General features: G+C 40.1%; 6 protein-coding genes and 1 long non-coding RNA gene across 21 annotated transcripts in view; 4 read left to right on the top strand and 3 right to left on the bottom strand.

Annotated features, from left to right (window-relative positions):
- Positions 1–5170: 5170 nt before the first annotated feature.
- On the bottom strand, positions 5171–8901 carry LOC137175773 (E3 ubiquitin-protein ligase TRIM21-like). Its single transcript, XM_067581654.1, has 2 exons — positions 8551–8901; positions 5171–7647 (listed from the first exon to the last, which is right to left on the bottom strand). The coding sequence occupies exon 2, from the start codon at positions 7643–7645 to the stop codon at positions 6011–6013; it is 1635 nt and encodes a 544-aa protein (XP_067437755.1). The 5' UTR covers positions 7646–7647; positions 8551–8901; the 3' UTR covers positions 5171–6010.
- A 2169-nt stretch (positions 8902–11070) lies between these two features.
- LOC137176115 (E3 ubiquitin-protein ligase TRIM39-like) lies at positions 11071–15762 on the bottom strand. 2 transcript variants are annotated; one of them, XR_010925807.1, is made up of 3 exons: positions 15650–15762; positions 12834–14696; positions 11071–12737 (listed from the first exon to the last, which is right to left on the bottom strand). XR_010925807.1 is itself a non-coding variant. In XM_067582175.1 (2 exons), exon 2 carries the CDS (start codon positions 14692–14694, stop codon positions 13054–13056), a length of 1641 nt encoding a protein of 546 aa, XP_067438276.1. In that variant the 5' UTR covers positions 14695–14696; positions 15650–15762; the 3' UTR covers positions 11071–13053. The 2 variants fall into 2 exon arrangements, 1 of the variants encoding a protein (XP_067438276.1); XM_067582175.1 differs by having other exon boundaries at positions 11071–14696.
- A 2210-nt stretch (positions 15763–17972) lies between these two features.
- Positions 17973–19934, bottom strand: LOC137175826 (E3 ubiquitin-protein ligase TRIM21-like). Its single transcript, XM_067581729.1, has one exon. It carries the CDS (start codon positions 19932–19934, stop codon positions 18297–18299), a length of 1638 nt encoding a protein of 545 aa, XP_067437830.1. The 3' UTR covers positions 17973–18296.
- Positions 19935–22329: 2395 nt separating this feature from the next.
- Positions 22330–44613, top strand: caprin2 (caprin family member 2). Of its 11 annotated transcripts, none has more exons than XM_067581609.1 (22): positions 22332–22500; positions 23179–23434; positions 23530–23592; positions 23695–23781; positions 25807–26045; positions 27600–27682; positions 28687–28800; positions 29026–29063; positions 29166–29393; positions 35728–35772; positions 35859–35987; positions 36147–36258; positions 36796–36845; positions 36942–37049; positions 37136–37237; positions 37328–37468; positions 39388–39532; positions 39630–39806; positions 39996–40057; positions 41156–41210; positions 43137–43183; positions 43343–43511. In XM_067581609.1, exons 2-22 carry the CDS (start codon positions 23192–23194, stop codon positions 43364–43366), a joined length of 2292 nt encoding a protein of 763 aa, XP_067437710.1. In that variant the 5' UTR covers positions 22332–22500; positions 23179–23191; the 3' UTR covers positions 43367–43511. The 11 variants fall into 11 exon arrangements, with proteins under 11 accessions (XP_067437702.1, XP_067437710.1, XP_067437709.1 ...); XM_067581608.1 differs by having other exon boundaries at positions 43340–43511; XM_067581601.1 differs by lacking the exon at positions 43137–43183 and having other exon boundaries at positions 22330–22500; positions 43343–44613.
- A 3715-nt stretch (positions 44614–48328) lies between these two features.
- Positions 48329–79029, top strand: ipo8 (importin 8). 4 transcript variants are annotated; one of them, XM_067581378.1, is made up of 26 exons: positions 48329–48729; positions 51386–51467; positions 52184–52340; positions 52742–52900; positions 54174–54330; positions 55306–55395; positions 56104–56198; positions 56290–56374; positions 56464–56598; positions 57851–57950; positions 58291–58367; positions 59295–59411; positions 59559–59648; positions 61328–61354; positions 62247–62412; positions 63849–64009; positions 64181–64306; positions 64413–64479; positions 67193–67318; positions 67687–67784; positions 67883–67978; positions 68899–69119; positions 71420–71625; positions 73642–73863; positions 74326–74455; positions 75779–79029. In XM_067581378.1, coding segments are annotated over exons 1-26 (3075 nt in total). In that variant the 5' UTR covers positions 48329–48645; the 3' UTR covers positions 75780–79029. The 4 variants fall into 4 exon arrangements, with proteins under 4 accessions (XP_067437479.1, XP_067437478.1, XP_067437481.1 ...); XM_067581377.1 differs by having other exon boundaries at positions 64413–64488; XM_067581380.1 differs by lacking the exon at positions 61328–61354 and having other exon boundaries at positions 48330–48729.
- Positions 79030–82095: 3066 nt separating this feature from the next.
- Positions 82096–87799, top strand: LOC137176113 (uncharacterized). The gene is made up of 2 exons (XR_010925806.1): positions 82096–82316; positions 87666–87799. It is a non-coding gene; the product is annotated as an uncharacterized lncRNA (long non-coding RNA).
- Positions 87800–93786: 5987 nt separating this feature from the next.
- Positions 93787–121896, top strand: part of tmtc1 (transmembrane O-mannosyltransferase targeting cadherins 1) — a 148674-nt gene continuing 120564 nt past the window's right edge. Inside the window, exons 1-3 of the mRNA XM_067582174.1 lie at positions 93787–93890; positions 95158–95648; positions 108412–108589. Of these exons, the coding sequence (XP_067438275.1) occupies positions 95353–95648; positions 108412–108589 (474 nt within the window). The 5' untranslated portion in view covers positions 93787–93890; positions 95158–95352. The remainder of the gene's footprint in view (positions 93891–95157; positions 95649–108411; positions 108590–121896) is intronic.

The raw sequence follows: 121896 nt of genomic DNA, 5'->3' as shown, positions 1-121896 counted from the left end.
AATGGTTACTGTAATCACCATCTTAGATCAGTGTGTTAGCATGTTAACATTTGGTAATTAGCACCAGGCACAAAGTACAGCTGAGAATATAGTATATATAGAATATATTGTTCAAATGTATGAATGATTTATACTATATTTAAGCTATAAGAAAAATTTGATATCTTGTTTTTTATTGAATTCCACACCACACCTTTAAAAGACAGTCTAAAATATGTATAGGCTAACTATATGTAAGAAGTACATTAGGCATAATCAGTACATAAAAATAGTGCCTTTAAACATTAGTTACCATTCAATTATATGGGTGAGATATGGAGTTAATAGTTTATTACTACAGCGTCTTGACAACAATCTGCTCTCCTTACACCTCTGGATGGTGTTTGGGGTCAGCCGGTGGCAGCAGCTGAAGGAACATACAAGTACAACAGAATGAGAAAGACAAATAATCATTGAATTATTAAATAAAAGTTATAATTACACTTGCAGGAGACTTGTGTTAATGTCATCATTAACTGTACCTTTGTCTGCTATAGCCACCTGCACCTCTGTGACAAAAAACAGAATAAGTGAAAAATAGTCTTTGAATAATTAAATAAGACATATTAAGATTTAAAGGAGATTTTTCCAAATGTTTTCAGTAATTGTTACCATACTTCTGCCTGTTACAGCCAAATGCACTTCAGAAAAAAATACAACAATGAGTACAACAGAGTGAGTAAGATAAGTAATGACTGAATTACAATATAAGGCTTGCAAGATTCATGTGTTAATGTTGTCATTAATGATTTTCATGCCAGTATCTTGTAAAGCAATCTTCACCTCAGTATAAAATCATTTTAAAAAATAAGAACAAACAACAAAATGAGTAATGTTTGACTCATTAAATAAGTGACTTAAAATGGATAAAGTGATCATTAAATGGATAATAAGTGATAGTTAATGGAAAGAAACCAGATACTTTCATTCTTTATATGATTTACAGTTGCTTGGGTGGTTGAGCGGATCCTTTTTAGGGTTGTTGTGTTTTTCAATCCCTGGATCCTTGTAAAGCGCACTGAGCCTCAGGCCACGATGGCAGATGTAGTTTTAAATGTCAGTTTTAAACTGGCTTCCATTGACACAAAGGAGCAACGGCAAAGGTCTGGAGGTCAAAGGTCAGGCTTGGATCAGAGAAAGTAGGATCGCCCCCTAATACCAGACCTCAAAAGGGGATTATATTGTATTTAGGGCTTTGGATGCCAAGACTATCTGTGGCCTCAGTAGTCCCGCCAGTCAAAAAAGGCCAGGCCTTATTGTTACAAAACCAAATCCAGTCACTGGATACAGATAGACCCTGGTGCAAGACGCTACCTAGGACACTACAAGCCCCGCCAGGCACAAAGGCTACCCATGGCATTGCCAGCCCTATCAGATGTAAAAAGGATGAGTTACAAAAGCCCTGCCAGACGCAAAGGCCAGCCCTCAGGCTTTCAAAAACAGAATCCAGCCACTAGATAAAGATAAACCCTGGTGCAAGATGCTATTGAGGGCACTTCCAGCCCTGCCAGATGCAAAGGCCACTCCTCAGGGTTACAAAGAAAAATCAAGCTACCAGATCCTGCTGTTTCCAGATGGTCAGTCAGTCCTGCATTATACAGGGTTGACAATCCTTATCTGAGTCGTTGTCGTTATACCACCATGGCCTCTCGGGAAAAACCTCACGGTGTCTCTCAAAGCTCCTATTTGTAAAGGACCCAGGGCTAGACATTGATGGAGTTGGCTCTTCTGAGCTGTCTGTCTGTCTGAGGCTATCTTCACAGCTCCCTCTCGGCCTCTTAGCAGGATGCATCTCCCTGTCGCTCATCTCTCTGCTTCTCTTTGTTGGGGAGAAGAGGCCAGTTGTTGAGAGAGTCAATCTTCTTCTCTGAGGCTTTCCTCACAGGCGGAGTGTTCTGAAAATGTGCTCCATTCATCATCATCATCAGGTTGTTCCAGCTGCTCAGGAAGTTCAACAAGCTGACGTGGAAGTTCAAGATGTTGCTCTGGAAGTTCAAGAAGCTGATGAGGAAGTTCAAGATGTTGCTCTGGAAGTTGAAGATGCTGATGAGGAAGTTCAAGATGCTGATAAGTACGACGCACAAAGTCAACAATTGTAAGAGGAACTGGTTCATCCCAGTACAGCCAAGGTTCCAGTGGTCGTAGAGCTTGGAAGGACAGAGGTCCAACATTTTCTTCCTCTTCATCAAACTCATCATCATCCTCATCATCCTTATCAGTAGCATTATCACCATCATCATCATTTTCATCATCGTCTTAAATGGACTCATACCCAGAGTCATCGCTGCAAGAACTGTGATGATATGAAGAACTGTAGTTCTATCAATGCATTTAAGACCAGACTGAAACATTTACTAAAGACCAATCAGCTGTGTGACCATTGAGTCACACAGCTGATTGTATGTGTTTGTGATGTGCTATGTGTAGCTTTGTATTTTGTATTTTGTTTGGTGTGTTCTGTGTGGGGGTTTTTTGCTTTTGTTTTTTTTGTTTGTTTGTTTGTTTTTTTGAGGGGGGGGGGGGGGGGGTGCTTTTTACTGTTTGTTGTTGTGCTGTTGTATGTTTTTTGTCGGGGACTACAGATGCAAATTCGCTTCAAGCTAATTCTGGTGCACTGCATCTTTAATGTTTCAAACTGCACACTGTCCCATTCAATAAATATATAAATCAACGTAAGATGATTAAGAAAACACACAAAAAATGTTTAATCATAAAGATTATGTAAGCAACATCATGTACTTATTTCACATAAGTAAGAACATGTTGCTTCTCAGAAATTCTTACCTTAACCTTACCTTATAAAAACAACTTATTTGGTTCCAGGCAACATGTTGCCTTGCCCAGTCCCCCTATAAGATATGACAATTGACAGACGAACAAGGCAAACAACGAGAAAACCAAAGACCAAAGCGAGGCATTACGAGACATAATAAAAGACCGTTTTCTGATCATGAAACCATGTGATAAAGATAGGGGGATTTGTATACTTCGACAAAGTCAGTGGCAACCTTTACATATATGCAGTACAGGTTCATTCTAAAAACAGAAAAGTGGAAAAGGGCTTCTATAAAATAACATAAACGTCTGAGCCTCTGTGCACATATAGTCACTTATTATTCTCCCAGTTTATGAGTTGCACATCATGGAGCGTGCAGGAGCGGTGGCATCCTGGACGCACGACGCGCACATTCAATCACACGCACACTTGCATGACAAATCAACAAATACTCTTCTCTTTTCTCACTCGGAAAGAAAATATATTTCAGTGCTATGAAAATGAATTACCATGTCAAGTGTGGTTAAATGATAAGGGCCCCTATCTGATAATAAATGATTACACTCAACAGTTCTGGCTGTAGGTCCAAAAACAGACACCTGAAGTTTACTTTGTCTCCTTCAATCACACTCATAACAACATGTGATGGTGCGTTTGGAGGAATATGTGAAAATGAGTTCACTGAGAGGACAAACTTTGACTTTAAAGGTACTCGATGCTTCGGATCCATTTAAAACAACTCAGCTGTCCACACAGAGGAAACGTGCTCTGGTTTGTTTTGATGCTCTCTGGTGTTCAGGTTTTGCAACCGGTTCCATCGAGTCAAGTCCGAGTGCAAAGTGAGAAAGTGGAAAGTTCTGCAGATGTTAAATGACCTCGGTCTCATATCACCGTTCGGTTGCCATGACTCCACCTATGAGTCAATAAATCTGATATATTTGTGTTATTACATTTTCTATATATTGATATAGTTTAACCTATGAGTTTAACATGCTGACTGATGCTTTGCTGCTTTGAAACATTCTTTAAAGAGCTGCTGGTGCTGCATCAAATAGCTACTGTTGTATCAGAGTCAGCAAACTTTTTCATTTACCAGCAAATAATAATAATAATAATAATAATAATAATAATAATAATAATAATAATAATAATAATAATAACCTAATTTGTATAGCACCTTTCATACAAGAAATGCAGCTCAAAGTGCTTTACAACAAAAATTACATGACATTGTGCTCAACCCAACTGTGTTTCTAAGCTGTAGCTAGGTTGCTGCAAAGATACTGTAGTTTGTTGCCAAGCTGTACTAAAACCTGGGACATAATAGGTGATTTGTTACATGTTATTTTCAAGTACTTCATTATGATTAATCCTGAGAGGAGAGCAAAGGCCAGCTGGGGAAAGTAATACCTAAGAAGACATGCGAGCTCACAGTGAATCCTCATCACCACTCTTCTGAAGAACTTGCCTGAGGAACTTTTTTTTGTCTACCTTCTGAAGAAGCCTGGATGCCGACCTTCTGCCAACAGAGGACATTCGAAGGTGTTAAAATGGTGGATCCTGCAATCTGTTTATTTATGCTTTTATATTTTATAAACAGTAGTTTTCAAAGGAGTTGCTGTTAAGACTCATGACTAACTTTTACTGGCAACTCAGGATATTATAATTAACAGATTTACATTGACCCCCCTTGAAAGGGCATAAACCTTGAGAATTATTTTTTTTCGAACACACATACTTGAATATACTTGGCATGTTTGAAAGCTTCTGAATAAATGTTCAGTTCCATAAAGCTGTCACTTGTCTCATCTTCTGTTGTGCTAGATGTTAAAGGTGCAATAAATGACACCGAGCTTCACTGGATGTTAGCAAACAACTATTTGCTATGTAAAGATGTAGTGAAGTAATGGCAACCTGAGCAGAGAATGAAGTCACACTCCCCCTGTGTGTGTTGTAATCTGAGTTTCTGTGTTCTTTCTTTGCATGTGAGTGTGCATGTTAGTGCGTGTGAGTCCCCCCCCCCAACTTTAAACAACACAGACGTTTGTTTTGGTCTGAGATGTTGGTGCTATAGTGCAACATCTAGTGGCTGACTGTCGTGTATTGCAACTTATTATGTGTTTTTAAATGTAAAACTGAGCTGATCTCATTACTGGACCATTAAGATTGAGGACACATTGTTATTTACAGTAAATGTCTGCAATTTAAAGTTGTTTTTATTAATATGAATAAGAAGAAAACACTTACAGTAAAAACTGCTCATGTAGATTACAATAGCAAGACTGTAAAAATACATTATGTTACTGCAGGCCTAGTTACAGTATCAAACTGTAAACCTCACATTCCACAGCAGAATATTGTCATCATTTTACAGCAATTAACTGTAAATTGTGGTAGTGACACTGTAAGAAACAGTAGTTTACTGTAATTTTACAGGGAAATTTTTTACAGTGTGGCACTACATGGACCAGCAGTGAACCACTATATCTTTCAGAACTAATTAGAACGTATGAACCGGCACACACTCTGCAGCCATAAGATCAGGAACTCTCTTCAATCAATGTTAATCAGTGAGCTCTCCAATCTTAATCATTTTATCTGTGGAATAAACATGCTACATCCCTATGACTGAACATTTAGAATAAAAAGATTTAACATCAGTCAAAAATTTAACCAGTAGTTCCAAACCTCATGGCGTAAGAAAAGCAATGTCACCAGCTGCATAGGTTTTCACCAAATCAACTGTTTTATTTGAAGAAGAACCCCATAATTCACTAGGAAAACTATTCAATTTTATTTATTTATAACATTCAAGTCTACTATAACTATCTTGACTGGTCTCAGACTGATTTTGGTCCCAACCCCCAGTGAGACCACTGCATTAAATTAGATTAAATTAAACCCTGTTATTATGATTACTATGATTTGCCACAACAGGTTTAAACAACTTTTTACACTTCTTCTGAATAAGGATGACATTATTTAGTTATGTTTTAACACTATTGCAAAAAAAATTTGTGAAGTGATAACATTAGATTGCTATTGGTAAATGGGATACATCAAAAGTATAATAGAATTTATCGAGTAATCAAGTATCATCAGGAAATAACCATGTTCACCAGAATCTGTGAAGCAAATGAAATCATATTCTGTCCATCACCACTGTTAATTTGTAAAAAGGATCACAGGACAAGTCTAATCAGTGTGACTGACAGGAGAGATGATCAGAGGGGCAGAGTTTTTACCACCATCATTATTACAGGGACTAAACATCAGATAGAGTTTCTCAGTGAAGTTACAGTCAGTAAAGGAGTAGATAAGAACTGCAGCATCTACATCATAAAAGGAGACCAGACCCTCCTCATAATCCACAAACACCCCCACCTTCTGAGGTTTTGACTTCAGAGCGAGAAAGACAGGAGGGCCAGCAAGAGCTTTGTACTCATTTTCATTTCTCACATTAATGACCCAGATGCCACTGTTTAGGCTGATTTTTCCTTTCCTGTTGATTGACTCTCTGACCACTCCTAAATCCCATTTAGTCTTCCCTTTAACCTGAACTTCATAGTAAAATCTGCCTGAAGAGAAACTTTGCTTTCCCAAGACAGCATTACAAACAGAAAATCTCTGTGGATTGTCTGGGACATTCATTTGTATGTCACTACATTTTACTTGTTTCCCATCATCAGACAGGATGAGATAGGGACTTGCAGTGTCAGAATCAAGAGTAACATCAACTGCATACTGCTGGACCCTCTTCAGCTCAACATTAGTGCACAGCTTCTTCACTTCTATATCAAGTGTCTCCTCCAGCTGAGCCACAGCTCTCCTCACAGTCTCCTCATATGATGACTGAACTCTGACCTCTGTCCAGTCTTTGGTGGGTGGAGCAGGGTTCAGGGATGGGAAGCTTTGGAGGAACTGGAGGTGGTCTTCAGTTTGTGAGAGCTGCTCCACTTCAGCACTTCTCTTCATCAGCTCAGAGATTTCCTCTTCAAGCTCTTTGACAAAGCCTTCAGCCTGTTTCTCTGTTGTTTTCTGCTTCTCTTCAATCATGTCAATGAGCTGAGCCATACCTCTCTCAACAGACTGGATCAGAGCAGTGAAGACCTGCACACTGGCTGCTGTCTCTCTGTCTGCATCTTCCTTGCTGATCTTCACTGACTGTTTGATCTGTTGAATCTTCAGTCGTCTCTCCTGGATCATCTTCTGAATTCCAGCCTCTGTTTTCCCCAGTTCAACCTTCTTCCCTTCATATTCTTCTATCACAGGAACAAAATGATGAAATATGTGACTAGACTCAGTGCAGAACTGACAAACACATATCTGGTCAGTCTTGCAGAACAGCTCCAGAGGTCGATCATGCTTCTTACACATTCTGTCTTCCAGGTTCTCCACAGGATCAATCAGCTTATGTCTTTTCAGGCCTGGGATTCTCTGATGAGGCTCCAGGTGAGTTTCACAGTAAGAGGTCAGACACACCAGGCAGGACTTCACAGCCTTCAGTTTGGTTTCAGTGCAGATGTCACAGAGTACTTCTCCTGTGTTGGTCCATTGTTGCTTTGAGCAGCTGCTAGTTTTCTTCCCAGCTGACTGTCTGAACTGAGCAGCCATCTCAGATATGAATGTGTTGATGTGCAGCTCAGGTCTTGTGATGAAAACCTTTTTACACAGGGGACAATCATTTCGGACATTTATATCCCAGTGTTCTGTGATACATTTCTTGCAGAAGTTGTGTCCACATGGTATGGTGACTGGATAAGTGAACACATCCAGACAGATGGAGCATAGAAACTGATCTTCAGATAACAGACTGCTGGCAGAAGACATGTCTGAAAAACCAAACCAAACCAGAAATTAAAATGAATCTTTAAAAGACAACACTTCTTAATGACAACCTGTAAATAAATGGATACAAGTGGAATAACTGGAATAATAGGAAAAGGTTGAAACACATTGACACATGACTTTGTCCTTCACCTTATATCTGAGTCTAAATAGTGTTTGAATGAAAACTGTACATTAAAAAGCTCAACAATGGTATTATTTATAGAAGTTCTGCTGAACTGTATTAGATTGCACAAATCAGGTGTTGATATAAAATGACATGAGGGCAGGCAGGAAATGGTGAACCAGAACACATAGAATGCACAGACAACAACTTACTGAAGATCAATCTAACAGATTTAAGAGACATAAATTATCAATCATTATCTTAATTTTTAATAAACTAATGTATGAACATTTATTCACTATGATTGGAAAATGACACAAATGATACCTTAGTATTATCACTGCCCATTTATTAACATTTGTGTATTTCTGAATATTTGTCTTTGTTATTGTATGCTGGACTACATCTTTTATAAACCTTCTTTACATTTTCTCTAATAGGAGATCTGGTCTATATTTTCCTGTTACTCACAATGTATTTATAGCTCAGACTCTTTTCAGCTGACGCCCTGCTGATAAAAGCATGTTGGCTTCCATCATTCTCCTGTTAGTTCAACTTTCTTTTTGAAAATTCAGATATTCAAAACTAATTTTTGCCCTTTCAACATAAGAGTGTCTTGAACAGCAGTGGCAACATATTTAGACTATCTGTGCTACTAGTAGGTAGTTAAAGTTAAACTGAAACTCCTTGTTGTTGCTCTTTTCTTAAACACTATATATATATATATATATATATATATATATATATATATATATATATGTATATGATCTACTGCACTCACCTGTGTTTGTATAAGGCTGGAGCAGGTTTGTTAACAGGCATGAAGAAGTGGGTTGTGTTTCTTTTCTTTTCTCTTCAGTAACTGTTAGATTCTGCAACTTTCATTTCTGATGTGACACTGAAACCCTCCCCCTATTCTTCCAGTGTTGCTCCGCCTCTCACTGTACTCACACTACTAATGTGTTGATTCAAATCCATTTTTCAACATCATGTCTTTTTTTTTTTTTGTCTACCTTTATTCACTGACAGCAGGAGGGCCCCGTTCACAATCACACAGTCACACACATTCACACCAGGAGCTGACCAGTACAACCACAGTCTGACCTGATGGAGCAGTTGGGGTAGAGGGCCTTGCTCAAGGACACCTCCACGGAGGTAATGAGGGAGGGGCAAGATTTATTTGGTTATCACTTTATATTAAAACTTCCTGAAGAGATTGATATGAATAATATTGCATACTTGAAATATTAAATATCATACCCTTTTATCAATGATTTTGAGAGATATTCCTTTGTTAATGTTTAGCACCTGCTTCTAGATATCTTGATTTAATAATTTTATTAATTGCATTACTCCTCTCAGCTTCTCAGTGTGTGATTTTTATCATCACCTGAATGTAATCATATTACTTATTTATTCATTATGTGTAAATTAAATAAAACCAACAAATATTTGAGCTCCTCTAAGTCATGTACAGTATTACATTTAACTGAGTCACAGGACGGCCTTATTAATCAAGCATGTATCAGTGAGTTCTGATAAACCTCCGCATGCTTGCAGTATCAAAGGGCACTCGGTACTGTGGCACTTACTGGAAATTCATCACACAAGTAGGCACTTGCAAATACTGCAAGTGTGGATATTAAGACAGAACAACAAGAGACAGAGACAGAGCAGTACTTTTTCATAAAAAAGTTCTTTACCCAAATAAAATTCAAACACCAAGACTTCTAAACACTCACAGTCAAAGTCAGTCTTATTTTTCGTACTGTGGTGGAAATTTACTTAGAATGTGTTACTGAAATGCTGAATCATTGTAGGCCCTTATTAGTGTGTGTTGTTCTTGTTGTTCTCTGTGCAGGGGTATAAGACAAGAGGTGTTGCTCTTTAAGTTTTTGTATATGCAGCATTGTATGTACAGCATTCTGTAACTGCATTCTGTGTGTGTACAATGGCTCCCTGGGAGAGACTGACCGACGACTTGTGTTTTATTATTTTATTATCCATCACTTATCTTTTATAGTTGCATTTTGAACTTTGTACAACTTGCTCTGGCAATAAAGCACTTAATTATGGTCGTGCTGATAAAGCAAATTTGAATTTGTTTGAGAGAGAGACAGAGAGAGAGACACTTACTGACATCCAACCTGCTGAAAAGCTCTTGAGCAAAGTACACTATAGATCCAGAGTTACTGTTCTGGTGACCTCATGGAAAGAAATAAAAATGTAACTGAGTGCTGCAGTCTATCAGTCTTCTTTGTTTGTGTCCTTCTTCCTGTGTAGCTGTTCATGAGACAGCACACAGCTGCACCTCTGTCTTCAGTTCATATAATCATCACAGTGTGTGAATCACTGCATGATTTTTCAAAAGTCAGAAGGACAGAACAGAGGAGCTGCTCTTAAACAGCAAACTTCAGGTGATACACGACATTTCTGTTACCATCAGCTCATCAGATTCTACAGAGGACCTTCAGCTGATGGATCACACCCTCTGATGGCCATATTAAAGGTCCTCACCTCAAAGCAACAATGGCTTATATTAGCTGGTAGCATGCATGTCTTATGAGCTTATCAGTGTGAAATAGACAAGGTCAATTTCTGAGCTTAAACCTTGAGAATAAATCAGTTTCCAATCTTTTTATAAGTCAAATATTAAATCATTTAAACATGCAGAAAATGGATGACACCCAAACAACATTTAGCTTTTCAATTATTTAAATACTTTTAATGTAACAGTAAGAGATTTCTATCTTAAATTTCATTCACTGCTCTGTGGCAATATTATTAAAATCCAACACCTATTTTAAGGAAAATGATTAAAGGGCCCCTCCAGACATGTTTTAAGATACATAGAAAATATATATCTTTCAATAATAATTTCTGTCTAATAAGGGTTTTTCCACAAACAAAAGCTCTATTACTTTGTTAATATCCTTTAAAATGGCATATCCTCTTTCTCCCTTATTGAAAAATCCCAAATCTAGGAATGTGTAAATATTTTTCATCCCAAATGTTTAACTGCTGGACACAAGGTGTCTCTTACTTCATTGAAAAGTCCAAATTCACAGTTTCCAAATGACATGTATGTAAATTGTGGACAACATTTGGCTCCCAACCAGTTGTGATGTCACAAATCATGCTTGTAGGTACAGATCTTAAAGTTAAAGTGAACACAGAGAAACTTTCTTCCTTCAGCAGATGAATGTGGAAACAAACTCTGCACATTCAAAATTCTGCACAGTGAAGAGAACATCACAGTAAAGAAACAAGAAGAACAAATGAAGTCATCAGCACTCACAGATAAATGTCTATCACTTTTTAATGATGCACAGCAGCAAAAAAAATGTACATGTTTCAGCTCCAGGCTTTCCTCAGCGTTACTGAAACAATTGTGGTTGTGAACCCTTTAAACAGCAGCCAGGAACCTGCTGGTGATTAAGACCAACTGATACAAATCATCTAAACATGCATCATCAGAAAACCAGAAGTAATAAGAAAAATTATAATAAGAAAATTCAAGACAATTGAAGCCATCAGAGGAGATGTGTCACATTATGTGATTACAACAACCAAATCATGACTTATTAATTTATACACTAACAATAAAAACAGCATGTATATGACCTCATCATGTGCAGAATCTCCATAAAAAGTAGTCTACATATGCATGTACATAAAAAAACATACAACCACCCTCAAGAGATAAATATTAGTCAGAAGAATATTAGTAAGAAAAATAGTGATCAGATAAAAATGAATAATAGGAAATATATCACATTCTGTGATTACAACAGTCTGATGAGTGACCAAAAGACCTATTCAATATATCACATATGTGATAGTAACAGTCAGATAAGTGACAGATAGATTTACATGTACAAACCAATCATGTACTAAACCTCCATAGAAAATACAAATGCATATGCATCATTACTACACATATTCACAAAAAACAAGACAACAGCAATTCTTTATTTAAGCCCCTAGGATATTCGTTTGTTTGTGGCATATTCAACATGCCTCTCTTTGGAGAAGTTTCCTCTCTCTATCACCTCCCCTCAGCAGTGGCCTAACAGTCTCGATACCCATAAAACATAGACTACAAACTCCATGGCCTGCAGAATTAAAGTGTTTGGAAACAGGAAACCTCTCATCTCTATTTCTGATATTACTCTTATGTTCAAAAATCCTAATTCTCAATTCTCCTCTTGCCCACATAACAAAACCCACAAGGACATTTTCAGATAGACTACATGTGTGGTCCTATATTTGATTCTAGCCCTGATTTTCATTTTTCTATCTGTGCGTGGATGTGAAAAAAAAAAACAAGTTTGTCCCTCAGATTATTTGCTTGGTAGTGAGTATGGGGGGGTTAACAAACTCTGGGGCCACTGGATAGAATACGCCGTGTTTTCTGACAATATTTTTGACCAACTGACAAATAGGTGAGAAGGTAGTAGACAAGAGCAGAGACTGTTGTTAAAGAGGGGGAGGATTAGGTGCTAGAAAGCTATCTCTATTGTTTCCATGAGCCTATTTGGAATTTTTTGGTCATAATTTTTTTCTCGGACTGGGCACACATATAACTGGCCTGTCTCTCAAACTCTTCCCCAGAGCTACAGATTCTTGTTATTTTTAAGCTCCTTTTCAGGCTGTGTGGATAATAACTTGAGTAATGTACATAGATCCACTTCAAATTTTCCCATAAACTAGTTGGCATAGTTAGGACTTAAAGGACTGTCTTTCTCAAACATGAAATTTTTGGTAAGAGCTATTTCAGACATTTTTCAAAGTAACTCCACAGATGGTGACTGTTGTTCCCTTGAACACAAATGATAATGTAAAGTCTCCAATCCCTCTTTATGGGGGTACATTCATGTATAAGCTTGCAATGTCCATCGTACACAAAAAATCAGAATCAATAATCCCACCAACAGACTCCAATTTCCTCTAAAAATCATATGTGTCCTGTACATAAGAAGGTAGGTGAGTTACCAATAATTTAATGTGAAAATCAATGAATTGGGAAATGTGCTCATTAAGAGGTGGGATTAAGGGAATGACATGATGTGGTTTGGGCTGTACTGTGTTTTTTTATTTTTATGATTCCTTCTTTTTTGTCTATTTATGTTTAAAAAATGATACAAATAATAAAAAAGAAAGAACAAAAAGTATTTATATAAGAGACAGAAGGGATGACATCTAACAAAGGCCCCTGTCAGGATTGATATGTCTGCTGCTTCTGAATCCATACAAGACTCACCAGAGTCATTACAGATCAAGTCTAATCAGTGTGACTGACGGGGGAGATGATCAGAGGGGCAGAGTTTTTACCATCATCATTATTACAGGGACCAAAGAATGGATAAAGTTTCTCAGTGAAGTTACAGTCAGTAAAGGAGTAGATAAGAGCTGCAACATCTACATCATAAAATGAGACCAGACCCTCCTCATAATCCACAAACACCCCCACCTTCTGAGGTTTTGACTTCAGAGAGAGAGAGACAGCAGGGCCAGTAAAAGCTTTGTACTCATTTTCATTTCTCAAACCTATTGCCCAGAAGCCTGTTTTAGGGTTTGCTGTGATTGGGTCTTTCCTATTGATTGACTCTCTGACCACTCCTAAATCCCATTTAGGCTTCCCTTTAACCTGAACTTCATAGTAAAATCTGCCTGAAGAGAAACTTTGCTTTCCTAAGACACAAGGACAAGTAGAAATTCTCTGTGGATTGTCTGGGAGTTTCATCCACAAATAACCACATGTGACTTGTTTTCCATAATCAGACAGGATGAGAGCTGCATGTGCTGTTTCAGGATCAAGAGTCACATCCACTGCAAACTGCTGGACCCTCTTCAGCTCAACATCAGCACACACTTTCTTAATCTCTTTGCTGAATGTCTCCTCCAGCTGAGCCACAGCTCTCCTCACAGTCCCCTCATATAATGACTGAACTCTGACCTCTGTCCAGTCTTTGGTGGGTGGAGGAGGGTTCAGGGATGGGAAGCTTTGGAGGAACTGGAGGTGGTCTTCAGTGCGTGAGAGATGCTCCACTTCAGCACTTCTCTTCATCATCTCAGAGATTTCCTCTTCCATCTCTTTGATGAAGCCTTCAGCATGTTTCTCTGTTGTTTTCTGCTTCTCTTCAATCATGTCAATGAGCTGAGCCAGATTTCTCTCAACAGACTGGATCAGAGCAGTGAAGACCTGCACACTGGCTGCTGTCTCTCTGTCTGCATCTTCCTTGCTGAGCTTCACTGACTGTTTGATCTGCTGAATCTTCAGTCGTCTCTCCTGGATCATCTGCTGAATTCCAGCCTCTGTTTTCCCCAGTTTAGCTTTCTTGTATTTATATTCTTCAATTAGAGGAACAATGCGGTGTTTCTTGTGATCTAATTCAGTGCAGAACTGACAAACACATATCTGGTCAGTCTTGCAGAACAGTTCCAGAGGTCGATCATGCTTCTTACACATTCTGTCTTCCAGGTTCTCCACAGGATCAATCAGCTTATGTCTTTTCAGGCCTGGGATTCTCTGATGAGGCTCCAGGTGTGTCTCACAGTAGGAGGTCAGACACACCAGGCAGGACTTCACAGCCTTCAGTTTGGTTTCAGTGCAGACGTCACAGAGAACTTCTCCTGTGTTGGTACATTGTTGCTCTGAGAAGCTGCTGGTTTTCCTTACAGCTGACTGTCTGAACTGAGCAGCCATCTCAGATATGAATGTGTTGACCCGTAGCTCAGGCCTTCTGTCAAAGACATCTTTACACACAGGACACTGACACTGTAAATCAATATTCCAGTGTTCTGTGATGCAGGTCTTGCAGAAGTTGTGTCCACATGGTATGGTGACTGGATAAGTGAACACATCCAGACAGATGGAGCATAGAAACTGATCTTCAGATAACAGACTGCTGGCAGAAGACATGTCTGAAAAACCAAACCAAACCAGAAATTAAAATGAATCTTTAAAAGACAACACTTCTTAATGATGATCTGTAAATAAATACAAGTGGAATAACTGGAATAATAGGAAAAGGTTAAAAAAGGGAAAAGTATTATCACTAATTATTGTAAAATAAATAAAGAAATAAAAAGAGAAAAGTATAAAGAAGTCCTGAAGTGTAAAAGAATTTGTCCTTCACCTTACATCTGAGTCTAAATAGTGTTTAAATATAAACTGTACATTAAAAAGCTTAACAATGTTATTATTTATAGCAGTTCTGCTGAACTGTATTAGACTAAACAAATCATGTATTGATATAAAATTACCCCAGGACAGGCAGGGAACCAAAACACATAGAACACAACAAGTTAATGAAGACCAATCTGACAGACTTTACTGACAGAATGATCCACCTGGACTCAAACAGGTAACTCCCAGTCAAATGAAAGACAACTATGCTGCCATCATGTGGCCATGAGAGGCTACTGCAGAGAAATAATATTATAGTATTATCACTGCCTATGTATTAAAATTTGTGTATTTTTGAATATTTGTCTTTGTTATTGTATGCTGGACTACATCTTTTATAAGCGTTCTTTACATTTATATATTACATATACATATTTATAGATCAGACTCTTTTCAGCTGACGCCCTGCTGATAAAAACATGTTGGCTTCCCCCATTCTTCTGTTAGTTTAACATCGCAAAAAGGGTTTTCAGATATTCAACACTATCAGTCCCTTTTCTTCGCCTTTTTGTTATAAGAGTGTCAAACAACAGAAGAAACACTTTTGTCTCCCTGTGCTGCTAATTGACAAACAGTTTGGATAAAGACTGTACTACACTGAAACTATTCCAGCAATCCAATAAACCTGAGGAATCTCATTGTTGTAGTTCTCTGTTTAAACACAGTAAATATGATCTACTCTACTTACCTGTGTGTTTATGAGACTGCAGGTTTGGTAAAGGCCTGAAGAAGTGAGCTTTATTTCCTTTGGAATGAAACAGATTCAAACTCTTTGGAAGCAGTGGGTTGCTTTAACTTTCATTTCAGCAGTGTGACACTGAAACACTCCCTCTATTCTTCCAGTGTTGCTCCGCCTCTCACTGCACTCACATTAATGTGTTGATTCATCGTTCACTTCTCAACATGATCACAGTTTTAATCTTTAGTCGTTGAGAACAGGAAGATCCTGTTCACACTCACATAGTTACACACATAATTACACACAAGAATTGTTTTTTCCCTTCTCCCCCACACTATCTAGTGTTTTTTAAGAAAGAAATCTCACTAACATGTCAGTTGATTTCATCCTAAATGTCTCTTTGATGGCAGCAGGGTTTCCGAATTGTTAAACACAGAGAGAACACACTGTGTTAACTGCCAGCAACAAGAGACAGAAACAGAGCAACAATTCCACCTACACTGCAGCCTGTATAAAGACATAAAGACAAGTTCTTTACCTAAATCAAACTCAAACAACAAAAAAATCACAGCACATTCAGGCCAACAGAAAGTTTAATATGTACTGTGGGGAAATTGACATTGTCACAGAAGCAGAAACATGTCAGACATATCGCAGCCTGAGAGAAAACCAGCAGAGCACAGGATACTACGCACAGTTCCTTCAAAATCTGACTCCTCTTTTTGTTTTAATTTGTTTTCTTGCTTGGTTCTCACCACAACCATTATATGACAATATAAAACCATAGTTCATCTTGTTGTATAGTTATTATTTTGTGTGATCTTTTTATATTTTTATGTATTATTCATTTGCAAAGATGTTTTTTTTCATTATAGTATAGTGTAGTCTAGTAATGTTGATGTATAGTGTAGTATAGTGTACATTGTATTGTGTATGTATATTGTATACAATGTAATAATGAACAAACCACTTGTCTTTTCTCTCTCATTCTGAAAGTATTACAGTTGCAGTGTAAACCTTGTACAACCTGTGTTGGCAGTACTGTATTTCATTATGTTCACGCCAATAAAGCAAATTTGAATTTAAGTGAGAGAAAAAAGAAAATACAGAAAGCGCATTCTTCAAAATGAAGTTTTCTGAAGTGCTGACATTATTTTTAGACAACTACAGCAGAGTGATGAGATGACATTAGCTTAGATTAGCAGCATTTTATGAATGAGATTGTTGATTTAACCACTGTAGGCATAATGTTCCAACAGTTCTCCTGTTTTGCCTTCTTGCCTGCATTAACTTTACCTTAACAGAATTTTTGGGCATATATGACTTTATAATTGATAGTGGACAGTGGAGAGGTGACAGGAAATGAAGGTAGAGACAGGAGAGATGACATGCAACAATGGCCCCTGACAGGACTCGTGTACATGTGCTGCTTTTGAGTCCACAACAACATGGAGTTTTCACGACCATCAGTATTGGAATAATGGAAGGGAAATTTCAAGACAACAGTAAGGCTGTCTGTGTTACAACCAGGGAGGGACCTTTTGAGGGGACTTTTACTCCTGATGAGGTTAACAAGTTTTTCACTAGATTCAATGAGCATGACTTTTCCATTGAGCATGCTCAAGCTCACTGGTTTCTGTCTCGGAGGGACCCTAACAACACATGTCCCCCCATCACTGTCACTGTTGACCAGGTTTGCCTTCAGCTAAAGTGACTTAGAACCAGTAAGGCAGCTGGTCTGGACAGCATCCATCCTCACACTTTGAGAACATGTGCTAAACAGCTATGTAAAGTGTTTCACCACATTTCCCCCCTCTCACTTTCTGTATCTAGAATACCAGTGATATGGAACACATCATGTATTATGCCAGTTCCCAAGAGAAACCTGACCGGGAGCTCAATGACATAAGACCTGTAGCCAGGATATCATATATTATGAAATATTTTGAGAGGGTTATATTAGAGCCCCATAACATGCAGGTCTGCCCATTCCAGGACTCCATGCAGTTTGCATATAGAAAAGGAGTTGATGATGCACAACTTTAAATATTACATACAATATACATACAGTCATATGGAGACAGCAGGTAGTTCTGTCCATATCATAACACTTTAATTTCCCTTTGGGATTAGTAAAGTACTCTATCTATCTATCTATCTATCTATCTATCTATCTATCTATCTATCTATCTATCTAAAAATGTGTTATGTATAAAAGTGTAAATGTGGGTATGAAATAATTCAGAAATTGAACTGACACAAAAGCATTTTTACTTGCTTTCTTCATTTTAATGTAATTTTAAAAATGTGACAGTAAACAGATTTTAAATTTGTGTCCGACTACTCTGTAACAATATTTCAAAATTCAATACCTCTCATATGTAAAATGATGTCAGTAAAGACAGTACTGATACACTATTGCAGACTACATTTGATTATATTAATGTATGTAACTAATAATGTAATTAGTACATGGAAATTGATATTTCGGCAGTAGGCTAATAGGATACATTAAAGACATGTAATGGGATATGCAGTAACAATAGAGTTGAGTAATCACAAAAAAAACAAACAACCCCCCCACCCCCAGGAAATTATTCATTCTGTATTACCATTATCTTAATTTGCCATTTTAAATGGCAAATCAAATGCAAGTCTAATCAGTGTGACTGACAGGAGAGATGATCAGAGGGGCGGAATTTTTACCACCATCATTAAGACAGGGACCAAAGAATGGATAAAGTTTCTCAGTGAAGTTGCAGCCAGTGAAGGAGTAGATAAGAGTTGCAGCATCTACATCATAAAAGGAGACCAGACCCTCCTCATAATCCACAAACACCCCCACCTTCTGAGGCTGAGACTTCAGAGAGAGAGACACACCAGGCTCATCAAGAGCTCTGTATTCATTTCCTTTCTTCAGCCATATAACCCAAAGGCCTGTGGCTGGGTTCACTGCAATATGTCCCTTCCTATTGATCGATTCTCTGGCCACTCCTAAATCCCATTTAGGCTTCCCTTTAACCTGAACCTCATAGTAAAATCTCCCCGAAGAGAAACTTTGCTTTGCTAAAACACAGGGACTAGAAGAAAATCTTTCTGGATTGTCTGGGAGATTCTTCTTCACATCACCACATGTGACTTGTTTCCCATCATCAGACAGGATGAGAGCTGCATGTGCTGTTTCAGGATCAAGAGTCAAATCCACTGCAAACTGCTGGACTCTCTTCAATTCAACATCAGCACACAGTTTCTCCATCTCTTTACTGAGTGTCTCCTCTAGCTGAGCCACAGCTCTCCTCACAGTCCCCTCATATGATGATTGAACTCTGACCTCTGTCCAGTCTTTGGTGGGTGGAGCAGGGTTCAGGGATGAGAAGCTTTGGAGGAACTGGAGGTGGTCTTCAGTGCGTGAGAGTTGCTCCACTTCAGCGCTTCTCCTCATCAGCTCAGAGATTTCCTCTTCCAGCTCTTTGATGAAACATTCAGCCTGTTTCTCTGTTGTTTTCTGCTTCTCTTCAATCATGTCAATGAGCTGAGCCATACCTCTCTCAACAGACCGGATCAGAGCAGTGAAGACCTGCACACTGGCTGCTGTCTCTCTGTCTGCATCTTCCTTGCTGATCTTCACTGACTGTTTGATCTGCTGAATCTTCAGTCGTCTCTCTTGGATCGTCTGCTTAATTTTAGTTGCATTCTCCTCCAGTGTAGCTTTCTTTTGTTCATATTCTTTTTTCAGAGGAGCAAAGTTATGTTTCTTGTGATCTGTCCTAAGGCACAACTGACACACACACATGTGATCTGTTTTGCAGAACAGCTCCAGAGGTCGATCATGCTTCTTACACATTCTGTCTTCCAGGTTCTCCACAGGATCAATCAGTTTATGTGTTTTCAGGCCTGTGATTCTCTGATGAGGCTCCAGGTGAGTCTCACAGTAGGAGGTCAGACACACCAGGCAGGACTTCACAGCCTTCAGTTTGGTTTCAGTGCAGATGTCACAGAGAACTTCTCCTGCTTTGGCTAGTTGTTGCTCAAAACTGCTGGTTTTCTTTTGAACTGACTTTCTGAACTTATCAGCCATCTCAGATAAGACAGTGTTAACTCGCAGTTCAGGTTTACGGTAAAGGAGTTCTTTACATATGGGACACTGGTGTTTTTCACTAATTTCCCATGCTTGTGTGATGCAGTTCATGCAGAAGTTGTGTCCACATGGTATGGTGACAGGACGAGTGAACACATCCAGACAGATAGAACACAGAAACTGCTCTTCAGATAGTAGACTGCTGGCAGCTGCCATATTATATCTAGACATGAGACCAAATGTGAAAATGAACATACTGAAATACATGAGTATTTCATTAAAAATTATACAATGTGAATGTTGGACTATCAGGTTATCCTCACCTTTTATCATATTTCATTGAAATCTTTGAACAGGAAGTGTCAACACAAAATGAAACGACAGAAACATCTTGAGAGCAGCTAAGATACTGCTTGTTTACACACAGTAAATATTATGTGCTGTACTCACCAGTATGTGCTGAACTTCAGAAAGCCTGGATAGTTTAATATTTGATAGTAGACACAGAGATTTTTATGCTGTGGTGACTCTTCTGGTGTCACTGTGAGTTACTTTCACTTATACCCGTGGAATGTGATGCTGCAACATTGCCAGTCATGCTCCACCTTTTACCCTTACCTGCAGGTAAACTAGTAATGTTTTTATTAGCTCTTTCCTTGTTTGGTTATGGTGATGAGTCACACATTTAGAACAAGATAATTTATCTTTTACATTGTCTAGGAGATAGAAGAGCAACTAGCAATCATTTGTGTTTCTGGCCACTTGAGGGATCAAAGTTTTGTATAGCAGCTAGATGTTTGAGTTTCTTTTATTGCTGAAAATGCTGCCTATCACCTGAAACTGTGTTAAGCAGAGCTATGTTGGTGAGGGAGGAAACCAAAACAATGAACTAAGAGAGACTAAAAAGCTCAGTAGAGCTCAGGTGAACTGCAGAATTGACAATCATTCTATGTGGGTTTTCAGAAAATACTTGACTGACTTAAAATGAAACTGACTTGTCAAATATATGATGTTTTTTCCTTTAACAGCAAATCCTTATACTGAAAAATGTTACATGTCAACTACACACTGTACATTCTCTCAATGAGAGATGCTGTGGCTAGAAACATGATTATGCTGCCACCTAGTGACTTTTATTGTGTCTCAAGCCGTTTTCTTTTTTTCTTTTTTCTTTCTTTCTTTTTTTTTTTTTTTGGTTGCTGTAGGCAGGGTATAATAATAAAAATATCATCCCAGCGCTCTAGAAACTTGGCTCCCTAGAGAATTCTCAGAATGCACTGTCAAATGCAGTGAGCGTCTTTGTACTGTGTGACTGGAAGTGACATAATTACACTTCCTCTGCTCTATCCTTCCATCTGTACCTTTTCACAGTGTAAAGTCACTAGTTTCAAAGTTCAAAATAGACTTTATCGTACAATGTGCAAAGTAAAAACACTGCCTAAATTAAACTGCCTACTAAATATAATTATCCTACAGTTATAGCTTAGAAGCAAAGAGTCACTTTTTATAAGTATCATAGAAATTAGAGTTGAAATGACAAGTCCTTAAATCACAATTACTTAGTTGATCAATGAAATGAGAAAATGTGCTGATCTGTTTCACATCATCAGCCTACAAATTGAACATCATATGGTTTTGAGGCGTTAATTAGACATTTGAAAAAATCCATTTGGGTTATGCAAAACTAGGAAGGTCATTGGTCATTATTTGGTACCACATAAACTGAATCAGTAATGAAGGGATTGGGATGAAATTGCTAAAATAATTAATAGATTCACCAATAGTCAAAATAATAACTTGATGCAACAATAACGAGATATAATGGTAGCCTATCAAGAGATTGAAAATGTCACTGTAACACTACTGAGTTCCTTAGAGGCAGGAGTTGATTACAAATATTGAGTCTGTGGTTTGCACTTTCTCAAGTCTGAGGAAATAACTATGATCAGGTTAGGCAGACATGTTGGACAGGAAACCTGCGTTACAAACAGAGGTATGGAGTTTGAAAGACATGGTCATTTATCAGGCAGGGAGACAATGGTAAATCATAACCTAATAAAAGACTAGAAGGCAGGATATCTTGGCCTACAAGATTAAAGGCCAAATCAGAGTCTATCATCACTAATGTAACTGAGTTTGTCCTATTGATAAAAATATGAATATGTCTCTGAAGAGACCATGTGCATGTTCTACTTCTGTATATAAAACTACTAACAGCACCAGACAACATTAATAAGTTAGCCTTAGTTCCTGTCTTGTGATAGTCCCTGTATTCAAACACTTGTCAATCAATTTGGGAGTAATATCATATTAATTTAATGTAAAATCACCGTTGATTATTGACCAATGACTCTTGACTTACAGCTAATATAAGAGAAATAAAGACCATAAGGAGACACAGTTGGTTCCTGAGGCTGTAGTGACACAATCATATAAAATAATTCTTTTTAAAAAATGGTCAGTAAAAACTTAACACCAACAAACATTAAATCACTGTTGCAAGATTACAGGACTATAATAATGAGTTTTCAGTCGGTGTCATGTTTGTGTGCCGTGACAGGTGTCAGAACCGGATGTGGTCAGGATGGAATTTTTCTCGCCCCCCGGCGGAGCGAGACAGCGGCTGGCAGGGTATATAAAGGTATGAGCTGACACCGGCGTGGCCTCTGCGAGCTAAACATCACGTTCAGTCGGGTTTTGGAGAGGAGAGGGGTCAGTCAGTTTCGGATGTCCAGCGGCTCTCTCCTGTGAGGAATTAACGCGCACGAGCCAAAGACACGAGGTGGGTCGGCTGTTTTTGTCGGCGTGGCGTTTGTTTTTCCTTTGATAAAATGCTGACGTATGCGTCGGTCAAATTTCTGTCTATTAAATTGTGGAGCGAAAGTTTCTATTCTGCTACCATAAACGAGGATCTTGTCTTGTAACAGGATATTTGCAGCAAAGTTTTGGCGGATTTTTAATCGACTGCTTGACATCTGGACTTGATTGCAGCGTGATTATCCCGTGCCAAAGTTTAAATTGCTCATTATATCCTGCTTAATTGCTTAACATCCCATTCTGCTAACATGAATCCCCACCCAGCCTCCAGGCGAAGTATGACTCGCAAAAAACGGTCCATCACATGCACGCAGGGATGTTTAATTTAGACGAGAATGTCCAAAAAAAAATCAACTTTTTTTTTTTTTTTAATGCATGTTGTTTGTATTGTGCCTGTTTTTGAGCTTCTGCTTTCTGCTGCTTTCATGATTCATCCAGAGACAGCACGATGTTCAGTGGCCGGTATAAATGCAGTGTCACGGGGTTGGCTGCTGCCCAAGCTGGGCTGAGTCCATCTCCATTTTTACTGAAACAATCAGCTTGGCAGCAGCAGCGTCTTTTCTCTGTTGCAGCTGCATGGCACAGAAACAGCATGGCTCACCGTCTGCATTTTGGCATCTAAAATGTGTCCTGCTTCTTTCAGTGTGGAGCTCAACATGGTGCAGCTGTCTCCTTCCCCTACCCTGGATATCACCCCCCCACCTGAGCGCTCAGAGGAGGGGGAGGAAGGACAGGAGGACTCAGGAATGGCTGGTGGCCCGAAGGTGGGCTCACCCGGTGGGCTGAGCGCCCTGCAGCTCAGCCTGGAGGTCTCCACCTCCTACCATGGCTATGAAACGTACATAGAGGATGGTCTCATCTGCCTCAAACACAAGGTCCGCAACCTGGAGAAAAAGAAGGTAGGACTGTGACAGGGCAAGGTGAATAACAGGTTTAGTGGGATAGGTGGCAACAGTCACCTGGATTTTGTGACATGTCTTGTGTGTGCACACAGCTGAAACTGGAAGACTACAAGAAGAGGCTGAACCAGGGACAGGCATTAAACAAAGATCAGATGGTAAGACCTAGCTATGTAATGGCAACAAAGATATGACCTTGCAATACCCTATGAATTTCATGTGATCAGAGTCTGCGCTTAGTTTGTCTTTCTATTTTTTAGATGGCTGTGGAAAAGTACGACGAGGTGCTGCATAACCTTGCATTCGCAAGGGAGCTACACAAAACCCTGGATGACTTGACTCAGAATGTAAGAGCCTCTAGTGATCTGACAGCCATTCACTTTAGTTTTTTTGTATCCTGGTAGGAGTCTGAATGACTGGGCTGTAATTGCATGTCCAGGATAGTTTGGATCTTCTGCTGTGCTAGGCCTCTGTTCAGTTTAAAAGTCATAACATCCACCAAAGGCCATATAGGATTTAAATTCTGCCTCCTCTCACAATGCCCCCCTGTTTTGATACATCAGAGATGTTTAGCTATTCTAGGTTAGTTTTCAAAAAGCTTCAAGTGTACCTGGACAGTTTTCCAATAGGCAATATTTCATGGCTGACAAAGCCTGATCAAGTATTTAGATTTTGGAATGCTACATTAAGTATTTATCTGTTTTGGCTCTATGTTGATCCAGTACTTGGTGTGGAACCATGGACTTGGAGCTGAAAATTGATTGGCAGCTGTTTTGATAATTGATAAAGGAGTTTTTCAAGTAGAAGTGCTGAATGTTGTCTAGCTCTGGCTTCTTATTTGTAAGGATTTGCTGCTTTTTTGGCTTATGTGATGACAAACTGCATATTTCAGGGTTTTTGGACTGTTTGTTGGGGGAAAAAATGAGCAATACGAGAATGTGTCCTTGGGCTTCAGGAATTAGTGACAGATTTTGAATTCCCCTTGCTGTTACTTTTTGAAAGCAAATAATTCACATTTTGAGTAGAGGATTAGAGTTGGCGCCTATGACCTGTCAGTCACATCAAACACCATACTATAGGCCATAGGGGGAGTGGCAAAATCCACAGCCCTTCCATTCAAAATGCAATCAAAAGTTAAACAGAAACATATGTACATATAGCATGTAAGTATTGTTTAAAAAGTCTAAATCATTTAACTCCATATTTTACATTGATGGTTACTATATCCCAAAGTTTACCATGAGTTTGGATTTTCCTAGGACTGGACCCATTTCTTTATCAATAACTGATAACTTGGTAATATTGATAAAATAACTTCACACTCAGTTAATTAAAAAAAAAATACCATCGTTTTGTGCATGGGGGAAGATGGACAGTTATGGCTACATGACACTAAATGTAGTGTTGAGCTTACTTTCTCATTAGTTTTATGATTACCTGCTGATCTTCTATAGGGTCAGTGTTTAAGTAGCTTTAGTTGCTGAATGTCAACTGAAATGACAAATAATGGTAGGAGCTTTCTCTGTCACCAATAAACGTCAACTCTGTGATGTGTTGGAAACACAAAATGAAACTTGGCTGTTGTCTGATGACATTAAGCTTCCTCTGCTGCCCAGTTGAGCTCATTGAAGGACAGTTTTGAAGAGTAAACAAAAAAGCTCTTTGCTTTCTTGTGTTAGCAGCTTGCTAGGCAGCCCTGTTCAGGACAGTCACATCCACAGTGTGGTGCTCCTATAGGCTCTAATCTAGTTAATCTCTTAACCAAAAATTTGGCTAATCATATTGCATTAATATATCTTAATATAACTATCTTTACAGGGTCAAACAGTTGCTTGTCCTGCCAATCTGTGAAACTTAAACTAGCTCAGCAGCTAAAGTTGAGGGTAAAAGCTGTCAATGGTGTGTGTGTGTGTATATATAGTGTGGCAAATATCTTTAGCTTCTACAGTGTCAGATGGACAGTAACCTAGTTCCAGGTAGCTCTTGTCATTTTTGAGGATAATTACTGAGTATTAAATACTAGCTTACTTCATTTGGGGGTAGGCTACAAAATGGCTGTTTCCCCCATTTCCAGTCTCTGTGCTAAGCTAATCAACTCCAAGCTCTAGCTCCATAGTTAATCCACATGAGTGTTATCAATGTTTTCATCTAACACTCAGCAAGAAAGTGAATAAGTTGAACTGTTCTTAAAATTGATATTCATTTTTTAGTTTATTATAGTTGCATATTTTTTAAGACTATATGAAAGTACTATATGAAGATGAGTCTCCTGAAACTTGCCTGAGATTTCACAAGCTATAGTTGGAAACACACAGGTGTCCACAGTGATAGTTCAAGAACACATCTCTTATACTCCTTGAATCATCCTGCAGCTGCTGAGGGCTCAGAGGAGGGTGGTGAAGAAGGAGCAGGTGGTGAAGGTGGAGACGGAGAGGAGGCGCCTGAGCATGGTGCTCCAGATCCAGCATGTCCTCACCAGCCTGCAGCAGGAGCACATCAGGAGAGACCTGCTGGCCGGACAGAACCAGGCGCCTCATCTTTCAGCCCAGCAGCTGCACTGCCTGAGCCAGCTTGCCAGTCTGCTGGGAGTCAAGAGGAATAACAGACTGACGTGAGTGTCATTGTCACGCATTGTCCTGGTGTATTTCTGTCTTTGTAGATAAGCTGTTAGTTCATTTAGAGTGAAAATTAGTAAGGTTTTGACTGCCTCGTTAAACAAAATGTTCATAATGTGTCCACAGAGTTGATTGGGTCATTAATGGATACAATGACTCAGCAATTATGTCACCAGATGGAGGTTTTTGGACGCCTTGTGGCTCTTGTTATTCTGCGCCAGACTGTAATATTTCATTTGTTCTGCACTGTGATATTTGTCTTCTTAAATTAGCTGTTTGAATACCAAACTATCAACAGAAAGGAGGGAGAGAGGGTGAAGCTGGTGGTTTAGCAGTCAACTTGCACTGCTACTTTAAAAGCATGGGATCCTTATTATTCTGATGGCCTAAGTTTTTGGGCCAGTTTAAGAATACTGGCACAGTATTTGTTGCTTTTAGTCCCTGACTACCTGGGTTATCGTAATCTCAAAATTCTGACTTGAAAATGGCATTTATGCCAACTTCCAAGTCATAATTACCAGTGGGAAACTTCAACTTTTTTCTGAATGTATCTTACTTGGCACTTCAAAATATAGAAGTACTTAAAAATGTAGTGATTAAGGATGCCTCACATCACACAAGTCATTCTTGGTTATTAAACCCAAATTGAATGGATATATTGTTACAGTATGTTGTCATGGCACAGTATCCTTTTCACAACTTTGAACTTGCCCAACCTAATAGAGACTGCTGGGTCTCAATGTTACTGAGCATTTACTGAACGTTTACTGAATCAGTGTTTCTCCTATAATTATCACAACAAGAACCCCCGCCAGGCCAAAAAAATATTTTTAATGCCAAAAATCCATTAATTCGGAAATCAATAGCGTTTGGGAGTCTCTGCGCAGCGCTGTTCCGAAACGTGAGTCAACCTCTGTGTCGTTGCCTGGGAAACTATTGGTAGCGTATCTCCGTTTAGGAATAGGACATTGTGTAGTATGTTTGCGTAGCAAGTGTGAAAGAGCGAGCGGCAGGAAAGTGCCGGTGGATGCGAGCGGGGCAGAGGAAAAGGTTGGTAGTAAGTTGTCAGTCTGGCAATAAATGTACAGTACAGACTATAGTGTAACAGTTAATAAATGCTAAAAAGTCATGTTTGTTGTTTCCCCAAAAGTGAAGGGGGTTAGCAACAATGAGTTAGCCTAACCTGAAGATGCTAAACAGAGAAATTGAGAAATGTGGCCAACGCCCCCCCTCCCTTCCTGCGGCTAATCGATTAGTTGAAGATTATATATGATTTCAGTCGCCCGAGATTTTCTTTGGTTGACTACAGCCCTAATTATTTCAGCGTAGTCCTCTTTACATCAGAGCAAAAGCATACAAACTGCAAACTGTGTTTTAAATCCTGCTTAAATGTTCACTCCTAGTTTTTAACCTACCCTCCTACACAAGTTTGATGGCGTAAGGAGGGCTCCACAGCAGAGTTTAACTTTAGAGCAAAGACCCTCTTGTCATACTATTAGCTCAGGGCTCCTTGGTTACATCTCCTGTTATCCTCCCTTCACTGTGTGTAGCTTAGAGGAGCAGATGGACCAGGCAGCTCTGGTCTACTTGGACCTGCTGGAGGGGAAAGACAAGGCAGTGGCTGGATCCACATGTGAGTATAAAAACATACAGACATTTGGGCTTCAGCAGTTGAGCTCCATATTTTGTATGTCATTTTGCTAATCCAGGCTAATATAATTTTATTCCTCATGCTGCTGACTTCAGTTCTTCAAATGTAGATGGTGAATTTAGTTATCATTCTCGGATGTAGTTATCATGGGATAATGTGCTCTGACAGCACCACCTCCCCCTTCCAAAATGTGTGACAACACTCATTACTGCTGTGGCTCCATAATTAGACCATGCCTTTTTATTGCAGCTAAGCAGTTAATGCAAGGACCTGAAAAATTTCTCCTCAATTAAATAAAACCTTACCAGAGCCTCTAATAAAATGGTATGGAAAACTGTCGGATTCATATGATCCAAAAGTTTAAACCATGAGTATAGAGTCATCAAATCAACTAGATAACCAATCATTTATGAAATTGGGTCAATCTAAAGAATTAAACTACTAAATGTATGCACGTTTACTCACAGCAAATACATTTATGAATGTTGGACATATCTCCATAGAAATTCTGTGATTAAATCAAACATGTCGTAATTTCTAGACGCAGTCATAGTCAAGTGTGCATAGATGAGTTAATTTACAGATTGTGACAATGTTAGTTATTCATCACATTGATCTCTCTATAGAGGGTTAAATCTGAACATGCGTTGTGGAGGCCTGGTCATGATCCAGCTGAATCTAAGCACCTGCTCCTTTGTTAGGTTTGGGCTTAAAGGGAAAACTAGTTTATTACAACTTAGGTTTTATTCTCATAGCTCGGGCCATCTAATAATACGGAAGTTTTGGAATGCTGTGATGTGGCTAAAAGTTGGTCCAACAGCAGTTATCGTAGAGGTTGTCAACAAGCCAACAGGTTAGCCAAAAACTGTCCGTTAAACATCTGTTACAGTTTAGATAATCTAGATAACCTGTTGGCTGGTTTACGATACGATGTAACTGATATAACTGATGGCCAAGCTCATCTTTTCTGCCACTCATCTTTTCAGTTAAGCTGCTGAAAGAGGAGCTCACCAGGCTGATGAACTGCAAGTACTTCAGTTGTCTTCCACCTCCACCCAAGAATGCTCCAGAGGTGTCGCAGAGCTCAACCAATAACAGCAGTAAGAACCTGGTTACATCTACTGTGTGGGTGGTAATGGTGAAAGGCAGGCGGGTATGTGAACTGGACAAAGGCTATTGGAATACATTATCTGGTTGGATGTCCAAAATGAGAGTTAGGCATTAAAGACCTTGCAAGTATATTAAGATTCATTTACTACTGTATACCTTTTTGCCTAATCTAAATATTGTGAGGTGAAATACTTTTCTTTTTGTGCTCCTGTCAGCCATATCAAAGACAAAACCAAATGAAGTTTCTAAGGAGGTAAGACCAATGTCCAGTTTGTTTTTAAAGGTGTATTTTAGTGCTCTGTGTGACTGTAAGCATGCTTGAGGATCCACTGATACTCTGTTGGTGATATGGCAGTTTTTCAACAGACTGTACCTGTCTGACATGGAGACTCCTCCCACTCAGAACTGGAAGGAGGACTTCCAGGCCATGAGGGAGCAGGAGCCTCCTGACAGCTGGGATATGGAGCTCCCAGATGGACCCACCTCACCACCAGCTGCAGTCCACAAACCATGGAGAGGAGCTGCTACTTTCATCCCCAAAGTCCCCGTTACCACCAAGAAACAGTCTGCTGACGGCAAACAGGTGAGGTGCACCTGACCATGTAGTTAACTGCATCACAATTTGCCATGAAATACACAATACAATGCTGATGGTGTATACTCCACACAAATGGTGGATAGCTTGAACATGTGTGGGGCTGAATGACAAACTGTAGATTTTTAAGGCTGGCTTTGAAAATGAATGAAATGTAAAGTTGCTATCTGTAGGATTGGAGATTTCTGACTTTGGCAACTCCTAATGATGGTAGGCAGGTGGTGGTGGTAGTAGTAGTAAAATGGCTGCACACCTCTGTTTTGGTCAGCAACTTTGTCTACTTAAAGAGGTCATATAATGCCCCTTTCCCAGTTTAATATTTTCATTTTTGTGGTCCATTTACAAACATTTGCATGATTTTTATGGTCAAAAAGCACCTTATTACAGCTTTACAAGCCATGGATATGGCCCCTCTGTCTCACTCAGCCTGAAACAGGCTGTTTTCTGCTCAATGACCCTCTTTTCTGATTGGCTGACTGTTTTCTGAGTGATGCACACCCAAGCCAACCACAAGTAACAGATTGTAGCCTATTGTAGCTCGGTAAAACAGGGCTCTGGGTAAAACTCGCTGGTAAATTGCAATGGCCACTGCTGAGGATAATGCTATGCAACCTTTGGAAAGCTTTGCAATGACAAATTTGCTTCCTGACATCCAACAACTGTGCAGCATTTCCTCTGCTGCTCTCCTCTGCTCCTCTGTCTGTGTGTGGAGGACCTAAGCCCTGCCCCCGGTGTAACACAGAGTGCAGAGGAGAGAAACTAGTGTGACTATAAATGACAACAAAACGCAGTAGAGACTCACATTGAACTGAAATGAAATGAGTGCACATAAATTAGGTAAATAACAAACATATTTTGTTTCTTTCAGGAGGGGCAGGGGATCCCCTCCAAGGCAATGGTAGGGAAAGCGCTGAGCGTATAGTTGTGACATCACAACCTTATGGAAGTCCAAACATCTCATTTAAAGGCACGGTTTCTGAATACATGCTGTGTGCATTGCTCCATGGACTGAGTGTTCTGATACTTTCACAGTATTTTATATAGCACCTAGACCTGCTTTATAATCAGACCCCTTTAATCCTTATTGCATGTCTTGTGTAAATCATATCAATTGCAATAACACTTTTGCAGAATCAATAAGGACAAAGTTAACAATCACTGTAATTTAAATCTGCAATAACAGTTTTTTTTTTGTCCACTTGGAGGCAGTGGAAACAAGTTGGGAACACAGCATTTGACATACAGTGCTGCTTGAAAGTTTGTGAACCCTTTAGAATTTTCTGTATTTCTCCATAAATATGACCTAAAACGTGATCGGATATTTAGACAAGTCCTAAAACTAGATAAAGGGAACCCAATTGAACAAATGAGACAAAAGAAAAATCTTTTTTTTTCTTTTTTTTCATTTACTTATTATAAAATTATCCAATCTTACATATTTGTGAGAGGCAAAAGTATGTGAACCCTTGCTTTCAGTAACTGGTGTGACCCCCTTTTGCAGCAATAACTTCAACCAAACATTTCTGGTAACTGTATCGGCTCTGCACATCGGCTTGGAGGAATTTTAGCCCATTCCTCCTTACAGAACAGTCTAAACTCAGGGATGTTGGTGGGCTTCTTTGCATGAACAACATGCTTCAGGTCCTTCCACAGCATTTCTTCAGGATTAAGGTCAGGACTTTGACTCGGCCATTCCAAATCATTATCTATCTTCTGCTTTAACCATTCTTTGGTAGAACGACTTGTGTGTTTAGGGTCCTTGTCTAACTGCATGACACACTTTCTGTTGAACTTCAGTTCACAGACAGATACCTTGACATTTCCCTGTAGAATTGGCTGGTACAACTCAGAACTCATAGCTCCATCAATGATTGCAAGCTGTCCTGGTTCAGAGGAAGCAAAGCAGCCCAAACCATGATACTACCACCACCATGTTTCACAGATGGGTTCTTATGCTGGAATGCAGTGTTTGCTCATTGCCAACATAAGGCTTCTCATTCAAGCCAAAAAGTTAAATTTTGGTCTCATCCATTCACAGAATATTGTTCTAATTACCTTCTGGCTTATCCACATGGTCTTGAGCGAACCGTAGATGGCAGCAATGTTCTTTTTTGGAGAGTAGTGGGTTTGTCCTTGCAACTCTGCCATGCACACCATTGATGTTCAATGTTCTCCTAATGGTGGACTCATTAACATCGACTGTAGCCACTGCAAGAGAGACCTTTAGTTTCCTAGACGTTACCCTGGGGTCCGTTGTGGCCTCCCGGACTATTGCACGCCTGCTCTTGGTGTGATCTTTGTTGTTCGACCACTCCTGGGGAGGGTAACAATGGTGTTGAATGTCCTCCATTTGTACATGATCTGCCTGACAGTCGACTGGTGGAGTCCAAACTCTTTAGACATGGTTTTGTAACCCTTTCCAGCCTGGTGAGTATCAGCAACTCTTCTAAGATCCTCAGAAATATCCTTTGTTTGAGCCATGATACATCTCCACAAACCTGTGTAGTGAAGCTCAGAGTTTGACAGTGAAGACCCAGATTTCTCTTCTTTCAATAAGGTAGGGCCTCCCAGACTCACACGTGATTTGTCATCCCATTGATTGAAATAACTGACTGCAATTTCCCCTTCAAATGAATTGATAATCCTAGGGGTTCACATACTTTTCCACACACAAATATGTATTATTGGATAATTTTCCTCAATAAATAAATGAACAAGTGTAAGGTTTTTGTCTCATTTGTTTAACTGATGTCTCTTTATCTAGTTTTAGGACTTGAATTGAAATCTGATCACGTTTTAGGTCATTTTTATGCAGAAATAGAGCAAATTCTAAAGGGGTCACAAACTTTCAAGCATCACTGTATCTTGTTAGCAAACAGTTGCTTATTTCTGCATCATTCATTTGGAGTCATGTTTGTGTCCACCTGGTGAATGTAAGTCCAATATTCACTCTCTTTTTAGCTGTGTTTTTGCTCTCTACCAACTCCTGAGGGAAATATGTTTCTCTAGCTGCTAAATGTTCCACTATATTCACCAGCTAGTCTAAAGCTAACTGTATCAGTTTGCCATTTGGGGCTGAGCAGGTAGGGTACAGTGGGTATTTAGAGCTTTTTGTATGCTCCCTGTTGTGGCTGAAAATGACACTATGAGAGTGCTGAGAGTAAACCAAAACAGTAAAGTTGCAGCTTAAACTCACTATATAAAGCTCTGTAAAGCCAAGGGGAGCTGCAAAGTCGCTGATAATTCTTTGTACAACAAAATATCTATTTATAGCCACTTTAATTAGTGGTCTTGGACATTTAGTTGTAATATCTTCTGTGCTTAATGTTGCTTTTGTTGAATGCTGCTCTGCACTGTGGTTTGAGGTGGAGGCCTGCATCAAGCCATTTGTTGAACCATATGCATAGCTTTATTTACAGCTTTTACACTCTGCTCACTCTGTTTTCTTAACACTTGAACAAAAAAAAATATTTTGCCATTTTTAGCATTAGCAGAAGTAACTGAAATTCTAGTACAGTTTCAAGGCATGCTTTCTTTCAAAGTCAGACTTGAGTATTTAGCTACAACAGTTCTCGGTGTTATTGGCTCAGTGTGTCTAACTGCAAAAGTGTTTAGGACAGTTCACCCCAAAAACAAAAATATTTTTCCTCTCACCTGTTGTGTTATTTATCCATCTTGATTGTCTTGGTGTTACTTGCTGAGTTTTGGAGATATTAGCCGTAGAGATGTCTGCCTTCTCTTGAGTACAATGGAACTGGATGGCACTTGGCCTGTGGATTATTTTGAGTAACCAGGTCATGATTTCTGGAAAGAGGCATTGTTGTTGAGTTTTTCAAATGTGTTTTTGGCACTTTGAGCACCACAATCCAAATGCCATCCAGTTCCATCGTATTTGAGAAGGCAGACATGTAAACAGTACACACCCTAAACAGTTCTGTAACAGGATGAAAAGTATCCTTAGTCCCAGTAAAAGCTCTGTTGCACAGTTCCGTGTTAATGATGAAGTTGTCCGTGTTAATGATGAAGTTGTCCATGATCCCGCTATTATCTTTAAAGTTTTCAATCAACGTTTTTCCCGTTTGTACTTCTTACTCTTTTGTTTCACCTTACAGAAAGCATCAAATTAGCAACCTAACTACCAGTGGCTCATTTTCTTTCAGACATATTTTACCCACTGAAATGATTGTATGTTTTTTTTTTTCTGCCCTAAATGTTGGCTGTGCTCCTGGACCTGATGGCTTAGAGGCTAAGTTTATAGAATTAGCTTCTCAAGTTGTTTATTTTCCCATTTGCTAACCTATTTAAGTTGTCCCTATCTACTTGATGGGGTAAACTTCCATCTATTTGGAAATGCTAAAGTCACTCTACTACTCTATAAAGATAGAGATCCACTAGATCTTAATAATTATAGACCGATTTCTATTATTGGCACTACAGCTCAAATATTTGAGAAGTTAACTTTTAATCAATTATCACAGTATATTACAGATGTCAATATTTTATCCCCATTTCAATCTGGTTTTTCATTCTAATTTTTCTTCTACTACGCCCTTGTAAAATTTTCAAATGATGTATTGTCATCTTTAGACAAAGGTCAATCCACAGGTGCAATTTTTCATGATTTAACCAAAGTTTTTGATGTAGTTGACCATTATCCTCTCTTCGATTAAACTTTATGCTACTGGTGTCTCAACAGGCAGTCTTCTGGTTTAATTCTTACCTCCATAACCGTTGTCAGTGTGTTTCTTTTCATCACCCTCAAGTGGATTATTTAATTGTTGAAAAAGGTGTACCACAAGGATCTATTGTAGGGCCTTTTACTTTTCTCTATTTTTATTTATGATCTTCCAAAAATTTGTTCTAATTGTCTTGTTCAGTTATATGCAGATGACATGGTTATATACACATCTGACTCCAATATAACTAAAATTAAAAGCTCTCTGCAATCAGAATTTTCTTTTGTATATATCAGAACACTTGAAACACATCAGCCATTAAATGTAGTCTACAGTAATATTTGTAGATTTGTCCTGAGGTGTCCTTACCGCAAGCACCATTGTTTGATGTACGACACACTGAACTGGCTACCACTTCACTCCGGGAGACATTTTGACTGGCTGCTCTGTTTTGAAATGTATTTACTTTAACTATCCTTTCTACTTAACACAGCTTTTTAGTTCCATTCAGATCATCATATTCACTTAGACACACTCAACAACCTTTTTTTATTGTGCCTAGAAACTTTAAACAAATTGGGAGATGTGTTAAGTTTAAAGCACCAGACCGATAATTTGCTTTACTCACTCGGATCGATTACTTTCCATGACTTCAGGACTTCTTTGCTTGTTTACCTTAAATCTACTTGTTCTTGTTTTTGATTGTATTTATCTTCATTTTAGTTTATAAGTAGGTTCACTACTTTGACATAATGTTGTTTTATCTATTCATTTTATTTCTTGTTCGTTCTTTGTACAGATGACATGTGTAACAGATGTAGCGGGTGGGGATTGGGATGGTGTGAGAGCCCGTATGTGTATGTCCCTCTTGATGTTACTATGTTTGTTTTGTGTTGTGTATTGTTTTAATTTATTATCACTATTATTAATTGTGTATTTTGTTTTGTGACTTTTATGTTTTGTGTTTAAGGATCCACTTATAAATGAGATGGTGCATCTCGAGGGGTTTATCCTCTAATTGAATTTTTTTTATTTTATTTTTTTTTATTTTGAATCTCTATGGCCGATATCTCGAACTCATCAACTCACACCAAAATGTCTAAATGGATAAATGGCACTACAGGTAAGAGGAAAAATGTTAATTTGATTTTGGGGTGAACTGTCCCTTTTTAAACCTGTTCTGCATGGCCATGCTTGTGACTGTTGGAAAAAAAATTCTTGTACAGCGTCTTCCTGTTCTTCAAGAATTATCTTGTGTCTGTTGTCTCAATGCAATGAATCATACAAATGGGGTTAACACACACTCAATCTCGCCTTGAGGGTATTCATGATGCAGTAGAAGGACTAGTTGTACACATGCAGTTGACAGAGGTAGATGTGTGAAGAATTAAAAAAATCTTGGGAGTTCAAACCCTGCCTACTTTCACACCCCCACACACCTGCCAATCACTGTAATCGAGTCCAACCACCAATTTGGTCTGGTCAATATAGCAGCTGATATTGGCTTGTCACAGATATATTTGTATTGGCGTGAAAGAACCAGAAGTCTGTTCATGCCTAAATGAGCTGGTCTGTGTTGTAAGGCACTTGAACAGTACATTACTGTCCAGCCATGGTCTCCACTGTTAATTACATGATATTCTCAGCAGAAAAAAGAGAGGAAAGCCAAAGGAGAGCAGAATGCCAAGTCGGTGAGTACAAAACAAAGTTTCATTACAGTGCATATGTTGGAACATTTTGTACTATTTGCAAACTATCCTCTTGTGATTTCTGGCAGGCACATCACATGGACATACCGGTAGAGGGTTTCAACTCCCCATCTACCTTACCCAAAGACCCCATTCTGAGGAAGCAGCACCTAGAGGACCTCATGACAAAGATCCATGGCTCCTTTAGTTTCATGCAGGTGGAATTTAGCTGTTGGTAACCCAGACCCTTGTACTGGGAGATAATGGAAAAGTTTACAGAAAGATGTACAAGATGAAACTGCTGTATGACTTGAATATGTGCTCTGCTGTGCTGCCATTTTATATTAAAGATTTTAAAATGGTTGTGTCCTGTTCAGGACTCTCTTCTGGATGGTGAGAGCTCCCCAACTAATGACCACCCCAGAATGAAGAGACGGCCATCTGGATCTCCATCTCCTCTGGGTAACTTGGAACAATTCAGCAAGCTTGGTAATAATATTGATGTTAAAGCTGTCCTGTGGTGGTTTTGACCATTAGCTGTGCTATGGAACGATGTTTCAATGAATGGGTCCCTGTTTTGTTTGTATCTTGCTCACAAGCATGCATGTCTACGATTACATGTGAAACATTCCTGCCTGCAGTTACTCAGTTGAATAACTGATCCAATGTTCGATGGTGATAATGCAACAAGAAGCATAGCAATGCACCAGCAGAAAGCAGGGAAGAAGTCTGGTAGCTAGCAAACATGAATGTAAACCATGAAAGTGTCAAATCATTTTATAAATTAGAATTGCAAATGTTTTATGAGGACTCATTTTTCAGGCTATATACAGTGGGGCTGTTGCTCTGTCACTAGCTTAGCTGCGACTTACGGTTGAAGACTAGTTCAAACCTGTTTAAAACAAAATCACCTGGTCTCTTAAACCCCATTGCTGTGGCCTCAGGATCTGTGGTTTAGTCGAAACCTAGCTTACATAACTTCTTTGATAAATGTAATTTTGTTTTTTTTCCCCCCCAACTAAACAGCTCAGAGAGACTTGAGAAGCCCAGTTGATATCCTGCCCAAAGCAATGCATGTAAGCAGATTTTTGTTTTTATCTGTGATAAGTCAGTAGTGACTTAGATGGAAATGACTTGGACTTGTCATCACTTCATCCTCATCCCCCACTCAGTCCACCCCACTGCCTACCAGACTTCTGGAGAGCAAAGCCAGTCTGAGGAATGGGGATCAGTGCCTGGAGACCTGTGACCTGGATCTTTCCTCAAAGGACCTACCTCATGTAAGAAGCGGCACACAGACTGAGATGCAACATATTTTTAAGCCCTGCATCTTTGAGTGGTTATTCAAGTGGTTTTGTCTCTGCAGGAGCCACTGCAGATGGCTGAACAAAAGACGTTTTCTTCACCACCGCTGTACTGCAGGGAGTCTACCATCTCTGTCAGTCTGGAGGACAAGAGCCGTCCTCGTGTAAATAAGCATTTTTATACATTTCAAGAACACAAAAAACATAGTTACTTGGAAATGTTAATTTTTTAAACTATTCTCTGTGTTCCCCAGACACCAGTAACTGAGTCAGGGAAGCAGTCTCCCTGTAACGGGGTGGCATCTTGCACCTCCACCCCCCCTCAGGCACAATCGTTCTCCACACCTCCCACCAGACGAACTCTCTCCTCTGCACAGTTTCAGAGCATCCAGTCAGTAAGTCTTTCCAGAATAATGCATAATGTTTTAGGTCTTATGCCATTATGACACACAAGCCTGTTTGCTTCCTACTACAGCAGTCCAGTGATGGTGATTAATTCCCACTCCCTTTGACCACCTTTACAACTGGTCTACATGAGAGCTGTCTGGATATGTTATGACATCTGATCATAAGGCCTTTTGTATTGACACCTGATATGTGTTCTGCTTCTATGCAAATTAGGTAGCCCTCATACGTTGCTCTAATGGTTTTTACACAAAAGTTCAATACCCTCGTTAAAATCCTTAAATCTCTTCTCCTTTATTAAAAATTCCAGAATCAATGAATAGGTAAATATTTTTCATCTCAAATGTTTAACCAAACTAACATGCATTTACACCTGCAATAACAAGTATCTGTGTATCAAAGTAAGATATCCAGACACAAATCGGATGTTAAGACCAGATGTAAATAGGGTCATAGGTGTGGTAATTAATTTCAGTTGTATCAGATCTGTGTTAAGTTGCTGTAAATGAAAACCCAGCATTTTCTGCTGTTGCTTTCCACCAACAAGTCAGCGGGAGACTTTTATTGTGAAGTTGATGTCAGTTGTCATGGCTCGGCATGGCTACCCTACCACCATGGAAGAACCCCTTGTATCACCAGTAGCCAGGTCACAAATCTGATTGCATTTGTCTTGGTTTTACAGGGCTACTGTATTTCCACAAATAAGACGGTAGTCTAAGCATAAATAGTAGTTACCTGGATGTAACTCCAGCTCTATGAGTACATGTGTAGCCCTTTAGCGGACCGTCACAGAGAGGAGAGGAGGAAGGAGGAGATGCAATATTTTTTAAATACGGGGATAGAGGCGCATATTTTAATAATAATGATGGCAATGACAGTACATTAACATGAGTAACCAGGGTAACTTGGCTAAGCCGGCGAGCATATATCCATGAGCATGCTACCCACATGCTACAGCTAAGTGGTGCACTGCCAAAACATCCCGGGTGGAACTCAAACGCTATTATTATTATTACTCTGCATGTCGGAGTAAGTGGATTACCGGTAATGCAGTAATAAACATTTAACAGAGTAAACCGATCAGAAAACTTTGTACTCAAATATGAGAAAATATACTTATCAAACAGAGGGAATTGGAAATAAAGGCCTCTCTCTAATATAGGCCTGCTTCCAATAAAGGTCCGGTACCCTCTGCAGTGAGGTAAATAAAGGCCACTATTTGAGGAAATACGGTACATCCAAATCACTTCCTACTTCAGTCCAGAGGGTGATGGTAATGCTCCTGAAGCTGCATCGTAATGGTTAAAAACAGTCTCAAGAAGAATAACTTTTGGTCTTTAGCGGTTTACTTACAATTATACCAGTTTGGCTAGCTGGCTAACAACTGATTGTTATGCAGTGTTCATGCTAGTGCATGGATGAATACAGTGTCTCTAATGCTTCTTGGTTGCATTTACACATGGCATCTTATATATGTTCCATCCAAGATCCATAAAGTAGTTATATGTACATGTGCTCAATAGTTTCTGATTTGGTGGTGGCCACCAACTGTGTCAAATGCAAATGCCCTCAATCATTGTTGGCTTTTTACAGAATAACAAAGCTCCCAATGTAGTTGATTTGTCTGTACTGATAAAGTACATACCTGAGAGGAAATGTTAAATAGCCACTGCAGTAGTAGTTGCACAGATGTCCTTGATGATGTCCCGAAGACAGTAAATCAAATGTGAGCTCAGTAAAATCAAATGATGTGGTCACTCAAAACACATTCTGTTGCCAGGTATGAACTGCTATCCGTCTTAACTGGATAGACACAATTGGAACCCTTTTTTTCTTAAAATCCAGATTTGAATGTGGCCTTGCCCACTTTCTGCAAACTACTTTGGTGTCCATTTTCTCTTCCCTGTAGGTCTTTAAGGTGAATGCCTCCTCACCCCAGAATGGGGAAATGAACTACAAACCAGATTCCGCAGTTTTCGCTGAGCCCAGGTACAGCACTGCCAGCACCCAAACACCTCCCGAGTTTGCTCCCACAGAAGATGAACCACAGCAGGGTATGTTGATCAAATTTTTTGAACTCCTAAACTTTCAACCCTCATGGATTGGCCAATATATCGATTGAGACCCATTTTTGTGCTGCATCATCTCTAGTGTACCAATCAGATTATACGGTGGGTAATGGTGGACAGACCTTCCTGTCCCCTGGCCAGTCAGGTGGAAGTGCGGGTCGATCCGGCCAGTCGTACTACAGCAGAGGATCTGTGAGAGGTATGGCACGTGGCGGCAAGGGACTGGCACACACCTTTCGCTCTTCTGGTTGGTATCGAGGTATCTATCCTCAGCTTTCCTTTTCCTCTTTATTGGTTTTCACCACACCTGCGTTTCATTTCACCCTCTCCTTTTGCTAGACTTCTGTTCAGGATCAGGTTTTGTAGGATAGTCCTGTAATATTCCTGTCAAATCTTAGTGTAGCATGGCATGTTAGTCTGGTTTTGATGGCGGATTTCTGCTCCCCAGGAGGAACCTTCATCCCCCAGGCTCATCTCAGGGACTCTGGCCCTCTGCTATATGCTGCAAGAGTAAGTAAATTCCATAGACTGTATATAAAGATGGAGGAAGCGCAGTGTGACATCACCCATTGGTTTTCATTGGAGCCGGGTTAAAGCCCAGTGTTGCAGCTTATGGTCGGTGCCATCTTTTCTGTTTGGAGCCATGACCTTCTTATAAGGAGTATGGGGTGTTGCCTTTCAGGCTTTGGAAACATGCCAGCGTTATCATTGTGAGCATGTTAGCATGCTGATGTGAAGATTCAGTTCAAGTAAAGCCTCACAGAGTAGCCAGACTCTTGTTTAAACTCTGGATGTACTAAGACAACTGGATACCGTGCTCCAAGATGGTGCCCCATCCATTTCAATGAAAGTTGCTCACTGGCCACTTTATTTTGGGCCAGCGTGCATCATATGAACTCAAATACAGACTGTGGCATCTTGCTATGGGACACATACCAAGATAAAGTCTTAAGCTCCCTTGTGTGAGCTAGACAAAAAAGAAAGTGTCTTGTATTTTTCCACACTCAATGAAACAGCACTACACTTCTACGTCTGTACACGTACAGATGCGGAAAACTGCAACAGCTACATACATTTAATAGCCTGATTAATTGTTGCCTATAACTAACCATGAGCATTGCAGAATTAAACATAGTCACTGAGCTGAAATTAAATGGTAAGCGGACTGCACTTGCATAGCGCCTTTCTAGTCTTCCGACCACTCAAAGCACTTTTACACTACAAGCCACATTCACCCATTCTCACACACACACACGCATGCATCCCAGTGGCGGCAAGCTACCACGCAGGGTGATGGCGCAGCCATTGGGAGCAATTTGGGGTTCAATATCTTGCCCAAGACTTCGACATGTGGACTGGAGGAGCCAGGATCAAACCACAAATCTTCTGATTAGTTGACAACCCGATCTACCTCCTGAGCCACAGCCGCCCCACAGCTTATCCCAAACAAGGCAATATTGTGTCTGAGGGCTGTGTTTTTCAGCTTGTTGGGAAGTTCTTATGCTTTAAGTGGCCAAGGCCAAATTATTATGCAGATTTTGAGAATTCGTTGGTGTTTTGCTGCTTTGTCTATGTGCATGTCTTAGAGTTTGTGTGGTATTTTCTCAGGACTCTGGATATCAACACAGCTATAGGCGTGGAGGAGGGAGACATAACTCCAGTGGTAAGAACACCAACTCTGATGTTCCAAACATTCATTTGTTCCTCAGGAAAGAGCTTTTACAGCAAAGAGAGAGGATTATCCTCTTAGGACAATAGAGTTGTATTTGGTGTTATCAGTTTTTTCTGAAGTGCAAATATCATGCATGTTTCCTGTGAACAGTAGTGAAATCACTAAGCTTTATCTGTTCCTGTGTCCGAATTGCAGGATGAAGTTTTAATCAATTTTGTATCAGTTCAGCAAGTATAATACAAGTGTCTTCTTTTTGAATACTTTGTTCAAACTTGATGTGAATTTTGTACCTCTGCATTTGGGGTGTATTCCAGAAAGCGGGTTTAGTGAAAACTCTTGAGTTTGTTAATCCTGATATGAGGGGAAACTCTGGGTTTTCAGTTCCAGAAAGAGAGCTAACTTAAACTTGGGGTCAGTAAATGCAGTAACCGATTCTGTGAAGCTAACCTGCTCACTGGCAGGTTTTCTTCAACAAACCTTGAGTTTCTTTCTGTCTCCTCCCTCTTACAGAGCCACACATGCTGTTTCATGTCTTCATTCATTCAGTCCATATCAAAGCATGTATCACTATTATTTAATTAGTGCAGGTTTACTGTGTCAGAATCAAAATCCTGGTTGGATATTAGTTTGTTACTCAAGGACTTTCCAAAGTTACTGCTTTTATGTGCTATCAGTAATTTCTTAGAACAGCAGTTTTTGCTCTCGTATTCAAATATTACACAGTGTGAATTCACCCTCAGCTCAGAATAAAACCCCTGCATGTCCTTTTTGTGAGTGGAAGTTCTTTTTATTTTTTTATTTTTATTTTTAACACACTGTGCACACAAGATGGCTGTCTGTTACAGTAGCTCCTGCACTGAAATGTTTATTGCACATAACGTGCAAACTCAATTTTAAATTTGAAAAATTGGTATGAAACTTTAGACACATTGGATCAATGAATGAATGAATGATTATCTCTATCACTCATGATGTGATTGGTCGCAGTGATGGAACATCATTCCTATAATATTGGAGATAATATGATAATATATCTGAGTAAGCACGATTGTGGTGCAGAATGTAGTTTGAAATTTGTTTTTTAAATAGGGTGCATAGTCTAAACATGTTAACAGCGTTTCAGTGACGACGTTTAAATTCACTACATTTGAAGTAAAGTGAAAGCGACACTGAATGCTGTTGAGCCAAGATACAAATGGATGTCTAAAATTTTACTACTACTGTATCTACTGTATTTTAACCTCAACACCTTTTTCATGTGCAAATCACCAAACACATTCTTACTGGATCAGACTGAGCTAACAGTCATGTCTCTATGTCTTTGATTAATTTTTTAAAATCTTGAACTATATTTCATCTTCAAATGCTGCCTCTTGTGTTTTGTCCACATCAGATTAAAGCTGAACAAATATATTTAAAAAGCTACAGCCTAATACAGTTATGATTCCACCACTTTATCATCCAGTAAGGAAATGTAAGTCTGGTAAATGATGAATTAATGGACAACATTGGGGGAGGGGAAAAAAATCAGTGGTAATTTATTGACACTTTTCCCGCTCTGACTCAGGCTCTTTGTTGTTGTTTAAAGATAAATGTGCACTGTCTGCATAAACATGCATTAATATCTCTACGTCCACTGGATTAAAATGGAGGCTGTGCCTCTTTATTTACCTGTTGCCATGGTGAGTTGTAGTATTGGAGCTCCATTGATGATGGCCTTTTTTCAATCACAACGCACAAGCTTAACTCGGAGTGAACATACTCAGAGTTGACTGAGCAAACTCTGATCAGCTGTTCTGGAACGAAAACTGAGTTTCCCATCTCAGGGTTCATCAAGTCAGAGTTCAGGGTTAGGCTCAGAGTTTGTTGAACCTGCTTTCAGGTGCTATCTGAACCCACCTTGTGTCTATTTGTCAGAACCAATATGGATGTTCACATTGATGTATTTCTACACAAATTACATGGTAAGCATGTCATTCTAGTCAGAAGTGTTTTGTTGTTCAGTCTGACTATCTTTTCCAGCACCTGTAGTGCACCATAGAAGCACCAAATTACATGCTTTACTGCTTAGTGTCATTGCAACCTGTTATTTCTTAACTCTTGTTGTCTCGACTGTGTAGCAGCCTGGAGTGATTCCTCTCAGGTGAGCAGCCCAGACCGTGAGGGAGCCTTCACAATTGTGGACTCGGGTCATGGTGATTCCCTGTCAGTCTCCACTATGGAGGTCCCGCTCACTCCCCATGGCCACCACCACACCACCTTGCTTCCCATGCAACTGTACCCGCTCTCCCAGCCGCTGCGAGTGGCCTTCACCGCCTCTCGTACCGCCAACTTCGCCCCAGGCAACCTGGACCAGCCCATCGTGTTCGACCAGCTGCACAGCAACCTGGGGGAGATGTACGACACCCACATTGGCCGTTTCACCTCCCCTGTGAATGGAACCTATGTCTTCATCTTCCACATCCTGAAGCTCGCCATCAACGTGCCACTCTACATTAATCTCATGCGTAATGACGAAGTGATGGTGTCGGCATATGCCAACGATGGGGCCCCAGATCATGAGACGGCTAGCAACCACGCTATCCTGCCTCTCTTCCAAGGAGACCAGGTGTGGCTCAGGTTGCATCGTGGTGCTATCTATGGCAGCACCTGGAAGTACAGCACCTTCTCTGGCTTTCTGCTGTACCAGGACTGACCAGCTGTCAGCCAAACAGCCCTCCTCTCTTAGTGTGTGGACTGTTTGCTTTGCACTAAATGGTGATTAAACTGACATTTCAGTATTGTGGTCAGGCTGCATGCCAGTGCCCTTTTCACCATAATGCCCATTCATAACATAAGCTGTCTCGGTGGCCAAATGGTATCCTCTGTACTCACAGCCATTACCTACATTTGAAGTGGGGATTGTGACTACTTGACATATACCAAACTTACTTGATTCCCCATGAATGTGTAGTTCACGATGGTGGTGGTGCTCCTTGTGACTGTGATACTAGTACAACTGGGCCTTGATCACATGTCGTCTTGCTGTAAATTACCCCGTCACTGATTTCAGTGATAACTCTAATGCAACGTTATGAATTTGTGCCTTTTTTTTGTTTTCTGAATGGCTTTGGATGACTGACCAGATGTTATACGGCTAATGAACTGAATGAATGGCTGACTTACCAGATGAATTATAACTGACTCTACTATCAGCACTTTGCTTGATGCTGTCTCTTATGCATTCAGTCTCACCTTGCTGTGTGTGTGTGCGTGTGTGTGTGAATGTGAGCATAAGGAAGATTGTGTTCTTGGTGGTGGGTATGGTGTTAAGGCCAAATTGTTGCACTAACTGACTACTGTGGTGAGATGGAAGTGGTCCCTTGATGTGCCTAAATAAAAGATGAGCAGTGAAGTTTGGGTGTTTCATCTTGATTTGTCATCCTTTTTATTACAATCAGATTGATGCCTTGTTTAAACCGTCTTTGATAGCACAGTGTTTTTTAATTTAACTAAAATCATCAGGGCCTTAGGGGCTGTATGTCTTTCACCAGTTCATCCTCTGACAGGGCTGCAGAGATAAACCGCAATCAGACAATCTAAAATTTCCAAACTGCATTAGAAAACAACTTTGTCATTCTGGTGCTTTGAGCTTTATTCTAATGTCAGCATGTTATCATGCTGACTATGATGATAAAATGCTGAAGATTAGCATTTGTTAACCACAATCACCATCTTTGTAGGAATGTTAGCATGGTGACTAATTAGCATTAAACACAATGCTGTTGTGAATGTCATTAGTTTTGTGGGGAAGTATTGGAACTGAAGATGGTACTAGAAGATAACTCAAATCAACTTTTTTTTTTGTTTTTTTTTGTTTAGCCCAATATCTCAAATCTGTACAGCATACAACACCCCTTATTCTTAGACCCCCAACTCAAATAAGGAAAACCCCTTTTAACAGGAGAAAAATGGAATAAACCAAAGGGCAACAGAGGGGGGATCCTCTCCTAGGACAGACAGACATGCAATAGATGTTTACATAATAGACCAAATATCAATGGGAAGACACAAAATTAGATTGTAAACATGTATGAAGAATATGATCAGGAGGATATCAAGCAACTTCCAAGGGATGGGACCTGAGCCAAGCAACCTATCACCATGGAAACCTGGAAACATGACATACTGCACATACAGACAAGAGAACTCAGGCACACCATTCACACAGACTGAAGAGAAGAAAAACATACACACAAATGAAAGAGGGACCCAAGGACTTAGGGGATCCCAAAAGTTCTTACAGTTAAACCTGAGTTGGACATAAATGTCTGTACCAAACTTCATGACAATGCATCCCCTTGTTGAGACATTAGTCTGTACTGAAGTGGTTGGCTGAATGAAGCCATGCCACTAAAATGTATTTTCTCAACTGTGTATACTCCCAGTTAACAATAAACTCCTTACTAGTATTGAAAAGATGAGTAGCTCCTAATTTACCAAATCTCAATCACCTACGGATAATGTGGTGAAATGGTCAAACACTGAAATATGTTGAGTTAATATGGTGACCACGGCTGGCAATACAGACTTTCTCCTGTCCATGTTGGATACTAGTTTTAAAAAGTGGACAGAAAAGGGTCTTACTGTTATCAACCAATTGATGGAAATTAATTTGTCTTTTTCCCAGCTCCAACACCACTTATACTACCCTCTAGTGTCTTCTATAGATATTTACAAATCCAGCATTATGTAAAAAGTTGTGCAGACTGAGATAAGGTCAAAAGAAGCCAGACAAATGTGGAACAGTATTTTAAAAGTATATTAGAGCATCACATACCAACTAAAAATAATTTCTCCCATATATATAAAGGTTACTAACTGAGTTGGCTTAAGATACATTTTATATATAAGAAAAATGGGACCCCAACAATTGTGTCAAGGTTGAATAAAGGCACTGCAACAGCTCTGTGCTGTGCCACACTCTCATATCTTCTGGGACTGTCCAGTACCACAGGGATTCTGGCAGAACATAAAAGAGAAGGTCAAAAAAATCATTAACATGGATATCCCACGAAATCCAGTGTAAGATACAACATATCTTACGTATTCTTTTAATGGTTGCCAGATGATAACAATAAACTGGATGAAAGTACTCTCACCAAACATAACTCAATGGACTCAAAGACTGAAACAAGTGTACACAATGGAGTATATGATGGCACATCTACAACAACACTTTTCTACAAAGATGGGCTCCTGTGAGGATACACTTGGGACTATGAAAGCCTAAAAAGGTCATGGACTGAGATTTTCCAGTTCAACGTGCCGCGCCACATCAACTGCATGCGTAATGATGAGGTGATGGTGTCGGCGTATGCATGAAAAATACAGGTGAAAAAAAACTAATATTGCGACCACCTCCAGAAGTTCCACACTGATGATGCTAATGCTGATGGTCGGAAGCTCAGAGAAAAGCTAGAAAGTGGACACAAACAAACTGGACAGAGCACTGACAAACAAAACCTTTTTGGATGAAAAATGGTATTCTGAATAAAATGCATTGTGAAAAATGGCATTATGGAATACTTTGAGAAAAATTATATTTTGAAATTTAAAAAAATGTTGGAATGAAATAAAAATAATCTCTTATTATTGATAATAGAAGCTGGATCAAATATTTCATGAGCTAAGCTTTGAAAATACATTATTTCACATTTTCATGGTTCAAAGTTCAAGGTACAATTTATTGTCTCTCCATACAGTATAACACCAAAACAGTAAAACCCTGACAAGTAAAAAGACAAAGATAAAATGCAAGAAGTTTAATGGATGAAAAGTGCTGTCATATGTGTAATAATAATAAGGATGTTCCTTTTTTCATTAAAAACAAAATATTCCAGTTGACAAGAACCATCACATGTTTAGCTATATCATAGGCTATATTGTGTCTGTATTCATATGTATATTAATTAAATTAAGTCTTTATTATTTAGTTTTGAACACTTTGGGTCTCCATAGAGTTAAAGCAGAAAGCACAACAGTGTGTCACCACATGCTACTTTTGCCCTTCGCTGTGTTCTGTCACAAATCTCAGCTGTCTAGAAAAGACAGACTAGCTGACACCGGCTAGCAAGGCCATTTCTTGCTATACACATTCTATGCATTTGCGTAGGGCCCCAGTGACTGCTAGGGGCCCATGTTGCGCCAACATATTTGTCTTTTCCTCTTACACAAATCGACACTTTTAGTAACCAAGCGTCCTCACGTGTTGATCTAAAACACATACATTATTTAAGCTCACAATGGCTAAAATAAAATGTATCTATAGATCGAAAAGCACTTTTTATTCCTTACAAGCAAACCAATTTCGAGGTTATCATCAGATTTGTTGGTCAAGTCTGGCTGTCTGACAGATCTCTAGATCAAGGACAGCATTTAGACAGATATTTTATGCACTGTTTCATGTTTATTCTTGTTCATAATTTTACAATTTATTCAAAACATTGTGTTAAAAAAGTCATTTTATTGGTTCATCAAATAAATGGCTGCATTTATATAGTACTTTTATCCAAAACCCTTTACAATGTTTCTGCTGCTCACTCACCCATTCACACAAATACTCACACACTGATGGCAGCATGCTACCATGTAGGGTGCTGGTACAATCATCCGTGGCAGTTTGGGGTTCAGTATCTTGCCCCAGGACACTTCAACACGTGAACAGGAAGAGTCAGGGATCAAACCACCGACCTTCTGATTAGTGGACGACCCTCTCTACCTCCTGAGCCACAGCTGCTTTATACATTATTTATAATTTGCATGTTTGTTTTGATTGTGTTTTTGAGCTACTTTTGGGTGTAAAAAATAGCAGTTGGTCTCATTTATATGCATATGGAATATGATGCAGATTTGGTGTGTATTCATGAGTGCTTGAAATGGGGAGGGTGGTGTGTGGAAGGGGGCAAACAAGATTTTGCACAAGGCCGCCAATAAACTAGAAGCGGCCCTGCCGACTGGCTGTGATTTCTGGCAATAACAGCTCCACACCTCAGGGCGGCAGCAAACTTCCCAACGTAGCACTCACCACCGTGGCGACGAAGAAGATGAGGAACCCCGTAAATTGTCTGTTTACTTTGTTTTACGTTGCCGGTAAAACGGGGCAGGGCCTCTGTTCTCCGTCAAGCTAACCAGAGTTTGACAGAAAGCACAGCGATTCTGCTTCAAGATAAACGCGCCGCCGCCGCTCAAACACGGTTATAACGAGTCACTGTGGCCTTTATTTTTAATGCAGGGAGCGGAAGTTGTGTTTGTAATTGTGGTGTTTGTCCCTGTTCGGGCCACTCTGTGCAGCTCATCACGCTTGGCTGAATTTAGGGCAGTAACGTCAGCTAACGCTTCATGTATGTGGTTTAAAACACAGAAGGAACCGTGGAAGTGAACACATATGGATCCTAACCGGATAATCCAAGCTCTGAAAGGGACTATCGACCCTAATCTGAGGATAGCGGCGGAGAATGAACTCAATCAGGTGGGTGAGCAGAAGTAGTTGGCTGCCTTTTTGTTTTTTGTTTGTTTGTTTGTCTTTTTCAGAGGTGGGGCTGGGGGTGGAGGGGTGGGGGGAGCGAGCCATGGACCGTCTTTGCTCAGAAAAGATGCCGCTGTGTTTGGAGCAGGGCAGGCCGTGATTTGGTGATCGAGCTCAGTGTGGCCTGGTGGTTCTTACAGCCCCGGTTTGGGAGTTTATATCAGGCCTGTGATCAGCAGTTTGACGAACTGTTCGCCACACGGACCCGGGCAGCTGCACCGGAGAACAATAGCAGTCAGATCTGACAGCCACCATGAACCAGCAGCACCAGAGCCACCCAAACTTTCTCATGTCAGACTGGACTTCTAGAAACACTTGTTCAGAGCTCTGCTGCTCTGACTGTCACAGCTGCAGTACAATTATGTAATCATTTAATATAAATAATAATCAGTATGGGAAAAGATCAAGACTCCTAAAAAATAGATGAATAAAGGTGTTAATTACTCACTGCAGCATAGTATGGATCAGGCAGAATGACATGTGTGCAACATTGTGGTAGAAAGTCATCATCATTCATAAAAATCATCTGTTTTTTAAAAGTCTCTATCTACTCATAAGACTCTGACTTCTGTAGCAGTTTAGATTTCTAAATCCAAACCTCATCTTCCTCATGTTGTGTTGCATCAGCTGATTCAAAGCTATGAAACCCATCTTCTTCCCCTAACTAGCATCCACTTGCTGTAGTGGGTCTGATGTAAACACAGCTGTATGTTCCACATGTTTCCTACCTAATGACCATAAAGCCATTTAGTAAGAGCTTTCTGCACTTTGTCAACTATTCAGTTTGTTTGTGGAAAATAGTTAAGTGTATTTAGCTTCAGCTAACAGTTCTTCTCATTATCAATTAATCGACTGATTATTTTCTGGATGAATCTATAAAATGTCAGTAAATATTGACACACAGCCCAACATGACATCTTCTTATGTCTTGTTTTGTCCGACTAACAGTCCAAAATCCAAAGATATTCAGTTTACAGTCATTTATGACAAAGAAAAGCACCAAATTCTGAGAAGCTGGAACCAGTAAATGTTTGGTATTTCTCTTAAAACGATTATTAAAATCATTTAAAGCAAAATTTAGATTAGTAGGTTAATCAATTAATCATTGCAGCTGTACAATTCATTTATGTATTTCTTTATGTTTCTTGTCTTGGCACTGAGTTGTAATCATCTTTTATCTACCTTAAAAACACTTCAATCATAAAAAAGAAAAGAACAGAGAGAACTTGACCTCAGTGTCGACCCTGTTAGCATCTATTGACTGCTGTAGATCTGTCAGCTTGAATCTTATCCGACGTGTTATCATGGAACATAAGAAAGCTGTTTATACATATTCATGTGTTGATGACTGGAACATGATCCAGGTTTCTGTCTGTCTGCATGCCGTGTTTTCTTTCGCTCCTTCACATTCAGCCACTCTTTGTTATTTCTGTATCAACTGAGTGACCTCAGCAGTTGAGGATGAACCCAGTTTGGTTTCTGGCTGCCTCCACTCTGTTGCGTTAACCCTCTGCTGGATTGAGCTTTCCCAGTCCGATCACCAGTAACAGATGACAAGAGCTACGATACGGTTGATTCTCCAAAATAACAGTGTTAGTCAGCCAGTTGTTTTTTTTTTTTTTTACCAATTTAGTATCTAAGTGGAGTTGAAGATGCACCAGTGATCACAGTGCCACATTATCCTGATGACTGTTGGGAGTACTCCAGTTAGCATTTAGATTTCTCAAAACACATAATCATAATAATCCTGAAACCTGAGCACTCAGAGTCTGCAGAGTCTGTACACATAGAAGTCACAAAAAAAAAAGCCTTCAAGGTAATAAAAAGTCTTCCATGTGTGTGTGTGTGTACGTTGTGCTGCAGGAAGCTGTTTCAGTCAGCAGCATCAGGCCTGCAGTAAACACTGTCACTACTGCAGCTGCAGCAGTGAGGAGCCTCATCTGCTCAGCATGGGCAACTGTCAATTTAATAAAAACTTCAATTATGTAAATCAATTAATATTCTGACATTTATCTGGCTCCAGGTTGCATTAACTGATTATTTATATTATGAGGAAGTATTGTTATACAGCTGGGAGGTACTGACTATATATATATATATATATATATATATATATATATATATATGAAATATTGAAAACTAGTGCCATTCATAATTTTCTCAAGCCCACTGTTTGTTTGTTTTGTCTGACTAACCGTCCAGAACCTGAAGATATTCCATTGACTGTTATATATGTGAAAGTGGAGAAGTAAGAACCAGAGAATGTTTGAATATTTTGCTTTAAAAATGATTGAAATGATCAATCGCTGGACTAATTGATCACAATGAATATTGCAGGTTATTCCAGTCTGTTGACAGCAGGGGCTCCAATCCAACAGATTCATTATTAATTAGTTTTATTGTTACTGTGGATCCTATCAACATGTTATTATCTTGTGCACACAGGATAATAAGCTTTTGTTCATTTTCAAATATGAAATTGAATCTTTTATTTTGTCCCTTAATTAAATGTCTATTTGTTTAAATGATTTTAGCATGAGTACAGTTTGTAATCAGTCCGTCTGTCCTCTGCTGATCGTGTGCTGCTGCTGTGTTTCAGTCCTATAAGATCATCAACTTCGCCCCGACCCTGCTGCAGATCATTGTGTCGGAGCAGGTGGAGTTTCCTGTTCGCCAGGCAGGTAAGACTTCACAAAACAATACTGCTGTTGTTCTGTCAACTGCGGAAAGGTTTTTTTTTTTTGGTCATGTTTTAATGCTGTTTGGAAATTTCCATCTTGATTCAGTAGTTAATAAAGATAATATGATTTTGGCCTGTGAGAAATATCTCATTGGTCTTGTTCATGGGGAAAAGTGTTCAAACTCAGTCATATGTGGTCAATTTGTAAGTTTTTGACTTTCATACAGTACGTCATGACACTCACTTTTTGCTCTTTATACATTTTTTGAATGTCATCAAAGAGCTAAATAATATCAAGATTACTTAGTGTAAAACCCAGAAGAGTTTAGATAAGAGGTGTAGCTCACATTTGGCTTAGAAGACACAGATCTAAAGCTTTAGTGTTTTTTTATTACTATGTCAGTCTGTATAATGGAATATGATAAAATACTAGATTCAACACATTAGACACTCTGTACTTTGCCATTAAAAAGCTGATTAACTTGTTGCTTTCTGTAGAATAAGGCTGGAGGAATTCTATCTACCCTTTAAATCCAGTCTCTGTGGATCATGTGATCAGCTGGATGGGTACAGTGCAAATGTATGTGGCCGGTGTGCATGCTTACCTGACTCTCTCTGTGTGTGTGTGTGTGTGTGTGTGTGTGTGTGTGTGTGTGTGTGTGTGTGTGTGTTTGTGTGTGTGTGCGTGTGTGTGCGTGTGTGTGTGTGCACTCACAGCGGCCATCTACCTGAAGAACATGGTGAGCCAGTACTGGCAGGACAGGGAGCCGTCTCTGGGTGAGGTGGTCTTTCCCTTCAACATCCACGAGAACGACCGGCAGCAGATCAGAGACCACATTGTGGAGGGCATCATCCGCTGTCCAGAGTCTATACGGTACACACACACACACACACACACACACACACTGCCATTTTATTTTATATATATATTTATATATATATTTTATATCTTTATATTTTATTCAACGAGGAGGAGTCTGTCTCCATCTCTACTCATAGCATCTGCTTTTTACTGTCCCTGTTTTGACAAAGTGTTTTTTTTTAAAAGCATCAGACTGTTAATCTGTTGAGAAAAGCAACATTTCTAAACGTGTAGACTGCCTCCATCTAAAACATATCATTTACAACTTTTGAACTTTCTTTTGAAACTTTTGATTTCCCATATGTTTTCGAATGCTACAGAGTGCTCCTGAATGACACGCAGACACTGAATAAATAACCTTGGTACCTGACTGATACAATTAATGACTCCATATGTCTTTGCACTGTCCGCAGCGCCCAGCTGACCATGTGTCTGCGAGCCATCATCAAGCACGACTTCCCTGGCCGCTGGACCGCCATAGTGGACAAGATCGGCATGTACCTGCAGTCACAGAACAGTGGCAGCTGGTACGGCAGCCTGCTGGCTCTCTACCAGCTGGTCAAAACCTACGAGTGAGTAACACGTTCATGTTCCTTTGTTCCACCTCGCTGCTCTGAATGTCCTTCTTGAGGAGCTGACTGCCCTCACAGCAGGACTGCAGGCTTTGAGGGAGAACACCTAGGCTAAGGTAGCGTTCAGACTGACTTGAGCCCAGCATGAAAAAAACGCAGTCCTGCCATTCATTTGAATGGATCCAGTGTGATGACACAGTGGAGTGCCAATGCAGGGTCGCTTAGCCAAAAAGCTGGTTCAACTTTTGCTGCAATGCAACATGACATGAATCTGTCTCTTGTGAGTTGTCCAACTATATGGAAGTTCAATATTAACTTGTTGGAATGTCCCTTTAATGGCCCCTGAAGTACTGTGATAGAACACAAATGTTTCCTCTATCAAACACAATTACAACTTTCTTACTTAACCACAATTTATCACCAAATAAAACCAAAATGGTCACAAATATATATGTTGGGTTAGTAACAAGAAATTTCAGTACAGAAAATTAAAAGATATGTTTGAAGAAGTTTAATTTCTCCATGACATCATTCGTCCACCAGAGACACAAGTTTATTTTTACAGTAGGTCATAATTCTTTAATAACCAAATTTAAGGGGTGTTTATCAAAATTCTTTGATTACTGTATTTTAAAAGGTGAAAATTGGCTAATATATTGGTTTTATTGAGTTTTTCAGACCGTCAGTTGAGACTTCTAAAATCCAGTATTTATCAGACTGTAATTAAGAAACCCAAACACTGTGCTGTAGTCAACATTATGATATTCATCTGTTCAGTTTAGCCTTTATGAGAAGATTTACATGAGCTTGTTAAAGGATTTTGTCCAACTGTTCAGGCCCATAACTATTTCTATGAGACAACACTTAATTCACTTAGACTTTAAGAATAAGATGAGTTGCCAAAGTTACTAAAATGTGTCCTTTAATGTGTCATCTAACACGATCTCAAAGTGTGATCCAGCAAGTGAAATACTGAATTCAGTCCATTGTATTTCACTGTACTGTATGTATAAAAGCATGACATGTATAAGGAGAAAGTCTGGTGGGTCTACATATGATCTAGTTACACATTTATAATCAGGCTTTTATTGTGGTATTTAAATTCACTGGACAAAAACAGGAATACCTGCATTGTGAGATGAAACTGTAGGAAGTTGGTGTCTCCTGGTCTTTCCTGTTGATGGACCTATGCTTCCCACACTGAAGGAGCTGGAAAAGGAAGCAGCTTCTTTCTTTCCTTCCAGTATCTCTTATCAGTTTGTGTGTACTTCAGGTACAGGAAGGCAGATGAGAGGGAGCCACTGCTGGCAGCCATGCAGATCTTCCTGCCGAGGATTCAGCAGCTCATCAGCCAGCTGATGGCCGACGCCACCATCTTCTCTGTCCTCATCCAGAAACAGATCCTCAAGATCTTCCATGCTCTCGTACAGGTGTGTGTGTATGTGTCTCAGTGTGTGTCAACACATGATATAAACCAGGAACAGTGACTGTAGGTTTCAGAAATGTTGGAGCAGAACTGGAAGCAGAAATCTGCTGTGTTTGGCCAAGTTGAAACTTTCAGACTGAAAGCAGTCAGGAGAACACAGACAGAGAGAGAGATGTGAATGGTCACTTGTCAAGTTGCCAGTGACCACATTGCATTCATCCTGCATGTGTTCATCTTCTGTTTTTGATGATCTTATTGAATGTATTTATCTTTGAAAGATCTTCCCAAAGAAGTTAACTCTTTCAACCCTGGACTGTTTTCATCAGGATTTCGCTCTCTTTATTTACAGGCTTATGGCAGAGTTAGAGAGTTAGTCAAAGCAGAGTATTTTTATATATCTCAGAACAGAGAAGACTAATGATATCTGCATCAGCCTCAAAAATCAGTTGGGCTCCAATCAACCGTAAGACTGACTGTTGTCTGCACATTCATGGTTATGGTGAGAACAGGAACTGTTACTTGCTAATGTAGCATGACCTTATATATACCATAACCATAGATGTGATAACAGTCAGTCTTATGATTGATTGGAGCCCAACTGATTTGTGAGGTTGATGCAGATGTCATTATTTGAGTATTTATTTTTTAGACAAACTCAATACAAACTTTTTTGATAATAAATGTTTAAAATTCTGCAACCAAGGTTTGTAGTGAGAGTAACATTTTACACTTGAAAACTAAAGTTGTTATTGATCTCTGCTGGATAAACTATGTGATGGCTACATTTAAAGTATAAATAATCAAATGTAAAGCTGAACCAAACCAAAGCTAAAACTTGTTCTGTATGTGTGACGAGGATGTGATGACAACCATGATGTGGTAATTTACAATAATGGAAATGATGCTGATGATGAAGATGATTTATGATGATGATGATGATGATGATGATGATGACCGCATTAACCTTGCTCTCCTGCAGTACTCGCTGCCTCTCCAGCTGATCAACAACACAGTGATGACTCAGTGGATGGAAATCCTCCGAGCCATAATGGACCGAGACGTCCCTGCAGTAAGACACACACACATAAATATTCATAACATTCCTGGACCTGTCAAATAATTATACTGACTTCAACACACGTAAATCGTCTGACAGAAATGAGCCACGATATGTTCATAATTTTTTTCCCACAAAAGCCGTTTTAATAAATCATGTTTATATCAAGTTTTTTTTACCTGTTTTAAAAAAACAACTTTATCAAATCATTAGAGAGGAATTAAAGTTTTGAGTCATTGAAGCTCTTCCACTTATAAAACCCAGTGGGATGTTACATGAACGGAGCTCTGAAAAAAAATAATTCTGGGCTAAGGCTACACATGGATTATGAGGAGTAAGATTTTTTCTTTATTTAGGGCCAGCAGAGAGTAAATGTGACCCAGAGAGCAGTGAGTCTGTGCTATTAGTCACTGCTGGGGACTAGATTTGACATTTTAATAACAACACAATTACAGAAAATACTGATAGTTTGAACAGATAGGGGGAAAATGTTACAAAAAACATTTCAGTTTTATCTGTAGGTGAAATGTCTTTTAAATTGGTTTAAAAGTCTGTCTGAATTCGTATTAAAAGATCTAAAATCTCAAATTGAACCTCTCCAGTACTCTGCTGTTATTTATGGAATAGATACAGTCACATTTTACTGAAACTGAAAGTGAAGTCTGCTCGTATTTTATCTGTTTTAAAAGTTTAAAACCATGAAGTGTGTGTGTTTGTTAGGAGACGTTGGAGGTGGATGAGGACGACCGTCCTGAGCTGGCTTGGTGGAAGTGTAAGAAGTGGGCGTTGCGTATCATCACCAGACTGTTTGAGCGGTGAGTCCAGAGCTGTTCTCACATCCCCAGAAACCAGACCAGTAGTTAGCAGAGGGACCAGCTGCTCACATGCTTCTGTTATGAACCGCAGGTACGGAAGCCCCGGCAATGTGACGAAGGAGTACTATGAGTTTGCAGATTTCTTCCTGAAGACGTACTCAGTGGGCATACAGCAGGTAAGACCTGTCACCTCTGAAGACGTTGCTTTATTTGTTGCTCACTCTGATGGTTTTGGTTCTGCTGCCGTCCCTGTTTGTCTATCCAGGTCCTGCTGAAGGTGGTGGACCAGCACCGACAGAAGCAGTATGTTACTCCTCGAGTCCTGCAGCAGTGCCTCAACTACCTCAACCAGGGCCTGTCACACTCTCTGACCTGGAAACAGATGAAGCCACACATGCAGGTAGGACAGCCATGGAGGAATTTGATGCAGTGTGTGCAGAGGGGGTCTAACATTTGTAGTTTTGATTTTATCTAAAAGATCTAAATCTGCAGCTTCAAAGGTAAGTTTAATCATGTTTAGGATCATTAAGCAAGGGCCAGGTTACAAGAGGACGTAGCTGCTTCAGGTTGTACTTTGAGAATACTGATTAATGTCATGTTCATCTTTTTTTATCAGTGTAGTTAGCGTTCCCTTCACAAAATGTGACTTGGCGGAGGTTTGTAGAGTAGAGAGCAGACAGACCTGAGAGACAGCTGGAGCTCAAAGGGATTTTTATACAATTCATAACACATCGTCCCTCTGCCCAATAAATAAATCTTAAACACAGCAGGGACATCAGCAGTTGGCTGTGGACAGGGCTAACACACACACACACACACACACACACACACACACACACGCACACACACACAGACAACCAGTCGTAGTTATATTCAGTCCTTTCTAAAATCATTTTTAATCATTTGTTTTGCACAGCTAAGTTAGTTGAAAGCACAAAATAATCAATAAATAAACCTGTGAGCTGATTTTTTTTTTAAGTTAATTGAGGAGCAAAGAGTAACTTCTGAGATTGCAAGAAGAAAAATCAGTCATAGAATACCCATATATTACCATCCTGAGTCCAAGGGGAAAGCTAAAAAACAACCAAACAACAAACAAAAGACAACAAGGACAGAGAGAGAAACAAGAGAAACTCCTAATCATCATCAAGTTGGAGAGAGATCCCGTTGAAGTAATTTAAGAAAGGCAACCAGGTCTCGTCAAAAGATTAAATCTTTTCTAGATTAATCTTTGAGTCAGAAGGAGGAGAGGTGCGTTTGAATACAATGAGACACAGTAGAGCAGTTGTAACCCAGTCACATTCAATGCTGCCAGTAGATAAAGAGCTTCCAGTTCATCCAACCTGTTACCTGCAAGTTTTTTTGACTGAAGGGTTAAATCACAGCACAGACACCAGACGACGATGCTAACAACTGAGTCACAAAGTGGCTTGAACGTTGTCCCTGTAGATGCTTAAGAGCCGAGATGATCAGACCTGGGATTCCATAATTTCATCAGTCCGTCTGCAGTTCTCCAAACATTTCCCTTCATTCACCAGAGTTACATCCCTCTCCTTGTCATTAATAGTGTTTGGAGTCACTGTTATTGTGTCGCTGTTTAGTGTGATCTGTCCTGAGCTCTCTGAGCTTATGAGGAACTCCATGTCTTACAGACCATATGTCAGGAGGTGATCTTCCCTCTCATGTGTTACAAAGATGAGGATGAGAAGCTCTGGCAGGAAGACCCGTACGAATACATCCGCATGAAATTCAGTGAGTAATGCAACTTTCCTGTTTAATATTATGTAATACCTTCACTTGATAACTCACTCAGTTCACTCAGCCAACTTGAAGCTGCTCTCACTTAATACTTAACAGATGGCTGATCAGAAATGAAGGACATATTCTGTTATCATACAGTTGTTTGACAGTCATATACAACAAATGATCAGAGCACCAAAAAAAACGGACTTTTGTTCTTCAACTACACTTTGTAGTTGTGACCTTTCCGCTGCATCATTGCCATTGTATTTAATGGTAGAGGAAGTATGTATGTCAGCTATCTATTTCAACTTGTTTGATTCCATTCTTTGTGTGTTTGTCTGTGACGCAGATCTCTATGATGACCACGCTCTCCCAGCGACCGCTGCACAGAGCCTCCTGTGTAAAGCTGCCCGCAAGAGGAAGGAGGTGAGAAGGAGCAATGTAACACAAGTCCAGAGGAATTGAGTACACTCGCTCAGCTACAGCAGTGATACACAGTTTGGCTCTTTGTTGGAGTAAAATATGTCCATTTTGTGCGCCTTTATACTTACACTCTGATGGCCGTGGTCATTAGTCGCTTTTACATGCAAAGCTCAGTGCATTTTATAGATAATCTAATGTTTCTTCTTTATATTTCACTTAAAGCAGCATGAAGTAGTATTTTTACACCAAGTATGGCTCAAATTGCTCAGTGTAATTTAAAAAGGGGTCATTTATGGTGGTGAACCTACAAAGAATCAGCACCAAATACTGCAGTTTCTCCAATTAGCTCTAAATAGTATTTTAGTGTCTTTGAGCTCATTGTTTTGCTTTTTCAGCCTGCAAACTCAACTTTCATCAACCTTGATCTGAGCGGCAGAAGACAGCTGTTCACAGCAGAAAAACTCTGATAAACACACTGTAAGCTACCTGCTCAGTAACTGGTGAACACAGTGGAGCTTTTAGCAGCTAAAGAGCCAGATGTTTTTTACTCAGGAGTTGTTGGAGACTAAAAGAGCTAAAGAGAGCTGGAAGGAGAGTGAATATTGGATTTACATTCATCAGGTGGCTACAAGCACAATTATAAATGAATACTAATGTTGTTCTGTGTGTGCTGGATGCTTAAATAGGCAACTGTTTGTTTCATCTGTTGTTGAGATGCACACACAAAAAAAAATCAATTAATGCATCTCTAATTTAATTCTAAATTCTACTAATATGTGTCTTGAATGCTAATGTTGCTCTGTGTGCTCTTTCCACGACTGCAATTTAGTTATCTTGCGTCTCTCAGCCGTAAAGACTCTGAAGTACAATAAGCCTCAATCCCCGCATCAGCCTTTTCTGTGTGTAACCTTTGTGCTTTCCTCCTGCCAGGTTCTTCCTCAGATGATGGAGTTCTGCCATCAGATACTGATGGACCCCTCCGCTGACCCCCGCAAGAAGGACGGGGCACTGCACTGCATCGGAGCTCTGGCTGAGCTCCTGCTGAAGGTACACAGATACAACCGTGTGTGACTCAATCTTGTTTTCCTCTAGAAAAGATCAGATGGAAGCTTTTTAAGAGACTGTCGTTTCAAATCCTCATTTTATCCTCTGGTGTTGTAATCATCTTTGTGTTGTCCATGTCTCATCCTGCAGAAGCGGATGTACAGGGAGCAGATGGAGCTGATGCTGCAAAACTATGTCTTCCCTTTGCTTAACTCCCCTATGGGTTACCTGCGAGCCAGGGTAAGTCAGCCCTGGACTGTGGAAACAGCTTTAAACCTTTATATTGAATATACAACCCAGGAACTGACTGATTACGGCTTGTCTGCTGCTGCTGTGGTGTATGTCAGTCTGTTTGTACTGTAGTTATTTCCTCCTAATCCTTTTGATGCTGACAGCACACTTTCCTGCAGGCATACACGCTGGGCAGTGGATATGAATATTTTATACCTCTTTCATTTTAAAGCAGCATATCAGAAAAGTCTGACATGACCCGTGCATTGCCCAGAGTAAGCAACAATGGAAATATCAGAATTTCATGTCACAGTTATGATGTGCAAGAAAAGCAGCAAAGGCAGAAAAGAGGAAGAACGCTGAAAGCTCGTAAACACAGATGTCAACAAACCTTTAAGCAAAACTGGCTTTGCAAATGTCTGATGAAGAAGGGACCGCTTTAATCTTTCATTTCAACTGACAGTTCAACTTCTTTTAATGCAATGTTAATGTCAGTTAGACATTAACTGACATTTCAGCTGCTTTCATCTCTTACACTTCAAATTGTTTAGACATGGACTGGTATATTATCTGGATTCATTCCTTGTTCTTCAGCTGACAGTTCAGCTGTTAGTCTTCAACTGTTAGATCAACTTGTATCAAACTGACAGTTTAACTGCCTACAGAACTTAAACTGGAGACAAAAACTTCACACACTCACCATCACACTTCAGCTGCTTTGAGTGCTTCAACTTAAATTGCACATCTCATACAATATTTCACGTGTAGTCTATCAACATTTTAGGACAATACAAGCTGTTTACAGTTTAAACCTTCACTTCTCAGTGTAAGTGAGAATACTTGAAATGTATTTAGAGAATGTTGCTTTTTTGTGTCTTGTTTGGGAGAGCTTGTATGAAATGAAATGATTTTTTTGAATAGAAGATAAGTATGTGTGCAGTAGAGAGAGAAATAGAATTGTGATGTACAGCTGGATAATGACAGTATACTGTACAGTGTATCTGTGTATACTTCACGTGAAGCTGCAGTGAACAAAGGCTACAGTGGTTTCAGCAGATGGCGCCACACTGCTGCTGAAGAAACAACATTATAATGAAATCGTCACAGACCTACAGACTAGTAGATATAACAGACTTGTTTTTTAACATTTTGTTACTCGGTTTAATGGATGTTATTCTCAGATTTGGCTAATCAGAGTTCTACAAGTACTGGATGATAATCCTGTTGAGTCAGCAAAGTTGATTTCTATGTTTTTACACTGTAAACACACTTTTACACTGTGAACTGTAAATTGTTCTAAAATCTTCTATATTTCAGGTATTTATGGCATCTGTAAAAATTGGCTCCAATTAACAATTACTGTAGCATTTTACAGTCCTTGTTGGGCACTGCGAACAATAACAGCTACTTAAAATACAGTACTGTACATACATACATAACTGTATGATTACAGGAATGGAAAGTGCAGGTAGATTTATGCATGTATAGTCAGTGAATAAGTCATATGTTTGTTCATATCATTCTGATATTACATCAGTATGCAGAAAACAACAAAATACGTATGACATTTTTTAGCAGAAAATGTGACACTTGCAAAAGGTCATTCTTGTGGTCGCTGAATGAAATATTCATGGATGGACTGTTTAGGCTTATTGCTTTAACTCTCCCTCTGGCTCTCCCCCCTACAGTCCTGCTGGGTGGTCCACTCAATCAGTGTGAGTCAGTGTTAAAATCCCTTCACAACCACATGTATTGTAATCCACACTGACACACCTGGTGGGGCATCAGTGACAGCAGCAGTGTACACTTGTGGTGGTTTCAAAGATCTAAAAACACTGTGGATGGACTGAGATGTAACCTGTCTGGGTTTGCACTGGTGGACTCAGGGGAGACAAAAAATACAGCAAAAGTGCCCTCTTGGGTGCCCCCACAGTATGATAAAATGCCCTCTTGGGTGCCTCCACAGTATGATAAAGTGCCCTCTTGGGTGCCCCCACAGTATGATAAAGTGCCCTCTTGGGTGCCCCCACAGTATGATAAAATGCCCTCTTGGGTGCCCCCACAGTATGATAAAGTGCCCTCTTGGGTGCCACCACAAAGGAGAAAACATAAAGTTCTGTAATGACTGCCTAGTTATGGGTAAATCAGGATGAAATGCCCTATAGAGGGCATCTGCATGTGACAGTCTGGAATGAAGGGTCCTCATGGTGCCCTTTTAATGGAAGAAAATGTGATAGTGCCGTGTAAAGTACACCCAAAAACGAGAAAACATGATGTGCCTTTTAAATGCAGAGGATGTAATGTAGTCTTATGATGCTGTTGTAATGGGGTGACGTGGAGGTTCTGTATGGGTGCCCTTCTAGTACTAAAAAAAAAAATGGAAAAAGTACAATTTAGGGTTCCCCTAAGTCTAACATACTGAGGTGTAGAATTGGGTGCCCTTTCAATGAAAAAAGGGTGCTATAGGGTGCACCATATGAGAGAAAAACATTGTGAAGTGGGGCCCACTGAATGTATCAGGTGCCCTTTACATTTTTTGGCCCCTGCCCCTGAGTCACCACCGTTAGGTTTGTATTAATTTGTGCTTCTCTGCTGTGTTCTTGGCAGTCATGCTGGGTGCTCCACAGCTTCAGCCCGCTGCGTTTCCATGATGAGCTGGTGCTGAGGAACGCCGTCGAGTTGGTCAAACAGGATCTGGTCGAAGACAAAGAGATGCCCGTCAAGGTGGAGGCTGCCATCGCTCTGCAGACACTGGTCAGCAACCAGGAGCAAGGTCTGTGGAGGAATATGGACAAAGCTGATATTAATATCAAATATGTAACCACCTCTTTCACCAGTTACTTTTACTACTAGTTATTATTTAGCAACCAGAGTTTTTGAGTATTTAATACCTGAATTTTCTATCTAAATATGTGGACTCTAACAAAAGTTTTTGAAATTGCACAATTTGAAATGACCTACTTTAAATTTCAATCATTTAATTCCAACTACAAAAATTGAGAAGGTTGATGTTCAATATAAAATATTTCAATGCTATAAATTCAGTGGTATTTAAATTTCAACATTAAGTATTCAGTAATGTGTAAATTTCACATTTATTTACATTTAGTTGTTTATAAGATTTAAACAACTGTGTACCTAATTTACTGGCTATTATTTGCATCCATACATCCTCATACATCAGTGTCCAATGCTTTAAATAAACTGTATTTTTATTGACTGTTTCAAACTCACCAAAAAAAATGGAAAAGACTTTTCACCTTTTGTTGCAGCATTTCTATAATTTGAAAATAATTTGTTTGTATGCTTCAAACACAGATAACACATAATTACTCAGAATCCTATTCCACCTCCTGTACCAACAATAAAACCTTCTGTAGTCAACTGGGTTCTAACCTATTTACTCTTTATTTTATTTAATATAGATTAATAATAAATGTAATATCTGTGAATCAAATTCCAAAATTCATTTAACAGCAAAAATCTTGTAGACGACTGATTTACCTACAATAAGTTCAGCTTCAGTTCTCTTGTCAGAACTTTTTTCTCATCTTTGTCGACTATTTGCATAAAACAGGAGCAAACAGCTGATGTGCTGGTTGCTTTTACCTCCTTGTTCTCCTTTTCCTTTAACTTGTTCCTCACGTCCATTCTCTTCACCTCACAATTTACATTTTCCTCTCACTCAAAACACACCGTTTTCTCCCACAGTGATTGTGTCGTACCACATGATCAGAGCTGATATCGTGTACACTCCTGTCTGTTCGGATCCACACGGGTATTGGACACGCTAACATACAGACCTGAGATACTGTTGGAAAGTAGACTTTTTGAAGACACTGTGATTTGGGTTATGTATCTCTATCCACAGCTACAGAGGTTTAGTGAAGTGGTTTACTCTCCTGACTGTCATTCCAATAGTCATGGATTCATGGTGTACTGACATTTTGCTTACATTCGACTGTACTTCATGTGGTGTGCAACGGATGAGCAAAAATCCTAGAATCCTTTTTATAACTATTTCATTTGACACTCACCTAATCCTGATATTCTAACCCTGACCTGAGCCCTCAACTCAAGTCTTAAATAGCTGCTTATAGACGTGAGGAGTGAGATGAAATTTTGACTTGGAACCTGAAATTTTTTACCTTGAGTAGACAAGATACAGTCCTTAAATCCTGTGCTCTGTGTTTGTGTGTGTGTGTGTAGCCAAGCTGTACATCAGGCCGTACATTCGGCCGGTCATGCAGGAGCTGCTGCATGTGGTTAAAGAGACAGAGAACGACGACCTTACCAACGTCATTCAGAAGATGATCTGCGAGTACAACCAGGAGGTGGCCGCCATCGCTGTGGACATGACGCAGAACCTGGTAGGAACACAACACACACATTCAGCAAAACAAACCCAGAAAAAGTTCATTCAGCTCTATAAATATTCCAGATACCCTGTGTTTGTATCTTAATGTCTCCCTTTGTTAATGCATAAAATATAATATGCTCAGTGTGTAACCTGTGAGTGTGTGTGTGTGTGTGTGTGGTAGGCGGAGATCTTCACCAGAGTGCTTCAGAGTGAGGAGTACGAGGAGAACGAGGACAAGACTGTCATGGCCCTGGGCATCCTCAGCACCATCGACACCATCCTCACCGTCATGGAGGACCACAAAGAGGTCACACACACACACACACACTCACAACCCTCACAGAAAACACTTCTTGTCATAGTACGTTAAGGTGATATTTGATTCTGTATTTTTCCATCCTTCTCTGTCTCAGATCACTCAGCAGCTGGAGGGGATCTGTTTGCAGGTGATCGGTCTGGTCTTGCAGAAGCCCATCATAGGTATGGCAGGTGTGTGCACTCGGGCAGTCAGATGTTTTTTTTTTTTTTTTTTTTACATGAAAACGCACACACACGTACTTTCATTCACATTCCTTCTGTTTCGACTCTACTCTAACTTTGTCTTAAAAATGTTGATTATTTCATCATGGGTTTAGTTCATGAATTCATTCGCGTTGAGTTTTCCCCAGCTGATACTCTTCAGACTGCAGAGGGATAGGGTTGTGATTGTGTTTGGATGTTTTTGTAACTGCGGTTTAGTGGGTTAGTGCTCGCTGCCATCATTGACAGAGCCAGAGGATTTACATCTGGTGACAGACGGGAGGCTCTCAAGGGACTGCTGCTGTACTAACACAGGGCAGTGGTCCCTCCTCCTCTCACGCCACTATGAGGTTGTTTTTTTTAGTTCTTTTATTGAAAGTGCTGTGAAATTTAGTTCATATATTCATGTTTCCCTGAGGATGAATTGTAATAACTTTAATATTCTGTCTTTTCATCTAAAGCCTGGTCAAAATGTATTTTTGACTAATGACACTCTAAATGCTATTTAGCGAATGTATACATGCTAACACGCTAAACCCACACTGTGAACATGCTAAACATCAACTTGTCTTGCTGCAACTATTTTCTCCAATAATCATCTATGAAACATCAGAAAACAATGAGAATCCTCCTACAGCTCATACTCTTCTTGTGGGTGTGTTGAAGCGTATCTAAGTGCAGGTGCTAATCTGTCAAAGTATGTAAAAATGAGAGATTGTGCTGCATCGCAAGTATCTGCATGTGTGTTTGTGTGTGTGTGTGTCTAATCCTGGTAATTAAGGCAGTTTGCCTTACGGAGCATTGGATCCTTCCCACTCTGGTAATGAATGGATTAACTGATAACCTCCTGCTGCCAGAATGGAAAGCTGTGTTCAGGCGGAGGCAGATAAAGCAGCAGGAGAGGGTCATATTGAACAAAATGAAAGATAGAGAGGTCAAGCTCATTTTTCTATGGGAAATCTATACTACACACACATATACACAGACACACAATCCACAATCCAGCACAGCTGTGCTCTTTACCCTTAACGTTATTGCATGAATCCCCAAGGAGGGTGATGAGGAGCTGAACACATCAGTGCCGACCCCATAATCACATTGAAGACCTTCCTCAGGCATTACGGCTTCTTTACAACTGCTACCAGTGTGTGTCTACTGACGTGCAGCTGTTTTTCCTGCACTGACACAGTGTAGTGTGAAGACACATCTGGTATCGAAAGACTACATTTACAACCTGTAGATGGCAGCAAACATTATTCATAACCTTATTCTTGAATTTTTTTTTTTTTTGGTCATCATTTCTATCAGTTATGGTAGCATATTCACCACATTATTAGCGGAAATCTGGGCGCAAGGTGACTTGACTACAACACAGGCCCCATTTCCATCTAGTATTAACATGTGATCTGCATCCCTACATTATCTGGATAATGACATCTGATCAACAAGTCTTTGCATTTACTTCTGGTGTTAACAAGTGTTCTAGTTATCTCGATTCTCCCTGTACTGTGATCAGATCTCAACGTGGTGTGTTATTCATTTTTAAATCACTTTTTGTGGGAAGACTTGCTGATTACTCATACGACTTGTAGCTTTTGCCAGACTTGCATGAGCTGGCTGGCAGGAAGGAGTGGAGTTAGGTGACCTTTCAACTTGTTGGGCGAAAATTTTTTCTTAACGTGGTCAAGCTGTACATATATCATTCCAATGTGTCTGAGATCAAGCTAGACCAACTTCAGGATCTGGATGATCATGATTACGATCATTCTGCATGCATTTACACCTGCATTAACATTTTTTCCCTTATCCAGATGAGATATCCTGATACAGATCACATGTTGATTTCAAGAGTAAATATGGTCAAAGTCTGAAGTTTCAAGAAACACGAGCAGTCAGACAATCAAACCAATCAGATCTGGATAAGCCGACAGTTTATCCAGATTAACTAGAGCACTTTATTTGGAGTGAAAACAGAAAGTGAGCGTGCCAGTAGTAATCCTTCACTACAGGAAGTACAGTAGGTCATAGTTGAACCAGGATGCTTTTCTTTAAACTGTGATGGATGTTCACAACTGACAGTTCAAGTAATAATTTAATTCCCTAACCTGGGGGTCTGTTTACAAGCTCTGTCTGACTGCTTGGCCCTTCGCCTTGTTGGAAAGCTGCTATGTTCTTAGATATCTAAGAATTTAAGGCTGCGTTCAGTCCAACATTAGTACTGTGTGAAAAAAAAATGCAGCCTCTTCTCGGAACGCACTGATCTGATACACTGAGTCAGTATCGGCACTGGTACTGACCTTATGAAACAGATGTGGTTTGGAAACTAAATTTAAACCTGTTTCTTATTCACTGACCTTATAAAAGTCAGCGATTCCTCTTTGTTCATATATTTTAGCACCACAGTAATTGCTTGTGCATAATGTCGCTTTATTTATCACTATAATAAAAACAGTATTCTCACAACAGGAGATCCATTGTTTTCTGTGGTGGTCTGTTCATTAGTCTTATTAATGTCAGTCACTCTCATAATTCATTTCCCCGAGTCCATTTCAACACTATCCCCTTCCTCTCTTTTTCCTTTCACTCCAGGCTGACTCATACACAATGTGTTTTGAATGTTTGTGTGTGGACGGGGTTAGATTCAAGAAAAATCCTTTCCTGTCCTCCTCTGCAGAGTTCTACGAGGAGATCCTGTCGCTGGCGTTCGGCCTCACGTGTCAGACCATCTCCCCCCAGATGTGGCAGCTGCTGGGCGTCTTGTATGAGGTCTTTCAGCATGACTGCTTTGACTACTTCACAGGTACGTCTCACTTGATTGCACACACACACACACACATACACTTCTACTTCACTGGCACTTGGTAGAAACAGTGTACACTCTGGTTTTAGAGCAGTAACTAGTTAGCTTGGGAGAAAGGGAAAGACGGCTCGGCTTCTGAAGGGAGAAGAGGTGTTTGAATGATGGTTAAGCAGTCTGCCACTCAAGACTGCACGGGGGTATATCTCATAGTGAGACACTGAAACGAGTGTTATGAAAGAGAAGTAACTACTAACCTAAAAACTGAATTGTAGTATCCAGTGTACTTGCGCAGTAAATATTGTTTGCATGCTGATATACTGACCCAGAAAAAATGTTGGTGTTAATGACGGCCTGTGTTTCTGTTACAGATATGATGCCTCTTTTGCACAACTATGTTACCGTGGATACAGACATGCTCCTGTCCAACCCTAAGCACTTAGAGGTCATCTACAGCATGTGCAAAAAGGTCAGGTTGTAAATGTTTGACATGTTACATCAAATCTGAACTGAAAATTGCTGCTGAGTCTTGACTGGTCAACTATTCTGACCTTGGACATGTTGCAGGTACTGACCATAGATGCAGGTGAGGACGCAGAGTGTCACGCTGCCAAACTGTTGGAAGTCATCATCCTGCAGTGCAGGGGCCGAGGCATCGACCAGGTCAGAGACAGACGCTTACAGTACAGACCTTCATCTCAATGTTATCACACATACACAAACCAAAATTACATCACCTGAAAGGTTGTGGAAGTATTTGAAGAATTCCAGTCATTTCATATTCAGGCTATTTAATAGATCTAATCAGCTGCATAGGAATAAAGCAAGCAGCATGTATCACCACCTGGCTTCATCTGGTTCACTTATCCTGCGAGCTGCAGCATATTTGATGAAACATTTTCATTATCTGTTGAAAGCACAGTGTGTTTTCACTGTCCTTCATAGTGCTTTTCAACAAATATTTTTACCCGTAAGAGTTATTAGTAATGTTACATGTAAAAATTGCTTTTTTTGACACAATTATTGTGTCAAAGAAACAGTTCAACATTTCGGGAAATACGCTTTCTTTCAGAGTGTGAGGAGAGAAAGTGAGTCTCATGTCTGTGTGTTAAGAGTCTGAGGACTCTTTATGTAGTTTTTTTTACAACACAGTGACTGTTTTGTTTTCAAGGCATAAGAGCCAAATTAAAACCTATTAACACACTTTGTAATCCACCTGGAATGTAATTAAAGACGGATTTAAAAACCAAAATGAAAAAACAAAGCTGGCAAAAGCTGCCCATTTGCAAATAAACACATTTAATGAATAATGGGACATAATGAATAGGCAGTCTGAGAAAACATAACAGGAAATAACAGATTAAAGGATTTTATGTGCATTTAGTTGCATGTATTAAATTCTTAGTGTTCCACCACATGAGGTGCAAAGGAGCTGACTGTTTACAAGCTGCTTGTAAATGAGCTGTCTGAAACTACACAAACTAAATACAAAAAAAAATGTTTGTACTATGGTTTGACCTCCAAATAGGTGAACTGGTGGGGTAACAGCAGCAACAACAGATTTCTCTGTTTCCTACCTGCAGTGCATCCCTCTGTTCGTGGAGGCAGTGCTGGAGCGTCTGATGCGGGGAGTGAAGTCCAGCGACCTGAGGACCATGTGCCTGCAGGTGGCCATCGCTGCTCTGTACTACAACCCAGCCCTGCTCATCCACACTCTGGACAACATGCGCTTCCCACACAACCCACAGCCCATCACAGCCCACTTCATCAACCAGTGGATGAATGACACAGAGTTCTTCCTGGGGTGAGAGGGAGCATTCTGCTGCTTGGTTAGGGTAGAATGATTCTGGGTAAACTAAGAACCGCAATTTTCTCTCATGACTCTAGAGGAAATAATTGTTTTAATAAGAATGATTATTGCATTTTTTTTTGTCCCGATGCTTGCAGAATGATCGGCACAGTTAGCTTAGCCATCCTACAAAAAACAGAAAGGGCACATTTTTTGAGCTTAAATGATGAAAAACAAAACAATTAATGTAAAGCAGCATTAATAAAAAGTGATTTGGTCCACTTGTGAGCAGAAGAACTCTGTAACTAACTGACAGACACAGCCCTGATATATTATTGCTTTTAGTGCCCGGTCAGACAACCAAGTGGCACAAAGAATAGCATTTCTGCATCGTCATAAAGTAGATGGTTCTAGAAGGTTGACTACTGCTCTCAGTCACTAACCAGACTGTACATTAAACAGTTGACTCAAAGGAACAAAATTGACTGCAAACCATGTCGCATCTCTTTAGTGGAGCAGTTAATATTCCAGCAGAGCAAGGTTATATCAGATCAGATGGTGCGGTACAGCTAATATGATAGTTTCCTCCATTTTGTACTCTCCAGCTCTCTGTTCCATCAATGTTCACTAATGTCAGGACGGTGGGAAATTGGTCATTGGTGCAGATTTCCATCTCAGAGTTCACTGAAGTTGAAGTGTTGGAGAAAACTCTCTGGCGTAACTGGTCCCTAATCTAGCTACGGTATCTTGTTAGCAAACAGTTGCCTATTTACACATCTAGCAGACAAAGATTAACATTCATTTGGAGTTGTGTTTCTGTCCACCTGACAGGTCCAAGTTCAATATTCACTCTCTTTTAAACTCTGTTTTGGTCTCCACCAACTCCTAAGAAAATTGTCTGGGTTAAACCAAAACAGTGAGATTAAAAAGTTCCATAGAGTTGGGTGATGATTGTACTGTGAGTGAACCATAGTTAACGGTTTATTCAATGTTAATATTACTAACTAGTGGAGCTTTAAGTCACAGCACAGCCAGTTCCTTTAGGCATAGTGGCTAAATGATGACCGCTGTCACCTCACAAAAAAAATCCTGAATTTGATCCTGACCCAGAGGTGTATGTCGGTGTGATTGTGAATGTGTTTGCCTCTCCAGTGACATTAAACAGGATAAGATGTTGAGGAAATAGATTGATGATCAGCTTACTTTCAAATGAGCTAATTCAAAGTGTTCTAATACATGCATTCATTGTGTGTACATGCAGTCTAACATCGAATTCTAATTACTGCAACAAGGTTGTAATCACAGTTGCCATTAACAGTGCTGTGTTAGTCATCAGTCTTACCTTATCTCGGCCAGGCTCACTTATGTTACTCCTGACATGTTGGTCTGTTTTCTTCTGGTGTTCAGATATCAGAGAAAGAACCAGATGAAAAGCTGTGTGTTTGGAGAAACTACTTCTACTTTAAAGGGTAAACAGATTAGGGGCTCTTGAGTCTATATGGGTAAATCAGTTTATGTGGTAATTACTTGTGACCTGCGGCTACTTTGCCACATCAGTCCCATGTCCAAACTCTAGACTTGGTCCTGTTCCTGTCTTGTCTCAGGTTTTTGGATTTAAAGGAATAGTTCAACATTTTGATAAATACACTTATTTGTCAGTACAGAGCTGGAGTTGGGAAGTGGTTAGCCTAGCTTAGCATAAAGACTGGAAACAGGGGGAAACTGCTAGCATGGCTCTGTCCAGTTCCTGCCAATGCCCCAAAAGCTCACTAATTAGCTTGTTGTATATCATTTGTTTAATCTGTACACAAACAAAAATGTAAAAACAGCAATTTGTGGTTTAAGGGGGAGTTACATGTTGGACCTATTTATTTGGCGCCAAATTTCCCTCTGCAGGGACCAAAACCAAAACTCATTCCACTGAGCATATCTGGCAACTCGTGCTACAGCTGGATTTACTGCATAAAAGTATTGATTTGTTGTTCATGAAGAAATAGTTCCACCGTGTAAATCCCCCTCAAACCACAAATTGTCATTTTTACATTTCTGTTTATGTGCAGATTACATAATACATACACTGCAGGTGTATTTTTTTCAACTTTAGCTAGCTGTTTTCCTCTCAATGGTAAGCTAGGCTAACCTGACTCCAGCTCTGTACTTAAGCTCTTCTCACTCTCAGACAGAGTGTATAAGCATATTTCTCAAAATGTTGAATCATTACAATTTCTGTAATGTCCTAAAAGTATTAAAATTGTCTTATTCACAAAGTCTCAGATTTCCCTAATTCTCAGTCTTCGTCTTCCTCCACCGCCCAGGCTCCATGACCGTAAGATGTGCATCATTGGCCTGAGCGTGTTGATGGAGCTGCCCAGCCGACCGGCAGCACTGGAGGGTGTCGCCGCCCAGATCGTCCCCTCCATTCTGCTCCTCTTCCTGGGCCTCAAACACCTCTACGCCTCCCGCCTCATCAACAAACCAGACCTGCTGGCCCGTGCAGGGGCTCAGGACGAAGACCAGAACGGTGAGAAAAAAGAAGGAGATCAGGAAGGAGAAGAATAAGAAGGAGGGTGTGGTGAAAGAATAAAGCTGAAAGGATTAAATTCGGGGTAGGACAGAGGTGGAGGAACGAAAGTAGAATGAATAAGGACAGAAAGAAAGCAGAGAGGAGAAAAGAGAGTGGTTTAGAGATGATAATGAAATGAGATTCTCCATTTTCACCAACATCAGATCTTCTACTACTTGAATCTTGATTCAGCCCCAAGCTCAAATTAGCCGCACCACATTTACTTTCTCACCCTCGCTGGCTCTGCTTTGCTTCAGTCAAGCGTAAAGGAATTAGATTTCTAAACCTTGTCTACTGCTTGTGGGGCAGACTGATAAATTAACAAAGTGCTACGGTGTTGGCTATGAATTTCTCCTGCGGCTTGGTATTTAAAATGCATTGATTTCACCGCATTAAATGGTTCAAGATGGTGTATTCTTAATAGAAAAGCTTACTTTTTTTTCCCCCAGTGAAAGTGGAACGTGATTGGGTTTGAAATAAGCGTTCAGTCATGAGTGAAGCATATAACGGGGCAATGTTAGGGAACAAATATCAAGTAGTAGAGCTAAATTTTCCAGCCGGTTGTGGACTCTGTTGTCACGTATTTGTTTTAAGTCCTTTACATTCGCAGCGAGAGTACTGGGAAAACAAGCTCATACATATGGAAAATAGATGTTGCTTGAAATCTGTAACTCTGAAGTATTCCACTCAATAAGTCGCAGCTTTCCGCCATATACAAAGTGAATTTTTATTTTGTCAATAGCTATTAAATGTGTATCTTGTCTCTTGAGTGGCACGAAAATGTATTGCATTCACCAATTTTCTCTTACAAACAGAATTTATTCATGTCATAATCATAGTCCGCGTTGCTCCACAGGAGGGAAAGACATTTGTTTGACTTAACAATCATGATGCTCTAATCTGAATTTGGAGTTTTATTATATCACAAAACTAAAATAAAACGTAACCAAAACAAACTCAGGGTGCAAAATTGATATTCTGTTCACCATCATCATGTCTGCCAATTCACAGAGGTTGTTTAGTTCTAGGCATGGCAACTTGCACAGTTCAGTAATATTGGAAAATTATCTCACTGTGACAGCTGCCTCAGGATTGATTTTTATGCAGGTGTCTGTCCAGCATCATGTTGTGTTGCAGCTGACAGTGTCACATCACCTACTGTAGGTTATAGTATTCTCTCCTCTAATATCGCCATGACCAACTCCCATCATGGACCACTTTGCTTGAGAAAGACGTATTTTACCATATAGCTTTATGTCAAACATTATTTCTGTCATCTTTTAACTTTTTGGTAACATTTTTATGAATTAAACTTCCCACCTTTAAAACCTTGATTCAGCCAGGGACTTTTCTCTTCTGTCTGCCCTAAATGCCCCAAAAATATATTTTTTAAAAAGATCACAGTTATAGCTGCAATGTTTGAAATACTATACTTAACATTAAAGCAGGCTCACTAAACACTAAACATGAAACTTCAATTTGACCTTACGGCTGTTAAATTAGCCTGCAGTTCCAGGAACAAGAACTGCAGAGACTGATTTGACTGCACTGTGCACTCAAGTTAGCTAGCTGCCTAGCATAGCTGCTAGTAAGGTACTAGCTAGCTGCTTAGGTTTAGAAGGCAAGGCAAGTTTATTTGTATAGCACATTTCAACAACAAGGCAATTCAAAGTGCTTTACATAGAGCATAAAAGGCATTAAAACAGAATATAAAAGCAACACAAATAAAAAGACATATAAAAACAATTAAAAAGTGTTAAATTTGGAAATAAAAAGAAGCTAAAAGAAGATTAGAATAGAAGACTAAGAGAGTCCAGTATATTAACTTAAAATTTTAACCTGTATTCCTCTATATTGCCGAAATCACTTTTTATTCAGGCTTTGACTTTGGATCTGTGATGAGATAAATGTCTGTATGAGGTGGCATCATGAAGGCTTTAATCCTAATGGGTGTATTATTTTCTTTATTGGCAGAGGAGATACCCAGTGATGAAGATGAGGTGAACGAGAACCGTAACGCCATGCAGCAGCAGTCCAGTATGCCAACTGGCCAGGGGGGTGAGGATGACGATGAAGACGAAGATGACTACTGGGATGACGACGGCTTTGAGGGAACCCCCTTGGAGGAGTACAGCACGCCTCTCGACTACGACAACGGAGAAGACGAGTATCAGTTCTTCACCTCCGCTCTGCTCAGTAAGTCATTGTTGTAAGTGGTAAAAGCAGGAACTGCAGAAGAGGAAGGATTCACCTCCAAGCTGGTTCCACAACAAATAACCCCATAATCAAACTTTCATTCATCATCTCCAGCTGTTATTTTTTAATTAATCCAGTAATGGTTTAGTCTAAAAAATGTGAAAAATTAGCAAAAGTGCCCATCACTAATTCCATAAGCTCACGGGATAAAAGGGATTTTAACCACAATAAAAGTGCTTCCTGTCTGTAAACACTTCCCACTGAAGGATTTATAAGACTGAAGAGTTTTGTTCGTGTTTATATAACTCATTTATTTAAATTGATTGAACCGGAAAGATTGCAGCTCACACAGTTCTCAGTCACAGCATGTCCTTTTAGTCAGAATGGCGACACTTATACCCAGCATGAAAAATACCAGAATTTTCTGGGTTTAATGGTTGACCTACTCTCCCGCTCTGTTAGGGATCCAGAATACTGATGCAGCCTGGTACCAGTGTTTGACGGCTCCACTCAGCGACGATCAGAAGAAACAACTCCAGGAGATCTACAGCATCTCACAGCAGAGGAGGAGCACCGCCGCCAAGGGCCAGTGGTGAGTGTCAGCGCACAGGACAGAGGGGGGAGAGAGGAAAGAGAGAGATGAAGAGGCTGAGACACATAGAGGGGAACAGGGGTGTGAGAAGATGCTCAGATAATTCAGTGAGAGATGTTTCTTAATTGGAACATTGGCCTGGAGGGATGTTCTGTCACAGTTTTCGTAGTGTGAAGTGTAGATTTGCAACTTTCTGACACACTTTTTGAAATGCAGCATGAGGACCAGTGGACATCGGAGACTACTGACTGCAGAGACCCAGAAGAGACATGCTGGAAAATATTTCAGATTCAGAAAAAAAGACCTACTTTTGCATTATCCTGAAAAATATTTAGCTAATGTCCCCCATGAAGCAACAACAAGAAAATTTCTCCTCAAATAAAAGCATCATCTTTGCAAATATTAACTAAGCAGAAGATTCATAAAAACTGTTCTTCAATTCTGTTTTGTTGTCCAAAATGGCAATTTTTGCCTCATTGGCCTTTTTATAATGTGTACAACATATGACACCCTCTATTCCTGGACCATTGATTTGGATAAGGAAAAAACATGAAAGGGGAGGGAGGTGTTGCAGTCATAGAATTACAATATGGAGTAACAGAATGACAATGTTAAATGAATAAAGTACAAAACATATAATATTTTGGGAAATTTGTGTATTTGCTTTCTCTCTTACCTTCTCTGAGAGTGAGATGAGATGTGTCAATCTCATCTGTGTGAAATTAGGAGCTGGAGTCAGGATGTGGTCCTATGCCTAGCGTAGCATAAAGACTGGACGCAAGGGGAAACGGCTAGTCTTGTTCTGTCCAGAGTGAAAAATAAATGTAAAAGCGACAATTTGTGGTTTTATGGGGAGCTGTGTGCAGGAACTATTTCTTGGCAAACAAACAGCTTCCTGGAGTCTTGTTGTCACAGAGAGGTTTCCAGGTTTGGTACTGTCATGCCTGTACAGAGACCAAAACCTGTGCTCGCTAATCATATCGAGATTAATATTCTCATTTCGCTCTTGAAAAGAAAGCAAATTATTTCCCAAGATATCACACCATTCCTTCAAGTGAATATGAATTATGTATCAGAATACTCCTGACCTGTACTTTATTCTCACACTATCATACTATTAATGGTTTACTTTACAGTTAAAAGTGATTCATATTGCAGTATTTTCATTATATCTTCTGGAACCAACTAGTGGGTAGGAAGATTAAATACTAAATTGCAGTACTAAAATTTGGGTTTGGGCTTTTATTCTGAAGTCTCGCAATCTGATGACAGACTTGTCTTTGGTTCCTCCCATCTAACATCTTTTCCTCCATGTGTTTTCAGAGCGTCAATGAGACGGACTGCAGAATCAGAGGAGGGGGATGAAGAAGAGAGGAGCAGGTCTGACCTGATCTGAAGTGGATTTCAGTCTAATCTGAACGATCTCAGTCCAGATCAGACCATGTCAGACTTAATGACTTAATGGATCCCACCAAAACCTCATCCCACGGTGCCATCAGAACTGGATGGAGTAGCAGGGGCTGGGTTGGCATCACAGCAGTGTGGGACCTGGTGCACTGTACAGAGCCCCTACTGGAATATTCCTATCACCAGGACAGGACCGCTGGCCTGTGTGTGTGTGTGTGTGTGTGTGTGAGTGTGTGTGTGTGTGTGGACTCCAGAGAAAGGTCTGCATTATAAATATATAAGTCCTTGACCAGCAAAATTCGATAAAGTTCTTGTACAGTGCAGTCCTTTGGTCTGTGACTAAGTGTGTGTGTGTGTGTGTGCGTGTGTGTGTGGTATGATTTAAGTCACTTTCAGGGACACACACCAGACTTAAAGAGTTAATTAGGGATGGCTTGTGCAAATGGGGACAAAAGCGGTGTCCCCAGTTGATAAAATGCTGATTTTTGGGTCAGTGGTTAAGTTTTAGGTTAGGGTAAGTCTCCAGGAATTGAATGTAAGTCTATGTAAATACCCCAAAAGTGACTTAAGTAAATCTGTGTGTGTGTGTGTGTGTGTGTGTGTGTGTGTGTGTGTGTGTGTGTGTGTGTGTGTGTGTGTGTGTGTGTGTGTGTGAGACAGAGAGAAAGAAACTGTAAAAAAAATAAAAACACAACAGAGTGTGTGTTTGTACGTACTGTAAGCGCTTGTCTTTGTCTCTCTATAGCAGAACACTTTTTATCATCTCATGAAGTGAGGGCCTATGCTGAGCAAGAGGAGCTCCAGTTCTGTCAGGGTGCCTTGTATACAGACTGTGGTTGGACAAGAAGGTCAAGGTTAAAGGTCAGAGACTTGTGGCCTCTGGCTATGACGTCATACATATGAAATGTAAATTGGGAGAGGGATCTCGGGAGAAGCAGCTTTTTGTCTTTCTGTTTGTCTCTGGGTTTTGTTTTTGTAACAGTTTTCAGAACTAATTTAAGAAAATCATAAAAGTTAATGTAACATTTGTCTGAGTTCTTCCATCTTTCCTTCCTATGAAATGTTTTAAATGTTTTGGCTGCCTTTGGCTTATTCCAGATGGTACAAAATCTTTTGTGGTATATGATGACAGCTGTCTTGGATCATGTGTTTTGACAGGGGGAGGGATGGCACATCATGAACTGATGCACAGAACTATCAGCACCAGCAAATCCTGGGAGTGTCGGGAATGTAGTATTCCTGCATGACTGCTGCTACAATGATACAATCAGTCACTTTCTGTGTTTTGTTTTCCAAAGCAAATATAATGGCTGAATGTTAGGATGCAGTTCGTAAAACACTAATTGCAACAAGTCCTCTAAATTAAACAACAAAATATGTCGTTTGAATGCCACATGTAAGTATTTTCTGATCCAGTACCCGTATCGGCAAAACATCACTTGTCTGTGCTCTCTGAAATGATTGTAAATCACTGTTGCAAAGATGTCTGATCTGACACTGCTGTGGTTAAGGTTTGGTTGGGTTCAGGCACAAAAACAACTCTGTTAGGTGTAACAATTGTGGTCATGGCTAAGACTACTGCCAACATTGGCTGTTGGTCATTCTCCGTGTCAAAGTCTGACATTTTGTTGACCCACCCATCCTCTCTGACTTCTTCCCAATTCAATTGGATTTATTGGCATGGCTCCATACAGTACAACATTGCTAACTATGCAAACTATGTGACAACAACTGGAGGGCTTTGTCATTTCAAGGTAAACATGTTGATTAAGAGACTGATGCTATCTTCTTCTTTTTTTTTGACTTTTGGTCAGTTTCCCAGTTGCATGTTTACCACAACCTATGGTTTTGTTTAAAGCAGGTTTCTGACTATATCTACAATATTTTTGTCTTTTGACCTTTTATGTTAGATTAGGCAATCATAGAGTCATAAATTCTTGCTGTGACTTGGTCTAGAGACTTGGCAGACTACACGCTGGACTAGAACCAGTCATAGTTTGCCATCTTTCACAACCTGCAGAGGTGACTGGTAAGATGCCAGGGACCAACTTCACTGTTCTACCTGACAGTATCAACATCATCATTCCTATTCATGCACAGACAAGCACTCTGCGTTCTCATAGGTCAATGTCACAGAACTGGTCATAGGATTGTTAAACTAGACAAGGAAGAAAAAACATTTCCCGACACACTAGTTCTTTGTTGGGATGTTTTAGGCTTAACAGATGCTGTGTCTATTGTATTCCACTAAGACATACCACAGGATAAATGAAACAAGCAATACCTAAAACTTTGTAGGGAGAAGGCTGTGGTAGATGGATTGGGCAACAAAACATGCAACTTTGATAAGGAAGACTGTTAGTTACAGGCTTCCTACAAACAGCCAATGATGGTTTCTTTTAACTATGGCCATGATCACTCTCACCTTAACCAAGTAATTCTAGTTTTAACAATGACAACAAAGGTTCCTTAACCAAAGTTTTAACTAAACCATGATTTTCCCCTTAACACTAGTATTTGTGCCTAAACTCCACCAAACTTTAACCATGGTGGTGGTAGATATGAAAACAATCACGATTCCCCTTTAAAATTGTTATTTGTAACAGTTTAGGAAGGAACTGACAAACTATGTCTACCAGATAGGGGCATCAGGTCAGAAAACACTAATGTGGGTCTTTTGTGAAGGTTGAGAGAAATATTGTATTTTGTAGATTATACAAAATACTAAATTGATATTTCACCAAGAAATATGAAGTCAGCATATCTGTGTCTCATTAACATAGTCATTGCCTAATAAGTCTATTGGCCTGATTGGCATGAAGGTCCATGCGATTGTGCAACACTTTGGTCCAGATCAAGCTGGATAACTGCTGGTCAAACTGCTATAAAATTTGAATGTTCATGTCCTCAGAGGATAAATCCTATTACATTTTGTGATCCCCTGACCTTTACTCTGAAAGTTTCCACTGGCCCAACATTTTGACAACATGACAAGTTACCACAAAGCCTAATGTCTGAATTTCCATCAAATTGTATGTGGACATCATGTCTGCATTACTTGTCATTATTTGAGTTACATTTTTGTTATAAGGTAAGGCAGAACCTGATCTGCATTACCACACAATGTAACTTCACATTGACAAAAAAATAAACAGGCTTGATGTTAAGTGGATTGATTTACTCAACTCAAGCACGTTCCAAGCGTCTGCTAATTGATTTTTAACATATTGAATAGAAACCAATGGCTGCCTTGAAGGTAGGAAAAAGTCTACTACTTTCATTTCTTGTTAAAAGTAATGGAAACCATTGGCTGCCTTGATGGTAGTATACCACCCTCATTTCCATTACAAGGTAATTTCAAGTATAGAGTTGTCATGTTGAACTGTTAAGCTGTTAAAACTAGCAAAAATAACTGTTATGAGCCTTTACTATTCTGTAGAGCTGTGAGACAGAGATGATTTTAATGCTCAGTGAAACCCCAAAAGTTAGTGCAGTCCTTTTAATAGAGAGTTGCTACCTCTGTTGTTCTCTAAATTATGTACACAGTCTCTTTCTTATACAATCACCTCACTGGCCTTCCTTCCCTCTGAGTTGGTATTCTGTCTGTGTTCTGTTGCGGCTTGCGTGTTGTATTGCTGCTTTCCTCATCTCTGTGTGAGTGTATGTGCAGGACAACAAAGAACAGCCAAGCACAGAGGAGTTGTTTTGGGGTGTAAAGGGATGCGGGTAGTCAGCAATGGGTTTCTTTACTGGTGTTTGTGTACATTCTCACTCTGTGGCTCCTTGGTCATGAAGCATTGCTGGAATACACACTGCAGTGGTGGGATTTGTATCTCCATCATTAGTTTTCTGTCTCTTCCTCCCTCTCTCTCGCTCGCTCTCTCTCTCTCTCTCCCTCTCTCTCCCTCTCTCTGTGAGCTTTGTAATCATTTGTCCTGCATGCGAATGACACCAGCTGGTGGAAGGTGTTTTTTGGCTGACATAACTAGGCCAAGTGAGGCTGCTGCTGCAGCAGTAACGAGCATTCCCACATCAGGAGAAGAGGGATGGAGGAAGAAATGCAGTGGATGTTATCAAGAGGAGAGTTGCAGAAGGGAAAGTAAGGACCAGTGAAAAAATCATCACATGCACCGCAAACACTGTTAGCTCTGATAGAGGAAGGTTAATAGAGAACAGGGCTTCTTTGGCCTCTCATACCCAATGAGGATGCCTCTACAATAAATTACAAATAACACAAGTTAAACAAGTCTTTTAGATTCACATGTAGTGCATGAGGAAGTAGAACTAGCAGAAAATTAGTGCCTCGCACACTAGCTCCATAGATATATACTGTATATTTCCCCATTATTGACAAAGTACCATTAACAATCACAGCAGGTCTTGTGAGAGCTGCATTAAAAAATATAATACTTTCAATTTTCAATACATACTTATCACCAGTATCAAAAAGCAATTTTTTTGATACATACAAGTCTTTCATTCAAAAAAGAAGCCAAAGTCATTAAATGTTACATGTTGTCTAAACAAAAGCAGCTAAACCTAATCTATTTAAATTACAGTCTAAAATTAATTAGAAACTATCCCATTAAAGAGGAAAAGTAAACAAGATTACAAGTCTGAGCAGACATTCATTGCCAACTTTGTACTTGACAGTTTTAATAATGTTACAGCCACATTTTGTTCAGTCCTGAAAAAGTGTTGAGGTTTGATACCCAGCCCTACAACCAATCTGTCATCATTAACTTAATGTAAATAGATATTTTTTTAAATTTTAAGCCAAGTCAACATAAAAGTTCAATGTTATCATTTTCAAACCCATTTTAGAATTGATAATCATCATGGGATTTTGTGACGAGATGATGAGGTGAATGAATAGCCTGCTAAACGTTGACTTAACTCATGATCACAGTAAGTGTGCATGGCATGCACAACTACTGAAATTCTCAAAAATGTCTTCATTTTTCTAGAAAAGTTACATTTTGGAAACTTATTTGTGACCACCATCAAACCATCAAATGATGTTTCCAACTCATTGTGGCCGATTGCCGATGCGGATACCGATATATGCACATATTTTTTTCCAGCTGGCTGAGGAGACTATTATGCGTGCAAGCATAGATTGTACTAAGTATGATCAAGAAAGACAATATATGAAGGAAGAACTTAGGAAGACTGGAGTTCAGGAGCTCAGCATTAAAACTTTAATGAACCTGCCAAGCGGGTGGAGCAGTAGAGTTTTCTTTGAGTTTATTAGACAGACAGGATCAATGTGTAGGATTTAATCTCTGGTCCACACTCCGGAACAGAAGGTGGCGGTAATGCGCCTAAAACGCTGGTTGCCAACCGCCGTTATAAACCAAAAAGAATAAGTTTTTTTCCAAACAGAGTGGTACATCCTGTCCGCCGAAATGTTTCCTATCTGTGCAGCCGAACATAGCAGCTCCTCGACGGACTGTTTCACCCTGACGGTCCCGGTGCTTCCTCCGCAGGCTCCACTTCACTCAAGCAGCCCGTCAGACCTGCTACTTCTTCCCACTTTAACCTGAATAACAAACCGGGGCTCAGTGGTCCAGTTGGATCCACATGGAGAGCCTGGGCTAACGTTAGCTGAGAGGCTAACGCTCCGCTAGCCTCCCAGCTAGCGTTAGCCTCTCAGCTAACGTTAGCCCCGACTGTCCATGTGGGGCACTGAGCCCCTATCCATGCATGTATGTGGTTGCAGCCCGTCAGACCTGCTGCTTCTTCCCACTTTAACCTGAATAACAAACCGGGCTCAGTGGTCCAGTTGGATCCACATGGAGAGCCTGGGCTAACGTTAGCTGAGAGCCTCTCAGCTAGCGTTAGCCCCGACTGTCCATGTGGGGCACTGAGCCCCTATCCATGCATGTATGTGGTTGCAGCCCGTCAGACCTGCTGCTTCTTCCCACTTTAACCTGAATAACAAACCGGGCTCAGTGGTCCAGTTGGATCCACATGGAGAGCCTGGGCTAACGTTAGCTGAGAGCCTCTCAGCTAGCGTTAGCCCCGACTGTCCATGTGGGGCACTGAGCCCCGGTTTGTTATTCAGGTTAAAGTGGGAAGAAGCAGCGGGTCTGATGGGCTGCTTGAGTGAAGTGGAGCCTGCGGAGGAAGCACCGGGACTGTCAGGGTGAAACAGTCTGTGGAGGGAAGCACAGTCAGGCAGCGGAGGAGAAGGTGACATATCGGCTGCTCATAATCGGCAGAATTCGGCCGATACCGTTGACGTGCCGATAATATCGTGCATCCCTACATCAAACCCATTCTGAAATGAGAAAGGAGAGCTGAAGTCTAACAAGCCCTTCTCCATGACAGCTGAAGTTATGTGTTGTACTGTGTATGCTGCGTGAAAACCCTCTCAGCCGAGAGGTGTGTATCTGTCAGAGGCAGCGACCCACATACATGCATGGATAGCTTGGGGCACATGGGTGGAAAGGTAGGCCAACTCTTAAACTGTTTCTTTTCATTCCCCCAGTGAATTAACATTCTGCTCTTACTCAACTAATTTGACATGTTTTGACAGCACTGCAGAAATTTTTTGGTGTCCTCAAAACATGGCACAGAAAAATCATTTCCTGCTGTGCTCCACTGGCAAGCTGTTTGATTTTGCCTTTGATAATCTTTAATGCAACTCGTGTGTGTGTGTGTGTGTGTGTGTGTGTGTGTGTGTGTGTGTGCGCGCGCGCGTCACACAGAGCTCAAGCTGACAAAGGATCCTAGCAACACAGACTTTATTCTAATTAAGGCTAATTAAATACTTAGTTATTGATTTGAACAGCAATATTTCACATTCTATGACCTGATAAATGACTAGAAGTCTCCTCCACAGTAAAGCACAGTACAGTTTTTATAGTCATCCTTGACCCTGATGTTCCTTCATCTTGCTAACCCTTCAGTCCAAATTCTACTTTTCTCATCCACATAGCCAGGAGGGTTTGAGTGACATAAATGTTGTCATCTGCTCTGTGTGGAACTCCCAAACTTTATGACCAGCATACTGTATGTGCCTACACCTGCAGGGACTGCTGTGTGGAGCACATTCGTGTATGTTGAAACTTTTAGGTAGGATGTGCTGAACCATGCATGTCAGCTGTCCACCCTGCTGTCTCTCTCTGTAGTATGGACTATTTTTATTTTCCAATTGCAAATTTAGCAAAAGTGGGTTCAAATCCTTCCCATGATGCAGTAGCTTCAGTAGTTGTGTATAAAATCTAAAGCACCTCATTTAACAAAGATAAAACAATCATAGTAGTAGTTAGAATTAAATCTGCCTTCACTGACTTTTTCTTTTCTTTTTCAGCGCGACAAGTTGTAAACACAAACACTGACATCACCTTATGAAGTTGTTAATGTTAGCAAACAGACATGGAGCAACATTAGCATTCATTTTGAGTTGTATTTCAGTCCATATGATGATGTAAGTTCAATATTCACTTTCTATTTAGCTCTATTATACACCAACAGAATATCTGGCTCTTTAGCTGCTCAGTGCACCTTTATGTTCACCAGCTAGTTGCTAACGTTTTCTGATGTTTGGTGCTGGACAGGTAGTGTACGCTGGGTTTATCAGAGCTGAAAACAGGGTAGATGAGGGCAGAGCGACAACAAGCAACATTTTTAATATACAATGTTGGTCACCATTATTGGCACCCTTGAATTTTTTCTTCAGAAATGAAGAATAATATGAAGAATATCTTCAGAAATAAATGGAAATGTACAAAGTTTGTATCATCAGAATATTTTAATAGGATGTCCAAAGTAATTTAACAAAAAAAAAAAAAAAATTCAACTTATATGTAGTAATTTCAAAGAAGAAAGAGAATATATAAAACTTGACAGTAATAAAGGCTTCCCTTTATAACCCTTAACCCTTCCTTAATATTTGGTTGCACAGCCTTTGGCAACGATGACTGCCTCCGAACGTTTCTTATAGCCATCTATGAGCTTCTTGCACCTGTCAGCTGATAGTTTCTCCCACTCTTCCTTTGCAATTTGTTCAAGCTCTTAAATGTTTGCAGGATTCCTTTCCCTAATGGCAGATTTTAGCTCTCCAAAGATTTTCAATAGGATTGAGAACAGGACTCATTGCTGGCCAGTTTAAAACAGTACATTTTTTCCTTTTCAACCATTCTTGAGTGCTTTTGGATGTGTGCTTTGGGTCTTTATCGTGCTGGAGAACCACAATCTTCGACTCAAACCTAGTTGTCTTACACTGGGTAGCACATTTAGCCCTAAAATCCCTTGGTAATCCTCTGATTTAATGATTCCTTCAATACAGTCAAGGCCTTCAGTACCAGAGGCAGCAAAGCAGCCCCACAACATTATGGATCCTCCACCATGCTTAACTGTAGGTAGTGTTCTTTTCCTTATACGCTTCATTTCGTCGTCTATAAACAAATCGCTTGTTTGCATTGCCAAAAAGCTCAATTTTGGTTTCATCTGTCCACAGAACATTTTCACAGAAGGATTGTGGTTTGTCCTGGTACTCTTTGGCAAAGATCAGTCGTTCTTTTTTATGTCTTTTTTTCAGTAGCAGGGTCCCCTTGGCCTTCACCCCTAATGCAATTCTTGGTTTAGTGTGTGGTGTATGGTACGTGTTAAAACCATGATTCCAGATTGTTCCAGGTCAGCCCTCAGCTCTTTGGATGTTTTATGTGGGGTTTTTTCCACAGTTCGCACCAACCTTTGAAGGCTCCTCTCATTGATTTTCCTCTTCCCCCCATGTCCAGGGAGGTTCTTGACAGTTACACACTTAGCAAACTTCTTACTAACGTTGCACACTGTTGAAACAGGGATACCAAGGTGTTTGGAGATGGCCTTGTACCCTTTAGAGGTCTTATGTTTGGTGATAATAGCACTTCTGATGTCTTCACCATCGTGAAAAAGGAACAGGAAATAAGAAATGGCTTTTTTAAGCATTAAAGCGATCGTTCATTGGCTAATTTAAGTCATGTGGGCACTGACAAATTATCACAGGTGAGTCTAATTTCTAATTTATCACAGGTTAGTCAAATGTTACTATTTTTTTCAAACTGATTTGAAGGGTGCCAATACCAGTGTTTTTTCAGACTTCAGCCAGCTCCGTCAACAAACCATGAAACAAACTATAGTGGCTACTTTTTCTTGTTCCTTTCTTGAAATGTCAACTTCTCAACTCCATCCGTACATGTTCGAACCAAAATCCAATCTGAAATATGATAACGGACAACACAAACAACACATAGAAAAACCATAGCAACCAAGGCTACAGAATGGACGGCTGTTTATGGACATGCATGACTAACTGACGTCAGCTCGTTGGCAAGGTAGAAAAAACTTTGCAAATGAAGGATTGAGAGCAGGTAAAGCCCTGCCTTTTGACTTGCAGGGAGCATATCTACAAATGTTAACTGCAAGTTTTGAAACTTTGACCATGTTTAACATTGATATCCGACATCATAACAGTATATAAATAACAAAACCACAAAAAGCATAATATGCCCCCTTTTAATGTAGCTATAAACAGCTTGGACAGCACTCTTGCATCTCAAGACTTGGAGCTATAGTTGCAGCATTCTTAAAAAATGAATTGTGTGACAAAGACTGAAAAACAACATGCATTTTTCTCTTCATATTTAAGTTCTAAAATATTTTGCATAAAAAGTAGGCTGTGAATTACATCATAACCTCTTTATATAGGGAATGCCTGCATGGTTGGACTGTATGAGCTTCACATAGACCATTTCTTATGATAAAGCCTTAAAACCAGCTGCAGTATTTAGCTATTTCCTAGTCTATACTGCATGAGGGATACAGTGATACTGCTGCATCTCAACAGGCTGAGACTTGTAACACCCACATAAATTAGCATCTCTCATATGTAGCCTATGTAATGTATATAAGGGACTGGTTGGCTGGTATTAATTTCTGCAGCTGAATCTAATCAGTGGTGAAAGCAGTGCTCATTCCGATGCTGTGTGGTAGTTTCATAAATCATATTTTCAAGTTCATGCTTTTGTCTCAATGCTTAAATCTGCATTCATTTCAGTCCTTCAACTGAGGAGATGACTCCTGGGGTGGCCATTAAACAATGCTGCTTTGGCCCTAACTCTATCAACCATCTTCACTTCATAATGGCTGCATTTATTATTTTACAATACAGTCATCTCCTTAGCAGCCTGCTTCATGTAGCACTTAATTGCATTAGCCTTGTTAATCACTCCATGTGATTGCATATTAAGTGTCAGTCTTCCTTGTCCAGCCACTTTGACCGCCTGTCCCCTGTGCTGTACCCCTGAGGGGCTCATCAAGTGCAGGCGTCCCTGTGCTCTTCATAGCTGAGTGCTGCTCTAATCACCCTTTTCTCTAATGGCCTATTCAACCTAAAGCACTATGGGTAATATTTAACAGGCCTCCTATGCTCGGGATGTCAGGCTGTGTCGTAACGAGTGCCATTGCCGTTTGGTGGCAATCAGCCAGCCAGCTGTAATAATGAAATGAAATACCACAGTGGAGGATGCCTGCTCGTTCCCTTCCTTCCAGCCACTGCCATTTATTATTTAGTCACTTACATCCAAAATGAAAGAAGTTACACCAAAGCAACTAAAATAATAATATTAATAATAGTTATTATTATTAAATGTACATAAGAGGGAAAATAAAACCCTTTTGATAATGTTAATAAACATAAGATAAAATAAAGTGATAATAGAATACATAGAGTGCGTACTTCAGTGGTGGTAGTTTGAGACTTAATAAGCGAAAACTAAGTATTTCACCATGTGTAACATAAGATGGAAGATAAAAACCACAATAAAAGATCACATCTGAGTTAAAAGAAAAGCAAAAAATTACAATTCAGTCACTAAAATGTCAGTGTGTAAAAATACGATTGAAGACAACTTAAAAGAAAGTCCTGATCTCAGAAAGGTCATTTCAGAGACTGGGAAAGATGGAGAAGCACCTTTTTTCTTCATCTTACACTGAAAATAGCAAATGTCACCAGAATATGTCAGCACTGGCTCACACAGTTGATAGTTAAAATGTCAGTCTGCAGCTTGGGTCTGGCTTTAAAAGTGATCAATCTTTTAACTCTATCCTGATTATGGGCATCAATTGGTATCGAGAAGAAAGGATGTCTGTATTGGCCATCAGACAGTTAAGAAAGAAGTTTTAAAGGATTTAAATTTGGAAGTAACCTAACAATTGTGTAGCCGAACGTCTTCTGCATCATGGTGGAGGAGGTCTGGGGAAAATCTTCTTCAAAAAATCATGATAATAAGACATTTGGCAATCCTGAGGCTGTCAATCTCTTAACTGTGAATTCGAAAATTCCTCTTTAGTTGGGTTTTGCTTGGGTAAAAGTGACTTTCGTGTAATGTAATTTTATGAGTTTGAAATGTAACATTGGTCAGTCACTTCACTGCCCTTTTCGAACAGATTTTTATTCTTGCATTTCTCCAAACCTCTGTCAAGTTGTTGAAAAAGGAGGTTTAGCTATGGGAGATACTACATACAGCTTCAAAGTTAGCCTGGTTAATTTTAATCCAGTTTTGACTGAAAATTCAGATTTTATTAAATCTATTTTAAATTATTTTATTTAAACAAAACATTTACTAAATATGTACTTCATACATTAGATAAAATGCAAAATAGATGTCAACAGATAAGGTAAATGGATCTCAGTCCACAGTATAAAACTAGAACTGTATAATCACTGTTTGTAAGGTCAGTAGCTCACCAGTGGCTAACCATGAACCTACTTAAAACAGTTACTGCATCATAACTGTTTTCGTTGCATTCACAGTCTTTTTACCAGGAAATAATGTGCTGAGCTCCAACACTAAGAGCCGCTGCTTTGGTAAGTGACTATTCATTCCTTACACTCAGTTCAACTTCAGGATTGAGTACTGAACACATCTACTTGATGGAATTTTTTTTTTTAAAACATGAGGCATTTGTTGATTATGTCGTCGTCTTTCAGGGAACAAGCAGTTTCACAGAGAGTTCCTCCAGTTTCTGGCAGTGTTTAGCCGCCATAATAAATAGCACATGGGTTCTTGAAAGCACAAAAGCCCTTTAAACAAATGCAGAAATCAGCTCTAGCGGGATGCTCATATTTCAAACACCTGATGCTAAATAGTTCCTCCTGGCAGTTCCTCTTGTAGCTCAGCAGGGAGCCTTGAGAGCAAAGAAGAGTGATGGAGATGGAGAGAGCAGGTGTTTCATTTTCCTCCCTCTGTCGGTCTCTTGTGATTCACAGAGAGCATTGAATAGCTGATGTGGTGATGACAGAAGCTGTGCGTACAGACAATAGCTTGATAAGGACATCCAGCCTTGTGGGGGGCTACCTGGGTACAGGTGTTTCTCTCCTCCGCCAGATGAATTAAAACACAAGGCTGACCAACCCTGGGAGGACGAAGTGTCAGACAGGAGCAGAGCGGGTTTCGCCCTAATGATGATGCTGATGAGGAATGCTGGGTGAAGTGCAACAGGCCAGATGGGGTGTAAGGAGATGAAAGGAAAGGAGAAGAGTGTTGAAGGCTGCTGGTCTGAACTTTCATCTCTTCCTCTCAACTGTCTCTCTCTGCTGCTCTTTCATCTGAGCATTTTGTCTTGAGCTCCCCCAGAGAAAACGCCTTCCTCTCTTTCCTCTGGTTCCCTCCTCTGATTCAGTACACTTATTCACTACGCAACATAACTCTACTGAAAAACACTTCATTTCTTTGCATGTATCATTAATTAACTGTCATGTAGCAGTGTTTGAACCAACCTCAGCCATGGGTTTTTCTTAAATACATACATTTTAATATCCCTTTAACAGTGTTGCAAAAGTAGTCATTCTAAGCATATATTTATTTAATTATTGGCAAAAATTGCTTTTATGAATTTGAGCCCCAGCCCCTCTGACATCATCTACACGTCCCTCGTTTGTAAGTACGATAAGAAGGAGACTTTAGCAGGAAAGCTAATGTGGGTTGTTGTTCAGAGTCTGACTCTTGTGTTGTGTAGCAGGATGCAATCAGGCTCAGTGTGACCATCTGCGCTGCCCGTGATAAAACACTGATGATAGATCAAGCTGTATGGAAACACATTCTCCATCTACTTAGATGGGGAACTAAAGGTATTCTGATGAATAAATGCAAAGATAGTGGGTGACATCATGAAACCGAAAATATATGATATATAAGATATGTGTTTCTCCCTTTTTGGTTTATAGAGCAGATATGTATGTATGGTATATGCTGTTGTTACAGACAAATAAAGCTGTTTATTTTCAGTTGGACTTTAAAGTGTGCTCAAACTGAACACCATGCAAATATTAGGCGAAAAGATATGTTTAAATCCATAGATATGAAAGTGATCCGTACATACTGTAGCTCCTTGGGATAGGAGTTTGTTCTGTAACCACCCCAAGCCCCTCTAATAACCCCTCCTTTTATAACCCCTGGAACTTGCCTTTGGTAAATTCTCCAAGTGTGTGTTTGTGTGTGTGTAGCAGAGCAGTACAAGCAGCAGTCATGGATAGCAGGAGGTCTGTCAGCCTGTATTGCTCCAGTGCCGCTCGTGGACCTGCTGACCCGACTGCAACAACCAGTCACTCAGCTTTACACACACACACCATAGCTACTGCAAAAGCATGTGCATGCTCCATTAGTCATTTCCTGTACAAACAAAACATTATAAAACGAGTGGTATTTATCATCTGTGAAAAATAGAAGATCCAGACTGTATATGCCAGCCAGGGCCTTGTGTTACCTGCTATCTTTTACAAAAATGCCACGATTTCTGTCACAGATACAATCTGTACCATCAGTGGTTGTGAAGAAGTGCATATGGAGAATGTTAAGGGCAAAAACCTCCATCTCATATTTCAATCAAGCTCCATTTCTATTAGTTTAATGTAAAACAAAGCGGACGCAACAGATTATTGTTTGCTCAAGCCCAAACTACCAGGTGTCGTCACTTGACAAGTATGGGACTTTGGTCATGTGAAGTTCCATTCGCTGAGGAAGGGATAAGCTGGGATGAGCTAAAACGCTTCCAAAAAAGCCAGTAAGTGAATCTTGACTTTAGAATATTTCATCACAATTGTAAATCTGTTTATGAGCTTTTGACAATGTGCTTTCAATATAATACACTGCAGGCTAGACAAAATAACAGAATAATAAATACCAACTGTACAATTGCCCCAATAAGTGATGTTGAGCTTTTGGGTAAACAATCTCACCACAAAGTCCAGTCAGTAGCTGTTCTAGAGCTTTCAATAGTGTCACATGATTTTCCTTAGCAGATGGCCTTGTCCAGTAGTCATGCAAATATACATGTTCAAGTTTCCATTTTTCTGAACATTTGAAGGATTTCTTGGCCACTTGGGGGCAGAAGAACTCCACAAAAAACTGCTAAACCCACAGCCCCTTTATTGTCTTAAAATTTGTTATAATCGCATATTTATACATCCAATACACAGGGAGCAAATTCACTTCAAGTATGGTTTATCCACTTAATGAATATAAGTCCAATATTTACCCTCCTTTTAGCCTTATTTTGTTCTGCACCAGCTGCTAAGAAAAATATGTCTCTTTAGTTACTAAATGCTCCATTGTGTTTACCAGCTAATCACTGACTTTGTCTGTCATTTGGTGCTTATCAGGTAGTGTATGGTGGGTTTATCAGAGCTTTTATGTTGGGAGAGCTGCCTGGTGCTGATAACAGAATTACCATTTTTTAAAAAGTCCCCCTCCACTCAAAAATATGTTTTTTACTTCTTGTTGCTTCAGTTTGATGTTGGAGCATCACTGTGCAGAATGAAGTATGTACAGAGTTTGACACTAGAAGGCTGTTTTCACATTCATCTGCTGAAAGTGGAAAGTGTGCTCATTAAAAGTGAGATTTGAATTTACACTTTTGAAATTATTGATTAAAAATCTGGAATTTTCAATGAGGGAGAAGGAGTAGACGCAAGTTTAAGGATTTTAATGTGGTAATTATACCTTTTTTTTCCATTGAGAAACCATATCAGACACACATTACTGTTCCAAGCTAAATATTTTTTTGTCTTAATATATGTCTGGAGGGGATCTTTAAATTAATTATTCAGTCTGATATCATGTTTGTGTTAGTTGTGTTCTGTTTGGGAGAGGAGGTTATTTTGCCCACACCAGTCAATAGCGAGTGATATTTCCAGCACGCTGATGCAAGGAAGCAGCTACAATTTGCTAGTTGCAGTTTGAGCAGTTTTGTTACCATTTGACGTCTTTATTCGTAATCCTGTTTACGAAGACCTATTGGAATCACTGAAAAAATTCAGTCTGGAACCGAGCTACTGGTAAAACAAGGGTTGATACGAGCGCTGAAAGCTTTCACGTTACAGATTTGTTTCATTGTAAATATAAAAAATATCCACCTGACAACCTCAGTAAAATCTAAACCAGATTAGCACTTACTGCAGGACTCTACGGCATTGTCCTTTTATTGTCAGGTTTTTCAGGGGTTTGAACAGGAGTAGAGGTAAGAAAGAAGGAGAGAGAAGGTCAGTATTTTTTCAGCGTGAGCAGCTGCTGCAGTGTGCCGTGGCGCCTCAGACTGAAATGAGCTCTGTTTCGGAGCAGGAGGCCGAGCACTCAGTGACCAGCTGGCCACCACGCAACAGGAATCGCAATGAGATGGTCAGGCCAGATGTTCAGCATGTTGTTGACTGACTCTCTGCTGTCTGCCCTCAGGCTCTCTCTCACAGCCACTCCATCTCGTCGTCTCTCTCTCTCAAACCTCTCTCGCTTCTGCTCTGTAAAATGATCCCAATTCCCGGGGAAACAAATGCAAGAGAAGCCAAGAGAGCAAAAGAGATTTTTCTGAACATTGAGATAAACATACGTTACTGAGTACTGACAGAGTAAGATTCTATGAGTTTATTAGGTACACCTGCACAATTGAATGGAATCCAATGCACAACTCTGCAATAAATCCTAATCAATTAATCTGTTGACCTTTTTTTTAATGATCGATTATTTGTTTAGTGTATTAAATAACAGGAAATAGTGAAAAGTACCAATCAAAGATTTCCCAAAACCCAAGGACACGTCGCTTGTTCTATTTCATTTACAATATAATACAAAACAGAAAAAGCAGCAAATCCTCACATTTAATAAACTGGAAGAGAATGTTTTTGTACGATTATCACTTAACTGCTTGATAAATGATCAAAATGATTGTTGGTTAATTCTGTGACATGTTCATGATGATATTATTCAGGGCTTAACGTGTGCAGAACATAATGTAGAGCTGCTCTCAGGACTGGCACCTATTTTGTTGGATGTAACACTTCCACAGTCTCAACATCAATAGATTGTCTCTGATATTTATGATATTTGTGAAATAATCTGTTATTCTTTTGATTCCCTTTATTTTTACACTGGTGGTTGGAATCAGCTTATAACATACCTGCCAAGTTTTTAAAGATGTTACTCTCCTCCAGCTGCTCAAACCATCAACTCCTCAGAGGAAACACAGAGAACATAACCTCTGTGTCCTTAAACTTAACTGTGTGACATTAAGTTCATCAGCTGTCTATCCATGTACGCAGACACCCAGTGTAGTAGAGACTAGCACAGCTTGTCCAAGGAGGGTTGATTCGAGGGCAACTGGACTTGGTTGTAGATACCTGAAGAAGTTTCGCCTTTCATCCAAGGGGGCTTCTTCATTTCTAACTGACTGGCAGGGAGTACCAAGTATTTAAGCTCTGTGGGGTCATTATCAAGGTCATTGATATCACTTGGTTCGTTAGTGCTCCTGGCTGTTGTAACGACAGTTGTTAAGAGTTGTTGGAGTCATCTGAGGCCAGGTGTACACGACAGTCATTGGAGTTGTCACATGAGGCCAAATGTGAATGGTTGTTAAGTCTCCTGGGAAGGGATGAAAGGACAACATTGTAGGTGGGGGATAAGCCATCTACAATGCTGTCCTTTCATCCCTTCCCAGGAGAAGGGATGAAAGGAAGCCCCTTGGATGAGAGGCGAAACGTCTTTAAGTATCTACAACCAAGTCCAGCTGCCCTCGATTCAACCTCCCTTGGATAACCATGGCCTGGATGGCTGAGAATCTTCACAGACAGTTGGACTAGTTTCTACTGGCACAAGTTCAAAAATAAGGTTTTTATTGTAAAGTAATTAAAGAGTAAACAACAAAACAGGATTTGTGGCTTCTAACAATGCAGCTGATGCACAGCAGTTTGTAACATACAGGACATAAGCACTCGTAGTAATCAATACCTGTACTTGCACCCACATACACACCTTTTGGATGCGCGCATGCACAGCAGGGGCCCATAACATGTTAATGTTTACTTCTCCTACAGGAGCATCCTGCATGTGTCTCCTTGCTCTCCTGTCACTTGCTCACTGTCACCCCTCCTCCTCCTGTCGGACTCGTTAGTTTATTATCGCTCGGTGTGCGGAGAAAAAGGTCAAGTCTGTGCCATCGCAATCATGCGCTCATGCAGTTTCTGCCGGGCTGCATTGATTTTCTGCTGCTGATGTTACTGTCGGCCCGGGGAGGCAGCGCCCTCCTGCGCATGCGTTCGCAGGCGGGTTCTCATTGCTGATGTTGCTTTCAAGTACTCTACATAAGCTCGTACATCCAAATGCCATATCTCATCATCTCCTTCATCATGCCTTTCCTTCTTTATGTTTCCTTCCCAAAGACTCCAGTGTTTTTTGTCAGTCCTTGACGGGTGTTTTCCTTCATACTCTTACAATTTTCTAGTATTCCCAGGCTTGTTTTCCTTCTTCAGAAAAATCATTTTGCAGTGGTTTATTCTTACTGTATTAAAAGCAACTTTAAATTCATAATGATAATAATAACTTCACAACAAGGAAATTGTTTTTGCAAAAGTGAAGCCAAAATATCTCCTTCCAGGGAGCTGCCATCTTGCTTGTGTGATGTCATTTGGAGCCAGAGTCTGCGCAGTAGAGTTGGGTAGCCGGATGACGATCTGCAGGACACGCCCCCTCAGCCGTCCTGCTGCCTGATGGAGGTTTGAGAGCGGCTGTCACAGCTGTCAATCATGATGTCTCACCTCTATTTTATATCATCAAATAACTAATTTAAAAAAAAACAAAAAAAAAAACAAAGTTATCAGAAAAATGAGCACTTGGACATACATCAGCGTGATAAGAACTACCTAAACTGACAGAACCTATCTTTGGGAAAAATGTATTTGATGTGTACTTTGATTATTTAGTTTGGCTCATGTTCCATCCGCTAACATGGAGGGGGCGGGACTTATGACGTATACTGTAGCCAGCCAGCAGGGGGCGATTGAGAGGTTTTGGCTTCACGTTTGGGGAGGTGTCACGATGTCTACAGTCAATGGTTTAAGCCATGGATCTAGTATAAGAGCTGGATACCGAACTGAAAATGGCGCCCATTCAGTCCAATAATTGCCTGCCTGCATGTACGCCAAAAAAAGTTTTTGGCTTCTGGGTTTGCTCCTGCGTTGTGTGGCCCACTGAATATGTGCAGTGGTGTTTCTCCCACTGGCCCTGCCTGCGAGTTCCTGCTTGGCCCACAGACTTTACACTGTGATGACATCATGGATTTTTAAATTGCTTTTCTCAACTCGAGGAAAGTTTAACAAATATAAAACTTATATGGATCAAAAATGCATAACAGAAAGAGTCATAATTGACATTGTTTGCAGTTCGAGGTGTCTGGTCAAAAGTTTTACAGACGTCTCTTTTACAATGGTGGTCTATGGGGAAAATGCAAGTATTTATCGTTGTATTTATCGAGTGGGGAAAAATTGGCTGCAAGGCTGAGCAGCGGCACAGTATCCAGCTCTTATAATAAATTCATGGTTGACACTCATAGGAAGAAATAGTCTAGCTAGGTTGGTTTACAAACTTGAGTCGTAAACATTTCTTTAAAAGGCTTTTTTGTTAGCCACTGTGGCATTTATGCTAATCAAGTTTAGTTTATTGACAATAAAAAAATAACTCAAGGTCTACTTAATCTACTAGGTTTTTCAAAAGCATTTTTTCTTTCTTTCTGAAAAAAACTGCTTTCTGGAAGAAAAGTAAGTGGACCTTCAGTTAAGATTTTCCACCCTCTTTTTTTCTTCTTATGCTCATTTGGTTATTATTTTACAAAAAATCAAAAACAGACATGTAAATGATATATGGCAGTCAACCAATAGGCCTATGCTAATCTAACTACTGTTAAAAAAATAGCCTACAGTTTGTATTACAAAATGTCTGCAGAAATGTGAACTCCACAGTTGACAAAAGTAAATGCTCTGACAGGTTGTCCGTTAGACACTGGAGTACGCCGTAGTCCGACGTTCACGAACCGCACCTGAAGGCAGCACAACACATCCACACTGTCCCAGCAATTCACCGCACACACAGCCGCTACCTGCCGAGCGGGATGGACGTATCCTCCGGTGGTCCCAGTTCCATCCTCAGCCCAGCGGAGCCGCGGGGGAAGCCAGGACCGACATGACAGCGCCGGCACGGGAGAAAAAATCCCGCCAGCAGCCGCGGGTGAGCGTCCGGCCGGAGGTGGTGTTGGCTGCGGGTCGCTACGCTGTGCTGGCCGCCCTGTGCGCCCTGTGCTACAGCAACTCTCTCCGCGGGGAGTTGGTGCACGACGATGTTTGGGCTATCATCAACAACCCGGACGTCCGACCAGGCTCCAGCCTCAGAAACATCTTCAGCAACGACTTCTGGGGCAAGAGGATGGCGGACAACACGAGCCACAAGTCCTACAGACCGCTGTGCATCCTCACCTTCAAGTAAGTTCCCTCTGCTTTCACAAGTCCGCCGTTTTCACCGAAAACAAACACTTTATGCTGGTTTACCCGCCTTGTTATCGCCATTAACCCGACGTAAGAGGCCAGTTGCGAACTATCTCTCCTATGAAAGCGATATAAACAAGCTATTAAAGCTGACGTCATGCAGCTGTCCGCTTATGGAAATAAGCTGTTGCAGCCTCACAGGCAACTTTAGAATAACACAATCTTAATATTTCTCAACATAATACTTTATTAGATTATTATAGCCGCTTCATATGATACAGAAAATACCAAGTGTACAGCGGTCGCTATTAATTCACAATAGACGCCTGTGGGGGGATTCTAGGAATATTATAGAGATTTCTCGACAGCCTACAGGTTTCCATTATGTGCCTTCTTCAAGTCTCAGCTCCCATAATAAATATTTATATAGAGTTACAGCAGGAAGAGCAGCCTGGCTGGCCAGCTGCACACTGAGCTTGTCCCAGCAAATCTCTCCACACTCCACACTACACTGTTGATACAAATACAGGTTTAAGGAGTAAAGAAATTCAGATGACACGGAGCCAAAAGTAGACACAGAGAGGGTTTATCTGGAACTTGTTTTGCAGCTTTTTTTTAGGACTTTCACTTTGATGGCAGCGGAGAAGGAGGGGTGCAATGTGGGTTAGTTAGGATGGAGGGAGGGGATTTAAAGTTGTGGATGGGAAAACACGGCGTGTTTCGCATCATGCTGTGCTCCAGGAGGGCGGGTCTGCTGCGCTCAGTTTGGCGCTGTTTTGTGTTGGAGGAGCCGTGGCCAGCATCCAGAACAGGGTGGGATTGTGTTATAAATGATATTATGTTGCAGCGTTAGGAAAAGAGGGCAGCCCACACACTGTTTCTAAGTGAGGGAAAATGTCCAAATGGAGGCTTGCTGATGCAGAAAACAGCCCTAATCAAGTCTGTTTTCTTTTTTTTTTCTTTTAATTTTATAATTCAGCTGATGATGCATTTTGAGGTTGTAATGCTGTATACAAAGGTCTCTGATGGGTTTAAACTACAGAATATAAAAAGGCAGATTGTTTCCCTCCAAAATAAATTGCATCTTTGTTGAGAAAAGATGAAAATGGTGGGAAAGAATTAGAGAAAACATGGACTTTAGGTTTGCTACTCAGCCATACTCATTCTTAACTGCTGATTCAGTCTGATTCAGGATCATAAATACTTTTTGGTACCAACTGAAATGTGTTCATTGCACAAAGTTTTGAAAAAAGTCAAGTATCAAAACTTGACATTGAATGTCTGGTCAGATTTGTAATCTATTTTACATACTGATGTAAATCAGAACTATGCCAGTTTTAAACTACTTTATTCAGTCAAAGTTCTTGTTCGGCTGCGTGTGCTCAGACAAAACTGTGCCTTCTTCTGTCGAATGAGAAAAAGGTTTTGTAGAAAAATGTTTATATTTGTCAAAGAGAAGAATCAAAGGTAACTCAGGTATAGTATCTGCACTAGTATACAATTTCAAATGATAGCCAACATCGAAGGCCTCAGTATGCTTGTTTGATCGTCTAACAGCATCCAAAACTGCTTTTCTGGCAATAGAATTGGAGGACTGCATCCGGCAAGTTTTGTTACTTTTACAAAACATACAATGCAACAGTCACCTCGGCTTCAAGCAGGGATTGACCAGGTGTGTGGAGGTGAGAAAGTGAGCAGGTTTTCAGTTTCTTTTTTTTTTTTTTCATTCTTCACGCTACTACTTTCATCAGTTTTCAGTACAACACCATGAATGCATCTGACATCAAAGAAAAGACTGTGAAAGTGTGTGTTGTTATCCCTATTTGTACAGTTTGTTGTGTCCCTTCGAATGTGGCCATTCTGACCTGCCAACACTTTGCCTTTAGACCTGAGGTATTTGAAGCATACTGAGACCTTAACTATTAAGATTTTCAAATGAGAGTGTTAAAATATCAGTAACACTGCTCCTTTACATGATGTATTGATCCTCATAGAGAGATTCGTTACACCTCTGACACATTATAAGTCATCATAGGCACATCATAGCTGCATGGAGACAGTGTAATGGAATGTGGTTGGCTTGTCTGGTGACAGATGTGGAGGGGTTTTCACTGGCACTTTTAGCTGCTCTGAGTCAAACCATGCCGTGTTGATTTGCATATCCATTACCAGTTTAAATGCACCAATTTGTGCAAAGTTGGACCCGAGATGAACCATCTCTGGAGTCAGGCCAAAGAATGCCGACCCATCTCCAAGCAGGTTGCAGTAATGTCTTACTGGCAGGGCCAACCTGTGACGACCCCCCTTCTCCCTTTCAGACAGACCCAACTCATGTCTGTACTGAAGACTGGAGAGAAAGACATTTTAAAAGCCTCTGTGTTCAGCCATCAGTCTTTTTGTAGCTTCTAACTGAATCTCTGTGGTTTGAAGTTAAGTTTCTCTCCTGTGTCCCTGTTTGTACTTTCAGATATAAGTTTTATTTTACTGTTTCCTGTTCACTTTCCGCTGTGTAGGAGTCGTGTTAAGTTACTGCTGATGAAAACACCTGCTGCTGCTTCATATTAAATGATTTTAAATAACGGGGAACTTTTATTGTGGAGAATTGAAAGGAAATCAAATGTGTTTATCCACTGTTCTAGTAAAGGGTAAACTTTTAACATCATCGACTCAAGACAAGTGCGTCATGAGTTAAAGACACACCTTTAAGTGGGTCGCTCTGTTGTAATGGAGATCCAAATCCCTGCTGTGCCGGGCTGACATGCCAAGTCAAACTGATTCAAGCTAAGTCAGCACATGTGTATGGAAAGGGCCTATTAATGTGTCTTCAGGCAGAAGTCCATCAGCACACTGTGCACTTAAGACAACTAAAACCAAAAGGACTTGAGTGTGAGTGTGGGAACCGTAGCTTGTGTTTGGTCAGGCAACAGGACGGTTTCATTGTTTGATGATACTCGGTCTAATTACCCAACAGTGTTACAACCTCTCAAGCAGCTGCTCGCCAGTCCTCCCTCTGGTAATACAGTTGTTGAAGATGATATTGGCAGCTTAATGCTTCTCCAGAGAGCGGGCAGCGTGGCTTACGGCTTTGCAGGAGCATCTGCTCTCAGAAACACACACTACACCACTTAATGCTGAGTGTGTGTTGGAGACAGCAGAGCCGCCGTAATGGTCAGAGACAATGGAGGGGAAGGTGATCTTTCAGGAGTGACAGGTGTTGCCTTATTGCTCACTCGGGGTGGAAGTTCACTGCTTTGTCGTGCGGCTTCCAGGGATATTTGGCCATCAGCCTCTCCACACTGCCTTCATTAGCTTGTCATGTGGAGGAAGCTGGTTCACATGGCAGACCCTCCCGACATATCTGGGTGGGGAACGAATGTGCAGCTGCACTCTTCTCCATCAGCAATGTGTGGTGTGTTCACTTTTAGTACAATCCTTACCTCTCAGCTGCTACCAGGGCTCAGACTAATGGCATTGCATCGTCCCAGGGATGGTAGAAAATGTGTTTAGGATGAACAGAGATCTTCCCCAGGATGCCTCCGGGACAGAAGGGATTTTATATATGATTATTTATTTATTTTAGACTATCACTTAGCAAATGACAAACTGAACTGAGCACTGACTACAACGGAGCATGTCTTCTCATACTGTTACTATAGTTACTAGTGATGTGTAGATTGCAGTTATATCCGCCGGCACAGCGGTTAATCCTCAGATCGGGCGAGTTGGGTCATAAAAATTAACATTCTGATTAATAGCTGATGGGTCGCGGGTTGTGAAATAATACATTATTAATGAGGAAAATATTAATATCCTTCTCTAAAATGTGAACATTGCAGAGAGGTACAAATAACCGACTCACAACTAAGCAAACTTACAACGGGGAATACTAAGAAATATACGGACACTAATAACAATTACTTCTACAATTATACAAGAGAGATTGCTGGTGAAATTGGTGCACTCAGCACCGCATGGGTCAGGAGCGGAAATGGGACCGCAGCAGACAGCATACATAGTAGGCTACATATACATGTGCATGTGGAGAGACACACGCTCTTGCAGAAATAAAGATTAAAGGTTAATTCAGGTCACAGTGAATGTCAGGTCTGATTTATCTGCTCTTTCTCTCCCCGTAGAAATTGAACAGAGTGCGTTCAACTCCAAATGCTATCTGGACTTTTCATAATTAAAAGTATTAATAGACACCATTTGGTGAATGGAAAGTAGTTACTGACCAGTTTGATAAAGCTGTACAGCTGCGTTTAGGTAGGATATTTTGCATCTGTCTCTCATTCAGTGACAAGTATGCATTGTTTTGATGTTGTCTGTTTTTTGAAACACAGATTTTTGGCACTGAATCATCTGACAGTCATTTTCTCTTCTGCAGCTGTTTGAGCGTTATGTATGATCATCTGCACAACAGAGATGAAGGAGATGGCTTGGTTTCACAGATTGGAGTCAGATCAGTAGACCCACAGCTGAGAGAGGCTCAGTGCACAACTTCATTGTTCAAGGTTCTGATGTACTTCAAAACCCATGCAGACAGCAGGAGAGATTTTGGACGTGCATGTGCTTCTGTTTTGTACTACGTTGGGTGTCTTTATATGGCGACATGTGCAGTCGGTGCGTACTTTTGGACCATAAATGTGGCCACAATGTTTGGGCCACACATGGACCTATGGGCACATGACGAAATTTACTTGTATTTGGAACAAACTGAATATGCACCTTATCACTGTATATTGGCTGATTGACTCAGCCGATTTATTGGTGGGACTCTACTACAAATCAATGGATTTGACCTTTTCAGAGCAACCTATCCAGCCTATAGATGGGGAGAATTAGATACTTTAGATTTGATATTAAAAGATGGGGGAAAGTATTCAGATGAAGATCATTTGTGAGGGGAGAACCTTCATTCTTAATTTTTAGTCACATTCTCCAGTTAAACTGTCACTCATATCATATCAATAATTTAAACAGATCAATTTGATCCAGGACCTTTAGTATTTGGATTAAGTAGCTCTTGAAAAAAGTCAGAGGTCTTTTTTCAATGTACCAGATATTAAATCAACATTTCACATCTTCTTCTTTGTATTCGATCAGACTCTGTGTTGGCAGATACCTAATACTAAAGGACTCGGTTCGGGGCCAGAAAAGCTTGATCGGAACATCCCTAATGAACATCATATTTTAAGATACAACTATGCATCAACATACATGCAAAGATAGCAGGAATGTTGTGAGATTAGTGCGGTGCAATCAGTTGAACAAGAAAGTGGGGAAAAAAACCCACCAGATCTCTTCAGCTGGATGTTCCACTGAAACACACCCAGATCCAGACGCTGGCCAGTCAGCATGTTTCAGCTAGTTTAGTCTGAAATTCATTCAAGTTAGCAGGCTAATAAACAATTTCAAACATTGATTGACTTTGTTCTTTTTCTCAGCCCGGACAGCTGGCTGGCTCTGGCTGACGTGTACTCTGCATGAAAGGAATCATGAGCTGTTCCCTGAATCATCTGAGGAAGGACTTTTTATGCATGCAGAAAAGCATATGGATATATTCATCTAACACCTGTGTCCTGGGGGTCACTTGTGTGTGTGTGTGTGTGTATTTTTCTGCTTTACACAAAGACAAGAACACACCCAACACACACAAACCCCTGTGGTAAACCTATGGGGAATGTGTAGTCAGTCCAGCATTGTCTCTTCTGTGCCAGTGAACACTGCAGGGCTTTTGGGATGTGATCAAGGTGAAGGACACGCACCAAGAGAGTAAATACACACACACACACACACACACACACACACACACACAGCAGCCTCAAGGCCCTTTTTATAGCTGAGTCCTGATGTGCACAACGAACTGAGCAGTGATTGCGGCGAGAAAACAACGGAGAGAGCGGGAGAGAAACGAGGAGAGAGAGAGATAGCAAGAGGCCATGTGATTAAAATAGCAACGTGAGGACAGATGACACAAGACAGGGAAGGAAGAAGTGTTGACGGATGCTCTTCTGGTAAACGTGGAAAGGAGGAGGAGGTGGACGAGATGGACACAGCACATAATGGAAAGAGACAAGTGCAGGAGATGAAGAGTGAAAAATAAGAAACGACAAAGAAGAAGAGTAAGAAAGTGATGGATGATGCTGCTGGAGTCCGAGAGAAGCTGACTCAGCCGATGTGAGAGCTTCATTTCCCCAAATGCTGTTTATCTAAGCAGAAAAAAGTTATTACCTGAAGTTCAAGGATCTGAACGTGTTGTCATTTTGCCAGCCAGGACATTTAATTATCTACTATTCCTCATTTCAGAAAGAGTTTTTTTTCTTTATCGTATATTCAAAGCTTATCTAAAGAATTTTCACACGCTTTTCCGTTGTCTGCCCCTCTCGCCTGCAGTGTTTTATTCAGCCTATTTTACATCGCAGGGATTTGGTAAGAAAAAATTACCGTAGCTGTTAACTGCTGATGCAATGTTCTCCGGAATAATTAACAACCTATTTTTAGGATTCTTGCAACCTTCCTTTGGGTCATGGCCCAGTCTCCAGCACAGGAAAATATATCAGAGTGAAGGAAAGGAAGTTATCATGCTGCTGTTTCATGGTCACTAACCAGCAGAGAGCTCAATTATCTCTCCTTCACCTCTCCAGCCCGGCAGTCACAGAGGACACTGTGTCTGTGTTAGTTTCAAATCTTGCTCATGTCAGATTGCTTTAATTTTGCTCTGCTGATGGTGAGCCTAATGGCAGTGTTGTTGGTTCATCAAACTCAAGAGAAGTATATCTCAACAACTATTGTCAGATATGGTCAGAATGCCTTGAACTCCTCAGAGGATGATACCTAATAATTATGTCAACTCCCTGACCTTTCCTCTAGTGCTGCCGTCTGCATTTCCATTTGTACACCACTCATCCATTTTCAAGGTAGCCCAGACGTCCTACGTAAAATTGTTCCATTGTTGCTGGAGTTTTGATCAGACTTTTTCCTTTCTGTATGCACCTTGGAAGTAGGTTAAGTTGTGCCAGAAATGACTACACTACGTTTACCAAGATGTTCCCCAGCCAGATGGAATATGTAATACATAAGGTATTTCTGAGTCTGCGCCAGTGTCTCCTCCCAACTGGACTTACCCAGAAAACCAATAAAGGGAGTCATCCAGGAGGCATCTTATGACTACTTCAACAATTTGAACGGAAGGAGCAGCGGTTTGACTCCAAGCTCCGTGGGTGAGAACAGCCACCCTGTGCAGGAAACTCATTTCCACCGCTTGTATATCCAGTGTTTTTCTTTTGGTGACTACCCCAAAGCTCATGGCCATAGGTGAGGGTTGGAATGTAGATCGATCAGCCTCAGCTCCCTCTTCACCACAACGGTCCAGAGCGATGTCTGGGTTACTTCTGATGCAGCAGGCTGGATGCTCTGATAGGTGGAGACCAGCTCTGTATTTTGAATTCACGTAACTGAAAGATAAAATTATCAACGCAAGCAGTATGTCAGATTACCTGATCAGAACCTCATGCTTCACTCACTGAGTAATTTAATGTCCATACGATTTTAAGAAACTAACTAAGTAATTAGTGCTTCCCCTGCACGGGTGAATCCAACAGCACAACTGTGACTCTGCTTGTAGGACATGATCCCTAAATGTCTGTGGGAGTGTTGACAAGCAGTCAGATCTACTAACTTACACTGTCAGCCTGGGTGTCATGTTAGAGGCATCAGCCTGATGATCTGGATGACGATAGCCTGAAGTCTGACATGTAGTGTGTCACATCCAAAAACCTTATTTGGGACAACATGTGATAGCTTATTTTTCTGCACAATCCATACAGTAGCACATTATGTTTTGTTATATTCAAATAAATTATTACAAGCACATGTTCAATTTGAGGTGGTCTTTCTACAAATCTCTGAGCAACCACATCTGATAGTTTCACCCTGAGCTTTTTTTGTTTTAGCTTTTGTCAGGTCAAAAATTTCCCTACTTTGTCATTGGTCCATGACAGGATAACCTTCTGTGTAATCTGCTGTGGATGTTTATGTCTGCCAGAGCATGAAATGTCATGTTTTTGGTGGCCACTTCAACCTTTTCTTGAGTGCTACCATTAGGCCAGTTATCGTATAATTCATCTTCAAAAAATGCAGCGGTTGCAAGCATGCTTTGATTTAATGACTAAATAATTACCTTTGGGAGACGTAAGTGAAGTATATTATAAACTTTCCATGCTGCCACCGCAGAGCAGAGCAGCGGAGTCCCGTAACAAACGAGACCAGCTGACCAACAGACACCGCAGCATTAAACAACTTAAACTAACTCTGAGGTGAGAAAAAGAAAGGAGAATAGAAAATAACTTGGTGCTCAGTCTGTTTCATCTCAAAAACCCTGCACCCCTTCAGCATCTTGTACAATGGAGGCATTCCCCAGAGCTCAGCAGAGAGGCTCCTCTCATTGGTATCAATACAATCTTTTTAATTCCCATCCCTAAATATGATTAGTAGTTGTAATAATATGTTGGTCTGGAACAAAGTGTTGAGCACTTTCCTGACTTCACCATCCTCAGGCTCTGTTAATGTATCTACCTGCTGTTATTAATGTTAAATTCACCTCTACAGGAAGTGGTTGCTTTCTGGTGTGATGATCAGATAACAACAAGACAGTGATTACTAGCTGTTAAACTGTGATTAGGTTGCCAGCAAGCTGACATGATTTTAATACTAAATCTGTCAGATGTACAAATGAAAAATTGATACATTTCTGGTCAAGACATAAAAACAAAATACAACTGATATTCAGCATTTTTTTTTCAGACTGAGCAAGTGTAATTATTTGTCTACCAAAGATTAGTGTTTCCATTTGTTGCTGTCCAGTGAGACCTTTCAAGAACGTGCTGAAAAACAGCATTACTTTAAACTCATTGGCAGTTAAGAAATCAGCTGATGATAGATTTTTGGGCCAATACATATATTCATATTTGAGAGTAAAAAAATCTATGATGACATATCGAGTGATACTCATTTTCTTTTACATTAACAAACGTTTTTGATAGGGATTCCTACCAATACAACAATGTAAAAATACTCCATTACAAGTAAAAGTAGTGCATGAAAAATCCTACTTGAGTAAAAGTATTATGAGCTTGATGTAGTTAAAGTATTGCAGTAAAAGTAGTGGTTTGGTCCCTCTGACTGATATATTATTATATATGACATCATTAGATTATTAATACTGAAGCATCAGTGTTGGAGCAGCATGTTACTGTTGTACTTTATATACAGTTAGTATAGTTTAGTCCAGTGGTTCCCCACCTAGGGGTCGGGCCCCTCCAAAGGGTCAGCAGATAAATCTGAGGGGTCGTGAGATGATTAATGGGAGAGGAAAGAAGAAAAAACACAGTTTTGATACACAAATATGGTTTACACATTATTTACATCACCAGCCAGTCAAAGAGACTGAGACTGATGTTGCATTAGTTAGTTTGTTAGTAGCATTGTGGATGTAATGTGCAGATGGGTGTTCGTGGCTTGTAAGAGCATGATGTAACTGTGCTGCAGTCCATCACTATTATGGTGTGTGTGTGTGTTTACAATTGTTCTGGCTTTCAAAAATTATTTCAACAATTAATACTGAAAAAGAAAAAAAGAAAATGTGTGGAAACATGAATGGATGCGTAAAATCTAAGAGACACGATGCTGCATTCAAAATAATTCCAATTAAATTTTTATCCACCTTCTTAATCATATTCATGGTGTTTTCAAGTCTTTTTGATGCTTTTGCAAAATCTAATAAAACTGCAATATATGTTTCAGTGTCTATGTTTGATAAAATCGAAGGCAAACATGAAGTATTTTAGCACTAACACTATTTCAGCAAAGTTTGATAAATATTGTGACATTATATGATTTGTCGAGCCTACAGATTTTGCAACTCATGAAGAAGAAAGTCAGTGTTCAACCTCTGAAAACAAAAACTACTTAACTTGGACATACATGGGACTTCATGAATCCTTTATCAATACTTTAGACTGTTTTATTTTGTATAAGATGAGATTAGAGCTGCAACAATTAGTCCATTAATCGATTAGTTGCCAACTATTAAACTCATTGCCAACTATTTTGATAATCAATTAATTGTTTTGAGACGTTTTTCAAGAACCCCCCCCCCCCCCCCCCCTCAATTCTCTGATTCCAGCATCTCATCATGTGTTTCTTTGGTCCTCTGTGAGATTAAACTAAGTATCTTTGGGTTATGGACTGTTGGTTGGGACAATCAAGACATTTGAGGACGACATCTTGGGCTTTGGGAAAAAGTTGATTGTCATTTTTCACCATTTTCTGACACTTTATGGACTGAACAACAAACCTATTAATCAAGAAAATAAGCCACAGATTAATTAATAATGACAATAATGGTTATTTGCAGCCCTAGATGAGATGTCAAACAAAATGTAGAATGACAATGAAGGACAATTTGAAGATGGGACCTGCGTATCTGACTGAACTTACATTTTTTAAGCTTCAAAAAGTCATGTAAAATACACTAGCTCATACATCATACAGAATGATATCCATGATAACATATATTAGTCACCATCATGCAGGCCCAGGCTCATTGTTATTCATCTTTGAGAGTAGTCGTTATATAGGGCCATCTCACAAAGGTCACAGATTAGATTTCTCCAGCAGCCAGAATGTGTGATGCTTCCTGTCAAAATGTCCTTGAGCAGGACACTGAAGCCAGACCTGCTCCCTCATTGTAAGTCTCTCTGGATAAGCATGTCAACTAAATGCCTCAAATGAGAAATTTAAATTCTTCTGAAGCCTTCACATGGTGGATGGGTTGGGACCCTGGCCGGGTCCTTGGGGAAATCCATCTCATGGCCTCACTTGTTCCATACTCATCCCAGCATCAGCTACAAGGGCAGATCAGCATCAGCTAAGGTCAGGCAGAGATAATGGTGAGGGTTAATGCCCTCTCTGCAAGCACAAGCAGGTATTATCAGCTGTCCTCATTGAATTATGAATAACAGGGATAGTGGAGGCCAGAGTCGTCTTCATCACATAATGGACTGGATGAGGGAACACAGATGAACCCATTAAACTAATTATAATCAGAGATAAGAAGTTCAGATCTGAAGCCATGTTTTGTTCATTTCCTTATATTTGGTTTTGTTCTGCTCGTATAAAGAAACATTAACATCTTAGCATACAGTTTCCTGTTTTTTCCTTAAATTGCTTTAAAGATGAAAGAATCATCTTATTCCACTTAGTCTGACAGTTTCACATGTTCTTTATCATTTTGTTCCAACTCACCCATATTGTTGTTTTTCATGCAAATATTCCAGATGTCCTGTGCCACACGTTTTGGTACCTTTGGAAATTTTTGGATCTTCAATTCAATGTAAAATAAAGTTATCTTTTTTTTTAACTTGATTAATTCTTTTATTCTGTTCATTTTAGAGCTGCAACAATTAGTCGATTAATCAGTTAGTTGCCAATAATTGTTTGAGTCATTTTTTAAGAACAAAATGTCCAAATTCTCTGATTCCAGCTTCTCAAATCTGAATCTTTTCTGGTTTCTTTATTCTTCTATGACAGTAAACTGAATATGTTTGGGATGTGGCTTTGGCAAACATTTTTTACTGTTTTCTGACATTTAATAGACCAAACAACTAATCGATCAATGGAGAACATAATTGACAGATTCATAGATAATGAAAATAATCGTTGAGTAAATTTCCTTCCTTTTTTTTATATTTTTATTTAAATAAATGCCTGCATTTGAGAAATTGAACCATAAATACATGCATGCATAAAATAAAATAAAATTTTGTGGGTATGAACAAAATGAGCTGTTTGTAATGAATGGTTCACAAGTGAGTCAGCGAGGTTAGTACCACTTTTACATCTGCTCCTCACTACCTAGCACACTGGACCCGGTACAGTTTGCCTACCATCCCATCCCGATCAATGGAAGACACCCTAGCACACATCCTCCACTCCACCCTATCCCACCTGGACAAGAAAGGGAGCTATGTGAGATTACTGTTCATTGACTACAGTTCAGCATTTAACACCATAGTTTCCTCCAGGCTTGGTACAAAGCTCAAGGACCTAGGATTAAACACCTCACTGTGCATATGGATCCTTGAATTCCTGACGGACAGACTACAGGTGGTGAGGGTAGTTCAGGAACCTGCACTATAGTAATGCTTCACTCTTCCTAGGTTGACTATTATCAGGTTGTTGATATTCTGTCGGGCGGAGAGGGAATTGTCACAGCGTAATACCAATTATGATAAAGAAGGTGAAAATTGCGTATCTCACTGTTTTTCCTCACTGAGGGATTAGCTGCTGGAAGATCTTAAGCAGGGTGTGATTTGGTGTCAGGAAGTCGACATTCTCTCTCAAAGCAATCGTGCTCTTTTCATTTGAAATTCACGGCAGTGCGGAAAATGGATTGAGATTCTCTTCAGGATTATAAGACAATCACTTGATCCTGGAACTGTAAAAGTTAATTTGCTTTTGAGATTCCCACAGTAAATCCACAGCTGTATATGGCTGAGTGATTGTTTTAGATAGTTGACTCTTTTTTTTGTCTATATGGTTAGGCTGCATGGGGAAAATGAATGACACTGACTGTAATTATTGATCCATCAGTCTGTATCTGTCTTTTATCTAATATCTTTCACACATGAACAGATCACATTTACACAGCGCTCTCATCCCAGTGTGCTGAATAATTCTCTCTCTCTCTGTCTGTCAGGTTGAACATCCTGCTGGGTGGCATGACGCCTCTGTATTTCCACATCGTCAACGTGTGTCTGCACTGCGCCGTAACTTGCCTGCTCATGCACACGTGTGACCGCTGCGTGTTCGAAGACCCACGTCTGGCGTTCGTCACGGCGCTCCTCTTTGCCGTGCATCCTGTCCACACTGAGGCCGTGAGTACACGACACACACTGACTGTCACAGAGTGGTAATGAGACAAGGTGGGAGTTCACCACACAAGATCAAGGTTCCATCCGGAGCACCATACAGAGTTACTACCAGAAACAAGTCAAAAATAATACAAGAATAAACATGAGAAATGCTTTTCTCTCAGTTTAATTTGAAACTTTGACCTTTGACTAAATGTTCCATTACACTGAAATAGTTACTGTAAGAAGAGTGACCTTTTCCTCCTTGCCTCTACCACCTGCATTATTTTACCAGCTCTAATCCCTCACCCAGCAACCTTGGCTCCTGAAAAGCACTAGGAGTACTTCAACATTGTATTTATTTTCTGGCAGAGAGTAAGATGGGGAGATTGATACCACTCTCCTATCTGTCTGTTAGATAAATATAAAGCTACAGTCAGCAGTCGGTTGGTTTAGCTTTGTATGAAGACTGGAAAAAAGAGGGAAACAGCTTGCCTGGCTCTGTAACAATTCCATTTGTTAAATTTGTACAAAAATCCAAGTGTAAAAATGCATCATTTTACGGGGAGTTATGTTCCCAGGGTATCTGCAGGTCTTGTTAAGTTTTAAAAAGCACTGAATTCACTACTCTCAAAACAGAGAATGTTAGATTGTTGTTAGTTAAAGTGTTGGTTATAACATTACTGTATTACTACGTTTTTTAATTGGTTAATCCATCCACCCATTTTCTTACACAGTCCAGGTCGCATTAATTCAATTATATCTTTTGGAATTATTGTTATACTGTATACTGTTGTTAAAAATCAAAAATGTGATATAATAAAATATAATTCTAGACCATATCATTACTACTGGTTTTCCATCCGACCTTCATACATTTTTTGACATTTCTTGCCAAAAATATCCCACTGGGCGACAGGTCCCCGGCTGGAATCAAACTGCACACATTGCAGTTATGTAGTAACATTTCCTTTGTTCATTAGTAGACTTTAGATTCTGGTAGGTGGATTTTGTTATCTTATGGCCAAACCCGGCTAGCTGTTTCCAGTCTTAACGCTAAACTAAGCTAATTGGCCTCTGGCTGTAATCGTATATTATCTTATACAATTGCAAATAAGCGCCCCTAATTTATCAAGCCATTCTTTTAAGAGTGTGTAAGTGAGTGAGTAATTTAGCATCATACATCATAGCAGCGACGTCATACCAACTGGTGCTTAGGTAGACGGGGGAAAATATGACATTTTCTATACCTTTGACATGATGAATGTTGAATATGATGGTGTAAAAACAGCACCCAATTCAAAACACTGATGTGTTTTTTGCAGGAACTGATGAAAATGTAAATGATAGATTATAGTTAGTCAATAGTCAACACTTCAAAATGTTAAGATCAAAATTGCTACTAGTTAAGGCTTTTTTAAGGCAATATCTTGCCAATGATTCTAGTTCCAGTACAGCCCAGTAGAACCAGGAGCAGAGATGTCACACAGCAACACCTCACCTTCACATGTATGACACCTTCTGCCTGCTACTGCTAACGTATGGTTTTACACTTGTATTACACCCTTCTTCTCAAAATAGAAATCCAGGAAGTGTAGTGAAGTGGAACATCTGCCCAGGTCTCATGGGTGCAGTTCAGCTGGAGTCAGTGGCAAACACTTTGTACTTCACTAGAACATAATTACCTTCAGTCTTTATCCTGTAGCCTACATGGTTGGCTAATTGGTTGAAAAGACTGTGGAATGTCGATGGAGTAAATTGATCGCCTGTGGATATTCGCTTGCTCGTCTTTTCTGAATTAAATAGCCTTTTTTTAAAAAATGTTTCTATTTAAAATACAGCCTGGTGCAAGACAACCAAGTGGAGAAGCAGAGTCAGGGGCAGAATTTATGCTCAAGTTGACTCAGAATTTATTCAGAGCCTAAACACAGACGACATTCCCCTCGGGGTGCTGGCTTTGTCCCAGTTGAGTATTTTGTGCTGCTGCTTCCTATTGGGAAGCCACTGCCACCTCATACCTATTCAACAGTTCTTCTTCTGTGACTGTGAGTTATATTCTAATAATATTTTTATTTTATGTTATCTTTACAAGTTTGGGAATGATTCAAGATTTTAATCTTTTTTTCCTGCAAAATACAAGAAAACAAAAACAGGATTAGACGTTATTCAACTAACAACTACCAGTACCAGATGCCTTTAATAAATAGACCACCACATCCAGTTTATTAATCAGTTTCAGCAGCACAGTCATGCTTTTTGTGTTTCGGAACCAGCCACATATCTGCAGACAGCTGGCTTGCTAGCGTTAGCTACCCAGCATGCAGGGGCACACTGTTCCATCGACTCCCTCGGCTTCACCACTTGTAATCAGAGATAACATCTCACCAACTAACACATAGGGCGTGTGCAGATCAGTGTGCAGTCTTTTTTCAGTTTGTTATTCTCATGTAATGGTGCAATGGTAAAATTTACTAGCTTGCCAAAGCCTGCTAGCCACCTTGAGTCACAACACTCCAATTAACTGCAGCAGGTTGCATATAGCATAACTACTCACAGACAGCTAACGTAGCAGCTATCATTTACGTTACTTTTGAACCAAAAATAACCTTTTGTGCATGTTGTAAAAAAATATTTTTCACAATGTAGTTGTTTTACATATTATGCAAAAACACCCAATCATTAGCTTTTATATTGTATATCAAACTGAAGGAAAGTGACCAAATGGTTAATTTATCAGTGCTCCATACTCCATATTGCTCCATACGGGAATGGGGAATGAGGGCTGGTGTCTGCCCTTAATAGTAGCAGCTGTTCACTCTGCAGAAGTGCTTTTCAGCAAGAGAGCAGGGGCTTCATTTATAACTGAGTACGCACAGAACAGGGCTTGAAAGATGTGTATGTCACTTCCCAAAAAAAAAGTTGAGACCTGTACAGAAACTCTCACCCACACGCACAGACATTCTGGAGACAGAGGAAATTGCTGACACAGATGAGAGAGGTGGTGAATTGAAGCCAGGTTTTATAATGATCCTTGTCACTCATTTCATTTCACTCCATAGCAAGTTTTAATTATAAATCCACTTTATCATTAACATTAAGGCCAGTGGTGTTACATGTGTTTCTGCTTGTTGTAAGGCGTACTCATTCCCTGGTTGGTCTGGCTCAGCATCACATTCTCTCACACTCGGTCGTGGGTAGTTGTGGATCACCACAGTGCTGCTGAAATGCTGTGTTGATGCCAGGATGCGTCAAGTGGCAGGATTCTGGAAACTCCACAGAAATGCCTATGAGCAAGAGAGCAAGGAGCTTTATTTATAACCACTGAAACTGGTCACCTTTCCCACATATTAACCCCAAATATACTGATTCCTTTACATGTCAACCACATTAACTAACTGATGATCATCACTAGTTCTAGAAATCTGAGATTGCATCAGATATTTTCATAAAGTTGGAGAACAGAGCAAAACCTTCTAATACTACGAAATAGCAATTTTAGTTTCTGTGCAAAATAGCTTCAGTGAATTTAGCTTCATGTGTCTCATCATGTGACTGTGCTGCAGAGGCACCAGGCGCACAGAGCACACTGGAGACGCCGCTGTGGCTGCAACACACACTCTGCCTTCTCTAGTCGCCTCATCAGAGAAGCACCTGTATGCTGGATTTTGGAGTTAAATACAGTTAGTTTAGTTTTTAGATACTGCGTGTGGTCTCATTAGTCATGTACGTGCCTCCGTACCTCCACCAATTCATTCTCTGACAGTGTGCAGCAGCGCATTTCTTGGCATCCACCTCGATGTCTGATCACTTTGTTTAATTTCAGGAATCCTTTTATTTGTTGAACTGCATTAACAGCTGCTGCAGCTGTCAGCCTCTCAAACTCTCTTCTGTTGTTAATACTGCTGCTGTTCTCCACAGGAACTATACACACCAATATTCATGATTATTACTGTTTTACAGTTGTGACTTTGACCGCTTGTCACAACCATGATGTGTATATACAGCCCGCCGCTTTTCAACTCAAGACAAGCGATTCATCAGACACACCTTCAAGCCGGTAGCCCTGTTGTAATGGAAGGCTGTAACGCTTGGCTGATGCTCCGAGTCAAACTGAGTCAAGCCAAGCCAGCACATGTGTACGGAAAAGGCCTAGAGGGCTTTATCATTCACCATCCATGATTAATTGTGGGAATGTAGGGGGTGGGATATGAGATTCGTCCATGTGCCACATTTTCAAGTTGATTCAAGTCAAGTCAATTTGTATTTGTGTAGCCCAATATCACAAATCACTAATTTTCCTCAAGGGGCATTACAATCTAGAGCAATACATCATCCTCTATCCTTAGACCTTCTATTAACATAAGGAACAACTCCCCCCCAAAAAACCTATATTTATGAGTTTGATTTTGATTCATAAAGGGAAACAGCATGACATTGATTGATGATTTATAAGTCTGATAATCTTTTAGTTACACCATTTCTGTCTTTTTTTGATATGGAACTTACAATCTGTTTTATAAATGAGGCCAGTGGTCCTTTGGGATCAGTACAGTTTTAAATTATTATTTCATTCTCTCGTGCTCTCAGTCTTTTGACTCCTTCGTGTCCCTGGATGTCAGCCTAATTCAGCTCTCACACCTCTTAGCATTTTGAATCTCTGCTCTACTTTCCGTGTGATTACCAAAGGACAACATATCCCCTTATCTGACTGCCAAAAGTGGCAAGTCAAGTTATGCAAGTTGTGAAATCTATTCAAAAAGCAGATTATTATTCCTCTTCCCCGCTCCAACAGGTGAGATGACAATAAAGGCCTCAGATGTTCGCTCTGCATGCGCTGTAGAGAAATTGGAATCGAGATGAGCAGAAAGGGGGGGAGGGTGGGAGATGAATGGAGAAGAAGGAGTGTGTGTGCAGCATGGAGAAAACTTGAATAAAGAAAAAGAAATTCATCAGATTTGGTCGAGGAGGGCCACGAAAGGAACCGAGAGGCGGGCAGAGAGGGAGCGAGCGAGGGAGAGATGAATGAAGAGCAGCAGCGGGGTTTGCAGCAGGACAGGCCTCCTGCCAGGGCGCTCCCCTGACTCCCTGTACAGAGAAACATGAAGAGGAGAGGAGAGAGCAAAGGGAAGGTTCAGAGGAGAGGGAGAGAAAGCGAGCTGGGAGCGAGGGAAGCGAGACGACAAGACAGAAAAGTGAGAGCAGGAAGCGTGAAGGAGTCAGAAATAAGGTCTCAAAGTCTCCAGGCCAGTGGAGAAGAGAGTTTGATTTCCCTGCTCATCTCCCAGCATGCCAGTCAAACTGCCAGAATAGGCAGAAACACTTGGACAGGGTGTGACAGGGAGAGAGGAGGAAGAGCTGGCTGATGGCTCTGTGCACCGACACTGAAACAATCCATGCCTGCTTTTGGTTCAAAAGCATTTAATGGAATCTCAATCAAAGTCTTTTCAAGTAAGTTCTTGAGTCTAGTTAGGCACAGTTTTTAATACTTTCATCTATGTTATGATATGTTTGAACTAAAACGCAAAGATTCTGTTGAGATCAGTTATCAGCTTTTGCGAAAATACAAGTAAATGTCTGCAGATCGACACAAAGAAGGGCGTTATGGGTAATGTAGCAGAGGCTTGCAGCCGATCCTGTGGCCCTGCGTGTCAAACAAGCTGATTAGATGATCCAACTTCCTGCTCACATTTATTGAAAAATGACAATAGATTGATTATAAATTTGTTGCTGATATATTTCCTGTTGATTGACTAAACAATTAAGTGACTCATTTACTAATCAGTTTAGTTGTTCATGAAAGTTTAACTGAGAGGGATCGTTCTGATGAAGCTTGTTCTTCTTGCCCTGTTTGACCCATTATTAGTGATGTTGCCACGTTACAGGATCTCAGTAATCACTTTGTTACTTACAAAATTATCATTAGCCACAGCTCATATAATGCTGCTACCGCTGTTTGTCATTTCCATTGGCGAAAGCAATTCAGCTAGCAGAAAAACCTGCTACCTGGAACTTCTGCATAATACTCTTTGTTTTTAAAAATGATCAAGGAGACATAAGATTTGATGGTAGATTAGTTATCTCCCAGAGTATAGAGAACTCAGATATCCTGGCAAACTAGAATGGGATTCATAATAGAGCTATCTATCCTAATGTTTCTATCCAAATTTACACATTTTAGTAACATTTTCAGTTTCCATCATAATGCAGATATTCTGAAGAGCAAAGTGGATGGAAACTGGCCTAAACACACACCAGCCAACCTGATGAATTCCAGACCGAGGCTCAATATAAACAGGCTCTGTCATTAAGAACAGATGGAGTTCATTTCTCTTATCATGATAAGAAGTGAGATTGGCAGAGACAGGCACACACACACACAGGCACAGACTTGTGCAGACACACATTAGGCAAAGAAACACACTTTCTCACCCAGGCAATTACCCACAAACTCAGCTCATGCTCGCTTTGTCCACTGGGCTCCTGCCATGTTCACCCAGTCACGTTTTAGAAAAAGCCTTTCCAGAGGAAATAGATGAGGTTGTCGCGTGTAAGAGTTTCTAAATAGAAGCAGCCTTCGGTTCTCTCTGTATCTAAAGAGAGTTTTTTTCCTCTTGAATGTTCCAAGTCTTTATCTAAACTGAAACCGTTAGTGGCCAGTCACATGGATAACTGTTTTCATTGAGGTTAGAACATTTTGCTTACTGCTAATAAACCCAGACTCAGCTCTCTGCTGCCTTTTCTCTTCTGACCAGTCAGGTGAAAACAGAGGTGGGCAGTTCTATTATGTCTGTAGTAAACAAGTAAAACTTAATAAAAGCTGTTTTTTTTTCTGCCTAGCCTGTTTCACTATTGGAAAATATCAGTAAAGCGTCAGGCTTGGTGTGGCCTGACTGAAACTGATGTTAATTTTGTTTCCCCTTTAGTTAGCTAACAGCATTAAGTGATATCATGAGCTAAGAAAGCTAAAGGATTGACCACAGCTGACTGTGTTTGCCTAACATCAACCAGTATTTCTGTCTGTGCAGGCCCTGTGCAATATCTCTAAAATGTTAAATGATTCAAAATTGTATCATCTTTGAATAATTGTAGTATTTTTAGGGTTAAGTGTAGGGTATTTGATCATATTTGTGATTAAAAACAAACAGGTTATATAGATGAAATTGAAAATACAGGCCTCAAAGTACAACCTCAATGCAACAAAAGTGAGTACACCCCTGACCACTGAAACAAAAATGATTGCACCTGTGACTTCCAATTAATTGCCTGAACAAGGTTATAAAAGAACCTGTGAACACCATAACTTTCTTAATTTTGACCTGGGTTGTGTCTAAGGCAACATGGCTCCGCACGGTGAGGAATTGTATGAACAAGAGACCAGATTGTGTGACTTCATAAAGATGGGAGAGGGTACAAGACCATCAGTAGGCTACTGAACAGAAGCCAAAACACAGTAGCAGCAGTGGTTAGGAGGTACAGGAGGACCCATATTACCAAAAACAGAAGGCGCAATCACCATCCTTGAAAAATGATGGCACACACAATTTGCTATTTATTCAACCTTGCATTGAAAAACAGACGGGCAAGTGCCTCTGACTTGGCACAAGGATTAAATGTGGAAATTGGTGTTTCAGTGACTGCTCAGACAGTGTGAGAGACATTGCATGAAGTAAACCTCTATGGACGACGTCCAAAAAGGAAACCATTGCTCATAAAACAGCACAAAACTGTAGGGTTCAACTTTGCCAAAGAACATGAAAATAAGCCTGATGAATATTGTTGGTGCATTCTTTGGCCAGATGAAACCAAAATAAATTAGTTTGGATCACATGAGGTCCAGCATGTTTGGCGTAGACCTGGCCAGGACTAACACAGTGACTGCATAGTGGTGACTGTGAATATGGAGGTCAGAGTGTGCTGATATGGGGCTGCGTGAGTGCAAAAGGATGGCACTATGAATGCAAGTTTATATACCCAATTGAATGAAAAGATGACTCTCAGTGTCAAGAAGGTTGACACAAGAGGAACACCTTTAGAATATTTTAAAGCAGAAGGTAGAGCAACAAAATCCCTCCAGCAAAGAGCAGCTGAAGAGTTATCTGTGAAGAATGACAGGACATCTCTCCACAGATTTGTGCAAGACTGGTATCATCCATGTCTAGGACGATCCAATCTGTTATCAAAAATAAAGGCGGGCATGAATGTCTCACTAATGAAGGGACTTTTGTTGCAGTTTGTTCTTAAATATGGACCTTTCATTATAGTTAAATTACTCAAACATTCTGTTTTTGAAGTGAACTGACTTAATTCTTCTTGGGTTTTGTCTAAAGACAAATAAAATTGTATTAAATGAGCAGGATTTAATAACTTCACAATGGAGTGATATTGACCAGGGGTGTACTGTAGTTTTGTTACTGTGGTGCACTGCCAAAACGTTCCGGATGGAACTCGAGCTCTAGAATTATTGTTCCACATGTCAGACTAAGTGGATTCTTCAACTGTTTTCACAGTAATTGTTAAGGGAGCGTATTCTTCATACGACTACATGCACTGAACTGTAACATCCGTATGGTTTGGGATAAATACATGTACTGTTACAGCCCTAGTGGACACACTGTGGATTTTGGCCTCCGTCACTTAAATTGAAAGCAGTCAGTATGAACAGGAGGAATGATTACAGCTTTCACTGTTCACATGGACACCTGACTGTTGTTTTAAGACTTGAAAGCTTGTGAACTTGTCCTTTTAAGATGTGGTGGCGGTGCCCCAATGCAGACCCAAAAAGGCAATAGCCAAGTGGTTGACTTTGGTATACAAAGTTATGTCTCTCATGCTGAGGTTACGTGATGAAAAATGAACCATCCCCATGACAACTGAGAACTCCATCCGAATTAAGATGCACTTAATTTGTGAATCTATCCTTTAAGTCCCTAAAGCTTAGATACTTAAAGTCATGATAATGAAATCCTGACTATTCTGGCTGTTTTATAAAGAAGATAGTAAACTGATATGGAGTCAGTCTAGTTTCTTGGCTGAGTGTCTTACTGCTTATTCATGGAGTTTTCTGTTTTTGTACCATTATTCACATTATTGACTTTTGATGTTATGCAATACCTCCATCTGTAATCAGACATACCCATCTCTGACTATGGTCTTTTTTTCCTCTCTTTTTTTATCATTTGGAGTAGTTAAACATTTCATAAGAGTCTGTGCTCTTTGTATCACAGTTTGAATGACTTCTTTTCTCCTCCAGCTGTTCATCGTTATTGTGTTGCAAATAAACTTAGCCTGAACCTCAACAGAACCAGGTCTCTGGGTTCAGACTGTCTCCACTGTTTTCTGTGTCCAATATGGCCGGTCTGGCAGTCAGTCACTCGCTCCACATCCAGTGAATGGGGCTCCTGTTTCAGAGCTGAAAAGCCTCCATTCATCCATTCCTCCTCTCTTCTTTCTGCTGATAGCATGCTGACCATGTGTGTGGATCCTGTCTGCCATATGTGTGCCGTTGGGCCCTCACACACACACACACACACACACACAAATAAAGCTGTTTCAGGGTGTTTGGGCTGTCGGTGAAGGCTAGGACAGACAGAGCCGAGGGACAGGCAACTGGAGACACACAACTCTTCCAGAATGTGCTCGGGGTGACAGTCTGCCTGCTAAAAGTCACACACACTCAGTATTTGCGTGTTTTGGGTGTGTTTAACCGAGCTGTACTTTTACACTTCCTCTCCCCCCATGCTGGGGTTTGGATGCAGACCGCCAGCTGTAGCTAAGCCCAGATTCTTGCTGAATTATGTAATTGGCCTGAATTAGAGAGAGAGAATGAGCCAGACAGAGGGAGAGAGGGGTGAGAGAGTGAGACAAATAGGTACGCTTCATTCCTCCTCCTCTCTCTATTTGTCACACTGGCTGCATCCATATGTAGCCTTTTACTCCACTGATAATCAGACTAACAGCTCAATTACAAATAAAATGCTCCTTCTGTAAACACCTTCATCAGATTAAAGGGGTATTCCAGCGAACTTTCTATTCCACTTCCGTAAAGTCTGGAACAAATAGACACACATATAAAGAGAATGATCAGAATCTGTGCAGCGGAGGCAGAGACATCCTGACATTTAATCCCCAGTATGGATCTTACACTTCTCATAATGTAACCACAGCATCTTTTCATTAGACCCTCTCTGCCTGTTAAATGCCCCTCATGACATCATCAGTGTCACTTTCTCAAGTTTGACAAAGCTCCTCCAGAGCCACAGAAGACTTCAAAGCAGCAGAATGTTCCTTCAAACAAGAGATGTTTAAATCCTGGTTGACGGAGCTTTTATAGACCATTTTTAATGATTAAAAGGTGTCATGTAAATGCACCATAAAGTTACTTGAAACAATTGTATTTACAGTGTGTATTATTATATATTTATTTATGTATTTAGGTCATTTAGGGACAAGAATCAGTGAAAGTTTACAGCCTGTCATGCTGTCACCCTGCGTTACTCTCTGTATAATGATGTGGCTAAAAAAAAAGGCAGTAATTTGACTGATAAAATGTGAGCTGACTCAGGGTTTATCAACTGATGCATTTACTGCCTAATTTCTTTAATTAGTAATTTTATTTTTTAAATTTTCAATCAAAGACTTCTTTAAATGCTTTCCTGTCTTATCTTTTGTCGTCTTGTTTTATCTCGTCTTGTTTTACCTTTCCTTTTTTATCTTATCCTGTCTTGTTTTATCTTATCTTGTCATGTTTTATCTCATCTTTTCTCGTTTTGTTTTTTTTTTTCACTTTTCATATCTTGCTTCATCTTATTTTATTTTACTTGTCTTGTCTCGTCTTGTCTAATCATATTATATCATATTTTATCTTCACTATTTTCAGAGTATCCACATTCCTCCTGTGCACTTCTGTCTTCTTGAGATGAGTGACATTTCCAGGGGATTGTGGTGCTTGCTGTGGGTGGCTCACCTTCTCCTGTTTAGTAACTGCAGCATCGCTGCTGTGATCAGACTGTTGCTTTAGTAGAAAGCTCTGCAGCATCATAGTAATGGTGCTACATGCTCAACATAGATACATTTTTGTTCAAATATTCCTGTTGTGCTGATGGAGTATAGAGCTAATGTCAGAGAATCATTCTGATTGGTCTGACGGGTGGCTGTGGAGCAGCAAAGAGGACATCCCATCATTCACTGTCATGCTTATGTAAGTTCTCTCATCTGCTTGTTCATGTGTGAGTTTATTGCAGTTTTTTACAACTGGCTACCCACATTTTTTACTTTTTCACATCCAAAACACACCAACGCAACCAAAACATGTTCACCTGGGAAAGAATCTTTTTGCATGCCTGATCCATGCCTGGCAACCTTCTGCAGGTCTGTCCGTACAAGAGGGGCATGTGATTATGTGGCTGGTGGTCATAAACTTTCCACCGCCATGAGGAAAAGAATTCCTCTGTGGGTTTGAGAAATGGAGAGCAAGGTGGAAGGACTAGTGACTGGAAGAGAATGTGAAACACTGCATTGTCCCGTGCAGTTACCAAATATTCTGGATTCCTCCTCACTTGGCCTCTTGGCCTGCGACACACCGTGTTGGTTGACAGGATCAGTAGTCTGCCAGCTCCGCCTACCCAATTTGCATATTGAGGTCACAATGTAGGCTGAATCGAGGTAATGAGAACACTCAGGGACATGCAGAGGATGTTAGAAGAGCAGGAGCAGGGGAGTATGGCTAAGATACTATGACGGTGCCAACGAATAAGTTTAATATAATTCACATATCATATCATAATACTGAGGCTTGAAAGACATTTAAGCTGCAATTCTAAAAAGCAACACATAAGCTTTAGATAAGGTGTATTAGACACTGGCTTATAAAAGATTTTAACAGTTAACATTCCTTCATCCTTTCCCTCCCTCCCTTCAAAAATACTAAAAAAGTGCTTGAACCTAATTATTTACCTAAATATATAATCACATATAGTAAACAGTTAACATTCATGTAAATGTAGCAGCATTCACTGTCCTCATACACATATTCACCTGTTGAGCAAACATAACACATAAAATACGAAGAAAGGAAATATATGTGCTCACTGTACATATGATCATACCTTAGGCATTACTTTAATGTCTAACATTAATAACACACACAATGACAACATCACTGGTGACTATAGTTAATGCAGATTAATTTGACACTAGAAACTCAGATTAACTTAGCTAACATTGAACGCACCTCATTGGCTGCTTGTTACAGAAGGGAGGAAAACGTCCTTAATTTTGTCTGTGTTTTTGTATTTCTTAAGCGCATTATATCATCGTCGTCGTGTAGCTTGCGGGGGATAAAGATGCAAACCTTTTTGACAACTTTATAACTGACTTAAACAACTTGGAGAAATGTGCGACAGTATCCATACTCCCTTTGCATGAGATGTGGGATGACATTAATAGTCCCCCCTGAGTTCTGTCAACTACAGTCACTTTACCTCACAGTAAACTATTAACACTAACACTAATATAAATTGTCTGTCAGCTACATTCAGAAACAATATGAGGTACTGAGTATATTGTTGTGTCACGCTGGATGCAGCAGGAATAAGAGGAATTTATTTATTTATTAAAAAACACACAGAAAAGGGGCACTTTCTCTCTAGGGCATGTCTATGACTCATTCCTGTAGATTACACTATATTATGTTCCATAGAGAGCTACAGATCTTACTGTATTTACACAATATACACATTTCTGACACTATCAACTATCAAAAAATAACATATACACAATAAAAAAGGGATTTAACATCACCGACTGCCATAAAAAGACCCTCATGTGTCCTGTTGTTAGTGTTTTTACCTCAGCGTGTTCTGATTGACACATGGGTTGTTGTGTTTGTCTCCGCTGGAAGGATTTGCTTTTGTGTGTAAGATAAACTGCTGTGCCCTGCAGTGTGCTGGTAAAGTTGACTGTGTGAAGAATTTTGAAGATGTGGACTCAGTATTGAACCACGCAGGCAACCAAACATAAAAAACTGCAATGTCTCCTTGAAAATGTAAAGAGCTGTGATGAAAGGTCATTATCTATATTACATATCCAGAGACAGATGACATGTTAGTATCAGAATATAGCAATCAAATGGGATATTAGACTGCCATTCACACATGTAAGGAATATTTTGTTTTGTGATTTACTCTTTTCTCACTTTTCCTACATTTTCCAGAATGCCCTTAAACCCAGCAACCCCTCAAGATTAACAGGACTGCAGTGCATTTAACATTTAAGACATGTTAACACAGATTATGATAAAGCAGAAAGAGTCATCACCTTACTGCATGGCATCC

Source organism: Thunnus thynnus, chromosome 23 (assembly GCF_963924715.1).
Source record: "Thunnus thynnus chromosome 23, fThuThy2.1, whole genome shotgun sequence".
Classification (NCBI taxonomy): Eukaryota; Metazoa; Chordata; class Actinopteri; order Scombriformes; family Scombridae; genus Thunnus; species Thunnus thynnus.
Note: the sequence above shows the minus strand (reverse complement) of the source record. Positions and strands in the feature narration are given on the sequence as shown.

Coding starts and splice junctions, on each gene's coding strand:
- LOC137175826 (XM_067581729.1), bottom strand. CDS start 19,934: ATGGCAGCTGCCAGCAGTCTACTATCTGAAGAGCAGTTTCTGTGTTCT.
- LOC137176115 (XM_067582175.1), bottom strand. CDS start 14,694: ATGTCTTCTGCCAGCAGTCTGTTATCTGAAGATCAGTTTCTATGCTCC.
- caprin2 (XM_067581599.1), top strand. CDS start 23,192: ATGGTGCAGCTGTCTCCTTCCCCTACCCTGGATATCACCCCCCCACCT. Junction 23,782..25,806: donor TGGATGACTTGACTCAGAAT/GTAAGAGCCTCT, acceptor ATCATCCTGCAG/CTGCTGAGGGCTCAGAGGAG. Junction 29,064..29,165: donor CAAATGAAGTTTCTAAGGAG/GTAAGACCAATG, acceptor GTGATATGGCAG/TTTTTCAACAGACTGTACCT.
- ipo8 (XM_067581377.1), top strand. CDS start 48,646: ATGGATCCTAACCGGATAATCCAAGCTCTGAAAGGGACTATCGACCCT. Junction 51,468..52,183: donor GTTTCCTGTTCGCCAGGCAG/GTAAGACTTCAC, acceptor GTGCACTCACAG/CGGCCATCTACCTGAAGAAC. Junction 67,979..68,898: donor GGGGCCGAGGCATCGACCAG/GTCAGAGACAGA, acceptor TCCTACCTGCAG/TGCATCCCTCTGTTCGTGGA.
- LOC137175773 (XM_067581654.1), bottom strand. CDS start 7,645: ATGTCTTCTGCCAGCAGTCTGTTATCTGAAGATCAGTTTCTATGCTCC.